This window comes from Plecotus auritus (assembly GCF_963455305.1).
Source record: "Plecotus auritus genome assembly, chromosome: 2".
In the NCBI taxonomy this organism is placed as follows: Eukaryota; Metazoa; Chordata; class Mammalia; order Chiroptera; family Vespertilionidae; genus Plecotus; species Plecotus auritus.
Window position 1 is genome coordinate 144,928,605 of NC_137771.1, and position 134,152 is coordinate 145,062,756.

Sequence of the window (134,152 nt, forward strand, 5' to 3'; positions counted from 1 at the left end):
AATGCCAAGAGCAAAAGACAAAGAGAGAATATTAAAAGCAGCAAGAGAAAAACAGTTAATTACCTACAAGGGAGCACCCATACGACTGTCAGCTGATTTCTCAACAGAAACTATGCAGGCCAGATGGGAGTGGCAAGAAATTTTCAATGTGATGAATAGCAAGAACCTACAACCAAGATTACTCTACCCAGCAAAGCTATCATTCAGAATTGAAGGGCAGATAAAGAGCTTCACAGATAAGAAAAAGCTAAAGGAGTTCATCACCACCAAACCAGTATTATATGAAATGCTGAAAGGTATTCTTAAAGAAGAGAAAGAAGAAAAAAAAGTAAAGATAAAAAATATGAACAATAAATACATATCTATCAACAAGTGAACCTAAAATTCAAGTGAATTAAAAACCTGAGGAACAGAATAATCTGGTGAATATAATAGAATCAGGGGCATAGAAAGGGAGTGGACTGATAATTCTCAGGGGGAAAGGGGTATGGGGGGTTCAGGAAGAGACTGGACAAAAATCATACACCTATGGATGAGGACAGTGGGGGGGAGGTAAGGGCAGAAGGTGGGGTGGGAACCGGGTGGAGGGGAGCTATGGGGGGAAAAAGGAGAAACAATTGTAATAATCTGAATAAAGATTTATTTAAAAAAAAAAAAAGAAAGTTATACATCTTATTTATATAGTGAATTTAAAATACATTACCTGCCCTATCTGGTTTGGCTCAATGGATAGAGCGTCGGCCTGCAGACTGAAGGGTCCTGGGTTCAATTCCAGTCAAGGGCACATGCCCAGGTTGCAGGCTCAATCCCCAGTAGGAGGCGTGCAGGAGGCAGCTGATCAATGATTCTCTCTCATCATTGATGTTTCTATCTATCTCTCCTTCTCCCTTACTTTCTCTAAAATCAATAAAAGCAATCTATACTAATAAAAGGGTAATATGGTAATTAGACCAAACATCTTCCAGACAAAGCCATGGTGGCAGGAGCCGAGGCAGAGGCCGTTAGGGGCAATCAGGCCGGCAGGGGAAGGCAGTCAGGGGTGATCAGACCAGCAGGGGAGGGCAGTTAGGGGGTGATCAGGCTGCCAGGGGAGCAGTTAGGGGCAATCAGGCCAGCAGGCAGAGGCAGTTAGGGGCAATCAGGCAGGCAGGCAGGTGAGCGGTTAGGAGCCAGCAGTCCCAGATTGCGAGAGGGATGTCCAACTGCCAGTTTAGGCCCGATCCCCCTAGAGAGGATGCAGGCCAGGCTGAGGGACCCTCCTCCCCCCGACCCATGCACGAATTTCGTGCACTGGGCCTTTAGCCTATAATAATAAAAGTGTAATATGCAAATCGACCAAATGGCTGAACAGTCTAGATGACCTTCTGGATGAAGCTGGGGCTGCGAGGGCCGAGTCCCTTGCATGAATTTCGTGCATCGGGCCTCTAGTAATAAAATAAAATACATTATCTAATGTATTATACTGTATCTCAAGTTCTCATTATAGCCATTTGCTAGTAGTAAGAACCAACTTCAGTGGCAGACCCAGTGCCTGGCCAGCTGTACCATATATTTATTTCCCCTGTTTTACAGAGGACCAAACTGAGCATTTAAGGGGTTTGCAGAAGTTTGGCTTTTGCTTGGTTTTGCTAGGTAGAACCGACTTCAGCTCCATTTGCCATAGGAGGGAACTCATGAGGTTAGAGACCTTCCTGAAATCTAAAGCTCCTTAAGGCGGGAATATGGTCAGCTCCCAGTCTAGTCCTCCTGTTTGACTATTCTTGATTCAGTAGCCAGTATCTAGATGCTAAACTGATTTCACTTTAAAGAAACAAAGAAAGGAGTACAGGGGGCAGTTAGGAGGGCACAGAAAAAAAGAAAGAAACAAAGAAAGCATCATCTATAAGACTAAAACAAAAAAGCCCTTAGTTGTGGGAGATGTAAAGGGTAAAGAAAACATAAATAAGGAAAATGAGCCACAATTTATAACCCAAGTTAAACAAAAAGCTCCCCTAAATTTATATCCTCCTGTTTCCACATAATGAGTCGATTAATCTTCCAACGCCTTCTAAAAGTGAAAAAACACTGCAGCAGCAGCTGGTTTTAATGTTAAAGCTAATTAGGAAAACACACTAAGGCGGGAGAAGTGCTGAAGTTACATTTAGCTCAAGAGGAAAGAAGTCTGTACGTTTGTTTGTGTTATGGACAAGTGTAAGGAAAGAGAAGATAAATTAAAGCTTGTATCCTGCAGCCTCATTTCCTCAGGAAGGCAGCCTTGAGAGAACAGAGAAATGGGTCACGGGTGTAAGAAGCTGTTCTAACCAGGACAACAGAAGGTTAAGGACTATATTTCACAGAGCTACCAGACTGGCACGTCTGACTAAATTTATGGATTTTTCTGCCTGAACACACAGGCCATTTGGACACCATTTAGCCCCAATTGTCAGAAAAATTTCTTAATCGTGGGATGATTTGCCACCTGCCACTAAGTAGCACATTTTAATTGCATTTTTAATAACCCCATAAAGTAGCCTCAGGGGAAAAAAATTTTTTTAAAAAGCACTCTCACTTAAAAACAAAAATCTTTACGTGTATCTGTAACCCATTAAGAAAATTAAAGGTCAATATTATGTTTTTCTCGAGTGTGGGGATGATACAGGGAAGGAGGATGAAGGCATAAGTGTTTTAAAATAAAAGCAGTGGGCACAGTAATCTACCGCAGTGTTCCTCAAATTGTAAAATGTACTCACATCACCTAGGGAGCTTGTTAAAATGAAGATTGTGTCAGAAAGCCTGGGATGGGGCCTGAGTTTCTGCATTTCTAACTAACTCCCAGGTGACTCTGCTGCTGGTCCTCGAACCACTTCGAAGGACAAAGCCTTTGTTTCAAGGTCCAAATTCAAGGACAGTCTTTTTTCTCTCAATCTTTCTGTCTTTCAACAGTCTAAAATAAACCCACAAAAACCCTTTCCTCTGGAACAGGAATTCATGTGATTGAGGAACCTAGCCTGACACGAATTAGGGCAGCTTTGTGAGTTTGTGTTAAAGAGAGCATGTGCATCATTTTGAGCTTCTGACTGCTGCTCAGGAAATGCCAGATCCAAGCCATTCCTGTGAGATTGGCGCCCCTTGTGGCTGAAAGGATCCATAGCCGGGCAACTGTACTTTCCTAAGATTTTTGCCAACTACATGTTGGTAGGAGAGTTTTAGACACTTAAAAAAAAATTTTTTTTAATTTATTTCAGAGAGGAAGGTAGGGAGAGAGAGAGATAAAGACAATAGTGATGAGAGAGAATCATTGATCAGCTGCCTCCTGCACGCCCCACACTGGGGATCGAGCTCAAAACCTGGGCAGGTGCCCTGACCAGAATCTAGCCATGACTCCTGGTCCATAGGTCAATGCTCAACCACTGAGCCAGGCCAGCTGGGCTAGACACTTTTTATAGAATCATAGAGACCAAGATACAGAACACCTGGGTGACAGTGGTAGTGTGTATTATTGAAATGATGGGAAAATTTGGTTGGGGGAAAGAAACAGATCTATTGAGAATGGTAGTTAAGCCCAGCATATTTAGAATTGTGGTAAGGATGACACATTTGAGAAGTAGTGATCTAAAGAAAAAGAGGAGAAAGAAATAATAGTCTTAGAAATAAAAAACAGACACATGTTCAAACCTGATTAATTTTTGAGGCTTTTAAAATCTTAAATTAGACTCAATAATTGTGAGAAATGCTCTGTAAAAACAAATTAAACTCACAAAGGTTTAATCTGATGCTGATCATCTAATTCAGTAGTTACCAAATATGGTCCTCAGACCACCACCAGCAGCAGCACCTAGGAATTTATTACAAATGCACGTTTTGGGCCCACCCAGATTTACTGAGATGAAATTTGGCAGGGTGGGACCAAGTGGCCCTAGCACTGGCCTGCAGACTGAAGGGTCCTGGGTTTGATTCCCGTCAAGGGCATGAGCCTGGGTTGCAGGTTCAATCCCCAGTAGGGGGTATACAGGAAGCAGCTGATCAATGATTCTCTCTCATTGATGTTTCTCTCTCTCTCTCTCCCTTCCTCTCTGAAATCAATAAAAATATTTTTTTTCAAAAGAATCCCCCAGGTGGTTCTGATGCTCACTAAAGTTTTAGTCACTAATTTAATAAAATCAAAGCCAGGCCCTTAGAATTGCAACCCAATCGATTACAGGAAATTAAAAAAAAACAAAAAAAAAAAACACAAAAAACAAACAAAAAAAACCCTTAACATAACTAGTTACCTGTTGTACTTTATTTCACTACAACATAGTGAGAATCAAGTCCCCCACCCGGCCCTGAGTTCCGGAAGTGTTAGTTACCAGGAGGCTGAACCTGTCCCACTGCGGGAGGATGCTGCCTTCCCACCCGCACATTCCCTTTCCTTCTAGCCACACCTCTAATATTCTGAAAATGTCGGGTCAGGACCTGTGGGAGTGGGAGACTTAAGTCCAGGACAGAACGTCCAGGTGGGTTTAGCAGGAGGCGGAGGGCTCTGGTAACCGGCAGGTTTCGCCACACCTGTGTGTGTCTGGAAACGTGGCACTCAGGGATGCGCACGTTAAACTATCTGAGCGAGGAAAGACTTTGCTCCGAGTGTGCACCTCTCACATGGCCCTCTTCTGCCCTCCTGACCTGCCGTGGCATTTTGCTTCCACCGCTTACTGCGGTCTTTTTGTTTTGTTTTGTTTTTTCTTGCCTTGAGCAAATCTCTTACCCTAAGTCCCAGTTTCCACTCTGGAACATTAGGGGCCTTGACAGTGTCTACTTCCTCGGGTCACTGTGAGGGAGGAATGAGGTGGTGCACGTTGCCTGGCACGCCAACATTTAGCTCAGTCTTTAGCTGCTGAAAGTGAGGAAAAAAGCTCAGGAGAGGTGTCTGGGAGTCAGGCATTTGGCATTCTAGTTCTCCTATGATGGCCAGGTGCTCCAGGTTAAGAGAACATTCAGCAAGATTTTTATGAATAGCATCATGTAATCCAATGTACAGGTTTTAGTTGAAACAAACTGGTGTATATTAGCAGGATATGTACTTTTGGTCAAGAAAATATCATTATAAAAGGCTTTTTGTTTTTTAATTAATGGCCTTTACTTGTGTCTTGGTCTTAATTGCTTCCAATTTTCAACTTCATTTTGTAAAGATAATACTCAGCCCCAGCCTGGCTGGCGTGCCTCAGTGGTTGAGTGTCGACCTTTGAGCCAGGAGGTCATGGTTTGATTCCCGGTCAGGGTACATGCCCAGGTTGCCAGCTCAATCCCCAGTGTGGGGCATGCAGGAGAAAGCCAATTAATGATTCTCTCTCATCATTGATGTTTCTTTCTTGCTCTCCCTCTCCCTTCCTCTCTGAAATCAATAAAAATATATTTTAAAAAATACCTTCAAATCCAGGTCTCATTGCAAAATCGTGGTCCTCAATGTGGAGAAGTTGCTCATATTTCAGGGGCTCATTCTGGTTTCTTGTTTGCTGTTCCTCCAAAGCGGGGAAAATACTTTTGAGATACATATGCTTCCAGATGTTTTGAGTTAGGTTATGTTCTATCGTAAGTCAGCGAGATAGATATGAGATGCCTTAATGAGCCAATTAATTAGGAGTCTATTCGTGCGGGCCCAGAGGGAGGTGTTTCCCAAATCTCTGAGCCCCGACATAGAGGAATTTCCCATATTGATACTTTTTGAGCTTCTTCTTCTACACAAAGAGCTCTGTGTAGGTTATTGTTACAGACAGTTTGTAACCTTGAATACATAATGAACCAATACTTGGCATAAGAATATGGGAATTATTATCAGTATTAGCCTGTTATGTCAGATGGCTAGCTTGCAAGGTCAGACAGTTAAGTTTTTATCTTTTTTATTATTCAAACTAAAACAGTTATTTTATAGATAAGGAACTATCTAAAAATAACAGAGTTGACCTACAGAATAAGAGACTGTCTGAGAATAACAGAGTAGTTCAAACAGCAGTTTTCTAAAGGAGGAATTACTATGCTTCAGTTAGACTTCAGTGCCAACATGGTATCCTCTGAAATATATACATGAAAGCTAGTTTTCTCAGTTCGTATTACACATGGCCAAAACTCTCCCAACATTTACTCTTTATTAGATAGGGTGGGTCAGAGCTGATACACCAAACTCTGGAGCACCTTAAACAAAACACTGAGTTTGGATGTAATGCACTGACAGGCAATGTTCCTCAGAATGGGATTTTTAGACCAGGAGAGCCTGGCCACTGCCACCTGAGTGGAGGTGATCACAATTCAGATCCATGGACCCCATCCCAGACCGCCTAAACCAGAACCCAAGGAAACAGGACTCAGAATCTGCCTCAAACACGCCAAGTGATTTTTGGAGTCACTGAAGTTAAACTACTTTTGCCCTAAGACAGTTAAAAAAAAAAAAAAAAAAACACTGCAAAATTGTAACTGATGAAAATAGAGTCTTACAAAGATAAAAAGGAGCAGACAGTATACATACGGGCTGAGATTAGAGGTAGAATCTCTGTAGTAGGTTCTAGAACTTGAGGGGTGGCAATGGAAATGGAGAGAAATCCGAAGAAAAAATGGATGGATTTGGCGATTGATTGGGCCTGATGCCAAGTCCAGTTATGAAGTAGGTGCAGTCCGTTTTCACCGACAGTCCTCTAGAGCAAGGCAACGCAGGCGTGGCCTCTCGGGGGTGTGGGGGGTCCTGATCTGGGAGGAAAGCCCTGCTAGTCTCTGGCTCCGTGAATTCCGGCGAGCTGCAGGCTCTCGTTTTTGGTCCTGTGATACTGCTTCTCAGCACTATCTGAAGTGTGGCGGCAGACTGTGAGAGCACAGCCCCTCTGTAAGTGACCGGCAACAGTCAGTGGTCTTGTCGCAGGTGCTGGAGACTTGGCTCAGCTCCTCTTTCCAGGAGAGCGCGCCTGTCATCATCACGGTCACCATCAGCAGCAGCAGCAACAATAACACAAGACCCTGTGGAGGCTACTAGGCGAATTGTCGTTACTGTGAATTCCTGATACGCTTTTGCATTAATAAGTGTCTTTTCCAGCAAGGAGATGTAAGTTTTAACATAAGACTGGTGGATGCAATTTCTTAACTTAGTGCAGTGACTTTGATGGTGAGAATTTCACGTTCTGAAGCAGATGGTTGAAGAAATATGTCCAGGCTCATGGGCACCTGATATTACCCAATATGTTCTTTCAGTGGGGACATTTCAGGCTGAAATGCTGAGAGATGTCTATGTGCATTTTTGCCATTGATAGAAATGGGGAAGTTGGAGAAAGAAATCTGTTTTGGGTAGAAGACAATGAATTTGAGTTTAAACACATTGTCATTATATCCTATGAATAATTGAACACATAGAACTACTGTATTTCTTCCAAGGATATAGAATTAACTAAAAAATCTCTTTCAAGGAGCTAGAGTGAACTATTTATTGAAAAAGTAATAGCAGTTCATTTTTATTAAATGCCTATTATGTTCAAGACCCCATACCAGATGCTTTGTAAATAGTATCTTCTTTGACATGCTCTGAATCACATGGATTGCTAGGCCCCATACCCAGAGTTTCAGATTCAATAGGTTTGAGGTAGAGAATTTACATTTATAACAATTTCTCAGGAGAACCACTGGTCTGGAAAATAGTAGACATTTAATAAAAGTTAGTTATTATTTTAAGAAAAATGCAGTGCCCTGGCCGGTTTGGCTCAGTGGATAGAGCGTCAGCCTGCGGACTGAAAGGTCCCAGGTTCGATTCCGGTCAAGGGCATGTACCTTGGTTGCGGGCACATCCCCAGTAGGAGGTGTGCAGGAGGCAACTGATCGATGTTTCTCTCTCATCGATGTTTCTGGCTCTCTCTCCCTCTCCCTTCCTCTCTGTAAAAAATCAATAAAACATATTTTAAAAAAAAAAGAAAAATGCAGTGCAACTTTGGGTGGAAAGTCATGAAAATTTGCAAACTCCTTTGGTAATAAAATACAACGAAGTGAGACATCACTAATGTGTCATTCCAGAAGCATAACTCTTCATGAGATTGGAAAGGATAAATCTTACTTAAGAATCCCAAGAACACTGAACACAGAGCCTGAAAGCACTCTGGAAGCACATGTTCTTACTGGAGGGCTCTTCTGATGCACAGTGAGATGTTTGAGATGTTCCATATCCTATATAATAAAGAACTAATATGCTAATTAGAGCAGACGGCGGAATGACCTGCCGGAACGACTAGTGGGTAGAGGCGGGGCCAGTGAGCCTGTGCCACCAGACCAGCCATGACGGTCCCAGTTTCCCCCCTTCCGCAGAGGCAGCAGGAGAGGCGGCAGCGCTGGCACGGGACCAGTCCCGGTCCCAGCACCACATCTTCCACAGAGGCAGCCGCAGGGGAGTGGGCGTAAGCTGCAGTCAGACATCCCCCGAGGGCTCCCGGGCTGCCAGAGGGATGTCTGACTGCCAGCTTAGGCCTGATCCCCTGTGAGCAGGCCTAAGCTGGCAGGTGGACATCCCCCGAGGGTCCCAGACCAAGAGAGGGTGCAGGCCAGGCTGAGGAACCCCCTGAGTGCACGATTTTCGTGCACCGGGCCTCTAGTTTATATTTGAATTTATTTATACCTCATCTATTTCTCAAAAGGGATTATGCAGCTTATATACCATCTAAAAGAATTTTGAAAATCTATGTACTAAACACATATTTAAGTAGACATCTACAATTTTTTATCAAAAATGTTTAAATTATTTAAATATTGGTCATTTGAAATAAAACTTATATTCCTGGTTTTAATGTATCCATTGAATCTAAATACCTTCATTATGCATTTTTATTTTTTTTAATATATTTTATTGATTTTTTACAGAGAGGAAGGAAGAGGGATAGAGAGTTAGAAACATCGATGAGAGAGAAACATCGATCAGCTGCCTCTTGCACACCTCCTACTGGGGATGTGCCTGCAACCAAGGTACGTGCCCTTGACCGGAATCGAACCCGGGACCTTTCAGTCCGCAGGCCGACACTCTATCCACTGAGCCAAACCAGTTTTGGCATTCATTATGCATTTTTAAATACATAAATAATCTCCTCTTTAAAAATCAGAAATTTTTTTAAAATCAGAAATTTTATCTCATTCTTTGTTCTCTTTGAACTTGCATTTCCATGTTATGCCTTCATTTATCACCCCATTATACTTCTTTGCAAGGAAATACATATACACATTAAAATAAATTTTAAATTTTTTATAACTATTACAAATGGAATAAACATAACTCATATGCATGTTGATAAATACTTATTAAATTATGAATAAATTTGTATTGAAAAGGTAAATCTTAATGAAGTGATGGTACATTATCTCCAATTATTTCTTGTATCTATATATGGATATTACTTATTGCTACAATGAAACCAGGTCTAGCATAAATTCTATTACTAATTTTTACTTTAAAAGTTCTTTTTATTTTTTATTGAGATATAATTGACATCCTATATAATAAAAGCCTAAAATGTAAATTGACCGAACTGCAGAACCACTGGTGGAACGACCAGTCATATGACGTGCACTGACCACTAGGGGGCAGATGCTCAATGCAGGAGCTGCCCCCAGCCTGCAGGCCCCAGGCCAGCCAAGCGGGTGCCACTGGGGGCCCCCCAATTGCCCTGCCGGTCACCTCCCACAGGTGACCACAGCAGCAGCAGGGGGCAGAGCCAGTGAGTGGGCAGCACCAGCAGGGGGCCCCTACCGCCCCACGGGTCGCCCCACAGATCAGCCCTGATTGCCGGCCGGGCCTAGGGATCCTACCTGTGCACAAATTTTGTGCACCAGGCCTCTAGTAATATTATATTAGTTTTAAGTATACAAAATAATGACCATCTGTCACATAGTAACAAAATAGTTTTATTCTTGTGATTTAACTTTTAAGATATACTCTCTTAGCTACTTTCAAATATGCAACGCAAAGTTATCCTTCAAGAGAACCAAGATGGTAGCCTCGGTAAAAGCTTGTACTCGCCACCTCCCACAACTACATCAAAATTACAACTAAAATACAGGATAGCCATCATCCAGAACTGCCTGAAAGCTGGCTGAATGGAAGTCCTACAACTAGTGGAGTAAAGAAGAAAGCACATTGAGACTGGTAGGAGGGGTGGAGGCACAGCACCTACATGTGCCGCTTTTTTAATTGGGAGGGTGATTGTCCCTGTGGAGGCCCCCATGAGGAGCAAGGGGTCCCAGCCCCACACAGATCCCCAGCCCAGGCTCCTAGAGCTGGTAAAAGAAGTCCCCATAACTATAGGCTGTAAAAACCAGTGGGGTTTGGGGCTGAGTGACACAGAGGCTGCTGGAGATTCAGTTGTTCTTAAAGGACTAGCACATGAACTGAACTTACAATGTCCTGGTTCCTCTGAGCTCCAGCACCAGGGCGGGGCTCTGGGGGAACCCAGACACACACAGGTAGGAACGGGGTTGTCTGGCATTGGAGCAGGGACTCAGGGATGACTTTCTCCCAGACAAAGGTGCTTGCAGGGGTCATTGTTCCTGTGCTGGGACCTCCTCTGTTGTGGGGCTGACTGGCAGCCATTTGTGTTTGCCCATCCTGGTGATTCCCTGAGACCCCACTCCAACCAACTGGCAGCCCCACTCAACCTGTGTGAAGCGGCTTTTGCAAATGAGTGGCCTGTCCTGGCTCAGGCTTCAGACTTTGCTAAAATTTCTCAAACAAGCTACAGCTGGGTCAGCATGCCACAAACCTATCAAGAAAAGGCCCAAGACCTGGCACTAGCATGAGCCTGCCTTGCTTCACAGCTGGGCCTCGCTTGGGCACTTCCAAACCCAATACAAGTAGCAACCATCTTCAGATCTCTCTGTAGCTCCTGCCAGGTGGCCCAGGCAGTGGCTGAGTTTGCACCTCCCTAGAGATCCAAGAGCCACTGCACTTGGTGGACAGCATCAGACCAAACCAGATTACAACTCTACCCATCCATAAGCAACACACTCAAGGGGCATACTCAGTGAGCACCAAAGCTCACTGAAGCAAGTCTTGCTCCACAGGGGTGTCTCCAGCACAACAGCTCTTCCATGGTAGTCACAGCTGGTCCTTACAGCCAATGGGCCTGGAGGTCAATTCCTCCCAGTGACACCAACAGCAATCAAGGCTCAAGTACAATAAGACTGTGAACACAGCCCACACAGGGCACACCTCATCTCAGGTGACTAGGGAGGCTAAGCCACTGGGCCCTACAGGACACCTGCTACACAAGGCCACTCTACTAATTTCAGGAGATATAGCAGCTCTACCCAATACATAGAAACAAACACAGGGAAGCAGCCAAAATGCAGAAACAAAGAAACATGTCACAAATGAAAAAAATGGAAGAAAGCAAACTACTGGATACAGAATTTAAAACCATGGTTATAAGGCTACTTAAGAATCTTTATGAGACCTGAAAGGAACTTAGTGATACTTTCAAGAATCTTAGTAAGAATTCCAAACACATGGAAAAGGACCAGTCAGAAATTAAGCATACAGCCCTGACCGGTTTGGCTCAGTGGATAGAGCATCGGCCTGCGGACTAAAGGGTCCCGGGTTCAATTCCAGTCAAGGGCATGTACCTTGGTTGCAGGCACATCCCCAGTAGGGGGTGTGCAGGAGGCAGCTGATCAATGTTTCTTTCTCATTGATGTTTCTAACTCTCTATCTCTCTCCCTTCCTCTCTATAAAAAATCAATAAAATATATTTTTTTAAAAAAAAGAAATTAGCCCTGATCGGTTTGGCTCAGTGGATAGAGCGTCGGCTTGCGGACTGAAAGGTCCCAGGTTCGATTCCGGTCAAGGGCATGTACCTTGGTTGCGGGCACATCCCCGGTAGGAGGTGTGCAGGAGGCAGCTGATTGATGTTTCTCTCTCATCGATGTTTCTAGCTCTCTATCCCTTTCCCTTCCTCTCTGTAAAAAAGCAATAAAATATATTTAAAAAAAATAAATAAATTAAGCATACACTAACTGAAATAAACAATAACATACAGCCCTAACTGGTTTGGCTCAGTGGACAGAGCACCAGACTGAAGGATTCCGGGTTCAGTTCCAGTCAAGGGCACATGCCTGTGTTGTGGGCTCGGTCCCCAGTGGGGGGCCTGCAGGAGGCAGTTGATCAATGATTCTCTCATCATTGATGTTTCTATCTCTCTCTCCCTCTCCCTTCCTCTCTGAAATCAATAAAAATATATTTTTAAAAAAAGAATAACAGCCCTGACCGGTTTGGCTCAGTGGATAGAGCGTCGGCCTGCGGACTGAAAGGTCCCGGTTCGATTCAGGTCAAGGGCATGTACCTTGGTTGCGGGCACATCCCCAGTGGGGAGTGTGCAGGAGGCAGCTGATCGATGTTTCTAACTCTCTATCCCTCTCCCTTCCTCTCTGTAAAAAATCAATAAAAATATATTTAAAAAAAAAAAAAGAATAACATACAGCAATTCAACTGTAGAGTAGGGGATCCCGAGAATCAAATCAACGATTTAAAATATGAGGAAGGAAAAAACACCCAATCAGAAGAGAAAAAATAAAAAGAATCCAAAAATATGAAGATAGTGTAAGGAGCCTGTGGGACAACTTCAAGTGTACCAACATTCGCATTATGGGGTGCCAGAAGAAGAGGGAGAGCAAGCTATTGAAAACCTATTAAAAAACAGAAAATTTCTCCTACCTGGTGAAAGAAATACTTACAAGTCCAGGAAGCACAGAGAGTCCCAAACAAGAGGTACCCAAAGAGGACCACACCAAGACACATCATAATTAAAATGCCAAGGGCTAAAGACAAAGAGAATCTTAAAAGCAGCAAGAAAAAAGCAGTTAGTTACCTACAAGGGAATGCCCATATGACTGTCAGCTGATTTCTCAACAGAAACTATGCAGGCCAGACAGGAGTGGCAAGAAATATTCAAAGTGATGAATAGCAAGAACCTACAACCAAGATTACTCTACCCAGCAAAGCTATCATTTAGAATTGAAGGTCAGATAAAGAGCTTCACAGATAAGAAAAAGCTAAAGGAGTTCATCACCACCAAACCAGTACAACACGAAATGTTGAAGGGTATTCTTTAAGAAGAGGAAGAAGAAAAAGATAAAAAATATGAACAATAAAATAACAAATATGCAACACAGTATTATTAACTAGTTACCATGATTTACATTATATCCCATGACTTATTTATTTTATAACTGAAAGTTTTTCTTTTTTTACTCCCTTCACCCTCTTTGCCCACCCCCTACTTCCTGCCTCTGTTCTCTATCTATAAGCTTTGTTTTTGTTGTTGCTTTGTTTTTTAAATTTCACATATAAATTAGATCATATGATATTTGTATTTCTCTGTCTGCTTTATTTTACTTAGTATAATGCCCTGAAAGTCCATCCATGTTGTCATAATTGGCAATATTTCCATTTTTTTAATGGTTTAATAATATTCCATTATGTGTATGTGTGTGTGTGTGTGTGTGTGTGTGTGTGTGTGTGTGTGTATCTCACATCTTCTTTATACATTCATCTATTGATGAACACCTAGGTTGTTTCTATATCTTGGCCATTGTAAATAAGGCCACACAGTGAACATGGAGGTGCACATATCTTTTGGAGTTTGTATTTTTCATTTTCTTTGAATACATACCCAGAAGTGAAATTTCTGGATCATATGGCAGTTCTATTTTTAATTTTTTTTACATATCTTTATTGATTTTAGAGAGTAAGGGAGAGGGGGGAAAAGAGAGAAATATCAAAGATGAGAGAGAGCCGAAACCGGTTTGGCTCAGTGGATAGAGCGTCAGCCTGCGGACTGAAGGGTCCCAGGTTTGATTCCGGTCAGGGGCACGTACCTTGGTTGCAGGCACATCCCCAGTGGGAGGTGTGCAGGAGGCAGCTGATCGATGTTTGTCTCTCGTCCATGTTTCTAACTCTCTATCCCTCTCCCTTCCTCTCTGTAAAATATCAATAAAATATATTTAAAAAAAAAAAAAGATGAGAGAGAATCATTGATTGGTATGCCCCCCACGGATATTGAGCCCAAAACCCCAGCATGTGCCTGACCATGAATTGAACCATGACCTTCTGGTTCACAGGTTTACACTCAACCACTGAGTCACACCTATTTTTAATTTTTTGAGGAACTTACATTCTGTTTTCCACAGTGGTTGCACCAATTTACATTCCTGACGACAATGCACAATGGTTTCCTTTTCTCCACATCCTCGCCCAAACTTGTTATTTCTTGTCTTATCTACAATAGCCATTCTAACAGGTGTGAGAGAATATCTCATTGTGGTTTGGATTTATATGTCCCTGATCTTATTTTGCTAGGTGAAAATATTGAAAATCTTTGCTTAGATATATGTAAGTACCTGGGATTTGGAGAAATTTTTTTTTCAGCAATGTAACTTAATTATGTAAATTCCTTCTTATATTCTAAAATTCACATTGTTATAATCAACAATTATTTCTATTGATTTTGTAACCTGAGAAATTAGATTCTTCCTTCAATTTTGTTGAAAGAAAAAAAAAGAAAGCCAGGAAGGAAGGAAAGAGGGAAGGAAGGAAGGAAGGAAGGAAGGAAGGAAGGAAGGAAGGAAGGAAGGAAGAAAGGAAGGAAGGAAAGAAGTCTTTTAGTTATTTAAACTAAAGTCATTCACTACCTCAACAGCAATATTTATAATGGTCTCTGTATCCAGGAGGATTTTATACACTAGGTCAATGCACATAGTAAGATTCAAGAAGAGGAGAAAGTATGCCTTTATTTTGCCAAATGGGACAGAACAATCATTAAAGGGAGGCTATAAAGGATACTGCAGGCAACTTTTCAGTTGGTTCAATTTTAGGAAAGAGGTCAAAGATCCAGAAATGGTGCTTTAAAACTATCTATGCCCACATGCCCCTCTGATAGGTTGCATGTGCGCTGAGGAGTACATTACATTCTTGGAGTATAGGTGCTGTATTTGAAGATCCCTGGTTTATAATTTTTTTAAAGACATACAGGTATGGCTCAGTGGTTGAACGTCGACCCATGGACCAGGAGGCTACATGCCTGGGTTGTGGGCTGGATCCCCAGTGTGGGGCGTGCAGGAGGCAGCCAATCAACGATTCTCTCATCATTGATATTTCTCTCTTCCTCTCTGAAATCAATATAATATATATATTTTTAAAGACATACAGGGCCCTAGCCAGTTAGGGTCAGTGGATAGAGCATCAGCCTGCAGACTGAAGGGTCCCAGATTCATGGGTACATACCTTGGTTGCAGGTTCCTCAGCCCTGGTCAGGGTGCATGCAGGAGGCAACCAATTGATGTTTCTCTCTGCCTCTCCCTCTCCCTTTCACTCTCTCTAAAAATCAATGGGAAAATATCCTCAGGTGAGAATTAACCAGAGAGAGAGAGAGAGAGAGGCAAAGATTAAGCCTCAGTTTTCAAGTATAGTGAAAATAAATTGCTACTATAAAAATGAAATAAATAAAGCCTTTTAAAAAATAAATAAAATAAAATAAAAAGACATACCTGTATAGGATAAGGCAAAAGTAGGCTTACAGTTGTTCATATGGGAAAAGACATGCAGGTTATGATTATTATAATAGCTTTGACTCTGTTTCACATACTCACAACTGGAAACCTACTTTTGCCTCACCTGTATATATAGAAAGGTTAATAAAATGAGGACTGAACAGAACAAAGACAAAAACAGCAAATATATTTAATAAGGGAGTTAATTTATAATGGAGCATCAGATTTAGCTCAGAGCTTTCTGGTCTTATACCATAAATGTCTCATTTTAAGCTACTTGGTGCTTCCTGCCCTCTTTCCTTTTCTGCCAGGACTGACCAGTAGGCCGAGTGACAGATGAATGATTACTCTGACACAGGATTGCTGTGAAAGAGAGAGCTAAGGGACTGCCTGGCTAGAGGAACCAGACAGCCTCAATCACCTGCCTCTTCAGGCTTTTATTGTAACAGCAGCTTGAGATAAAGTTTATCTTTCAGATACAATCAGTAGGGTAAGTAATCTTTGCGGGGGGGGGGGGGGGTTGGCACGTGTGTCTGCAGTGTCCTTTAAGCAAGGACACCTAAAGATTAAGCGTAAAGATTACGGTAAACACCTGAGGTCCTCACATGCACAGTCTTGTTTGGAAAGGCCAAGGAACAATTAGGAGCAGCACCTTTGGCCAAACTCCCCTAAGTCAGAATTCCAACAAACAGGGTGAGCCACCTTAGCCCACTCTTTTTTTGGAATTTTCCTCCTTACAAACTTTCCAACCAATTCCCATGCTTCCCCACACTTTTCTAGAAAAAAAAAAATGATTTCATTTTCAGTAGCTTTGGAAACTCTGTCTGAGGAGAGGGGTTTCTAGGAGGCTGAGTCCTGATAGAATAGAGCAAGGAAATCTCAATGCATGCAAGTCTTACATCAGCATTCTCAATCTTTGTCTTTTCCCACAAAGTATTATGAACATAGTTTGAGGAATAATTCTTGGTTCCAGTTATCATTTTTCTCTTTGAGTTAGAACCTTTTCCTTCCTGGATGAAACAAAGGAAACATATTGCTATGTTCCCTCCTCTTTTCAGTATCAGAAACTTAGAAAGTGAGGGTCTGGGTGGAAGGAAAAGCTGGATTTTGAGTCATTTCAGGGTGACTAAGGGGGCCTTTGAAAAGAATATATTAGGCAAAGAATTAAAAAGTGTAGAAATGCCCTGGCCCATTTTTCTCAGTAGTTAGAGAGTCAGCCCAAGGACCAAGGGGTCCCGGGTTCGATTCCCGGTCAAGGGAATGTACCTTGGTTTTGGGCTCAATCCCCAGCCCTGGTTGAAGTGCATGCGGGAAGCAACTAATCAATGTGTCTCTCTCACATCAATGTTTCTTTCTTTCTTTCTTCCTCTCACTCTCGCGTGCGCTCTCTCTCTCTCTCTCTCTCTCTCTCTCTCTCTCTCTCTCTCTCTCTCTCTCTCTCTGTCATTCCACCTTCCCTCCCCCTCCTCCTCTCTCCCACTTTCTCTAAAAGTCAAATAAAAGTCAAATCCTCAGGTGAGGATTATAAATAAAAAAGTATAGAACTGATTGAGGAAAACAAACACATCTAAGTTTTTCTGATGGACTGGAGTTTAATAAGTGGAATGGGAACTCATTTCAATTTAGTCACACTCACCTGGTTGCTTTACAAACTTTCCCAAGGGCCTACTAGTATACGTTTGATTAGTTTATTAGGATCAGAACTTGAAAACAACTAAGCCTGACGTTGAACAGACTGTTTTCCCAGGAATATATAATTAACAAGCATTTAAAAATACATATTTAATCTAAATATGTATGTCTTTTTTAAAAATTTTATAAACCAGGGATCTTCAAATAGGGCACCTATACTTCAAGAGTATAATGTACCCCTCGGGGTGCATGCAACCTATCTGAGGGGCCTGTGGGCATAGATAGTTTCAAAACAATCACTTCTGAATCTATGAGATACTAAAACCATAAGCACCACTTTATGCTTATTACTAGTAGATGAGCAGAAAACTAAAAATCTAAAAATTCTGTAAAGAATATGATGAAATGGGAACATTTATAATTTGTAGGTAGCAGTGTAAATGTTGTCTAAACCCCTTAAGAAATCAATATCTGTCAAGATAATTTATATGCTTTGCCCCAGTAATTTATTTCCAGGAATATGATATTTTTATTGGTAAAGGAAAAATTACATGCATAAAAATATTTATTGCTGTTATTTATACTAGTAATAGTGCAAACTTGAAAATGAATGTTCAATGATAAAGTAAGTAATTCTGTATTTTAATCCAAAGTAATTTTATGGAATGATTAAAAATACCAGTATGATGTCCAGGAAACAATGTGGAAAATACAAATCATGTAGGCACATAAATATGGATTAGAAGTAAATTTAGAAAAGGGAAAGCATAATTGAGATTCTTTATCTTTTTTTTCCATGTAAAAATCCGGTTTTGGATTGTATAATAAGTACTTTATAAATTATCTAGACCAAATTGGACTTGCCATTTAGGATCTTTTCCAAATAAGGATCTAGTCATAGCTTCCCACCTTATCATTCCATTCTCTTTGTCATTCTAGAAGCATGTCCTGTTGCTGGCATAAACTTTTTCTACTTAAGCTCTATTATGAACCAGTACACACAGAAGCCCAGCCTGCCATCTCAAACAATGTGTAGGCAACATTTTAAAAATTTTTTGCAGACTTACTAGTTTTCTTTAGAATAATATAAAATTAATTTAAAATGTTCTGTTAGGCTACATAGATGCAAATCCAAGAAATGTAGTAAAGCAGTGGAAAAATCAATTGATCTAATTTTTAAAGCAGTTCTTTATTGACTTTTTGAAAGAGAGGCAGGGAGAGGGAACAAGAGAGAAACACTGATGTGAGAGCAAAACATTGACCAGCCACCTCCTGCACACTCCCTACCGGGGATCACTCCAGCAACCTGGGCATGCGTCCTGACTGACACTCAAACCGGCACCCTCTTAGTGCATGGGACAACACCCAACCAACTGAGCCACACCAGCTAGGGCAGTTGATCTAATTTTTGATCACTAAGAAAACCTTCATAATTCTGGATCCAATATTTATACTAGGTCCCCAATGCTTTTGAGATTTCTTGGAGAGGACATGGGGTATTATCCGATGAAACTGTGGCTTTGACTGAACTACCCCTGAACGCCTGGACTCTGGGAGCATATGCCTGCCTTTCGTCAACAGCCTCTCATATAGGAAACACCTATGCAGATGAGAACCGCTACAGGGTCTGCCCCACCTGAGATAACCATGGGTTTCTATCAGATCATGAGCTCAGTGATGAGGTCTCAGTGACGAGGTCTCAGTTTCCGCACCTGTGAAATGAGGAAATTGGACCACATTAGGAACTGGTCTGCAGATATTTTTTTGGATAGCCCATCTGGTGTATTCAACTGGAAATATTCCCGCTTCTTTTGCAAAATCAGGAAATCTAGCAATGCTGGACTCAAGTTCTCTTATAACGAAAGAAGTCTGTACCTGAGCAGCCACTGCCCCAAGCGGAGCATAGAGCCTGCAGTTGGCACAGTCTCTTTTCCTGTCTTACTTGCATTTGCATCCCTAGGACTCTTGTGGCGTTTACATTAGGTTCACCTATGGGCTGGTAAAGGTTTAACAAGTTGCTCTCCAGGAAAAAAAAAAAAGCTCTATTTGTAGTTGCTAATTTCCATGATATAAATACTCCTACCATGGCTGATTTCAAGCTACTGAGATGACAGAAATATACACAGCCCAAGTGTAGTGTATTATAATATAATATAATCCTAATTTATAAAAACCCTGGGTCATAACGACCAGTAACGACCAGAGGCTGACCAACTGGAAGTCAGTGCTGGCCCCGCCCCCAAGCAAGCAGTAAGGGGCAATCAGGCAGGCAGGCAGAGGGGCTGGGGTGATCAGGTAAGCAGACCAGTGGTTAGGGGTGATCAGGTAGGCAGACGGCCCCTCGCTGGGCTGGCCCTGTCCCCAAGCAAGTGGTTAGGGGCAATCAGGCAGGCAGGCAGAGGGGTTAGGGGTGATCAGGTAGGCAGGCCAGTGGTTAGGGGTGATCGGGTACGCAGAAGAGCAGTTAGGGATGATCAGGTAGGTAGGCGAGCAGTTAGGGGTGATCAGGTAGGCAGACGGCCCCTCACAGGGCTGGCCCGCCCCCCCAGCAAAGAAAGAGGGAGGCCCAGGCCAGCCAAGCCATTGAACCCCAGCCTGTCGCCTGCAGAGGGAGGCCACCGGTGGCAGGGGAGGGGGGGCAGCGCTGCACAGATGGCAAGCAGTGGTAGCAGCAGGTGTGGGGCCAGCTGCCTGCAGCCCGGGGAAGGAAAGCCCCGATAGGCACTGATCTCAGGCCAGGCCTAGGGACCCTACCCGAGGGGTCCCGGATTGAGAGAGGGTGCAGGCCGGCTGAGGGACCCCCCAAGTGCATGAATTTTCATGCACTGGGCCTCTAGTATAATATAATATAATATAATATAATCTACACTAATAAAAGAGAAAATGAAAATTGACTGTCCCTCTGCTACGCCCACCAGCCAATCAGGAGTGAGTATACAAATTAACCCAACAAAGATGGCGGCGTCCATGGAGCTGGAGTGAGCAGGAGGGTTGGGTTGCCCCCAGCAATAGAGGAAGCCAAGCTTCCTGCCCACCCTGGCCGCCGCTGAAGGAGTGGCTGGGGGCCTGGGTCACCCGGGGGTGTGGCCAGCCTGAAAACAGCCCTCAGCCCCTTACCCAGGCTGGCCAGGCACCCCAGTGGGGACCCCCACCCTGAAGGGGTGTGGCCAGCCTGAAAACAGCCCTCAGCCCCTTACCCAGGCTGCCCCACACCACAAGGGAACCCCCACCCTGATCTGGGACTCCTTTCAGGGCAAACCAGCTGGCCCCCACCCATGCACCAGGCCTCTATCTATACTAATAAAAGGGTAATATGTTAATTAGACTGGGAGACCTTCCAGGAGACCTTCCAGACTTTCTTCTGGACAAAGCCATGGTGGTGGGGTCGAGGTAGGGGTGGTTAGAGGCCAAGAGGGGAGGGCAGTTGTGGGTGATCAGGCTGGCAGGGGGGGCAGTTGGGGGTGAGCAGACCAGCAGGGGGGCCAGTTGGGGGCAAGTAGGCTTTCAGTGGGGGTCAGTTGGGGGTGATCAGGACAGAGGGGAGGGCAGTTTGGGGTAAGCAGGCCAGCAGGGGGGGCAGTTGGGGGCAAGAACGCTGGCACGGGGGGGCAGTTAGGGGTGGTCAGTCTGGCAGGGAGGCATTTGGGTGCTATCAGGCTGGTGGTGGGGGGCAGTTGAGGGTGAGCAGGCTAGCAGGCAGAATGGTTAGGGGCAATCAGGCAGTCATGCAGGTGAGCGGTTAGGAGCCAGCAGTCCCGGATTGCGAGAGGGATGTCCGACTGCTGCTTTAGGCCCGATTCCTGTAAACCAGCAGTAGGACATCCTTCGAGAGGTTCCAGATTGGAGAGGGTGCAGGCCGGGCTGAGAGACAACCCCCCCATGCACAAATTTCATACACTGGGACACTAGTATAATATAATATAATATAATATAATATAATATAATATAATATAATATAATACAATACAATACAATTTAATCTATATATATAAAAGGCTAAGTGTCCGTCCAACCAGTAGCTATAATGTGCACTGACCACCAGGGGCAGACGCGCAATGCAGGAGCTGCCATGGCACGCACTGGCCATTTAAAAATAAACAGCACCACAGACCTGGCACCAACAAACCAACACTCAGCTTCCCCCATGTGGGACATAGGCCCGCCACCACGCTGAAGCAACACCCCACCAAATTGCAGCCAATGCTGCCAAGACCCCCTGGCATAAAATGTGGCTCACAGCCCTGCCCAAACCAGAAATGGTCACTGTGGTGTCAGGTAATGATGTCATGTAGCAACACCTGGCTTCCTCTCCCTAGTGACTAGCCTCCTTGGAGTTTCTTCAGCCCAGGAACCCAACTTGCTTTATAGCCAGGTGCAAACATTTTACACTTTAACCAAATGTTTGTAAAGCATTTTCCCGTACCTCATCTCATTTGATCCTCACAGAAATCCTCAAGTAGGTAGATAGGAGACTTGGTAGAATCCTATTTTCTTTTCATTAGCTGGCAAATGGAGATTTAGAAAGCTTAGAAACTTGACCCAACTGAAAAGAAGTAAGAAATGGTGAAACTTGAAAAAGACTTCAGGTTTTCTCACTGCACAGAATATAGTCAAGCACTGCTGCAGTTAAATATTTTACCCTTTGTTCTCCCTGTGTGATCTACAATAACAATCTGCTCCATGTTGATATTTACTGCTATGTTGCTGACAATTACCTGAAAGAGAAGTTGGGGAGCTTCATTGGGCTGGAAAAAGTTTAGCTAAATCAGAAAGCAGGTCTAATTAAGCAAGTTTATTCTATATATATAAAAAGCTAAGTTGACTCACACATGGGCAATACATATAAAGCTCTCGCTGATGCCAGTCGCACATGTGTGTTTCAATCTGTCATTGCCAATTGTGAATTTGGTTGACACTTCTATTATAGAGAAAGTACAAATAACAATATTGAAATATTTCTTCTAATTAATTTCCTTTCAGTGTGCACGAATCCGTGCACTAGGACACTAATATAATATAATATATATATATATAAAAGCCTAAGCGACTGTTACAACCGGTCGACCAAACGACCAGTCCACCAGTCGCTAGGATGCACACTGACCATCAGGGGGCAAACGCTCAATGCAGGAGCTGTCCCCTGGTGGTCAGTGCGCTCCCACAGCCAACCTCCCACAGCTGGCCAACCTCCCGCGGTCCCTGCCACTGGGGATCGGCCCCAATAGGGATTGGGCAAGAAGGCCCCGATCAGTCCTAATCGCTGGCCAGGCGGAGGGACCCCACCCCTGCACAATTTCATGCACCAGGCCTCTAGTATAATGTAATGTAATGTAATGTAATGTAATGTAATGTAATGTAATGTAAATAATATAATATAATATAATTAATATAATATAATCCTATATAGTAAAAGGCTAATATGCAAATTGACCGAATGGTTTAACGACCAGTCGCTATGACACACACTGACCAGCAGGGGGCAGACACTTAGCAGGAGCTGCCCCATGGTGGTCAGTGCGCTCCCACAGGGGGGGTGCCACTCAGCCAGAAGCCAAGCTCATGGCTGGCGAGCGCAGCAGCGGTGGCGGGAGCCTCTCCCACCTCCGCAGCAGCACTAAGGATGTCCAACTGATGGCTTAGGCCCCCTCCCTGCAGGAAGCAGGCCTAAGCTGTCAGTCAGACATCCCCTGAGGGCTCCCAAACTGTGAGAGGGCGCAGGCCAGGCTCAGGGACCTCCCCCACCCAGTGCATGAATTTTGTGCATTGGGCCTCTAGTATACCGTGTTTCCCCAAAAATAAGACAGTGTCTTATATTATTTTTTGCCCCCAAAGACACGCTAGGTCTTATTTTCAGGGGATGTCTTATTTTCCCATGAAGAAGAATACGGTACACATTTATTGTTAAATGAAAATAAAGGAAATTTATTACCTGTATACGGTACGGTAGTACGGTAGTTGTCAACACAAACCAGACAAACTGTGAATCCTACAGTATCAAGAATTTACTCATTTATTCAATGACAATCATGTCATCATCTTCTGGAACATCATCATAACAATCCAATTCCTGAATTTCCTGGTGAATTTCTTGTGACTCCATTTCTTTCAGAATCAGTGGAGCAAATCTCTCATGTTTAGCAATAGCACTGTCTTTAAATGAGTACTTCTTGTCAAGGTAGCCTGCTCGCAGTGCATTTGCAATGCAACTGTCAGTGATTTTCTCCCATGAATTCTTCACCCAAGTCACAACTTCTTGCAGCTTAGGTTTCACAAAGTTTCCACGCTGATTTCTCTCCATTCTATTTTCAATGTAGTCATTAATTTCCATGCGCAAATTGTCTTTGAATGGCTTGTTTATTGCAATATCAAGAGTCTGGAGATAGGCCGTCATTCCTGCGGGAATCATCATCTGATCTATTTTTCTTTCGTGAAGAAATGTCTTCATGTCTTTAGCGCGGTGAGTGCTGGCTGCATCCCAGACTAGCAGACCTCTTTGGCTTCCTCGCATAACAAGCGGCAGCATTAAATCGACCCACTTCCTTATAACTGCTTGTGTGGCCCAGGCTTTTTCAGTTTCAGGAATAAAAACGCCCAAAACACGTTCAATCTTTTCCTTCTTGCCCTTAGAAATGATTAAAGGTGGGATTTCAGTGCCATCCAGACGAATTCCCAAAATACAGGAAACACGTGCAGTGGAGGGAATGTACGCTAAGGAGGCACCCCGCTGTTCAATTGTTGTTTGAGATGATTGGCCCATAAACACTGCAGTTTCATCCATAGCAATCATGTTGGAAAGATTGTATTTAGAGAAGGCAGCATCATCAATAAAGGACTTGAATGCAAGTGCTCGCTTAATATCTTGAGTATCTTCCAACCTAAACAATGTTGTAGATCTTCTTAAAGACAGTTCACTTTGCTGAAGGAAATTATCCAGCCAGTGTTGTGATGCTTTGAAGTCTTCGGGGGCTATGTCAAACTGTGGTGCCATTGCAAGGGCAAATTCTTGAATCTGAGCCCTATTCACAACCAAAGCCTTTGCTCTCCTGTCAACAACCCATTCACAGATCAGGTCTTCCAGCTCGGAAAATAATGGTCGCCGACCTGATCCACACTTGCGCTTTTTAGCATTTCCCTTGTCCACTTGTTCAATGAGGTTACCATACTCTGCTCGCCATTTTCGGACCAATCGGATACTCAACATCTTCTCTTTGCAGAAAGCAGTAAGATTTTGGCCCCAAGAGTCTTCCACGATTCCTTTCTTGTACTCCACGGAGTAGCTTTTTCTTTTTGCGCTCATTTCTAGGGGTAAAAAAAAAGGAATTGGGGTATCAAGGTGGGGGGAGGGGGATCACTTAAAATGACACAGGGGGGATCAGAGGGGGGAATCAAAATGGCACAGGAGAATCAGAGGGGGGATTACCATTTTAGTAACCCCTTTTGATCCTCCTGTGTCATTTTGATTGCCCCCTCTGATCCTCCTGTGACATTTTAAGTGATCCCCCTCCCCCCACCCCTGTGCCACTGAACACCTTCACCAGCCATCCCCCCTACCCCTTTATCAGACATTTACCCCCTGGGGCCTGCCTGGGGACTGTCACTGGGCTTGCTGGGGCCTGGAACTGGGCTGGAGCAGGGTCTGCCACTGACTGAGAACCTTCAGTCATCATGAAGGCGGCCGCGAGCATCAGGTAGTGTCACCAGAGACAGACCAGCACTCACCACCTTCGCCGCGTCCCATCCGCTCTAATCCTCCTGTTCTTCTACACGCATCTGCGAAAGTCTCCTCCTCTCTCCCGCCCCGCGCTCACCGCTCACTCCGACCTCCACTCCGCCTCCACGCAGCAGTGATGTCAGGACTCCGCATAACGTCACTGGTTGCTAGACGCCAGTTGGGCGGCCCTAGCGACCAGTTTACGGTAAATTAATTTTCATTCTGAGACAGAGCCTGGGGGTCTTATTTTCGGGGGATGCCTTATATTTCACTCAGAAGGAAACCTGTAAGTAGGTCTTATTTTCGGAGGATGTCTTATTTTCGGGAAACACGGGTAATATAATGTTGTAGTATACTATACTTTATAGGATAGGAAAAGATAGTATGGTGCATACAGATGTAAATAACCTCAAAAACAATAGGTAATAGTAAAATGTAGTAATTAGGAAGTGGTGAGTTTTAAGTATCTATTACCTTAGTTTTATTTTTTTAATATATTTTTATTAATTTCAGAGAGGGAAGGAGAGAGAAATAGAAACATCAATGATGAGAGAGAATCATTGATTGGCTGCCTCCTGCACGCCCCCTACTGGGGATCGAGTCCACAACCCAGGCATGTGCCCTTGACTGGAATCGAACCCAGGATCCTTCAGTCCGCAGACCAACGCTCTAACCATTGAGCCAAACTAGCTAGGGCTCTATTACCTTAGTTTTAAAAATAATTTATTTAAATGTATGTTTATATAATTTAATTTTTAATAATGTTTATTGTTAACAGCCAGCTAACAGATTTCCTGAAAATTTAAGAGTTAGCTCTTGCAAGCCAATGTAAGCAAACTCTACACTGTGTTCATTATTTTTAAGGCCAGAGAGAGTGTGTTGATTTCCTAGTATCCCTGACCCCTAACCCAGAAGAGGGCATTATAAAAGGCACTCAGTACAATTGTTGAAAGAATGAATTAATATTCAATGAGTCTACATGTCTAATCCTCTTTGCATCACTGAGGAGCCAGATCTCTTCCCTAGGCAAAACAGGAACATTTTTTTCACCTGCCCCACTGAGTTTATTTACCACCACCACACCCGTTTTGTTTTTAAGAAACAAAGGGAGTCTTCAGATGTAAAATTTTGTAAATGTTTTGATAAAAGAAATTTGGGAGTAAAGAGTACAAATATATTTTGAATGAAAATAGTTAATAGCAAAGCATTTAAGGGCTTGATTGATTGTATAAAAACTGGCTCAAAATAATGCACATAAATGAGAAGTGATGCATATAAATCTACTTCATAATTTTCAAAGGTAGATCCTGCCTCTCTTCCATGTTCATTCTGTTAGTTCTCTTGCCTAATGATAGAGTGGAGTATTCATTCATTCTTTCTTTACTTATTTAGTTACTAATAATTAGACTGGGTGTGGGGCAAAAAACCTCATAGTATTTATTCACATAATAAGGCCTGAAGAATCCTAGGCTACTTGCTCTAGAAACTACCTTATAACTTCTGTATTTTTGTCAAAACGCCTTAAACATCTGCGTGATGGTGCGCCGAGTGACAGCCCAGAAAGCGGCAGGCTGGGTTACACTGGTCACTCAGGGGAACTGCTGGCTTCCATCCTCCGTGGCTACTTCTGAACCAGGGTTGATGGCTTACTCAATCCCCCGTGCCCTAGATGGTTTTTCTTTGAAGAACAAAAGAAACAGATATAAATTTTAATGAATCTTATTAATGCTTATCGCTGAAAGAGGTACCCCAATTAGGGTATAGAGAAGTGAAAATAAACATGCTTGGCCGCATGTAGCAGAAACCCTGAGGTTCCCCTCTTTATTTAAATAGACAACGAGACACCTAACATAAGAAAAAAATCCCTGCTTCACTACAAAGAACTAAAGTTCTCTTGCACCTTAAACAACACTTAGGAAAGACACATAGCAGATTTTCATGCAGCAGCTCTGCCACCGATGGTGGGTCGGCGGGATAGATGAGCTCCTCTGACAATCAATTTCTCATCCACATGTTCACCAAACAAACTGGACAAATCTCCTGTTTGAGTAGTAAAGGATGTTTTAAGAAGTCTCCATTTATTTCAAAATTAGATCAACTATACTGTACAGATGCTATAAGCAACCTGAAAAAACATATAGTCTGGTGGAATAACTCCACATTTCCCAAATAGTGCCTTGCCCGAGTGCCTTGAAGAAGATTCAGAAAGTGGTTAAACTGGACAACAGTTCATATGAGATCTGGTGTAGGAGCAGAAGCTGGGAGGAAAGTGTGGGAAGCAGTCCTTGATTTTCAAGAACAGAGTTAGGAACCTAGTAAACTCTTCCTCCCCTCAAGTCATAATTCTTTTGGTTTTGGTCTTTAAACCTGAGGCTTCAGCCCTAGCCGGTTGCCCATGGTTAGAGCGTTGGCCCTCCTAACCACTGAGCAACCAACTGAAGGGTTGCGGGTTCAATTCCAGTCAAGAGCATGTACCTCAGTTGCAGGCTCGATCCAAGGCCCCAGGGTGCGTATGGGAGGGAGAAACCAATTGATGTGCCCTTCTCAAATCTATGTTTCTCTCTCTGTCTCTCTCCCTCCCTTTCACTCTCCCTAAAAATCAATGGGGAAAAATATCTTCCAGTGAGGATTAACATAAAAAACAAACAAAACAAAACAAAAACAAAAAAACCTGAGGCTTTAGGAATATTTATTAAATTTTTCTGTTCTCTTTCTTGATCTTATTGTGAATATTTCATAAATATTCAAGCTGTGAGGGAAATCTGGCAGAAACATCTGTCACCCCGTTGATTGCCAAGGTTGGCTGGGTGTATTATTCACCTTCATTCCTCAGTTTCTCCTACTGGGTCTTTTTGAGAATCTTGTGCTTAGTGAAAAGGAAAATCTTTCCCTGGCAGGAGGTCATCCTGTTTATGAAAGGTACATGGGAAACAGTTGTTCCAACCTGGGACAGAGGGGATTCCTAGGCCTTTTAGTGCTAAAACCTATACACTGAGTGGCCAGATTATTATGATCTCTGAACACATAATAATCTGGCCACTCAGTGTGTGTGTGTGTGTGTGTGTGTGTGTGTGTGTGTGTGTGTATTAGAGGCCCAGTGCATGAATTTGTGCATGGGTGGGGTCCAGCCAGCCTGGCCAGGGGAAGGGGACATGGGCGGTTGGCTGGCCTGCCTACTGGTCAAACTCCTGGTTGAGGGAACAATTTGCATAATAGCCTTTTATTACATAGGATATACACTGAGTGGCCAGATTATTATGCGTTCAGAGATCATAATAATCTGGCCACTCAGTGTAAAATCCCAGCAAATTAGAACTGGTCACTCTAGTAGTGAGCTATGCTCCCTTACTAGCCTGCCCAAACACATTCTCAATTATTGATGACAGATTATAATGATGATGTATCGACATTCAATGATGTTTCAAACTATTCTTGAAAGGCAACAACTGGCTTTAATGGCTTTCAATACTATCTCATCAATATATGAAACTATCCACCGTACTGAACATTAGAAGTTGGTGTTTAGACTACTACTCAAAGGTAGCCAATCAATGATTCTCTTTCATCATTGATGTTTCAATCTCTCCCTCCCTCCCCCTGCCTCTCCGAAATCAATAAAAAATGTTTTTTAAAAAACTGAAGAAACATTAAGTTTCCTCAGTAACACGTTACGTATAAAAGCTTTACACATCGAGGAAACATATTCCCTAAAAAAGATGCCTATGTGAGCCCTTTATGTGTTGTCTCCAAAAAATAAGCAAACAAATGCCAGCAGAGATCCAAGGCCGTGGATCTCTTTCTGACGCCAACCAGAGGTGATTTATTTTGAGTGAACGGTGTCTCTGGAGACAAAGATATGCTACCATTTCAGGGCTGCTTCTAGGCTCCCATACGTCTGAGGCAGCTGGAGGGGAAGCTGGGCTGTACCTGCATCCACACTATGGACCGCTCACCAGTTCGCGTCAGCGAGGAGGAGCAGGGCTGGCGGGGCGTCCTGACTTCAGCAGCACCATAGCACTGGGCATCCAGTGGTCCAGATGCAGGTGAAGAAGGGAAGCCGGGACCATCTCCTCTGGAAGAAAGGAATGCGATGGATGCAACCAATACTGTTACCAGTTTGCTCCTGGGTCTTTGAAAAAATAAAGTGTGCCAGGTAGAAGGTATCAAGGGAGAAAGAGAGATAGTGCCTTCAGTGCTGGTCTTCTGTTTTAGCAGATTCAATTCACATCACCTACAGGCAAACATCTGTCTGGATCATCAACAATTTAGGGGGAACAAAGCAGGCTGTTTTCTTTTCATTTTCAGTTTGTACCCTTTGGTTCCCCTGTGCAGGGAAGGTTCTTTAGTGAGATGCTTGATCCTCTACTCAGTAAACTCTTAGCTGCGGTCCTCAACTGACCAAGAAATGAGGTTAGGAGTTAAATCCCCTTGATCCAACACAATATCATTATCATCTGAATGTATTTAATGACTTGGCAAAATAATATGCTTCATGAGAACAAAGATGATTATTTTAATTACACATCTGAAGACTTTTGCCTTTATGTCATGGTTCCTTCTTTAAAATATATTTTTATTGATTTCAGAGAGAGGAAGGGAGAGGGAGAGAAAGAAACATCAATGATAAGAGAGAAAGAATCATTGCTCAGCTGCCTCCTGCATGCCCTCATTGGGGATTGTGCCCACAAAACTGACTGGGAATTGAACTTTGACCTCTTGGTGCATGGGATGATGCTAAACCAACTGAGCCACAACAATAAAGATTTTTTTAAAAATCAATGGAAAAATATCCTCGGGTGAGGATTAACAACAGACCCTCTGTCAGATCTCATAATATTGCAGTGGCCCTCTGCTCAGTACTTCAGTACTTCAGTACTCATTCTGTCCCATCAACGCCCTCCTTCAGTGATCCCATCCAGTCTCCGGGCTTCAAAAGCCATACATGTGCTAAACACTCCCAGATTTATGTTGTCAGTTCAGGCTTTTTTCCAAAAATTCCGTCTCATATTGCTATGGTTCACATGTCTGTGTTTTCCCCCACCCCAGCCAATTCCTAAAATCCTAACCCAAAAAGGTGATGGTTTTATTAAGTGGAGACTTTGAGAGGTGGTTAGTTCATGAGGGTGGAGTCCTCAGAAATGGGATTAGTGCCCTTCCAAAAGAGACCCCAGAGAGCTGCCTTATCCTTTCCACCACGTGAGGATATAGTAAGAAGCCTGCAACTTGAAAGAGACCATCTGACCATGTTGGCACCCTGATCTTCGACTTTCAGGTTCCAGAATTGTGAGAAGTAAATTTCTGTCATGTATAAGCTGCCCCCTCTATGGTATCATGTTATAGCAACCTGAATAGGCTAAGACATATATCAAACTGGCTGCTTAATATTTCTACTTGGATGTCTGATAAGCGTATCAAAATTTACATGTCCAAAAGTTAGCTTGTTAACATCTCCCTCTGATCCACCTATAACCTTCTCCATCTCAACTGTCTTTTCTTGACTCCTCTCTCTCACACTCCATATCCAACCCAACCCACCTTAAAAATAAATACACCCAAGATCCAAGTGCTTCCCACCACTACCTCAGCTACTACCCTAGTCTTTTAGTCATCATCATCTCTTCTTAAATTACTGCCGTATTGCCCTAGATGGTCTCCTTGCCTCTTCCCTTGCACTGTTTCAACCAATTCTCGACATAGCAACCAGTGATCCTTTAAAAACATGTCAGATCAATTTACTCCTCTCCTCAAAACTGCAAAGCTCCCCATTTCCATCCATTGAAACAGTCTTCACAATGGCTAAAAAGCCCTGCAATAGTCTGTAACTCCCTCCTCCTCCTTGCCTCTCTGACTTCTATTATTTACCTCACCCCAGCCCAACCAGCTGTCCCACAAGCATTGGCCTCTTTGCTGCTCCATGAACACACCAAACACCATCCCACCTCAGGGTCTTTGCTCTGGTTGCCACCTGGCCTGAGACTTTGTTAATCCTGGTATCTATATAACTAACTCCTTTAACAAATTTAAATATGTATGCAATGGAGCACACACTAAACACCCTTCTAAAAATACACAGAATGTGCCCTTTCCTCCAACAACCCATGTTACCAGTCTAACTTATACACCAAACATGTTTTATATTTTTTACTTATTATGTTTATTGCTCATTGTCTAATCCTGCTAGAATGTAAGCTCTACAAGGAAGTGGTCTTTGTCTGTTCCCTAGGGTATCCATTTTTGACATATACTCAGTGTTTAATATTTGTTGAATGATTACTTTTTTCATTGATTTCAGAGAGGAAGGGAGAGAGATAGAAACATCAATGATGAGAAAGAATCATTGATTGGCTGCCTCTGGCATGCCCCCTACCGGGGGGCGGTATCGAGCCCACAACTTGGGGATGTGCCCTTTGCTGGAATCGAACCTGAGACCCTTTAGTCCACAGGCCAACGCTCTATCCACTGAGCAAAACTGGTTAGGGCTGAATGATTATTATTTTAAAGCCTCTTTACTTCTCCTGAGTTCTGTGTTTCCTAAACTTATTGACCTTAGATCTCTCGGTCTTTTTTTTAATCCACAATGCCTACTAATATCCTTTAAAAAGAAAAAAGTGCTCCTCCACACTATCGAGTTTGGGAAATTCTGATACGTACTATATAAATATGTGCTTTACACATCTTCCTCATTTAAATTCTATGCCCCCTGTCATCTTTTTTTTTTTAATATATATTTTATTGATTTTTACAGAGAGGAAGGGAGAGGGATAGAGAGTTGGAAACATCAATGGGAGAGAAACATCAATCAGCTGCCTCCTGCACACCTCCTACTGGGGATATGCCCGCAACCAAGGTACATACCCTTGACCAGAATCGAACCTGGGACCCTTCAGTCCACAGGCCGACGCTCTATCCACTGAGCCAAACCGGTTAGGGCGCCCCCTGTCATCTTGAGACTAATTTTGATGACTGCTAAACTTTTAAGTTCACCATTAAATATTGGTAGCTGAGAAAGAGTAAGCAGTGCTGACATTAAGAGATTTCTTGAAGCAAACTTTGACCTGAAGGAATGTAATACTAATGTAGATGTTGTCTAGCTTTTGGGCCATGGGTGAAGTTACTTGGGGCACACATTTTTCAGAAATATCTGGCAGATCATATGCCTCCTCACCATCACTTATCATGTGAGGGTGTACTGGGTGCCCACTTCCACAATGTAGAGATGAATCAATAATGCAAATCCATCTGACCTCTTTATTGAATAATCTTTGCCAGTCCAACTACTTACATCAATATCAACATTAAGGAAGGAATAAAAGCAGTTGTATTTTGTCAGTTATGATTTTTAAATTTTATTTTAGAGAGAGAAGAAGGGGAGAGAGAGAGAAACATCAATATGAGAGAGGAACATTTATCGGCTGCCTCCATCATGCACTCTGACAGGGATCAAACCTTTAACCTGGGTATGTGTCCTGACCCGGCATCAAACCCAGCACCTTTTGGTGTACGGGACGATGCTCCAACCAACTGAGCCACAGCAGTCAGAGCAGTTATGAATTTTAAGTGGGAAATAGTTTGCATAAAAGTAAAAATAGCTCTAGCTGGTTTGGCTCAGTGGATAGAGCATTGGCCTGTGGACCGAAAGGTCCTGGGTTCAATTCTGGTCAAGGGCACATGCCCAGTTGTGGGCTCGATCCCAAGTAAGGGGCATGTAGGAGGCAGCCAATCAGTGATTCTCTCTCATCACTGATGTTTCTATCTCTCCCTCTCCCTTCCTCTCTGAAATCAATAAAAATATATTTAAAAATAAATACATAAATAAATAAATAAAAATAAAAGTAAAAATAAGGCAATGGCTAGGCTACAAAAATTGGCCCATAGAAGGTCTTAAGCGTTTCAATTTAATTACAATAAGACATGTGTTTCTGTTGATGCTGAATCAACTCCTTAACCTTATCCCTTTAGTGCTTTCTTTGCAAGCCCAGTAAGCTTCTTAAGAAAAAAAAAAATCAGAAAACCACATCTTTCAAAATTAGAAAGTGGTAACTACCAGGAAACAAAATGAATCACGGGGTCACTGCTGAATTTTGTAATGGTTTAAGCTCTCCCTCACATAAACTGCCTCCTGTTCACTCTTCTTCCACTCCGATGACGTCAGCCAGTTTCATTCCTTTGTCAGGAAGCCAAAGAGAAAACTGGGATAGCATGACTGTGTCCCCAATAGCCATCTTGGAATATGTAGCTATTATTTTGCTTACAAAGAGAAAACAAGGAAATCTAAGGTCTTATTTAGACTGGATCAAGAATATCTACCAACAACAACACATTTCAAGCGTCCAAAAATTTCCCAACGTGTCTGCATGATGTCACATAGGCAAGATATTTTGAGTAAGAAATTGTAGAGTCACAGGATGTTGATATGGAAAGACTTTTGGAGAATATTTAGACTACCCCCATCATTCTGTTTTGCATATGCGAGGAAACCAAGTCTGGAGAAATTAAGTGCACAATTTATTTACTTTTTTTTTTTCTTCTTTTTTTGGCTTTGGTACATTGGAAATATAATATAACTTGTCTATGCCAAGAGTAGCCAGTAGGGGGCATTGTCTAGCCCTCCAAAATGCCTGGCTCTCACTCAGAAATGATGTTTTCTCTTTCATTTCCCAGAATTTACAAAGCCCAGATAATCTTTTCTTTCCTCCACCCTCTTTCATTTCCCTCCCACTTCATTCCTAAGATACAGAATCAGTTGTGATAGGAGCAAGGAATCTGAAGAATCTTGCTCTGCTTCAGAGAAAAATGGGTGACATTAAAACGATCTTCATCATAGTGTAATAATAAAAAGTACCGCTAGATGGCAGCATAGGCTACACATTCCCAACCAGACCACTACACAAAAGAAAACCACAATGTTTTGCGCGAACCAACACAGGCAAATAATTAAAAGATTAATTATGTAATGCCTAATGATTCAGGCAAAAAGAAAATCCCAGTTATCGAGGAAAATGCATTTTTTTTTTATCTTGAATGAAGATTCACCAACGATGTTGATTTTCTGAACACTGAACAGCATTCTCTGGAAATGCTGATAGAGGTAAGTACTGTGGGAAAAGAAACTTTCTATTAAAATAAAGTGCCTATCATGAGTAGTGTATTTTTTAAGTATATTTTTGTTGATTTCAGAGAGTAAGGAAGAGGAAGAGAGAGATAGAAACATCAATGATGAGGATCATTGATCAGCTGCCTCCTGCAGCCCCCTACTGGAGATCAAGACTCGAACTTGGGACCCTTCAGTCAGGCCAATGGTCTATCCACTGAGCCAAACTGGCTAGGACATGAGTAGTGTATTAAAAGGGCATGAGCCTTGGTCATGGTTTGATTCCTGATCAGGGCACATGCCTGAGTTGTGGGCTGGATCCCAGTAGGGGGTGTGCAGGAGGCAGGGGATCAATGATTCTCCCTCATCATGACATTTCCATCCCACTCTCCCTTCCTCTCTGAAATTAATAACAACATACTTTTAAAAAAAGAATGCAATTGACATTACCAGACCAAGAAGTTTTCACAGTATCCCCAAATCACCGAAAAGTTATAAAAATTAAATGGAACATCTCATCATAGTAAAATTTCTTCACACACACAAAAAAAAAGTTGAAAAGGAAGGAAGGAAATGAAGCTGCAACCAAAGTAAGTGGCTTATTTGTTTGCAAGAAAGTTATTTACTTATGGCATGTGGATTACATGATGATTCATTGCAGCAACTGAAGAAATGTAATAAAAAAAATAATAAACCTGTTTAAGACCATTAGCCTAGCCCTGACCGGTTTGGCTCAGTGGATAGAGCGTTGGCCTGTGGACTGAAGGGTCCCGGGTTCAATTCCAGTCAAGGGCATGTAGCCTGGTTGCGGGCACGTCCCCAGTAGGGGGTGTGCGGGAGGCAGCTGATCGATGTTTCTCTCTCATCGATGTTTCTGGCTTTCTATCCCTCTCCCTTCCTCTCTGTAAAAAAAATCAATAAAATATATTTTTTTTTAAAAAAAAAAAAGACCATTAGCCTTTGTGTTTCAGGATAGGAAAGAGCCTCATCTCTCCCCCTCCCCTCCTTGCTCATGAAGTGGGGTTCTTGGAGTACCACTAGAATAAGCATTTCCAGAGGCCCCAATGGGAGGATGAGATATGAGATATAGTGAGAAGAAAGCTTTATTCCTGTGGAGTTACACCTGGGTTTCCAAAGTCCCATTTCCCTTAGTCCAGTCCTAGAAGAGGTATAACTGGGGCTCCAGTAGAGCTAAAATCAGAGCCAGTGCCCACAGTTTGCTTTCCACGTTGGAGCTGGGTCCAGTACAACATCAGGCTAGTTTACCTTGTGTCTCCCACTGCAGTCCATTAGTCCATTGAGTGTGGAGTCCGCATGGCCACATGGCTATGGAGGAAACATGGATGAATGCAAGTGATAAGGGGTGGCTAGCCAGCTTAACTAGGCAGACAGGAAGGGAGGGCGGGGTCCAGAGAAGATAGATGCATCTCTGGCCCGAACAATTAAAGTCATAAGGTAGATCTAAAGCAGCCCTGACCTAAGGGGTAATAAAACATCTCCAGCCAGGACAACTGAGAGGAAGCCATAAGGGAGGTCAAAAGCATCTCTAACCTGAACAAATAAGATAACCAAAAAAAGGAGAAATGTGGATGGAGGGGCCGTGGAAACTCATTACAAGGCTAAGGTCCCACGGTGGGAAAGGCACAATAAGGGAAAGGGTGGTCTCTAGGATATATAATACCTCAAAACAAAGAGAGCAGTAACCACCCCTCTTTAGGAGAGACAGAGTCTTAGAATTAGAAGCTTAAATTTAGTTTTAGAGGTAGTGTCTACTTGCAATAAAGTTTCTATACTTCTCACTTGCCACCTTTTGTCTGTAGCTTCATTCTTCAAATTCATCTGGACAAGAACCCAGAAAGAAGTCACCCTTGCACCCTGCTCACCAAAAAAAAAAAACAAAACAAAACTCAAAAAACCCAAATCACAAGGAAGCCAAGCACGAGCCACTAGCCAAGAGAGAGCACTCCTTTATTTACAGGATTATACATTCCTAAATTTTCAGTGCTTGAGTGGCCACACCCATTCTGGCCAATCCATATTCCCAAGGTGTGACTGACATATAAGAACCTTTCCTATGTCACCCCAACTTTCCTGGGAATGTGTCTATCTTCCTTTGTCCAGTCCCCTTCCCCCAATATTTTGCAGGGAATAGGCTGGTGGTTCCCTGGGGAGTGCAAAGCTACAGCTCCCTGGTGATGCTGTCCAAATGACATGCCTACAATGCCTGGCCTTCCCTTTGCTCCTTTCCTATCCTATCTAATAAAGAAGGAATATGCTAATTGACCCTCACGCCGTCGCAAAGATGGCAGCACCCACAGCCAATAAGGAGGGAATATGCTAATTGACTGTCCCACCCTCAAAGATGGTGGCGCCCACAGCCAATAAGGAGGGAATATGCTAATTGACTGCTACACCCTCAAAGATGGCTGTGCCCACAGCCACAAGATGGCAGTGCCCAGTCCCCTCAGCCCTGCCGGGGTGGCAGGCGCCCAGCAAGGCCAGGCTGCGCGCCTGCCTCAGGAGGCCCCCAGTCCCCTCAGTCCCCCAGCTGCCCAGGGCCACCTGAGGCTCAGGTAACCAGGGCCAGCCGAGGCTTGCGCTGCCAGCAGTGGCAGCAGCAGAGGTGTGATAAGGCATCACCTTCCCCTGATTGCTGGGTCACCTCCCGCCCCTGAGGGCTCCTGGACTGTGAGAGGGGGCAGGCCGGGCTGAGGGACTCCCACTCCAGTGCATGAATTTTCATGCACCGGGCCTCTAGTTATTAATAACTAGGTAATTACAATGGTATCATTTGACTGAGATCAACTACTTAAAGTTTTGAGACCACTGGGAACAACATCAATGGTCAATTTAAATTATTTAGTGAAGGCAAGTTATTTTGAGAGGTTTTCCTTGGCTCTTAATAAGTTGACAAATGTTATTGATAATGCTCATTTGTGCCTGTTGATTCTAGGAGTCAATGTTTGGAGTGACTGAAGAATTAGCCTCTGAATCCGCTGCCGGCAACAGGTGAAAATATTTTTAAAGAAGTTGAGAAAACTCTAATCAATATACCTCAAGTGAAATCAGCTATGATGTGTTACAACCTATGTAAGCAGAAACAGGCTCATTTTGACAGATTTCCACTTGTGAAAATGTAAGTTTTTTATAGCCTACGGTTATAACATCAGTGTACTGTATTATCAATCAACAGGTACTTTGTAGAAAACATCTACCATGTGTCACTGGATGGGTAGTGTCAACAATAAACATTTGCTCTCATGGACTTAACTGTTGTCACTCCACATATTTTGTCACAATCAGCAGCTAAATATCCTGACTTGCTCTACCACACAGCATTTGATGACTTACCAGTGGTAACATTTTCTTGTGAATTTTGTTTTTTAACTCAGGGCCAAGACTAAAGTTTTTCCTAGAACCTCCCTTAACCACTATTATGGAACAATGACTGGGTGGCTTTAGAATTCATTTTTGCTAATTTGCTCATTGTGATCAATGATACTTCTTTTGTTTAAAAAAAAAAAAAAGCTCTAGCCGGTTTGGCTCAGTGGATAGAGCATCAGCCTGTGGACTGAAGGGTCCTGGGTTCCATTCTGGTCAAGGGCACATGCCTGGGTTGCGGGCTGGATCCTGGGTTGTGCAGGAGGCAGCCAATCAACGAGTCTCTCTCATCATTGATGTTTCTCTCTGTCTCTCTCTCTCCCTCTCCCTTCCTCTCTGAAATCAATAAAAATATATTTAAAATAAAAAATAAATAAAAATTAAAAAGCAAACACATCTTTATTGATCTTAGAGAGGAAGGAAGAGGGAGAGAGAGTTAGAAACATCAATGACCGATCAGCTGCCTCCTGCACGCCCCCCACTGGGGATGGAACCTGCAACCCCAGGCATGCACCCTGACTGGGAATCGAACCATGACCTTCTGGTTCATAGCTTGACACTTAACCAGTGAGCCACACCGATCAGCCAATGATACTTCTTTTTTTTTTTTTTAATTTTATTGATATTTCACAGAGAGGAAGGGAGCGGGATAGAGAGTTAGAAACATCGATGAGAGAGAAACATCGATCAGCTGCCTCCCGCACACCTCCCACTGGGGATGTGCCCGCAACCAAGGCACGTGCCCCCGACCGGAATCGAACCTGGGACCCCTCAGTCCGCAGGCCGACGCCCTATCCACTGAGCCAAACCGGCTTCGGCCAATGATACTTCTTAATGAACTTAAACTTACTAGATAGCACAGCACTTACATGCAAAACTTATTCTGTGGTAAAGTCATTTTGACAATAAAAGCAAGCTCTCCCTCCATGCTCACACAGATTTGAAGTGGTTTTATTATTCGAGCTCAAACTACAGTTTTAGCAGTATTTTATAGACCTCAATACAAATAAAAAGGAAATGTTCCAATTTCAAGACTCATTCACTTGTGCCATTGAGCAGCTTTCATTTAACTTTAAATAAGAAATGATTGGATCTCACATGCTAAAAGGAAAATGTCCAGAGAATAATATAATTCTATAATTGCCTTCCAAGAAATTAAAATCTCAACTAGGGCCTGGGGCGGGGGTGGGGTAGACTAGAGGGGGTCAATGGGGGGAAGGGGGACATATGTAATACTGTCAACAATAAAAAATTATTTTTATATATATATATTTTTTATTTCAGAGAGGAAGGGAGAGGGAGAGATAGAAACATCAATGATGAGAAAGAATCATTGATTGGCTGCCTCCTACACACTCCCTACTGGGGATCGAGCCTGCAACCCAGGCCTGTGTCCTTGACCAGAATCAAACTTGGGGCTCTTCAGCCCGCAGGCTGACGCTCTATCCACTGAACCAAACTGGCTAGGGCTAAATAATTATTTTTTTTTTAAATATATTTTATTGATATTTCACAGAGAGGAAGGGAGAGGGATAGAGAGCTAGAAACATCGATGAGAGAGAAACATCGATCGGCTGCCTCCTGCACACCTCCACTGAGGATGTGCCCGCAACCAAGGTACATGCCCTTGACCGGAATCGAACCCGGGACCCTTCAGTCCGCAGGCCGACGCTCCATCCACTGAGCCAAACCGGCTTCGGCTAAATAATTATTTTTTTAATAATAATAATAAAATGAATAGATAAATTCACGTGTCCTTGAATTGATTTCAGTATTGGACAGTGTTTATCTAGATGAAAAGACTAAGTTTGGGTACAAGATTAAATGTGTAAAATCTTGTTACAGATCAGGATTACATTTGCAATTGATTTTGATGATAGGGAATAACTTTGTTCCCTAATTAAATGTTATCCACCTTTCCCAAAAAGAATTTCATTCTTCTCTTTAGTAGACCTGTTTTACAAAAATTTGTACTGAATATTATAATGTTTTAAATCTCATCAGTGAAAATTTGGAAATCAGTTTTCTCTCTTTTTATATAAATACCCATATAGCCCTAGCTGGTTTGGCTCAGTGGATAGAGCATCAGCCTGCAGACTGAAAGGTCCCAGGTTCGATTCTGGATAGCAGGCTCAATCCCCAGTGGGGGGCATGCAGGAGGCAGCCAATCAATGATTCTCTCCCATCATTGATGTTTCTACCTCTCTCCTTCTCCCTTCCTCTCTGAAATAAATAAAAATATATTTAATAATCCTATATAATAAAAGCCTAGGTGGCAATGTCATCACAAGATGGCTATCACAAGATGGCACTCTCATGTCATCACAAGATGGCCACCATAAGATGGCCTGCAGGGGAGGGCAGTTAGGGGCAACTAGGCCAGCAGGGGAGGGCAGTTGGGGGCAAGCAGGCCCGCAGGGGAAGGAGGGCAGTTGGAGGGGACCAGGCCTACAGGGGAGGGCAGTTAAGGGCAACCAGGCCAGCAGGGGAGGGCAGTTAGCAGGGGAGGGAAGTTGGGGGCGACCAGGCCTGCAGGGGAGGGAGGGCAGTTGGGGGGGGGGGCCAGGCCTGCAGGGGAGGGCAGTTAAGGGCGACCAGGCCTGCAGGGGAGGGCAGTTAGGGGCAATTAGGCCAGCAGGGGAGAGCAGTTGGGGGAAATCAAGCTGGCAGGGGAGGGCATTTGTGGGAGATCAGGCTGGCAGGGGAGAGCAGTTGGGGGTGATTGGCCCAGCAGGGGAGGGCAGTTGGGGGCAATCAGGCTGGCAGGCAGAAGCGGTTAGGGGCAATCAGGCAGGCAGGCAGGCAGGCAGGAGAGTGGTTAGGAGCCAGCAGTCCCGGATTGTGAGAGGGATGTCCGACTGCCAGTTTAGGCTCGATCCCACTAAACCGGCAGTTGGACATCCCCCAAGGGGTCCCAGATTGGAGAGGGTGCAGGCCAGGCTGAGGGACACCCTCCCCATGCATGAATTTAGTGCACTGGGCCTCTAGTAAATAAATAAATAAATAAATACCCATATAACCTGGTTGGTGTGGCTCAGTTGGTTGAGCATTGTCTGGTGCACTGAGAGGTTGCCATTCTATTCCAGTCAGGACGCATACCTAGGTTTCAGGTTTCATCCCTGATTGAGGTGCCATGAGGGAGGCAACCAATCGATGTTTCTCTCTCTCTTCCTCTCTAAAAATGTATAAAAACATTTAAAAAGCAAAAAAAAAGAAAGAAATACCTTCAATGTTGTCTCTTAGCCCACAAAGCCTAAAATATGTACTATTTGCAGACCTCTGTTCTGGAGGAAGTAAAATCTGAGTGGGAAGTGAGTCTGAGTCAGTGGAAGGGAAGAAAAGACTTCCAGCCAAAGAAGACAGCTTGGGCATATGAGTGACAACCAACAGAATATGTGAAAAATAGTAGTTATCAACACCAAATCATATACTAGTAGATACGCTTCCTTCTGCTTACCTTTTTGAACCATCAGTAATACCAGTTTCTTCCATAAGATGGCTCCCTTTATTTTCCCAAAATTTTATTATGACAAACTTTCCTACAGAAAATTTGAAAGACTACTGTAGTGAACAACCAAATGCTCACCACTTTGATTCTCTTATTAGTATTTTGTTATGCTTGTTGTTTTATCTCCTATCTATCCACCTATCTATACCTCAACCCATTTTGGTTTTTTATGCGTCAGGACCCCTCCCCCCATATACTTAAGCAAGTATTTTATTAACTAGTGCTCAATATTTACTCACAATTTCCTTTCTTTTAAAGTAAAATTTACATATAGTGAAATGTTCAAATCTTACATGAGCATTTCCTGAATTTTGACAAAATGTGTAATTAACCCTAAACCCATAAAAATATAGGACATTGTCATTAACACAGAAAGTTCCCGAATACCCCTCCCCATTTGATTCTTCCTCTCCCTCCCAGAAGCAACCACTGTTCTGATTTTCCTGTTTCACCACAGATTAGTTTTGCATGGTGTAGAACTTAATATATACAGAGTCATGCAGTACATAATTTTTTGGTAAGTCTTTTTTAACTTAGCATAATGGTTTTGGAACTCATGTTGATATGTAAAATCAATAGTTCATTCCATTTTATTTCTGAGTAGTAGTGCATTGTATAAGTATAAATATCATAGTTTGCTCTCATGTTCACCTATTGATAGGGCACCTAGACTGTTTTCTGTCTGTATATTATCCTAAATAATAAAAGCCTAGGTGTCGTCTTGCGCAACGCCGCCACAAGATGGCCAGCAGGGGCGGACAGTTGGGCGCGACCCAGGGGAGGGCAGTTGGGTGCGATCGGCCGGCAAGGGAGCAGTTAGGCATCAATCAGGCTGGCAGGAGAGCGGTTAGGGCAGGGGTGGGCAAACTTTTTGACTCGAGGGCCACAATGGGTTCTTAAACTGGACCGGAGGGCCGGAACAAAAGCATGGATGGAGTGTTTGTGTGAACTAATATAAATTCAAAGTAAAGGAGCGGAGGGGAGAGCAAGAGAACTGGATAGAACAGCCGGAACCGGCCCGCGGGCCGTAGTTTGCCCACGGCTGGGTTAGGGGGTGATCAGGCTGGCAGACAGAAGCAGTTAGGGGCAATCAGGCAGGCAGGCAGGCGAGCAGTTAGGAGCCAACAGTCCCGGATTATGAGTGGGATGATAATCCGGGGTCCCAGATTGGAGAGGGTGCGGGCTGGACCTAGGGACATCCCCTCCCCCTGTGCAAGAATTTCGTGCACCGGGCCTCTAGTTATGAATAAAGATGCTATAAACATATATGAAGATTATTGCTTAAATTTTTTTATTATAAAACTAGTGGCCCAGTGCACAAAATTCTTGCACATTAAAAGGGGATTAGAGGAAATATTTTAATATTGCTATTTGCCCTTTCTCTATAATAGAAGTGTCAGAGATTAAAGAAAATTAGTAAATGTATATGAAAATCTTCCTTCTGTCAGAGTCTGGGGCACACCGCAGGACCCAGAGTCAAGTCCCTGCCACCCGTGGTGCCTCAAAATCACACGAGACCCAGACCCAGCTAGCCCCACCCCTATTGGGCAAGATCCAGACCCAGCCAGCCCCACCCTCGTCAAGCCCCACTGGGTGGGGGCCACAGCCTCAGGTCCCCCATCAAGCCCCGTGGGTATGGGGTGCAGCCTCAGGTCCCTGGCCCAGTGCCGGGTGGGAGCGCAGCCTCAGGTCCCCCAGCGCACCCTCAGGTTCCCTGGCCCAGTGCCGGGGTGGGGGGTGCGGCCTGAGGTCCCCCGGCCTAGGGCAGGGGGAGCAGCCTGAGGTCCCCTGGCCCAACACTTGGGCGGGGGTGAACCTTGAGGTCCCCCATCAAGCCCCGCTGGGTGGGGGGGGGGTGCGGCCTCAGGTCCCCTGGCCAGGTGCTGGGTCGGGAGGCCAGCCTGAGGTCCTCCAGCCTGGTGCTGGGGCGGAGGATGCGGCCTGAGGTCCCCCATCAAGCCCTGTCGGGTAGGGGGGGGGCACAGCCTGAGGTCCCCTGTCAAGCCCCACCAGGCAGGGGGCGCAGGCTCAGGTCCCCTACCCTGGCCCAGCACCATGCAGCCTCAGGTCCCTGCTGATTGCTCCTTAAGGCTCATTAGTGGAACTCGACCTCCGCTGTGGGTGCAGCCATCTTGTGTTATGGAAACCATCCTCCGCTGTGGGCGCCACCATCTTTGTGATGGTGTGATGGTCAATTTGCATATTCCCTCTTTATTAGATAGGCTAATACAGGTGGTATTTACTTTTCCTATTTTTCAGGAATGAATTATGGGACTTAAATCTTTTGTCCAAAGTAGATTATCATTGTTTGAAACTTTTGATCATGGAAAAGTAATTAAAAGAGTATATCACAATATAGAGACTATTCCCCTACCCAACACCCAGCTTCAACCATTATCTGCTGCTGGTCAATCACTTTTCATCCAGGCCCTTACCGACTAGACCTTCCCTCATATTATTAAGGCAAATTCCAGCCATCCTGCTGTTTCATCTGTAAATATTTAGTATATATCTGAAGGTAAACTATTGAAAATTAAACATAATGACAGTTCAGTGATAACACCTAAAGGATTAACAATACATGTTAATATCATCAAAAATCCTACCTGTATTCATATTACCTCATTGCCTGTCCAGCTAGTTTGTTCAAATCGTGCCTCAAATAAGATCCATACATTGTAATTGGTTGAGGAGGCACTTGGATTTTTCATCTATAGGCAGAGTCAGTTGTGCAACCAGTGTCTTCACCCAGGGCCCCGCTCAGGAGCACCCCATGCTTGAGGTTTAATGCTCTGCAGTCGCTTTCTTGAAAGTCTTAATAATTGTACCTTTGAATGTGTGTTTTGTAGGTGAAGTATAATGGGATGATAGAGCACATACTTGGGACTTGGAGCCTCAGCTCCCATGTGGGCCCACTTCCTGGGGCCTCCTCCCTCTCTAGGGACAGGTCCTAAAGAGTCAGGGGTTCCACAGTCCACTGATGCCAGCCTCCGCCTCTCCCTGCCCTCTCTCCAAAGCTGGCAGCACCACCCTGCCTTCCACCTGCAGCTTGATCCCCACATCCTGGATCCAGGTACATAACGCATCCCAGGGCATTGCTGGCTTGCTGTAGGCTGGGCCAGGAGGACTGTGGAAGGGATGGCTGACCCTACTTCTCCACCCCTCCTAACAAGTGAAAAAAAAAATACCTACCCTGAAAGGTCAAGAGATTGCAGAATAAAGGAAATAGCTTAATATTGTAGTACCTTTAAAGCATCTTTTTCCTGCTCTTGGTAAAAAGGACCCCACACTGGAGGTCATGAAAATTACACTGGGCCCTGAAAATTAGTTATGCAGCTAGTCCTGTCCATAGGTACTTCCTCTCTCAATCTCTCTCTCCCTCCTTCCCTCTCTCTCTCCATTTACATGCTGTTAATGAAATTCAGTTACCCTGCAGATGCCTATTGCACTCCTGTGGAGTCATTTCACATGTCCCTCTGTCCCTATCCTATATAATAAAACCCTAATATGCAAATAGACTGAATGGTGCACTGACCACCAGGGGGCACTGACCACCAGGGTGCAGACGCTCAACGCAGGCGCTCTCCCTGGTGGTCAGAAGCCAGGTTCATGGTTGGTGAGTGCAGCGGTGGTGGTGGGAGCCTCTCCCGCCTCCACTACAGGCAGGTGGTAAGGAGTGAGGAGTCCTGGATGGTAAGAGCCCCAGACTATGAGAGCCCCGGACTACGCAAGGGATGTCTGACTGCTCGCTTAGCGAGCAGTCAGACATCCTCTGAGGGGTCCCGGACTGGGAGAGGGGGTCCTGGCTGAGGCATGCCCACCCCACCCCAGTGCACGAATCTTGTGCACCAGGCCTCTAGTATTTCATATAATTGATGGTTAGATATGAAGGCTTAATTAGATGTATAGTTTTTAAAATAATGCTTTATACTTTTTAATTTGAAGAATACTTCATGATTTTTCATTTTAATGCTTCATTATTTTATTTATTTTTTATTTTTATTTTTATTTATTTTGTTGTTGCTCTTAAAGTCTCTGTTCAGCTTTTGGCTGACATATGAAATTACAGACAATAAATATAGCCCTCCTCCTCCCCAGGTATGAAGCTAAACCAGTTTCTTCTGGGGCCTGGCTACAATGTTCATAAAGACAAACTGCCTTGCCCTAGCTGGTTTGGCTCAGTGGATAGAGCGTCAGCCTAGGGACTGAAGGGTCCGAGGTTCAATTCTGGTCAAGGGCACATGCCAGGGTTGTGGGTTCGATCCCCAGTAAGGAGTGCGCAGGAGGCATCCCATCAATGATTCTCTCTCATCATTGATGTTTCTCTCTCTCTTCCTCTCCCTTCCTCTCTGAAATCAATAAAAATATATTAAAAAAAGAAAAAGACAAACTGCCATGAAAGTCAGACAGACTAGTGACGCTGTGGCCCCAGTGGCCTCTGCAAATGAGGCCTTGTCAGCCACCAGTGGACAGACACATAGTGTCCAGCATCAGTCCCTGGGCCCTCCTGTCTCCCAAGACTCAGCAGCAGGATCCCTGTAAGGGGGAGCAGCCTGGACGAATGATGCCAAACTTCCCGGGCACAGACAGGTCAACCAAAGATGAGCCGAGGGACACTCGGGGCTCTTGCCATCTCCAATCCGTCCCCCATCAATTACCAGGGGCAGCTGAGGCCTGAGGTCCTGGAACTCCTCAACATTCAGAGAACTGGCCGGGGAGCTGAGGCTGGCACTGGTGAGAGCAAGTGGTCCCCCAAACATCTGGGCCAAGTCCTGCATGGAGGCATGACCAGGAATCCGGATGCCTACAAGAGGAGTGAAGGGGTTCAGGTCCTTATTGAGCTCCTCCAAGCTTGCCATCACCAGGGTCACTGGTCCTGGTAACAGGTCTCCCAGGAGCCCCTTGAGGACTTTCACATGACAGTACCTAGACGGCACCCACGCGGCCCGGGCACAGCGGCTTGGCCTCGCCGTGGCCCTTGTGGGGTACACGGCGCCCAGTGCCGCTGAGCAGCTCGCAGAGCAGGCCAGGCCCACAGCGTGTGGGTGGGGACGGCCACCGCGGCGTCAGAGCGCAGCTGGGCCACAGCAGCCGCAGCACCTCGGTCCAATTGGCGCGTTCAGGGCTTGCGGCTCGCACGCACGGCCGGCCCGTTCCCTGTAACAGCTGGGCCCCAGGCGGCCAAGCTGGGATCGAGGGCGGAGGAGGTGGCCCTGGCGGGTGGAGCCCTCCAGCCCCTCACTCAATCCCACTCTGGCAGCCATCGCGGCCCTCCTTAAAGCTTCATAATTTTAAAGAAAGCTTCGTAATTTCTAAAGCTGTACAACTATTAAACATGTCATTTTCTAACCTAGTTACTGGGCTTTGCTCTCAAAGGCCTCCTTGAAGTCCAGGCCTGAGTCTTGGGGTTGACCAGCCTGCTGGGACCTCAGGTGGTAGAATGTAAAAAAGTAAGCCCCCGCCTACACCTGAGGAGAGAGAGTTAATGGGAAAAAACACTCCGAATGCACTTCCTGGTTTCTAGGGGTGGTAAACAGAGATGCGCCGCCCAGAGCCCTCTTCAAGCGAGGGCTTGCTGCCCATCAGGCATCGTGGCCAGCAGCAGCCTGCAGGGGTCATGGGGTCTGGCTCAGCTGCTGAGAACCACTCCCTTAGGTCATTACTTGGGCCACGCACCTCTGGTGACTAAGCACCCTGGGTGTACAGAGGTGGATCATTTGGCCCAAAGTTATTGACAGGCAGCAACTGTTCCAGAGCTCCTGGCAGGCTGACTGGGGTTTTGTTGGGCCAGCAAAGTATTTACCTTCTGCCTAACACTGTTTTCTTCCCCTTTCACAGGACTGATCCCTAATAAATATCTTGCACCCTAAATTCAGTCTCAGTAAATGCTTCCAGAGTAGCCAGCCTGTGACACAAGGTGATGTTATCCCACATGTTCTACTATCTATTACTATAGGTACATAAATATAACCTATTCTGATCTTGTTTAACTTCCCACTACACGGTTCCACCTTAATGCCGTGTGGCATCTTGAACTGAGTCTTGCAACAATTGACCCTTTCCCACACAAACATGATCCTTCCTCCCCATTTTCACCACTGCCTCACCTCCTGTATTATCCATTGCTATGTTAACAAATTATTCCCAAAACATAGTGGTTTAAAAACAATAAACACATATGGTCTCACAGGTTTTATGGGTTCAGAATTGGAGAGGGTTTGTCTGGGTGGGAACTGGCGCAGCAAGGAACACGTTCTGTCCCAGAGCTTCTGGAGGGAGCACAGAGACCTGGATTTCAGTCCAGTGATACTGATTTCTGACCTCTGACCTCCAGAATGGAAAGAAAATACATTTCCAATGTTTTAGCTACCAGTTTTGTAGAAATTTGTAATAGCAACCACAGGAATTTAATACAGCAGGTGAAGTATGTACAAAGGTGAAGAACAGTGAAGAGAAGGTAGCTTCTCGGGAGGTATACAGAGCTGAGAAGAGCACCAACGTTGGCTCAGAATTGCTCCATAAATAAATAAAGAGAATGGAATACAGCTGCGCCTTTGCCTATAAAAGAGAGTGTAACGATAAAGTCAGGAAAATAAATTATGGAGGGTGTTGTAAACCTGTGCTTTATGACACTATGTAAAATGCTTCTGAGAAATATTTGGGTCATTTCTTCTTTTTTTTAAAAAAAAAAATGTTTTTATTGATTTTAGAGAAAGGGGGAGGAGAGAGAAACACTGATGTGAGAGAAACATCCATGGGCTGCCTCCTGCAGGCCCCCACGGGGGATCAAGCCAGAAACCCAGGCATCTGACACCTCCCCCAACTCACGGGATGACGCTCAACCAACCCAGCCACACGGCACCGTAGGAGAGAATGACTCCGACACCCACCGCCGGCCGCACGCCCTCTCAGCCCCAGAGCGCGCCCCCCGCCCCCCCCCCACGCCCTCCCGCCTACCCCAGAATTCATTCCTCGGAGGGAAGGCGACCCCTCCTCAAAGGTCCCGCAGGCGCCTGGGCGTGACGTCATCACCGAGCGCCCGGGGTTAGGGCCGGGAATTGGGGAGGAGGTTGCGCTCATGACGTCCTTCCCATGAGCCTCTCCTTCTCTTCACCATCTTTCCTGCTCTCCGGCGGCCGCAGCCATGAAGTAAGCCAGCGCCTTGATCCCAATCCTTCTCCATCTCGGGTAGATGGCCTCTCCGGCGGCCCGCACATGGCCTGCCCCTGCCGTAGACACCCTCCCTGATGCGCTTTCGCTTTCGTTGCAGGGTCGAGCTGTGCAGTTTCAGTGGGTACAAGATCTACCCCGGACACGGGAGGCGCTATGCCAGGACCGACGGGAAGGTGATGTGTGCTCCTAAGGGAGACTGGTTCGGTCCGGGCGGTTCATGTAACCCCGTCATTCTCGGTCCCCGAAAGGCTTGCTTCAAGCCTCAGGGACCCTGTGTGCGGTGGTCGGGATCAGAATAAGCGAACCATTTTTGAGCTTTGGTCTGGTGTGATTCAGGTCGAAAATTAGGAGTTTGTGTGACTTTAATGTCCTGGTGTGAGGAAAATTGGCCATAAAGTCTGGCTGTTTCACCGGACCGCTTGGCATCCCGGGAGGGACCGGAACCAGATGCCTCCCAGAAGGTGACGCCCCGCCCTCCCCTGCTGCGGGCGGTAGGCTTTGCCGGCTCTTTTTTAAAAAACGTATTTTATTGATTTTTTACAGAGAGGAGGGGAGAGGGATAGAGAGTTAGAAACATCCATCAGCTACCTCCTGCACACCCCCCACTGGGGATGTGCGGGCAACCAAGGTACATGCCCTTGACCGGAATCCAACCTGGGACCCTTCAGTCCGCAGGCGGTAGCTCTATCCACTGAAAATGCAGATATTCGGGGTGCCACCCAGTTAGTTACCTGCCAGTTGTGTGACACTAGCCATCTGGTCTCTGTGGGCCTCGGTTTGGTAAAATGAGGGTATAGAACTATAAATGAGTTTGCTAAGGCAGGGGTCCTCAAACTTTTTAAACGGGGCCAGTTCACTGTCCCTCAGACCGTGGGAGGGCCGGACTATAGTTTAAAAAAAAAAAACTATGAGCAAATTCCTATGCGCACTGCGGCCTGGGGGCTGCTAAGCAGGACAGGTAGCGGCACCCAGCGGGCGGGATAAGTGTCCTCGGGGGGCTGTAGTTTGAGGACCCCTGCACTAAGGATTTCAAGCTCAGCCTTTTCCTACTTTGCCTAGTTGAGTAGGTAACTTCTGTACTTGGACCTTGTCGCAACAGGTTTTCCAGTTTCTTAATGCAAAATGCGAGTCGGCATTCCTTTCCAAGAGGAATCCTCGGCAGATAAACTGGACTGTCCTCTACAGAAGAAAGCACAAAAAGGGACAGTCGGTAAGTGGAATGCGCTTTGATGTTGTGGGCAACCTCTGTAGTTGGTTAATCTCTGATCATCGGTTGCTGCTCTGTAAAATTGTAACTAAAGGAGACAGTGTGTGAAAGTCTCAATTGTCAAACAGTGAAGTGAAAATGATTAATGTAAAGTGTCTCCTTATATTTCTTATTAGTCTCACAGTAAATGCCAAGTTGAAATTTGAAGCATCCCTTTGCCAAAGTCAGGTAAATTACATTAAACATACTTGGGTATAGGGCACTTGGAAGAATTTAAAGTGTTATAGTGAATGGAAGCTAATTATTATGGTAACTTGGTTTTTATTATATTTATAGGCATAGATGTCAGTGGAGTTTTCGACTCCCCTGAGAACACTCAAGACTGGGTGTGATTTTTGAAGTGCTCTTTTAGCGTGACGGAGATTTTTGAGAAAAGGTTTGAGTGCTGTGGCAGTAGGATTAGTATGCAGGAGCCTTGGGGTAAAGTGGATTTGACACATCCAGTGGGGTGGCCATATGCTGATGAGGATGTGGAGAAACTGGAACCCTTGTGCATTGCTTCGTGTAAGATGGCACGGGCACTGTGGAAAAACATTTTGGTGGTTTCTCAGAACTTTAAACAATTATTATTGTGAGATCCAGTAATTCCATTTTTAACTATATACCCACGAGAATTATAAGCAGGAGTTTATGCAGATAACTTGTACATTGCTGTTCGCAACACTGTTATTCCCAATAGCCAAAAGGTGGAAACAACCCAAATGTCCCCTCAGTGGATTTGTGAATAACAAAATGTGGTATATGCATACAGTGGAATATTATTCAGCCTTAAAAAGCTTCCAGCTTCTATGATTCCACTTTTATGAGGTACATAAAGTAGGCAAATTCATAAAGACAAAGTAGAGTTTGCGGGGGAGCTATTGTTTAATGGGTGCAAAGTTTGTTGGGGATGATGAAAAAGTTCTGGAGATTAATAGTAGTGGTTGCACATAATTGTGGGTGTACTTAATGTCGCTGAATTGTACACTAAAAATGCTTTAAAATGGTCAGCTTGATGTTATATATTTCACCACAATAAGAATATTTTTAAAATGTATTTGAAATGGGAAAAAGTGTAAATAAGCAAATAGTGGAATTTTATATAAGATTTCATCACAGTAAAAAGTTTAAAGTAAAATGAGCATTTTAGTGTAACCACAAATGTCCCGTTTTTTCCATGTGTTCTGTTTAACATTGTAAAGATATTTGCATATTCCTGCCTTAATAAACAGTTCTTTTAAAGTACTATCCAGTTAACTTTCTTAGAGTTCCACTTTTTATAGTAAAAAATGGTCAGGATTTGTAATAGATGGTTTAAATAAAAGATCCCAGAGAGAGCTCCCCTACTCGCTTCCAACATATGGCATATAGCTACAGCAGGAAGAGAGTCCTCACCTGAGAATGCTGGTATCCTGACTTCCAGCCTCCACAACTGTGAGAAGTAAATTTCTGTTTATAAGCTGTTCAGTCTGGTATTTTGTTACAGCAACCCAAGTGGACTAAGACAAATGATAATCTTAAAAGACTTTATTTACCCTGCCTCAAAGACTTGATTCATTTCTCACCCAAATTCATGGAGAACGATTCATAAGTGTCCTCCCCATCTTTTTGTTCTGTAGGAAGAAATTCAAAAGAAAAGAACCCGCCGTGCAGTCAAATTCCAGAGGGCCATCACTGGTGCATCTCTTGCTGATATAATGGCCAAGAGGAACCAGAAGCCTGAAGTTAGGAAAGCTCAGCGAGAACAAGCTATCAGGTGAGGAAGCCTTCCTTATGAGCATTATTTAGGTTTAATAATCAGGAGTTTATAATACAGTCTTAATAAGTCAAGCATGTCGGGCCGCAAGTTTGACATGCTTGGCTCTAAGTGATTTGTTGAAATTTCTACATGCAATTAATGCTGCTGTACAATTTCTAGTATATGTTAAACTGACTTGGTGGTTAATAACATTGACAGCCCCCTTGGATTTATCCTAAAAATAATCGGAGATAGGGAAAAAAAATATGATCATTTTACTTTTCCAAAACGGTCTAGCTCCTTGTTAATAATCTGTATCCTTAAAAAGTAAAGCACTTTGCCTTAAGTTATTTTTAACCCTACAGGGCTGCCAAGGAAGCAAAAAAGGCTAAGCAAGCATCTAAAAAGACAGCAATGGCTGCTGCTAAGGTAATTGTGGAATTGTCTTGGATTTCTTATTTTAAAATGTGTGTGTATTATTGATTTCAGAGAGGAAGAAAGAGAAATATCAATGATGAAAATCATTGATTGGCTGTCTCCTACACACCCCCCACTGGGGATCAAGCCTGCAACCTGGGCATGGGAATCAAACCATGACCTCCTGGTTCATAGGTCGACCCTCAACCAGTGAGCCGTACTGTCCAGGCAGAAAACTTAATTTTAGTCCAAATTGTGGTAAATAAAAAGTTTCGGGTTTTTTAAAGAATTCAGTGCAAGGCTCTAATGAAAATGATGTTCATAACTGGTTTCTGGGTGTTTTGTTTGTTAAAGCTTATTTTGAAATTTACAGAAAAGTTGTCAATAATAGAGTTTACACAGCTTTTCTCAGTGTTATCAATTTAGATAAGCATAGTAAAAAAAAAAACACAGAAATTAGTATTTGTCCTATATGACTAATGTCCTTTTTTTGTTAGGATACAATTCCATATCCCACACTAGGCATAAGAGTTGCAAAAAAGTGATTAAAAAAGAAAGTTGCATGAAATAATACCACATAATATATCTTTTTACAGGCTCCCACAAAGGCAGCACCTAAGCAAAAGATTGTGAAGCCTGTGAAGGTTTCTGCTCCCCGTGTTGGTGGAAAACGCTAAGTTGGCAGATGAGATTCTTAAATAAAGATCTGACTATAACTAAATTGTGGTGGATTTTTTTTTAACTCTGAAAATAGAGGCATATTGTGCCTACATGGTAATAGTTGAACTATAAAGTTAAGTATTTAAGACCTAGGCATTTTTACAAGAGTTCATTTCTCTGAAATAATACCTCCTAATGTAAGGTCTCTTAGTTGGAGAGGCCAAATTATATATATAAGATCTGTACGGTTAAATACTAGCTTTGCTCAGCTGAGATGTAAGAGCACATTACATAAATGGCACTGTCTTAACCTTTTGGTCATGTGACTAAGCACTAGGATGCTGTGTAGAGTTCAGGTTGATTACTAAAACATGCACTTTTTTCTATTGCTTGTGTCTATAGAAAGTAGACTTTTTTTAAAATTATTTTTTTCCATGATAAGTGAATACATTTATGTTAATTGGCTTTTGCCTTTTGTTCACTGGTATCACCTCTTACCCTTAACTTATATCTGAGTTCTAAGTGCTTAAAACTATCAGTTGTATTAATCTATTATTTTCCAAAACAAAGTTTAAGTGATGAGCACATCTTCAGTAGAATATACTTACAAATTCCCAACGCAGTTTGTTGAGCTATAAGTTTAACAGAGCCATAGTTAAAATTGCAGAAATGCCTGAGTAGTCTGCTGATGTTCAAGAGATATGTGTATATGAAATGTGATGTGGAAAATAGTAATGATGATAAAGTTACAGAAAGTAGATCATCTTATCTGTACCACATTGTGCCAAGTTTCAATGATACAATAAACAACTCACAAGCTCTTGAGAAACATACTTTCCGGGGGGGCTTTCACAGCCCTCACTTCACTCCATCCTCTCCGTGGCCTATCAGTGGGTAAACTAGGGTCTACCTTACAGAGGTGGAAACAGACTATGTCACTGAAAGCCAGGCTCCAGGGGACAGACCTCAGGCCCTGCTGCTGGTGTCCCGAGCCTGCAGCCCCTGAAAAAAGCACAGGCTGCTTGACAATGGCCTGGAAGCTTGCCTGCTTGGGTGAAATGACCAGCCTTTTATCATCAGCTGTGTCCTTGACCCACCCTAACCCTGAGGACTGGGCAGAGCCTGCCTTAAGGCACAGTCTGGACTGGACTTGCTGCAGGCCATCTGCTTTTATGGGGTGAGGTGACCTTTGTGGGGCAGTTGGCCCAGCTCCCAGACACTGCACTAGGCCTCTGTACCCCCTGTGCAGGAGGAGAGGGGTTGGGACTGGAGGCCAAGCTGGTTGGCCTGATGGCAGGTCCAGAGCTGAGCTCCCAGTTGGGTGCTCCCTTGCTGCTCAGCTCAGCTTCCAGGTCAGCTGGCACATGGGCCTGCATGTCAGTTGACACAACAAACGGTCCCTGCCTCAGGACCACCCCCAGCCCAGTTCCTGATGGCTAGAGGTAATTCAACCTCAGAATTAAACTAAGACCCAAAGTGATTTTACTTTGAGCCAGGGAAACTGGAACTTCTGACAACTCACCAAATGAGATATAATACACGTGGCTTTGAAGCCACAGAATGTCCCACCATCTGAGTCGTAATCGTTCTCACTCAGGCTCCAGTTGGAGCTTTGGCCTGTGGTTTCTGCTACACCTGCTGGTCCCTTAGCCTCTGGAGAGTGCAATGATGGGGTGCAGTGACTGCCATCCTGCACTGTACAGCACCCATTTGGGGACACTTTTGGTATCCCAACACAATTGGTTATTTAAAACTCATATACAATGAAGCTCACACCACCTCCACTCTAGAATGTGACCTGAGGTCCACCTCAACTACCCTCCTGTACAGTCCTGGGTGGGGTATGCTTGGGGATGTCAGCCCTGTCCACTTTGGTATGTTGCCTATAAGGCAAAATCTTCCAGGAGCCCCAGTATCTCACCATAAAAACTCCAGAGCACAAACCTTGGCCTGCTACCTGCCCACACCGCTGCTCTGCCTGTTGTAATGCCCCCACCTCCTCCAGCCCAGAGGAGGTCAGCCAGGGACTGGGTTTCCTTCAGAACTTGTACCCAGCCACCACCCCTCCCGCCATCTGGTGTCAGATTCAGAGCAGCCTGGCTCTGTTCTGAGGCATGGCATCTTTTGCTCCCTCTGGACTGAACTTCTTAGAATAAAAAGACTCCCAAGTGACATGACACCAGGATATCAGGCTGAAGTTGATTGCAGGGCAAAGGTCTCCAGGCCATGTGCCCACCAGCACCTGGGCACAGTGAGTCATCCAAGGAGCCATGCTGTGAATACCTACAAGCACTGGTCAGGCCTCAGCACCCAGCCACCAACCACTGATATTTTAGAACCTGCCTCTGACAAGCAGCAACCTCTGCCTTCACAGAGAGTCCCGTGACCCGGAAGTTGAATTTTCACCTAGCCAGTGGCCTCAGATTTCTCATACCTGCATCAAAATGCCCCCCACTTTGTTTTTTTGTAATATTATTATTGATTTCAGAGAGGAAGGGAGAGAGGAGAGAGAGAGAAACATCAATGATGAGAGGGAATCACCGACTGGCTGCCTCCCGCACGCCCTCCACTGGGGACTGAGCCCACAACCCGGACATGTGCCCTTGACTGGAATCGAACCCGGGACCCCTGAGTCTGCAGGCCGATGCTCTATACACTGAGCCAAACCAGCTAGGGCTGCCCCCCTCTTTTGAATTCAGGTTCTTGTCCTGATTCCTGATCTTTTATCAGTCTTACAACTGGGACTGCTTCTTCCCACTTTGGCAGTTGGGGCACCACCTGGGAGCCAGGGCTGAGACCAAGGCTGCCAGAAAGTGTGTGTGTTGCCAAAACCGGTTTGGCTCAGTGGATAGAGCGTCAGCCTGCGGACTGAAAGGTCCCAGGTTCGATTCCGGTCAAGGGCATGTACCTTGGTTGTGGGCATATCCCCAGTAGGGGGTGTGCAGGAGGCAGCTGATTGATGTTTCTCTCTCATCGATGTTTCTAGCTCTCTTTCCCTCTCCCTTCCTCTCTGTAAAAACTCAATAAAATATATATATTTTTTAAAAAGTGTGTATGTTGCGGGAGAGGGCTGTTGTGGGTGTTGTGAGGCCGCTTTTCTCACTCCCTGCACTTTCTGGGCTTAGATTCTTAGAGAACACCTTGGTAATGATGTTCTCTAAGAGGACATCAGCAGGCTACTCAGGCATTTCTGCAATACCAGTGAGGACTGGCAAGAGGTATTTCTCTTCCACCAGGTAGCAGTCTCTTCCAGCCACCTCACTTGATGGCCACAGGCAGTTGATTGGGGGAACACTGAGGGACACCTTGGGGTTGGACACCCGGTGTGCATGTGGGTGGGGTTCTGCCTGTAGGTGAGCAGGGTTTGGCCGTTGTCCTTTATTTCATAGAGGGGGAGTGCCACAATGGAAGGTCTGCCTGGGCCAAAGTTGCAGGTGGCTCTCCTTGGGGGCCTGAGATTTACCTTTGCTGAGTGAGGTGTCCAGTTTGGAAATCTAGGAATTGGATACTGAAGGTGGACCGGCATAAATGATTTTTGAGGGTAGGCTGGTTACTGTCCCTTGCCGAGTGTGCAGTCAGGTGCGGGAAGCTGGGATGGAGGGTGAGCAGGCAGGTGGAGCTGTCCGGACTCTGAATGTGGGTCAGCTGTTGCTATTTCTGACCCCGAGGTGCAGGACAGAGACTCTGACTTTAGGGTCTGCAGATGGATGGGGTTTATGGGCTTCTTTTTTTCTTTTTTCTTTTTTTTTAAAAATATATTTTATTGATATTTTACAGAGAGGAAGGGAGAGGGATAGAGAGCTAGAAACATCAATGAGAGAGAAACATCGATCAGCTGCCTCCTGCACATCCCCCACTGGGGATATGCCCGCAACCAAGGCACATGCCCTTGACCGGAATCGAACCCGGGACCCTTCAGTCCGCAGGCCGACACTCTATCCACTGAGCCAAACCGGTTTCAGCTATGGGCTTCTGATTAGTGGTCTCAGACTACCCTTGGTAGAGTGGACAGCTTATGTGGAGGCAGGTGGTGTCCCAGGCACTCTCTGTTGGAGGTTGCCCTGTCAGGAGACCAAAGCATAGATCTTGGAGTTTGGTTCCCTAAGTGAAGGGGCATTCATGGGACTCTTGGTGCTTTTGGATGCTAGATCTTTGCTCAGTGGAGTGTCCTAGGTGGAGAATTTTGGTGGAGAACCTGTTGTGTGGAAGAGCATGGATATCTAATTGTAGGAAGGAGCTTGTCCATCGCTCTACCTTAACGTGGAGGGGGTGGCCCATATGCTAGATGCTTGTTGACCACTGCGTGAGTACGGGACGCCCTGAAAATGCCGGGGACTATCTCGCCTTGGTCCTGGCTGGCTCCTTCAAGGGCCACCAGCCCCCTCTTAACTTTTGGAACTAAACACTGGTCTCTCCCTTTCCTCTCCCTCCCACTCCCCTTCTCGATGGGGGATGGTGGCCAGACAGCCTGGGAAGTGGATCCTGCTGCAGCCACAACTGGCCACCTATCAGGGACCGCCCTTTTCCTCCACCCGCCCCCCCCCCCCCCCCCAGGCCGGGAAAGCCCCTCCTCTGTCTTCTCTGGACTCTCGGTCTGGTCTCCGTGCTGGTTTCTGGCTCTTTGCTCACTGCCTGCCCTGGAAGCTCCTCCTAGGGTTTCCCGTCCAGGCCACTACACCTGGGCAGGCGCAGCCCCGCGAGCCCGGTGTGGGCCCGGTACGAGCGCAGGTGCATGTGTGCCTGTGGCGCAGATGTGGTACGGTGGTTGCGTGTGCGGGGGCAGGCGCATGTGCAGTGGAGGCGCAGCCGGTGGGTGGGGCGAGCTTTCTTGCCTGGGCGGCGCGGGAAGGTGGGCCCAGCGGGTAAGTCCGCTTTTGCAAGGCTAATTCCTCTGTGCGCAGCCTGGCGGCGGCGGGCGGGGCGGGTGCAGGCGGTGGTTGAGCGGGTAGGTGCGCGGCTGGAGATGCACCGCTAGCGGCGCGCGAGCCGCAAACTAACGCCCTAAGGGCGCATCCACTGTTGCCCCCTCCCAGGGATTGCGAAGTCCCCACGAGGCAGGAGCGAAGTGGGGGAACCCTCCGAGATTTCCGAGCCCCCTCCGGCCCGCTGGGCCTGGCAGCCCCTGTGGCGGGTGGAGGGGAGAAGGAAGGTGCCAGAGGGCTCTGCCGACAAGCTAGGTATGGGGAAGGGCCAGAGGTGGGATCTGAAAGGAGGGGCGAGGCTCTGGTCCTTCAGCACCAGACCCTTCCCATGGCTTGAAGGGAGTTCCTCTCTTCCCTGCTTCCCATCTTCTTGCTTTTGCTAACCACCTTTTGGATCTTCTTCTCAGCTGCTTGACTGAAGTTAATGGTGCTTTTTATTCTTTCTTAATCCTCACCCGATTATATTTTTCCATTGATTTTTAGAGAGAGTGTAAGGGAGGGGGAGAGACAGAGAGAAACCTCCATGCACATGTGTCCTGACCAGGGCCCAGGATCTAGCCTGGAACCGAGGTGCCTGCCCTTGACTGGAATCGAATCTGGGACCCTTTATTCCAGGAATAGGGGAGGGGTGGGCAGGATTCACTAATTCCCCCAACAGTGCCCTAATACGGGTTTATAAAAACAATCACCAAAATCTGAAAACCTATTATGTGCCAAACTGAGAGCTGAAAAAAAGTATGTGGTCTCACTTTATTATTTTTATTTTGTTTCTGTTACGGTTGCCGAAGGAGGAACGCACGAGGCCATAGTGGTAAAGGATTATAAATTTATTAGGTCATCTGGATACCAGATGGGCTGAGCCCCAAAATGGTTCCAGCACCCGGGGACAAGGAGTCAGAGATTTTAAAGGACTCTAGGCAGGCTTTTTCTAGGCGGAGATTCTCTGGGTGGGTCGGGATTCTGGGAAAGTCAGGAGGGGAGAGATAATGGTCTTAACAAGTAAGATGTGGTCTAAGTGGAAGGGACTGTCCATTGTGAAGTGGCCTAAAGGTCAGTTCCCAGGGGATGGGGTATCGATTCAATTATTTGATCAGACCTAACAGTTTCTTTTTTACGTGTTCTCACTTTAAATTCCCATTGTCAGTTTAAGAAACGGGCACAAAGGGGCTGCTTTGTTCTGGCTGTCGGAGGGGGATCCAGAGCACACTGTGCTCTTAGGAGTGAGGGGGAAATGCTCCTTTCCCTCTCGGTGGAACTTGTCAGTGTGGTGAGTCAGGGTGCCCTGTAAAGTGCAGATGGGCACATGCCACCGGGTGGTGCTTAGTGTCAGCTCTCTGTAGTTCGCCACCACTTTCTCATAGCCTTGGAGACCCCTGCCCATCTCACAGCACTGTTCCGAGGGTCAAATTAGACCGTGGCTCTATGGAGACCCAACCAGCTGGGGAGTGCAATGACTCGTACAGCACACACACGCAGGCACACTTCTTTGGCATTCTAACACCGTTATTTATTTGAAAGTCCTATACATCATTAAGCTCATTTCACCTCCACCCCAGGAGGTGACTCATATTCCACCCAACTCCCTTCTAGTCTGTCTGGGGTGGGTGTGCATGGGGACATCACCACGGCCCACTTTGGCATGTTGCCTGGCCCTGCAAGAGCCCCTGCACCTCATCATAGCTCTCCAGAGCAGGGACTTCGGCCTGCCACCCACACCACTGCTGGGCCTGTTATGATGCCCCCACCTCCCGCTCTAGGGCCTGGAGGTCAGCCAGGGACACCTTTGTGCTCAGGGCCTGGGCCTCCTCCAGATCTTGCTCCCAGTTCCCCACCTCAATTAGTGGAGATATTTAGGGAGGCCCAATCCATTCTGAAGGCACCATTCAATCAGAGAACTCCCCAGATGAAAATAGTCCCCCAAGTGACATGCCACCAGGATACCAGGCTGACACTGGTCCCAGGCTGGGCCTACCAGCACCTTAGGACAGTGAGTCATCCAAGGAAACTTGCTGTAAATGGCTCCAAACACAAGCCAGGTCTCAGCACCTGGCCCCAACCACTGATGTTCAGGAGCCCACCTCTGACAAAGACACAATCTCTACCTTTACACACAGCCCTTGACCTTGCCCCTGACTTGGAAGATAAATTTCTGCCAGGACATCTGATTTTTTATGTTAGCTCTTTTGAGTTTAGGCTGTTCTTCCTGTCCCGTTTCCTGGTCTTAGATCATTATGAGTTTAGAGGGGGAGAGGCTTATGGGACTAGTTCTTCCCTCTCTGGCTGTTGGGGTACTACCTGGGAACTAGGGACATGGCCAGGACCAAGGCAGCCAGGAGAAGATGAGGTATGTGTCTTCTCTCTCTACACTCCCTGCACCATGTGGGTTGAAGATTCTCAAGGACACTTTGATAATGGGGTGAATGAGGACTGGTATGAGGCATTTTCCTACCAGGTAGCAGCCACAGACAGTTGAAGACTTGGGGAGGTTGAGGAACAAAACAACTTGGGGTTGACTGAACACTCTATGTGCATGGTGGGTAGGGCCCTGGCAGTTGGGGAGCAGGGTTTAGCAGCTGTCCTTTGCTGTGTGGAGGGTCAGTTGTAGTGCCAGTACAAGGGTTCTACATGTGGGTTGGCTGCTGTTATTTTCTGACAAGGGAGTCTATGACAGAGACCCTGGCTTTAGGATCTGCAGGTGGATAGGGGTCTATGGCTTCTGATTGGTGGTCCCAGGCTACCCTTGGCTGAATGGAGGCTTGACGGAAAATAGCTTAGATGGTGCCCCAGACACTCTCTTTGGGAGACTATATAACTTAGGTTGTCTTGTTTTCAGATTTCAGGAGTTTACAAATAAAATGCTTTGTATTTTATTTTATTTTTTAAACATTTTTACTGATTTCAGAGAGGAAGGGGGAGAGAGGGTAGAAATATCAATGATGAGAATCATTGATCGGCTGCCTCCTGCACACCCCCTACAGGGGATGGAGCCTGAAACCTGGGCACGTGCCCTTGACTGGAATTGAACCTGGGACCCTTCAGTCCGCAGGCCGTCGCTCTATCCACGGAGCCAAACCGGCCAGGGCAAATGCTTTGTATTTTAAATGGCCAATAAAATAGATCCTTGCCGAAACCGGTTTGGCTCAGTGGAGAGAGCATCGGCCTGCGGACTGGGGGGTCCCGGGTTCGATTCCGGTCAAGGGCATGTGCCTTGGTTGCGGGCACATCTCCAGTGGGAGGTGTGCAGGAGGCAGCTGATCGATGTTTCTCTCTCATCGATGTTTCTAGCTCTCTATCCCTCTCCCTTCCTCTCTGTAAAATATCAATAAAATATATTTTAAAAAAAAAATAGATCCTTAAGTTATTTGAACATACTTTCCCCAATCATAACCTGTAACTTGAGCATTCAGACAAACATCAAGTCTTCTTTCTAGTTTCACAGAACTGGCTACTTTTTTTTTTTTTTAATTAAATAAGCATTATTTGACATACAATACTGTGTGAGTTTAAGGTAAACAGATATTGATTTGACCCACTTATGTGACGGTATGACTGCCACTGTAGTGTAGCGAACACTTCTGACAGTAGGTGTTTGGCTGGAGCTCAGGAGGTCAGCCTGGGCTCCAGGAACTCTGCAGAGCTGGCTGGGGACAGGCGATCCACAGCATATGATGGGAAATGCCACAGCTTCCAGAAAGGTTAGGCATAGAGGAGAGAATAACCCTGCGAGCAGATGGAAGACGTGGGACCAAGTGAAGGACAGGAGCATGTTGAGACATTGCTTCCAGAGAGTCCACTGAGAAGCAGGGCTGCAGTATGGGGTGTGTACTGCCTGGGGTCTCAGAGAAGGCAGGGTGGGTCCGGATGTGGGAGAGGCACTTCTTACAGAGAGGGGACCTGGGCTTCTCCCACCCATGCCCTCAGCTTGACCCTGGGGTCCATAGCTGACATTTGGCATTGGTTAAAAGTGAATAAATAGCATACATTTGTTGCACAAATACTGATGTAATACCTTAAAACATTCCCTATTCTGTGGATACGACCAAAAAAGTTAAGCCTATAATAACATATCTTCAAGAGGTCAAAATGAGGGTTTAATTTCCTGTGGAATAATAAATACCACGAGATTAAGCATGAGCAGCAGAGATGTAAATGAACATGGCATCTTGCTGGTTCATGCCACCTCCATCCCAGGAGGTGACCCACATTCCACCCCAACTCCTTCTGTGCCATCCTGGGGTAGGTGTGCATCACCCCCGCTCATTTAGGCTTGTTGCCTGGAAGGCAAAAAAAGCTTCCAGGAGCCCCTGTACCTGCCCATTCAAGTTCTCCAGAGCATTGCCCAGCCGGCATGGCTCAGTGGTTAAGCGACAACCCATAAATCAGGAGGTCATGGTTCAATTCCCGGTCAGGGCACATGCCAGGTTGTGGGCTCGATCCCCAGTGTGGAGTGTGCAGAAGGCAGCTGATCAATGATTATCTCTCATAATTCATGTTTCTATCTCTCTCTCATTTTCCCTTCCTCTCTGAAATCAATAAAAATATACTTAAAAGAAAAATAAGTTCTCCAGAGCATGACCTCAGTCTGCTGCCTACACCACTGCTGGGCCTGCTGTTGTAATGTCTCCATCTCCCACTCCAGGGCGTAGTGCTTGTCCTTAGCCTGGAGGAGCTCAGCCAGGGACCCCTCTGTGCTCAGGGCCTGGGCCACCTCTGGATCTTGCTCCCAGACCCCTGCCTCATCTAGTGGAGGCCTGGGAGGCCTGGTTTTTATCAAAGGCCCAGGGAGGCCTGGTTTTTATCAAAGGCCCCACCAAATCATAGAACTTCCCAGATGAAAAGGGACCCCCCACCGGTGGGATGATGCTCCAACCAATTGAGCCACAGTGGCCAGGACTAGTCCAGGGGTTTCCATGGTAATACCACAGGCTCCCTGGATCCTAAGGTTTCAGCTGCTCCCTTTGCTGCCACCATGTGATGGCCAGTTCCGAGGACTCAACCTCAGGGAAAGAGAGATCTGACTGCAGGGTGGACAGACTTGTCCTAGGGCAAGGACAGAGGAGGGGAGACTCCCAAGAAGAGGAAGGGTCATCACATCAAAGGACCAGGGCAACAAAGGGAGTGGGCTGCCCATCTGAGAAGATGGAAGTGCTGTATCTCGACAGCACCCCCTCACCCCTCTTAGGCAGTTGTCTGCCTCCTCCCCATCACTGACAATTTCAGTCCCACTTGCTGCTGGCACCACTACATCCCTGTTCTCACAGGACAGCAAGTACAGCTTTTGTCAGGAAGACAACTGGACCACCTGTAAAACATTTTACTAAAACGTGTCTGTATTGGCCCAAACGCAGGAGAATCCAAGTATTAGTGGGCCCTTGGTGCTTTCACAGATTGTGTTTTGGCAGAAGCTTAATTGAGTGTAGGGGATTTCTTTCTTTTTTAAAAAATATATTTTTATTGATTTCAGAGAAGGGAGAGGGAGAGATAGAAACATCAATGATGAGAGAGAACCATTGACTGGCTGCCTCCTGCACATCCCACAATGGGGATTGAGCCCACAACCCGGGCATGAGTCCTGACCAGGAATCGAACCAAGACCTTCTGGTTCCTAGGTGAACACTCAACTACTGAGCCACACTGGCTGGGCAAGGGGATTTCTTTTAGTTTTGTTTTTTTTTTGCCATTCCACAATTTGTTTACTTGCAATTTTATGTTAATAGAGGTTTTTATTAAATTGATCTATTTTTAGTGATTTTTTTTTTTTTTTTTGTAGAAGGAGGAGAAGAGAGACATTGCTTGGTTGCCTCCCAAACTTGCCCCAACCCAGGGATTCAAACTGCAATCTGGGTATGTGCCCTGACTGGGAATCGAACCTGCAACGTTTTGGTGTACAGGATGATGCTCCAAGTCACGTGGCTAGGACCAAATTGATATTTAAAGGGCACAGATTTCAATAGAAGAGTGGTGATGCTGAGCCGAGCACATACACAGCTTTTGGAGGATGGATTTGGACATCTACCCATGGGAGAAGGGTGTATCTCCTTCTAATTCCACCTCTCATCTCCAGCTGTAGTGTGTTTGTGGACTGAATGAATGACCCCGAGTAAATCCCAGACTTCTTAGTTCTGTCTTTCCTCTGGGCCTGGGACCTCAGTACCTAAGCCACAGTCTTTCAAGAATGCTGCCTCAGGTTTCTGGGTCATCTGGAAACTTCTCAATCCCCACCCAAGTACCTTGGAGACTGGGTGCATCCTGTTTTGTGAGCCTACTGCATTCACCTGTCTGCCCCCCACCTGTCAGACTCCTGGCTGGGAGAGAAAGGTGTTGATCTGGAGTTTTCAGGACCCAGAGAAGCACTGCCAGTATCCCACCCCAGTAGCCTAGCAATGTATTGGCCTGTGGCTCTTGTCTGCACCGCAGATCCAACCTAGGGCCAGGGCTCTGGACTACCAACTAAAAATATAAACTGGACCTACACTGCACACTAGAAAACACAGTTTAAGTTTGTTTAGGGGGGGGAAATGGAGAATCCTCCCCACCCCCACCCCCTGCCTAAGCATATGTAAAAATATGTAAATGAGGTTAAGAAAATAGTGTTAGCCATCCTCCACACTCCTTGCCAACAATATTACCTTCTTATGTAGAAAACAGTCTCTATATAATCAGGCCATTCCTGAAAAATCCTGACTATTCCATGGGTAGTTTGAAGCTAGTGGTTGAAGTTTAGAAATAAATTATAACTCCTATCAATAAGTGGACTTTGATTTTTATAACACTTAACTGGAAACTACATTTCCGTGTGAATGGGGTTTCTTTGGTTTTATGTTCATAGGCTAGTATCTCAATTGAAGACTTAAAATCTGATACTTTTATGTTTTCAGGTTTCAGAAGGTAGGGTGGCGGGGGAGGGGGAACAGACTCTTTTACACCTTAGGGCTGTGGTCAGCAAACTGCGGCTCGCGAGCCACATGCGGCTCTTTGGCCCCTTGAGTGTGGCTCTTCCACAAAATACCACGGCCTGGGCACATGGTATTTTGAAGTGGCGTTAGAAAAAGTTTAAGTTTAAAAAATTTGGCTCTCAAAAGATTTCAATCGTTGTACTGTTGCTATTTGGCTCTGTTGTCTAATGAGTTTGCCGACCACTGCTAGGGTATCTCGGATGGAATAACAATTGCCCACCAGATCCTACACATGCTCAGAGTATGGGAAAGAAGGGGGAAATTAAAAGGGAAACTGCCAGGACTTAAGATGTCTGACCAAAGCCAGTTCGATCTCCCAGGAAGGGCCTACCCGCTTCCAAAATGTCCTCCCGCAGTCCTGACGTCACTCTATGGGCTTCACCAAGCCAGAAAGCCACTGGGCTCCAATCAGGGCTCGTTCCCTCACCCGCTGCCCTTGGTTTACGTCACTTCCGGTGGTGCAGCAGCCATTTTATCAGTCGCCAGCGGATCCCGCGCGCTGGAGAAGTGCAGTTCCCCCTAGTTACCAACTCGTTAGTCCTCCCTCCGCGCTGCGGGCGCGGTCGAAGAGCACTCACCACAGACACAGCCGTTCCTCCCTGCAGTGTCTGCGCAGCTGTAACATCCGCCCGGAGCTAGAGCCGCTGTCTTCCTCCCTCGCCACTGACAGGCGCCCTCAGGGAGCCCGGGTCAGCGATGTCAAGCGAGGAAAGCTACCGGGCCATACTGCGCTACCTGACGAACGAGTGCGAACCGTACGCGCCGGGCACGGAGGGCAATGTCAAGCGCAAAATCCGCAAGGCGGCCGCCTGCTACGTGGTGCGCGACGGGACCTTGTATTACCAGCGGCGGCAGCGGCACCGCAAGACCTTCGCGGAGCTGGAGGTGGTGCTGCAGCCCGAGCGGCGCTGGGGGCTCATCGAGGCGGCGCACCTGGGCCCGGGCGGCACTCACCACACCCAGCATCAGACCTGGCACGACTTGTCCAAGACGTACTGGTGGCGAGGTAGGATCTCGCCCGCGGCGAGAGGGCGGGCTGGCGGCTTGTGTCCAGACAGGGCCCGATGACTGAGGCGGGCCTGGGCCTGTTTGCAGAACTGCACGTTTGAGGGTCCCTCAACCCGCTTTTCGAACGCCCCCCGCCGGCTCAGCCTACGCTCGGCGGTGGAGCGGCTGCCAGGCGGAGCCGAGAGGGTGAGGGACGGGAAAGGAGCCGCACTTCCCACAGGAAGGAGGCCTGGGAAGCTGGGGGCGGGCCCTGGCCCGGGGTGGGGCGAGGGGCTTCCTCGAGGCGGGCGGAGGCGGGGCTCGCGAGCTGGGCGGGGCCCGCCGCCTTCCCTCGGGGAAGGTTCTGGCGCTGGGCGGCGGTTAGTGAGGCTGCGCGCTGTGCCTTTAAAAAGGCTGGTTGTGCTGACGGTTTGGGAGAGGGTCCGCCCAAAGCCCGGCTCCTTTTCCGGCGTGTTCCCTAGGGGTTTGAGCCAGCGGGTTTGGGGTTCTCGGGACTCGCTTACTCGTGTTCCCCAAATTGTGGTACTGCGTTGTAAGTGAGGAATAATGCAGTTATGTGCAGAAGTGATTTGGAGTAACTGGAAACAGTCATCTGGAACTTTCGTTTCTAGGGCAAGAATTCAATGTAAAGAATAGCCGGTTTTCCTAGTTTGAATGTTTTTTATGTTCTTCCCTTTAATACTGTGAAAAGCGCTTTGGAGCTTTTGCGAGGCACTGTATATACCTTGAAAAAAATGCGGTTACTGTGATTGGTATAGTCAGGAGTATAATTCTAAAGGTTTTTGACGCCTTGGGAACCAGCGTAGGGGAGGAGAGCATGAGCCTTTGGAGTCACCGAACGGGAGGGGGTGGTCACTGACTCCAACACTGACGGAAGGAGGCTGTTGAGCTGCTGGCAGGAGCAGATTGTTCCACTTTGGAGGTGGGTCTGTAGAGCAGTGGTTCTCAACCGCGACGGTTTTGCCTCCCAGGGCGATGCCTGGAGACAATTGTGGTTGTAACCGGGGTTGTAACGGCATCTAGTTGCGTAGAGGTCGGGGCTGCTGAGCCTTCCACAATGCACGGGACAGGACGCCCCCTCCCCCCACGAGAACCATCTGGCCCCAAATGTCCACACCGCGGAGGTTGAGAAACTGCTCTGGAGTAAGAGACTGTTCCTCAAGTTGTTTTATTAGAGGACTACCCGCTGAGGTCATTCATTTTACTTTGTTCTGAGTCTTTACTAACTAAAGAACCTTTTAATGGTAGTTTGGTGTTTTATATGGACCTTTTTTTTTTTTTTGGTACCAGAGAGGTTGACCAGTGAGCATTACTTAACAAACGCTTGTGTAGTAGTTACTGTGTGTCAGACACTGTCCAAAGTGCTTATAAATAGTAACATTTAAACACAGGCACCGAGAGACTGAGGACTTGGCCATAGTCACAAAGCTAGTTAGAGGATTCAGATTTTTCTGCATAAGTAATTTCAGCCCTTTGCAGTAATCCCCACTCTTAAATAGTAAATTAACTATGTTTACACATTGATGGTTCTTGAATGGTTAACTTGAGTCAGATCCTTTCAGCTTATCAACCCTGGATCTGTAAAGTTAGATTTAAAATGATCCCGTCAAGCCCTAGCTGGTTTTGCTCAGTGTATAGAGCCTGGGCCTTTGGGCTGAGGGGTCCCGGTTTCAGGCTCCTCTCCCGCCTGGGACCTGGTCAGTGCTTGTGCAGGAGGCATAATGTGTTTCTGTCTGTCTTTCTTCTCTCTTGCACTCTCTCTAAAAATCAATGAGAAAATATCCTCAGGTGAGGATTAAAAAAATAAAATACAGGAATTTAAAAATAAAATAAAATGATCCCATCAAAACACTATCACTCAAGTTAAAGGACTTGTAAAACATAATAGGGTGATTTTGGAGAGAGTTGATTTACTATCATACATTAATACCATTTTCCCCCTGCAGTATTTATTATTTTTCATCCTTGTTCAAATGCTTCTGTGTAGTTTCTCAAATACCATTTGAATTCAACCAGTGAATAGTTTAATCAAACCTCTGCTGTATGTAGAATGTACTAAATTGTGTAGAATCATAAAATGTTTAGAAATACAATCAAAATTAATTAGAAAAACTGCCTCTTCTTTGTTTATTTTGGACATGGAAATTTCCATAGCCGCACTTTTTTTTTTTTTTTTTTTTAATATGTTGTTACTGATTTCAGAGATGAAGGGAGAGAGAGATAGAAACATCAATGAGAGAAAATCACTGATTGGCTGCCTCCTGCTTGCCCCCTAATGGGAATCAAGCCAGAAACCTGGGTAAGTGCTCTGACCCAGAATCAAACCCTGACCATGATCTCCTGGCTCATGGATGGATGCTCAACCACTGAGCCACACCAGCTGGGCATAGCAGCACTTCTTATTCTCTAAGTATGTTTTTTACTTAGAAATATATAGGGTGTCCCAAAAAATGTACATATACACTTTGAGTAATTATAAAGGCAGTGTTTATTAAAATATATATCATTTTCAAAATTGAGCTATCAGCTGTTAAAGTATGTATACATTTTTGGGGGACACTTTGTATATCTGCTCTTACATCTTCTCCCATTCACACACCCATTTACTTTTTTTATTTGGTAAAATATGAATAAATAAAACGTACCATTTCAGCCATTTTTAAGTGTGCAGTTCAGTGACATTCATTCAAATTGTTATATAATCACAACTATTCATCTTCAGAAATTTTTCATCATTCCAACCCATTTACTCTCATTTGTTTTACACAGAGAATGAATATCTTTTTTTTTTCAGAGAAAATGAACATCTTTCTCATTTTTTCTTTTTAAAAAATATTTTTTATTGATTTCAGAGAGGAAGGGAGAGGGAGAGAGAGATAGAAATATCAATGATGAGAGCGAATCATTGATCAGCTGCCTCCTGCACAGCCCCTACTAGGGATCGAGAATCTCACCCAGGACCCTTCAGTCTGCAGGCTGACACTTTATCTACTCAGCCAAACCAGCTAGGATTCATTTCCTCTTAATTGTATGTAAAATATATATCTGTCCAGTCTTTTTATTTATTTTTTAAACCTACTCATGTCTTATAAAGGTATAGACTTATTATTGACTTTAATATGCTCAGATGCTAGAATATAACCTCTGTTGCTCTCTAAATCTATGCACATGTAACTACCTTTTTAATTTTATTTTTAAAATATATTTTTATTGACTTTAGAGAGGAAGGGAGAATGAGGGAGAGAAACATCAATGATGACAGGGAATCATGAATCAGCTGCCTCCTGCACCCCTTCTACTGGGATCAAGCCAGCAACCCAGGCACGTGCCCTTGACTGGAATTGAATCTGGGAGTCTTCAGTCCACAGGCGGATGCTCTATCCCCTGAGAGCCAAGCCGGCCAGGGCATAAATAACTTTTTTATGAAAGTTATATTTACTACTAATCCATTATTTTATAAGTTATGTCTGCTAAAAAATGGTATTCTGTGAACAAATTTGGCAAATTCCTAGGTTAAGCAGGATTTTTTTTTTTACTGTAGAACTTAGAGCTTTTTAGTATAATAATATCCATTGTGTATATCTAAAATGAGAATATAATTTTTGAATTTATTACTCCACTATGTACTTTTTAGTAAGTATGGGACATAATATAATTTGAGGAATACTGCTTGACTACTTTCTGAAAGTTGAAAGCAAGGAACTTGGTATATTTTGATATATTGAAACTCTTTTCAGAAATTTATTATATACTTCTGTATCATTTTAGCTAATGAATGAGCCTTTTCATTTGCATTTTATTTGGGAATTGTGGGGAAAGAAGTTTCTGCCGCAGGGATGGACAAATGTGTTCCTGGGTAAGTAGTATAATACATGGAAAGGTTACATGGCTTCTGGAGGCCCAGTATGCAGTTTACTAGATGTGACTTTGGACAAGTTACTTGCCTCTTAGGGCTTCATTCCTCCAGTCTGTAGACTGAGAATTAATTGGTCCTAATTTATAAGGATGATGCGTGTGTGTGTGTGTGTGTGTGTGTGTGTGTGTGTGTGTCTGTGTGTGTATACAGTAAATCCTCATTTAATGTCCTCGATAGGTTGTGACTTTAAGCAAAACGATGTATAATAAAACCAATTTCACCATAGTCTAATTGATATAAATAAGAGTTAAGTTCCTATTTAACTCTTCATCTCATCAATGTTGTAACAAACTAACATTGAACAAAACCATGTCATTTAAGGCAAAGACCTGCTATATATAAAACGTGTTCCGCCCGGCCGGGGTGGCTCAGTGGTCGAGCATCGACCTATGAACCAGGAGGTCAGGGTTCAATTCCTGGTCAGCGCACATGCCCAGATTGTGGGCTCGATCCCCAGGGTGGGGCGTGCAGGAGGCAGCAGATTCATGATTCTCTCTCTCTTTCTCCCTTCCTCTCTGAAATCAATAAACAAAAATTAAAAAACAAAACATAGAAAAAAACAAAAACCTGTTCCTCCCTGCTCCCTACCCCCACCCCAACATGCTGGGCTGGACATTGAAATTCAAAATAGAGTTTTGAGAGTGCCTTTTGTACATTCAACTTTTGTTAGTTGTATATGCTGTTGTTTCAGATAAACTTAAAATCTCGAGGGGGTAGGAAAGGGAAGGACATCTGTAATAGTGTCAACAACAACAAAAAAGAAAACCTAAAATGTCATAGCTTTCAAAAACATGAGATTTCTTTTATAATATGATTACAAGTTTTGGTTGTAGTCCTGTTCAGGTTGCAGATTGGCCCTACCTGTCTTTTTTCATCTGTAGTTCAAGCTGAAGGACAGCATCCATCTGGAACATGTTCTTTAAGAGGGGATGAAATTCAGAGAACTGAGGTGAAACAGTGCCTCCCTCTCTCTCTGTATTTCAGAGAGGAAGAGAGAGGGAGAGAGAGATAGAAACATCAAAGATGAGAGAGAATTATTGATTGGCTGCCTCCTGCACGTCCCCTACTGGGGATCGAGTCCACAATCTGAACATGTGCCCTGACTGGGAATCAAACTGTGACCTCCTGGTTTATAGGTGGAAGGAAGCTCAACCATTGAGCCACACCGACTGGTCAGAAGTGCCTCTTAAGCTTCTAATGAGACATGGCATATATCATAGGCACTCACCAAAGCAAATTGCATGGTCAAACCTGATGTTAGTAAGGTGAAGAGGTATTAGCTTGAACCACATTATATTATTGTTTATGAAGGTCAAAAACAGTTGAATATTAGCAGTTTCATGTAGCTCCTAATGCATGAATGACTAGCAGCCCAAATGAAAATGGGCAATGCTACATAGTGATGGGGAAGTGAATAACTAGAAATAAACAACAAAACAGTCTACTTCAGCATGGAAAGAAACCATTGTTTGTAACCTTATATCTTTGAAAGAAATGTATCTTAAATTCGAAAGAACTCTGTACTTGATGAGGCATGTTTGTGTCTACACATATGCATGCACTGGAAGATACATAAGTATACACAGACTAAACAAACAATATAATGTATTTTTTCAACTTTTAATTGAGAAAAATATTAAATTTGACTTGTTAATTTTTATTTTTATTGTAGGTATATTAAAGCAAGTCAAAGATTACATTAAACAGTGTAGCAAATGCCAGGAGAAACTAGATCGCTCCCGTCCAATATCAGATACTTCAGAAATGTTGGAAGAATTAGGACTAGACCTTGAATCTGGAGATGAAAGTAATGAATCAGAGGATGACCTGAGCAACTTTACTTCAACTCCAACTACAGCCTCCAAGCCTGCAAAAAAGAAGCCAATATCTAAACATGAACTTGTATTTGTAAGTGGAACTTTTCATTCAGCTTTAACATGTGTAACTAGTGTATTAGTGTTTGTAGGCTTTGTGAATTTTTTCTTAAACTACTAAAACTGCTTGAGTATTGGCATTGACATTGAAGATTTAAGCAGGTCTGCATCTAAAGTAATGTACTATGTTGTTATATACACTAAAAGTATGCTAATATTGCCTCGTCATTCATCATAAGTATTCCTATTGTTCTCTTCAGAATGTAACTTGTTAATTACTCCTCTCTTTTTTAATGGTATATTGGTACAGATAGACAGAATACACTTCTGGAAGCAGTCTCTGGGTCACGAAGCAAGGTAAAATTAAGCTGGCTAGGTCTTTGTTTTTTTGCCTGCATGCATTAGTTTCATATGTCATGAAATTTCAGGCTAGTAAGGAGAGGCAGCAAGAAGTGAGATGCAGGCTTTCATTGGGTCAAGTAGAATGAACATAGCAGAAGAGAGTGAGAACAACATATCTTTTCATTTAAATACATAGATAATAAAGAAAGACTATCAGGCTATTTCTTAATTAGTGGTATCTTTTAAAAGGGAAGGATGTGTCTTGTCTTAAATTCTGTTAAGGGTAGACATACAGATGATATATAATACAACTCTTGGTCTCACACTTATTTTGATAGGTTGACACCAAAGGAGTGGTGAAACGTTCTTCTCCAAAACATTGTCAGGCTGTATTAAAGCAACTGAATGAACAGAGACTCTCCAACCAGTTCTGTGATGTTACTTTGTTAATTGAAGGAGAAGAGTACAAAGCTCATAAATCTGTTTTGTCAGCTAATAGTGAATATTTTCGAGATCTTTTTATTGAGAAAGGAGCTATTTCCAGTCATGAGGCTGTGGTGGATCTTTCTGGTAAGAATTTTCTAATACTCTTGCTTTTTGTTTATAAGTACATACTGGAAGGAGGGGTATGTGTGTGTGTGTTTCTTACAAACTCAGGGTTTATGCCAAAGTGGGAGAAGCCCACTTATAGCAGCAGACTAAGCTGAACTGAAAACCTGTTAACAAGGTTTCCAAGGTAGATTTATGGAAAAGGCTGTCATTTCCTATCCACTGCCTCTTAGGTGAGACAATTGTAGCAGTAGATTATCTGGGATTTACACTGTTAAAAACAGTTTGAGAAAAGTCCATGACTGCATGATTGTTATTACACTAAATAATTATGTTAGTTAAAAAATGACTACCTAAATATTAAGCTGTGGAACATGTAATTATAGAGCACGTTTGTAGGTCTGATTTTTGTTTTTTACGATTAATCATTACAACTCATTAGGTTCAATAATCAAACTGACAGTGTAGGATAATGAGAATACCAGGTAGAGGGTTTTTTGTTTGTTTCATTGTTATTGTAAATGAATAACTTGACTTTTGTTTTGGCCTTATTAGGACTTATATAAGGGCTTAGGAATCAATAAATGAAAATTTAGTACAAATTAAAATAGCTAACCTGCTGGGCTGGCGTGGCTTAGTGGTTGAGCATTGACCTATGAACCACAAGGTCACAGTTCAATTCCCAGTCAGGGCACTTGCCCAGGTTGAGGGTTCGATCCCCAGTTGGGGTGGCAGGAGGCAGCCGAACAATGATCGATGATTCTCTCATCAATGTTTCAATCTCTCTCCCTCTCCCTTCCTCCCTGAAATCAATAAAAAATATATTTAAAATAGCTAACCTTATTTATTCATTTTCTCATAATGTTAACTTGCTGCAACTCTTGAATTACTGACATCACTGTGTAAAGTGTCATTTCTTCTTTCTGAAACAAAAAAGTGATTTTGTCCAGTTATATTAACACTTAACCTAGTTAACCACTGATCCTTTTCTACCTTATAATTTTTAAACTAATTTCTGCTGGAAAGACAATACATATATATATTTTTTTGTCATTTAAAAAAAATTTTTTTTGTTTAAAGTATTACACATAGTAGTACATATATCTCCTTTGTTTTCCCCCATTGGCCTTCCCCCAGCCTCCCCTACCCCCTGTCGCATGCCCTCATCCCACCCACCCCCAGTGTCTTGTGTCCGTTGGTTGTGCTTATATGCATGCATACAAGTCCTTTGGTTGATCTCTTCCCCCGCCCCGTCCCCAACACTCCCCAGCCTTCCCACTGTAATTTGACAGTCTGTTCGGTGCTTTACTGCCTCTGTGTCTTTTTGTTCTTCAGGTTATAATGTTCTTTATTTTCCATAAATGAGTGAGATCATGTGGTATTTTCTTTCATTGCCTGGCTTATTTCACTTAACATAATGCTCTCCAGGTCCATCCATGCTACTGCAAATGGTAAGAATTCCTTCTTTTTTATAGCAGCGTAGTATTCCATTGTGTAGATGTACCATAGTTTTCTAATCCACACATCTGCTGATGGGCATTTAGGCTGTTTCCAAATCTTAGCTATGGTGAATTGTGCTGCTGTGAACATAGGGGTGCATATATCCTTTCTGATTGGTGTTCTTTCTAGGTCTGTGAAATATGCCATTGGTATTTTAATGGGGAGTGCATTGAATCTGTAGATTGCTTTGGGTAGTATGGACATGATGTTGAGTCTACCAATCCATGAACATGGTGTGTTCTTCCATCTGTTTACGTCTTCCTCTATCTCTTTCTTCAGTAACCTGTAGTTTTCCGCGTATAGGTCTTTTACCTGCTTAGTTAATTTTATTCCTAGGTATCTTAATTTTTTTGGTGCGATGGTAAATGGGATTTCTTTTTTTAGTCTCTCTTTCTATAAGTTCACTATTGGTGTATAGAAATGCCATAGAGCCCTGACCGGTTTGGCTCAGTGGATAGAGCGTCGGCCTGCAGACTAAAGGGTCCCGGGTTCGATTCCGGTCAAGGGCATGTACCTTGGTTGCGGGCACATCCCCAGTAGGGGAGTGTGCAGGAGGCAGCTGATCAATGTTTCTCTCATCGGAGTTTCTAGCTTCTATCCCTCTCCCTTCCTCTCTGTAAAAAATCAATAAAAAATATATTTAAAAAAAAAAAAAAAGAAAAGAAATGCCATAGATTTCCTGGCGTTAATTTTGTATCCTGCTACATTGTCCAATTCATTTATTAAGTCTAATAGTTTTTTGATGGAGTCTTTCGGGTTTTTTATGTACAATATCATGTCATCTGCAAATAAGGACAGTTTTACTTCTTCTTTTCCAATTTGGATGCCTTTTATTTCTTCTTCTTGTCTAATCGCAATGGCTAATACTTCCAGTACTATGTCGAACAGGAGTGGTGAGAGTAGGCATCCCTGTCTTGTTCCTGTTCTTAGGGGAAATGGTTTTAGTTTTTGCCCATTGAGTATGATGTTGGCTGTGGCTTTATCATATATGGCTTTTATTATGTTGAGGAATGATCCTTCTATTCCCACTTTGCTGAGAGTTTTTATCAAGAAAGGGTGTTGGATTTTGTCAAATGCTTTTTTTACATCAATTGATACGACTATGTGATTTTTATCTCTCAATTTTTTTATGTGATGTATCACGTTTATTGATTTGCGGATATTGTACCATCCTTGCATTCCTGGGATAAATCCTACTTGGTCATGGTGTATGATCTTTCTGATGTACTGCTGGATCCGATTTGCTAGAATTTTGTTGAGGATTTTGGCATCTATGTTCATGAGGGATATTGGCCTATAATTCTCTTTCATTGTGTTGTCTTTATCTGGTTTTGGTACTAGGGTGATGCTGGCTTCATAGAATGAGCTTGGAAGTGTTCCTTCCTCTTAAATTTTTTGGAATAGTCTAAGGAGGAGAGTTCTTCTTTGAATGTTTGTTAAAACTCCCCTGTGAAGCCTTCTGGCCCTGGGGTTTTGTTTGCTGGAAGCTTTTTGATGACTGCTTCAATTTCTTCCATAGTTATTGGCCTATTGAGATGTTTAGATTCTTCCTGATTGAGTTTTGGAAGGTTATATTTTTTTAGGAATATGTCCATTTCCTCCAGGTTATCCAGTTTGTTGGAATATAGTTGTTCATAGTATTTTTTAACAATCCTTTGTATTTCTGTGGGGTCTGTTGTTATTTCTCCTCTTTCATTTCTGATTTTGTTTATTTGGGTCCTCTCTCTTTGCCTTCTTGGTGAGCCTAGCTAGAGGTTCATCAATCTTGTTTATCCTTTCAAAGAACCAGCTCCTGGTTTTGTTGATCTTTTTTATTGTGTTTTTTTTTTTTTTTTGTCTCTGTGTCATTTATCTCCGCTCTGATCTTTATTATTTCCTTCCTTCTGCTTCACTGGGCTTTTCTTGTTGCTCTCTTTCTAACTCTTTGAGTTGTAGGGTTAGGTAATTTATTACCATTGTTTCTTGTTTTATGCAGTAGGCTTGTAGAGCTATGAACTTCCTTCTCAAGACTGCTTTCGCTGTGTCCCGTAGATTTTGGATTGTTGTGTTTTCATTTTCGATTTTTGCCATGATGTTTTTTATTTCTTCCTTGATCTTTCTGGTAACCTAGTCATTGTTTAATAGCATGCTATTTAGTCTCCATGTGTTTGATTTTTTTGGATTGTTTTTATTGTAGTTGATTTCCAGTTTTATGCCACTGTGATCTGAGAAGATGCTTGATATGATTTCTATCTTCCTGAATTTGAAGAGACTCCCTGTGACCCAATATATGGTCTATCTTTGAAAATGACCCATGTGCACTTGAGAAGAATGTATATTCTGTGGCTTTGAGGTGAAATGTTCTGAAGATGTCAATTAATTCCATCTGGTCTAGTGAGTCATTTAGGATTGATGTTTCTTTGCTGATTTTTGTTTAGAGGATTTGTCCAATGGTGATAGTGGGGTATTAAAGTCTCCTACTATGATTGTATTGCTGTCAATCTCTCCCTTGATATCCTCCAGGAGTTTTTTTTATGTATTTGGGTGCTCCTGTATTGGGTGCATATATGTTTACCAGAGTTATTTCTTCTTGTTGGATTGCTCCCTTTAGTATTATGAAGTGGCCTTCCTTACCTCTTTTTATGTCCTTCACTTTGAGATCTAATTTGTCAGATATAAGTATTGCTAACCCCCACTTTTTTTTCATTTCCATTCACCTGGAAGACCTTTTTCCATCCCTTCACCTGCAGTCTGTGTGCGTCTTTTTTTCTGAGGTGGGTTTCTTGTAGACAGCAGATATATGGGTTGTGTTTTCTTATCCAATCTGTTACCATATGTCTTTTGATTGGGGCATTTAATCCATTTACATTTAAAGTTATTATTGATAGGTACTTGTTTGTCGCCATTTTTATTCTTTACCCCTGTGTTTCTCCTTCACTTCCTATTTCTTTTTTTTTCTATTTTTCTTTTCTTTTTTTTTTTTACAGCAGACCCTTTAGCATTTCTTGCATTGCTGGTTTGGTGGTAATAAACTCCCTTAATCCTTTTTTGTCTGTGAAGCTCCTGATTTCACCTTCAATTTTGATTGATAGCCTTGCTGGGTACAGTATTCTTGGATTCAGACCCTTCCTTTGCATGACTTTGTATATTTCATTCCATTCCCTTCTTGCCTAATGTGTTTCTGTTGAGAAATCAGTCGCTAGTCTGATGGGGGATCCTTTGTAGGTAACTTTCTGTCTCTCTCTGGCTGCTTTTAAGATTCTTCTTTTGTCGTTGGTGTTTTCCAATTTAATTATAATGTGCCTTGGCATCAGTCTTTTGCGGTTTATTTTGCTTTGGACTCTGTGAGCTTCTTGGATTTGTGTGGGTTTTTTCTTCCCTATATCAGGGAAGTTTTCTGTCATTATTTCTTGAGACAGGTTTTCTATTCCTAGCTCAGTTTCCTCTCCTTCTGGCACCCCTTGTTTTCTAGCTCACTGATGCAGTCCTCTGCTTCTTCTAGTCTACTCTTGATGCTTTCTATTGAGTTCTTTACAGCAGCGATGTCTTTTTTCATTTCTTCTTGATTCTTCTTCATTTCCTCTTGGTTCTTACACATATTGTGAAATTTGTCTTCCATTCTTTTCATCCACCTTATGACCATTTCTCTGAATTCTTTCTCTGACAGGTTGCTTGCCTCCATTTCATTTACTTCCTTTTCTGGTGATGCCTGCTTTTCTATCATATGTGGGCTGTTTCTTTGTCTCCCCATGTTCTCTCTTCTCTGCGTTTCTGGTCATGTAGTTCTCTCTCTGCTGCGTTGATTTAAAGGCACAAAATACAACACAACAAGGCACAAGGCACTGAACACAAATGTATTCACGATATTAATAACCCCAAATAAAGGAGACCGCCAGAGAAAGGCGAATTAGAGGATAAGAAAAAAAGAAGGGGAAAAAAAAGGAGTGCATAAATAAAATTGGGAAAAGGAAAAAAAAATAAGAAAGAAGAGGGGAAAAAACTACATATATGTGGAGAAGACTCCAATAGAACAGCCACTAATCCCAACACATGCCAGCAACAAGTACCTGGAGATGAAAGCAAACTACAAACAACAACTAATGTCAAGTGAGGCGAGGGAAAACAGAAGCAAAAAACAAAACAAAGAAAACAAAAAGAAAAAGCGAAACAATCCCACAAACAAGCATAAAAAAATCGGTATAATCAACAATCCAGCAAACAACAACAAAAGGACAGAGAGAAAAAAAATTTTGGATAGTTAAGAAAGAGAAGAGAGAGGTGTGTATGGACTTGGAGCAGGGGATTGGAAATTAGATATATAAGTAGGGTGAAATTTTAACGGCGTAAAAAGAAGGAATAGGGAAAACCTAAAGCAGGAATAGGGTAAGAGAAACAGGACAACAAGAGGGGAAAAGTGAGGAAGAGAGTGATGGCGTAAAAGTAAAGTTGAGATAAGAGTAAAATGAAGCTAAAGGAAAGATGACAACAGAATGTAGAACACTAATTCCAAAGTAAAATAAAAATAAAATAAAAGGACACTTTTTTTAAAAAAAAGGTAAAATAGTAGTAGTAATAATACTGATTGAAAATAAAAATGTAATAATTAAAAAGGTAAAATCAAGTGAGGAAAAAAGAAAAAAAATTTAGTTTCTTAAGTAAAAGAAGAAAAAAATAAAAATGTGCAGTAGTGAAGGTCATTCACTTCCTCTACTCTTCTGTTTGGCACGCCTGTTTCCTAGTCAGTACAGTATTGAAATTCCCTGGGTTCCACTGTTCCTCAGTGTTGTAAGCCAGTCCTGATTTTTAAGCTGGCAGTTTATTTGTGTTTACGTTTACACAAGAGTCAATTTGTGATTCAACCCCTGGGTGGCAGTGTTTCTGGATTGACCTCCAGGTCTATAGGTACTCTCTAGCTATTGTTTAGATTTTGTTTTCCCTGTGGCGCTTAATACCGGTTTGGGGGAGTGGGTTGCCCCAGAGTTGGTTCTCTGATGGTTATTCCCCGCTCTGATCCCCAGGTTCCAGAAAAACAACTTTCCCTTGCAGTCTCTTAGAGTGTCCCCAATTGGGTGATCCTATGTATTGGGCCCAGCAATCAGAGGCAAGGATTCAAAGAGGAAAAAAAATTAGAGAGTCAGAGTAAGTGTGTGAACTCCGGGGCTGCGCGCAAGTCTGTGCAGTATTTTTTCCCCTTGGGTCTATGCAGCCAGCACACTTTTAAAATTTTTAGGCTATCATTTTGCGCCCAGATCAAAATGGGTAGCTTTTTAGAGTTCCCTTCTGTTAGCAGCTCTGCGGACCCCCTTCCACATTCACGGATCACGCCAGCCCCAACAGCCACGGATTTTTCTAGGCGCAGACTTCCCCAGGTTCTCCAGCTTCCGTGTGCGCGTTTCTCTCTCACACTATCTTGCAGTCTGCCTTCCCGTCAGCAGCCATCTTCGATTCTCTGCACATACATTTTTTTCTTATATGTGCTTAATTAATAAAAACTTGACTCATGTGGCTCAGTGGTTGAGCGTCAACCCATGAACCAGGAGGTCACGGTTTGATTCTCGGCCAGGACACGTGCACAGGTTGTAGGCTCGATCCACAGTGGGGGCGTGCAGGAGGCAGCCAATCAATGATTCTCTCTCATCATTGATGTTTGTATCTCTCCCTCTCTCTTCCTCTCTGAAATCAATAAAAACATATTTTTTAAAAAATTTATTAATCATGTACTGTGTGTAATGAACTAATGTAGGCTCTGGGGATACAATGGTGAGCAAAAACTTTTATAGAGCATAGAGTTGTATTACATTCTAGATTAGTGGAGTTTGCTTTTTTCTGGGTTTGGTGACTCAGGAGAAAATACTCCTTATACTGGGCCATCTTAATAAAACTCATTACAGAGATAGTCTTTTTATATTTTAGCTTTGGAATTTTTTTTCTGTCTTTCTTGCATCTGAAGTAGAAAAAAGCATATGAGTGTTTTTCTTTTCCAGTTTCCCAGTAACTTGTAGTAAATTAAATGTCTGCCCCCAAATAACTGCAATACAACCTCTGTATTAAAAAAATACCTCATTTATTCTTCATTCCATATACTTATTTTTATATATGTTAAGCACATTTGTTTTGTTTTTTAAAAATATTTTTTTATTGATTTCAGAGAAGGGAGAGGGAGAGATAGAAACATCAATGATGAGAGAGAATCATTGATTGGTTGCCTCCTGCACTCTCCCTACTGGGATTGAACCCACAACCTGAGCATGTGCCCTTGATCAGAATCAAACCCAGGACGCTTCAGTCCTCAGGCGAACACTCTATCCACTGAGCCAAACCAGCTAGTGCTGCTAAGCAAATATGTAAGCCAATAGTAGGTGGAGACATTAAAAAATTCTCATTTGCTTTAAATACTAAATAGATAAAGATTGTTTATAAAATACTAGAGGCCTGGTGCACGAAATTTGTACACTCGGCGGGGGGTGTCCCTCAGTCTGGCCTGCACCCTCTTGCAGTCCAGGAGCCCTTGGGGGATGTCCAACTGCTACGGAGGCAGGAGAGGCTCCCGACATCTCTGCTGTGCTTGCCAGCCATGAGCGGGGCTTCTGGCTGAGCAGCACTTCCCCTGTGGGAGCACACTGACCAGCAGGGAGCAGCTCCTGCATTGAGCGTCTGCCCCCTGGTGGTCAGTGTGCGTCATAGCGACTGGTCATTCTGCCGTTTGGTCAATTTGCATATTAACCTTTTATTATATAGGATGTATGCAGTGCCTGGCTGGTGTGACTCAGTGGTTGAGTGTCAACCTATGAACCAGGAGGTCACAGTTCGATTCCAGGTCAGGGTACGTGCCCTGGATGCAGGCTCAATCCCCAGTGGGGGGCGTGCAAAAGGCAGCCAATCTATGATTCTCTTTCATCATTGATGTTTCTATCTCTCTCTCCTTTTCCCTTCCTCTCTGAAATCAAAAATATATTTTAAGAAATAAAAATACTTTATAAAAAAAGTATATCTGTTTTTTTAATTACCTAGCTTAATGTAGTTTAATTCATCAGTATTTTTCTTTATGTTGTTTATACTTTAGAAAATTCTTTCCTACTCATAGATATTTTCATACATTGTCTTTTTACACTTTTCTAGTTTTTCTTTTATGTTTAATTTTTAATCTATTTGGAATATTAGTATGAGATAGGTGTTTGATATTATTTCCCTCCCCATTTTGGTCACCACTTATCTCAGAACTATTTAGTGAATAGTCTATCCTCTTCCTCCCAAAGATCATGCAAATTCTCTTAGAAAACAATTTTCTGCCCTAGCCAGTTTGGCTCAGTGGATAGAGCGTCAGCCTGTGGACCAAAGGGTCCTGAATTCGATCGATTTCTGTCACGGGCATGTACTGTGGTTGCAGGCTCCTCCCCGGCCCAGACCCTGGTCAGGCCTTATGCAGGTGGCAACCAATCAGTGTGTTTCTCTCACATTGATATTTCTCTCTGTCTTTCCCTCTCTCTTCCACTCTCTCTAAAATCAGTGGAAAAATATCCTTAGGTAAGGAAAAAGAAAAAAGAAAACAAATTTCCACGTGTATTTGGTACTGATTCTAGGTTTTACTCTAATCTATTGGCTGTTTCTTTCTACACTCTTTTTTAAAAAAATTTTATCCTCACCTGAGGGCATGTTTCTGTGGATTTTTAGAGGGGGAGGAAGGGGGGTAGAGAGACAAAGAGAGAGATTTAGAGAGGCTGCCTCCCATAGGCACCTGGACAGGGGATTGATCCTGAAACCTTTTGGTGTATGGGACAACACTCCAACCAACTGAGCCACCCTCCAGGGCTTTTCTACACTCTTAAAGTTTGGTCTTAATTACCTTAGCTTTATGATAATAAGGAAAGCTTGCCACCTTTATTATTCAGGTGAGTTTTAGTTATTTAGAACCAATTGCTATTCCATATAAACTGTCAGAGCAGCTCCTCAACTTCCACAAAAAGAAAAAATGTATTTTGATAGAGACTATAATAAAGTTTTTTAGATTTAGCCAACAAAGGCCTTACATATCTTTTGCTATATTATTTTAAGGTTCTTTAAACTTTTTGATATATTCTCACTTTATATTCTGTGTCTCTTAATCTCTCTTTTATAATTTGTTCATTTCTTTGTAGATTATTCTGAAAAATTCTAGTTCACTTACTCTTTAGCTGTGTCTGATTTGCTATGAAATTAATTGAGTTTTTAAATTTATGTTTTCCATTTTAGACGTTCTTTTTAGTTTTAGTTCAGATTATCATTTTTAGGGAGCTACTTTTTGTTATCTTTTTTCTACTGGTATGCTACCCTTTGTTTTTCATGTCTGATCATAGCAATACATATATTCTTTGCTGGTTTGACTTATGCTGTTTGTTTCTACTAACTTTTGTTCATTGTGTCTTGTTTCTTTGTGACTTAAAAAAAACAACACCCGAAATATACTGAACTCATATTCTTTAGAATTTTATGGGAACTCTTTGAGTCCTAAGTTGATGGTTCTAGAAAAGCATTTGCTTCTTTAGATACTGAGGGCATTAGCAGTCTGGGACCACTTTAAATTCTCATCTTGAGGTTTTTTTATGACTATCAAAGTGCTAAATTAAGCTTGGCTTAATTTGGTGGGGCACTGAGTATATTTAGAATAATAATTTAAAATATTTTAATCTAGTATTTTTCAAGTATATGGGCCCTTCAGGGCATCTTAGTCTACCATACTGTATGCTGGATGTGGAAGTACCTGTCATAAGTTTATTTATTTATTTTTTATGTGTATGGTTTAGTTTTATATTTTACTTTACTTTTTAATTTAATTTTAATTTAATTTTTTGTTACTCCTCACACGAGGATATTTTTTCATTGGTTTTTAGGGAGAGTGGAAGAGAGAGAGAAACATTGATTTGAGAGAAAAACATCGATTGGTTGCTTCCTGAACACCCCACGCTGGGGATTGAGCCTGCAACCCAGGCATGTGCCCTGATCGGAATAGAACCGTAGCCTCCTGGCTCATAGGTCAATGCTCAACCACTGAGCCACACTAGCTGGGCATGTTGTCTATTTAAAAAATTTTTTAATTTTCATAAAAGCACATAATATAAAATTTCCTGGCTTGGTAGCTCAGTTGGTTAGAGCATTATCCCCATAGCTAAGGTTGCAGGTTTGATCCCAGTTAGGAATCAAACATTGAATGCATAAATAAGTGGAACAACAAATCCATGTTTCTCTCCCTTTCCCTCTCCCTCTCCACTCCCTCTAAAATCAATAAAATAAAAAGAAGCACTGGCTGGTTTGTTCAGTGGTTAGAGCATCAGCCTGCAAAACAAGCTCCCAGGTTCGATTCCCACTCAAGGGCAAGTATCTCACTTGCAGGCTCAACCCAGATCGGGGTGTGAACAGGAGGCAACCAACCAACATGTCTCTCTTACATCTATGTTTCATCTTGCAAAATAACCCGTTTCCTTTTCATTTACAGAGTGTGTATATGTGTATGTAAAAACAGAATACCAAAATTATCTGTCTTTTAATGTTAAGATTATGAGTGATTTTTTATTTTTGTTTTCTTATTTTGTGTGTGTTTTATAGTAGTTTTTTAAAGTGATTCTTTTTTAAAAAAAGATATTTTATTGTTGATTTCAGAGAGAAAGAGAGATGGAGAGCGAAATAGAAACATCAATGATGAGAGAGATTAATTGATCCGCTGTGCCCCACACTGGGGATCAAGTCCGAAACTCAGGGATATGCCCTGACCAGGAATCAAACCACAACCTCCCAGTTCATAGGTCGATGCTCAACCACAGAGACATGCCAGCTGGGCTGTCTTATAGTATTTTACAATAAACATAACTTGTAGCTTTGAAAAAATGGTTTTAGATAGTCAAAGTATTATTTGGAACAGTGTTAATTCTTTTGTGGAAAAATTTTCTTATGGCTTCAAACTTAGAAATTAAAAAGATAGTAGGTGTAAGACCAATATACATTATTTTGTTTGTATGTGTGTGTTTTTTAAAGAAATATTCTTTCTACCCAGCTGGCTTGGCTCAGTGTTTGACCGCTGACCTATGAACCAAGAGGTCACAGTTCGATTCTTGGTCAGGGCACATGCTGGGGTTGCAGGCTTGATCCCCAGTGTGGGATGCAGCTAATCAATGAATCTCTCTCATCATTGATATTTCTATCTCTTCCCCTCCCCCTCCTTCTCTAAAGTTAATAAAAAATATATTTAAAAAAAAGAGAAATATTCCTTCTTTCTTCAAGCTTATTTAACTTGGTCTCATAATTTATAGCAGGATTAATATGGTTATAGCCTATTTAATTACAGCTTTCATAGGAATGGCAGAAATAGCCATGATGATAATGATCAGATTTTCAACCTGATCCTGATGTATCTCACAGTTTATGACTTCCATGTATACTTGTGTACCCCATCTGCCTATGTAAAAGGACAGCATTTTATGTAGCTTGAGTCAAAACTGAATAACGCAGCAAATGTGTGTTTTTAAAAGGTTGCTTTGGTGCTCTATATTTTTTAAAATATATATTTTTATTGATTTTAGAGAGGAAGGAAGAGAGAGAGAGAGAGAGAGAGAGAGACAAACATAAATGATGAGACAGAATCATCGATCGGCTGCCTCGTGCACCCCCCTGTCTGGGGATGGAGCCTGCAACCTGGGTATGTGCCCTTGATGGTAATCAAACCTGGGCTCTTCAGCCCTCAGGCCTGTGCTCTATCCACTGAGCCAAACCGGCTAGGACTGGCTCTCTATATTTTAATAAAAGATCTCTAAGATAGCCCAGCTAGTGTGGCTCGGTGGTTGAGCGTCGACCTACGAACCAGGAGGTCACAGTTTGATTCCCAATCAGGATACATGCCCAGGTTTTGGGCTCGGTCCCTGGTGGGGGGCAATCAATCAATCTCTCTCATAATTGATGTTTCTGTCTCTTTCCTTCTCCCTTCCTCTCTGAAATTAATTAAAAAAATATTTTAAGAAGTTCTGTAAGATAAATTATTATATATGAAAAGTAAGGTACAGTAGAGTGTAATAAGATACCTCGTAAAAAAAGGAAAAGAGTATTTGCTTGACTTTATAAAGAAACTCTGGAAAGCTATACAAATTCTTAAAAATACTGGTTATGGAGATGGAGTTAGACATATCACTAATTTTCTGATTTTTGAATCATGAATATAATTAAAATGGCTTTTGAAAGTGAAGTACTTTCAAAAAAGAAGTTAGGAAAGAAATAAACTGATCTTATTTTTTCACATAAAATAGGAATGTAATGCCTCATGTGTACAGTAATTATTTTATTCCTTAGACCAGGAATAGGCAAACCATAGCCCAATCCTCCTTTCCCTCGTTTTTATTTATTTATTTATTTTTTATAAATAAAGCTGTATTAGAACACAGCCACACCCATTTGTGTATGTATTATCTATGACTACTCTTTCTAGCCATAATGACAGAGTTGAGTAGTTACAGACATTTTATGGCCTGTACTATTAATTATCTGATTCTTTACAGAAACATTTTGCTAACCTCCTGCCTTATATCTTGTTTTTAAATATTTAGTAGTAGAACTCATTGTTCACAATAAATTTTTTATATGGACTTCTATTAAAATATACAGCTATACATATGAAGTGAGGTTAGGAGACAAGTTGGTTGAACCCTGCCTACTCACCTGCATCCCTCTCTTTTTTTACCCTCCATTCTCCAGCAGCTGTTTCTTGAGGGGAATTTGAGGAACCCCCGGGGTTCTAAGGAGTACAGTTTGAAAATGACTGCCTTACAACAACTCTTTGAGGTAGTAAGTCTGATATTATTTTCTATTTTAGGTATTGAGAGACTCGGCTTATAGAAGTGAGTTAGTCAAGGCTTAATAAGCAACCAGAACACAAAAACAAATCCAGGGTGTTTAATTGCAGAATAAATGGTCATGTTTGCCTTTATATTTTATTTTATATTGTCATAATCATGTATTAATTGTTCTTACAAGGTGTGTTAGTGGTGATTTGACTTTTTTGTCCCCCATCTATCTTGTTTCATACAGGTTTCTGTAAAGCAAGCTTCCTGCCTTTACTGGAATTTGCCTATACTTCTGTGCTAAGTTTTGATTTCTGTAGCATGGCTGATGTAGCCATCTTGGCTCGGCATCTCTTCATGTCAGAAGTTTTAGAAATCTGTGAAAGTGTACATAAACTAATGGAAGAGAAGCAGCTAACGGTATATAAGAAGGGTGAAGTACAAACAGTTGCATCTACCCAGGACTTACCAGAACAAAACGGAGGTACAGCACCTCCTGTGGTTAACAATGAGGGAACCACTACAGCTTTACCTACTGACCTTGGGGATTGTGAAATTGTACTGTTGGTGAATGGAGAAGTGCCAGAAGCTGAGCAGCATGGAGAGCTCCGACAGCAGTCTGAGCCCCAGGTCTCCGCAGAGGCTGAAACTGCTCTGCCACCTTCACCTACAGACTGTGCACCTGGTTCTCATCCTGAAGTGGAGTCTGTTGATTTAGTAACAAAAAACAACCAGACAGAACTAGAAACTTTAAACAGCAGAGAAGGTAGCACAGTTTCTAATATTTATCCTAAACTTTCCAAAGAGAATGTAATCAATGGCTCTCCAGAAAACAGTGATACGGGAAATGATACATCAAATGAGGATATTTGTGATGAAGACATTCCAGAGCATAGGCAGAACCTTGGCCAGTCTTTAAAAGATCAGGAAAATCTAGTTGCAAAGACAGACCTCAGCCCTGATGATGATACTTACAGAAGCAGGCTTCGACAGCGTTCTATTAATGAAGGGGGATATATTCGACTACACAAAGGAATGGAGAAAAAACTTCAGAAACGAAAAGCCACTCCCAAGTCAGCAGTTCAACAGGTATGATGAAGAGTTGGCATTTGTAGTTTTAGCTTAAATTTGAAAGCATTTTATGGATAAACTTATACCTATGGAGAAAATTATGGGGTGGAGGATAAGTATAGGAAAGCAACTTACAAGTTTTAAATACCAGTATAATAAGATATGTGAATTTGCAATATTTATGATTCGTGACTTAAAAATGATTAATATTTACTTAGACTGTGTTTTCTATCCCTTATTTAGGTAGCCCAGAAATTAGTTCAAAGAGGAAAAAAGATGAAACAGCCAAAAAGGGATGCTAAAGAGAATACTGAAGAAGAAGCATCTCATAAATGTGGGGACTGTGGAATGGTTTTTCAGAGAAGATACACGCTTATAATGCACACACTGAAACATGAAAGATCTAGAGATTACAAATGCCCGGTAAGTATCTGGAAAACTAATTGAAGATGGTCTAACTTCATGATAATGGAATCTAACTTACTGCTTCATTGTTATTCTGCCATTTGAGTTCTATGTGTCTGTCTCCCTTATATTACTATAAGACTCATCTTCTGATTTGTACTTGTATTTCCTTGACAAAAAATATATTTAGTGATGTACCTCTACTTCCTCCTGATACCAGTGGGACAGTAAAATATCATTTTAAAAATGTAAGTTCTTGCCCTAGCTGGTTTGGCTCAGTTCGATTCCAGTCATGGGCACATGCCCGGGTTGTGGGCTCGATCCCCAGTGGGGGGCATGTTGGATGCAGCCAATTAATGATTCTCTCTCATCATTGATGTTTCGATCTCTCCCTTTCCCTTCCTCTCTGAAATCAATAAAAATATATTTAAAGAAAAAAAAGTTTTCCAGCAGGGCACACACAGGGTCCATGGAAGGAAAAAATAAATAAGCTCAAAAAGAATAGGAGAGGAGACCTTAGCAACTAAATTCTAGACTCTGATAAATAGATGGAATAACTGATTCAACAGATTATTTAAAAGGGCTCATTGCCAGACTTTCAGTGGGGAAAGCTAAGAATCAGTCAAAATTGTATTGCAGAACTATCAAACAGCTTAGGAATTAGTATTACTAGCTATCTTAAAAGTAGAAGTGATTCTAGTTGTTAGAAAGTCTTTTTGAGAGACAATTAAGTCCCCACCACTACTCCCTCAGACAAAGATTCATCCTTTACATTCAAGAAAAGATAAAATTATAATTGCTCTGGGGAACACTGTGTATATAAAAGCTTGCATACTGAATATTAAGACTTTTTCAAGTTGTCTTTCCCTAACCAATTCTCAGCATGTTAACAGTCAGGTCTTTAACTTGAAAGCAGAAAGACTTCAGAGATGAGAAATCCAAAGCCCATAAACAAAAGACCTAAAGATACTTCTAACTAAAGCCTGTGGTTAACACCCACTCCCCCACTTACACAGAAATTCCAATCGATCTTTTTAACATCTTATTCTGAAATGTGAATGGACACCAGGGATAATCAGACTCATGATAAACATTTCAAGAGGAAAAACAACTTTGAGGAATCCAAGACTATGCAGAGAGAAGAAAACTTAAAAAAAAAAAAAAAAAAAACACAAAAAAAAACAGACTTCCAGTGAAGATGGTAGGTAAGTGTGGTACTCGAGTCCTTCCATACCCGCATCAAAAATGCAACTAAAATACAGAACAACCATCATTCAGAACCCCCTGAAATCTAGCTGAATGAAAGTCCTAGGGATTTAAAGAGGAAGCCACACCAAGATTGAGAGGAGGGGCAGAGATGCAGAACGGGCTGGTCTCACAACCACATGTGGCAGCTTTAAATCAGTAAGGATGGCCTGGCTGGTGTGGCTCAGTTGGGCATCATCCCTGCACCAAGAGGTTTCTGGTTTGAGTCCCGGGCAGGGCACATGCCTGGGTTGCTGGCTTGACCCCCGGTAGGGGGTGTGTAGAAGGTAGCAAATCGATGTTACTCTCCCATCAATGTTTCTCTCTTCTCCCTTCCTCTCTCTCTAAAAAAATCAATAAATTATTCTTTAAAAATAAATAAAATTGGGAGGGATAACTTGGCTGCAGAGGTCCCCCCTGAGGAGTAAGAGTCCCCAGCCTCAACCAGATACCCAACCCCGAATTCCAGTGCCAGGAAGAGGACTGACTATAAAAACCAGAGGGGAGTGTGGCTGAGTGAAATGGAGGGCTGCCAGAATCCCAGGCAGTCTTCTTAAAGGGCCTGAACTCAGACTCACTTTCTCTAAACTCCAGTGCTGGGGCAACAGCTAGAAAGGAACCAGGGATATACAGGGAGGAACTTATTTTTCTTTTTTGGCACCAGGGTGAGAGTTTTCTGTCAGACAAAAGTATTGGTAGAGTCCATTGTTACTTTTCTGAGACACCCATACCCATAGAGCTGACAGATAGGCATCATATCTGAGACTCCATCAACCTGGCTCACACTGTTTGCCCTGCCCTGGTGATTGTCGAGACCCCCTTCACTTAACCTTCAGGCCCATCTAAGCCATTTCCAGTGGCTTTTTCATACAATTGACCTCTCTTGCCTCCTGCTCTAGACTTTCCTTAAAACTCTCAAGCAGTCTCTACATAGTCCATGCCTCTTGCTAAGTGCCACAGGGCCATCACTAGCTGCAGCCTGCCTTGGTTCACAGTTTGGTCTCTCTTGGGCATCTCCAAGGCAAACATAAGTAGCAGCCATCTGCAGATCTCTCTGTAGCTATGCCCCAGGCAGGGCATAGATGATGGTTGACTTAGCACCACAGCCAGTACATTTGTTGGACAGCTTCAGACCATATCAGATTATAACCGTACCACCTCCATGAAAGACACACTCAAAGTGGGGAATCAGTGAGCACCAAAGCCCTACTGAAGCAACTCCTGCTCTGTAAGGTTGACTTGTGCACAGCAGCTCCCTCACTGTACTCTAAGCTAGTCCTCACTATTGTCCTGGGGGTCATTCCCTCCCAGTGATGCAAACAGCAATCAAAGTTCAATTATTTTTTTTAATTTATTTTTTTTTATTGTTTAAAGTATTGCATATAGCAGTACATATATCTCCTTTTTTTTTCCCCATTGACCTTCCCCCAGCCTCCCCTACCCCCTGTCGCATGCCCTCATCCCACCCACCCCGCCCCGTGTCTTGTGTCCATTGGTTGTGCATACAAGTCCTTTGGTTGATCTCTTTCCCCTCCTCCTCAACACTCCCCAGCCTTCCCTCTGTAATTTGATAGTCTGTTCGGTGCTTGAATGCCTCTGTGTCTATCCTTTTGTTCATCAGGTTATAATGTTCTTTATTTTCTATAAATGAGTGAGATCATGTGGTATTTTTCTTTCATTGCGTGGCTTATTTCACTTAACATAATGCTCTCCAGGTCCATCCATGCTACTGCAAATGGTAAGAATTCCTTCTTTTTTATAGCAGCGTAGTATTCCATTGTGTAGATGTACCATAGTTTTCTAATCCACTCATCTGCTGATGGACATTTAGGCTGTTTCCAAATCTTAGCTATGGTGAATTGTGCTGCTGTGAACATAGGGGTGCATATATCCTTTCTGATTGGTGTTTCTAGTTTCTTGGGATATAGTCCTAGAAGTGGGATTACTGGGTCAAATGGGAGTGCTATTTTTAGTTTTTTGAGGAAACTCCATACCTTCTCCACAGTGGCTGCACCAGTCTGCATTCCCACCAGCAGTGCACGAGTTTTTCCTTTTTCTCTGCATCCTCGCCAGCATTTGTCGTTTGTTGATTTGTTGATGATTGCCATTCTGACAGGTGTGAGATGGTACCACATTGTCATTTTGATTTGCATCTCTCGGATAATTAGTGACTTTGAGCATGTTTTCATATGACTCTTGGCCTTCCTTCTGTCTTCTTTTGAAAAGATTCTATTTAGGTCTGTTGCCCATTTTTTTATTGGATCATTTATCTTCCTTTTATTAAGTTGTATAAGTTGCCTGTAGATGTTAGAGATTAAACCTTTATCAGTGATAACACTTGCAAATATGTTCTCCCATACAGTGGGCTTTCTTGTTGTTTTGTTGATGGTTTCTTTTGCTATGCAAAAGCTTTTTATTTTGATGTAGTCCCATTTGTTTATTTTCTCTTTAGTTTCCATTGCCCTAGGAGTGCTATCGGTGAAGAAATTGCTTCGTCATATATCTCAGATTTCTCTGCCTGTGGATTCCTCTAGTATTTTTATGGTTTCCTGTCTTATGTTTTAAGTCCTTTATCCATTTTGAGTTTATTTTTGTGTATGGTGTAAGTTGGTGATCTAGTTTCATTTTTTTGCATGTATCTGTCCAATTTTCGCAACACCATTTACTGAAGAGACTGTCTTGGCTCCATTGTATGTTCATGCCTCCTTTGTCAAATATTAATTGAGCATAGTGGTTTGGGTCAATATCTGGGTTGTCTATTCTATTCCATTGGTCTATATGTCTGTTCTTGTGCCAGTACCAGGCTGTTTTGAGAACAGTGGCTTTGTAATACAGCTTGAAATCTGGTATTGAGATCCCACCTACTTTGTTCTTCTTTCTCAGGATTGCTGTGGCTATTCGGGGTCTTTTTTTATTCCAGATGAATTTTTGGAGAGTTCTTTCTAGGTCTGTGAAATATGCCATTGGTATTTTAATGGGGAGTGCATTGAATCTATAGATTGCTTTGGGTAGTATGGACATTTTAATGATGTTGATTCTAACAATCCATGAACATGGTATGTTCTTCCATCTGTTTACGTCTTCCTCTATTTCTTTTTTCAGTGTCCTGTACTTTTCCGCGTATAGGTCTTTTACCTGCTTAGTTAATTTTATTCCTAGGTACCTTAATTTTTTTGGTGCTATGGTAAATGGGATTGCTTTTTTAGCCTCTCTTTCTGTAAGTCCCTATTGGTGTATAGAAATGCCTTGGATTTCTTGGCGTTAATTTTGTATCCTGCTACATTGTCGAATTCATTTATTAAGTCTAATAGTTTTTTGATGGAGTCTTTCGGGTTTTTTATGTACAGTATCATTTCATCTGCAAATAAGGACAGTTTTACTTCTTCTTTTCCAATTTGGATGCCTTTTATTTCTTCTTCTTGTCTAATCACAATGGCTAATACTTCCAGTACTATGTTGAACAGGAGTGGTGAGAGTAGGCATCCCTGTCTTGTTCCTGTTCTTAGGGGAAATGGTTTTAGTTTTTGCCCATTGAGTATGATGTTGGCTGTGGGTTTATCTTATATAGCTTTTATTTTTATTATTATTTTTTAAAAATATACTTTATTGATTTTTTACAGAGAGGAAGGGAGAGGGATAGAGAGCTAGAAACATCGATGAGAGAGAAACACCGATCAGCTGCCCCCCGCACACCTCCCACTGGGGATGTGCCCGCAACCAAGCTACATGCCCCTGACCGGAATCGAACCTGGGACCCTTCAGTCCGCAGGCCGATGCTCTATCCACTGAGCCAAACCAGTTTTGGCATTATATAGCTTTTATTATGTTGAGGTATGATCCTTCTATTTCCACGTTGCTGAGAGTTTTTATCAAGAAAGTGTGTTGGATTTTGTCAAATGCTTTTTGTGCATCAATTGATATGACTATGTGATTTTTATCTCTCAATTTGTTTATGTGATGTATCACGTTTATTGATTTGCGGATATTGTACCATCCTTGCATCCCTGGGATAAATCCTACTTGGTCATGGTGTATGATCTTTCTGATGTACTGCTGGATCCGATTTGCTAGAATTTTGTTGAGGATTTTGGCATCTATGTTCATGAGGGATATTGGCCTGTAATTCTCTTTCATTGTGTTGTCTTTATCTGGTTTTGGTACTAGGGTGATGCTGGCTTCATAGAATGAGCTTAGAAGCGTTCCTTCCTCTTGAATTTTTTGGAATAGTTTGAGGAGGATAGGTTTTAGTTATTCTTTGAATGTTTGGTAAAACTCCCCTGTGAAGCCGTCTGGCCCCGGGCTTTTGTTTGCTGGAAGCTTTTTGATAACTGCTTCAATTTCTTCCATAGTTATTGGCCTATTGAGATGTTTAGATTCTTCCTGATTGAGTTTTGGAAGGTTATATTTTTCTAGGAATATGTCCATTTCCTCCAGGTTTTCTAGTTTGTTGGAATAGAGTTGTTCATAGTATTTTTTTAAACAATCCTTTGTATTTCTGTGGGGTCTGTTGTTATTTTTCCTCTTTCATTTCTGATTTTGTTTATTTGGGTCCTCTCTCTTTGCTTCTTGGTGAGCCTTGCTAGAGGTTCATCAATCTTGTTTATCCTTTCAAAAAACCAGCTCCTGGCCAAAACTGGTTAGGCTCAGTGGATAGAGCGTCGGCCTGTGGACTGAAGGGTCCCGGGTTCGATTCCGGTCAAGGGCATGTACCTTGGTTGCGGGCACATCCCCAGTGGGGGGTGTGCAGGAGGCAGCTGATCGATGTCTCTCTCTCATCAATGTTTCTAGCTCTCTATCCCTCTCCCTTCCTCTCTGTGAAATATCAATAAAATATATTTTAAAAACAAACAAACAAACCAAAAAACCAGCTCCTGGTTTTGTTGATCTTTTTTATTGTGGGTTTTTTTTTTTTTTTTTTTGTCTCTGTGTCGTTTATCTCCGCTCTGATCTTTATTATTTCCTTCCTTCTGCTTCACTGGGCTTTTCTTGTTGCTCTCTAACTCTTTGAGTTGTAGGGTTAGGTAATTTATTACCATTGTTTCTTGTTTTATGCAGTAGGCTTGTAGAGCTATGAACTTCCTTCTCAAGACTGCTTTCGCTGTGTCCCGTAGATTTTGGATTGTTGTGTTTTCATTTTCGATTTTTGCCATGATGTTTTTTATTTCTTCCTTGATCTTTCTGGTAACCTAGTCATTGTTTAATAGCATGCTATTTAGTCTCCATGTGTTTAATTTTTTTGGATTGTTTTTATTGTAGTTGATTTCCAGTTTTATGCCACTGTGATCTGAGAAGATGCTTGATATGATTTCTATCTTCCTGAATTTGAAGAGACTCCCTGTGACCCAATATATGGTCTATCTTTGAAAATGACCCATGTGCACTTGAGAAGAATGTATATTCTGTGGCTTTGAGGTGAAATGTTCTGAAGATGTCAATTAATTCCATCTGGTCTAGTGAGTCATTTAGGATTGATGTTTCTTTGCTGATTTTTGTTTAGAGGATTTGTCCAATGGTGATAGTGGGGTATTAAAGTCTCCTACTATGATTGTATTGCTGTCAATCTCTCCCTTGATATCCTCCAGGAGTTTTTTTTATGTATTTGGGTGCTCCTGTATTGGGTGCATATATGTTTACCAGAGTTATTTCTTCTTGTTGGATTGCTCCCTTTATTATTATGAAGTGGCCTTCCTTACCTCTTTTTATGTCCTTCACTTTGAGGTCTAATTTTTCAGATATAAATATTGCTACCCCCACTTTTTTTTTTTCCATTCGCCTCGAAGACCTTTTTCCATCTCTTCACCTGCAGTCTGTGTGTGTCTTTTTTTCTGAGGTGGGTTTCTTGTAGACAGCAGATATATGGGTCGTGTTTTCTTATCCAATCTGTTACCCTATGTCTTTTGATTGGGGCATTTAATCCATTTACATTTAAAGTTATTATTGATAGGTACTCGTTTTCATTTTTATTCTTTACCCCTTTGTTCCTTCTTCACTTCCTATTTCTTTATTTTTATTTATTTATTATTTTTTTACAGCAGACCCTTTAGCATTTCTTGCATTGCTGGTTTGGTGGTAATAAATTCCCTTAGTCCTTTTTTGTATGTGAAGTTCCTGATTTCACCTTCAATTTTGATTGATAGCCTTGCTGGGTACAGTATTCTTGGATTCAGACCCTTCCTTTGCATGACTTATATTTCATTCCATTCCCTTCTTTCCTAATGTGTTTCTGTTGAGAAATCAGTCGCTAGTCTGATGGGGGATCCTTTGTAGGTAACTTTTTGTCTCTCTCTGGCTGCTTTTAAGATTCTTCTTTTGTCGTTGGTGTTTTCCAATTTAATTATAATGTGCCTTGGCATCAGTCTTTTGGGGTTCATTTTGCTTGTGACTCTGAGAGCTTCTTGGATTTGTGTGGGTTTTTTCTTCCCTATATCAGGGAAGTTTTCTGTCATTATTTCTTGGAACAGGTTTTCTATTCCTTGCTCAGTTTCCTCTCCTTCTGGAACCCCTATTATGCGGATGTTGTTTTGTTTCGTGTTGTCCCAAAGTTCCCTTAGGCTCTCCTCCTGCTTTTTAATTTATTTTTCTAGAAGCTGCTTTACCTGGGTATTTTTTCCTTCCTTGTCTTCTAGCTCACTGATGCAGTCCTCTGCTTCTTCTAGTCTACTCTTGATGCTTTCTATTAAGTTCTTTACAGCAGCAATGCCATTTTTCATTTCTTCTTGGTTCTTCTTCATTTTGTCTTGGTTCTTATACATATTGTCTAATTTGTCTTCCATTCTTTTCAGCCACCTTATGACCATTTCTCTGACAGATTGCTTGCCTCCATTTCGTTTACTTACTTTTCTGGTGATGCCTGCTTTTCTTTCATATGTGGGCTGTTTCTTTATCTCCCCATGATCTCTCTTCTCCGGGTGTCTGGTTATGTAGTTCTCTCTCTTATCCCAGGCGAAATCTGACCTTTCCATTAGGGAGTGTAGAGCTCCTCTGAATCCGCGTGCTTGTGCCACTTGGGGACGAGTGTTCTCGGGTTCGCAGCTTTTCGGTGGGTGCTATAGTTGTAGATTCCCCGGTCTTTTCAGGCTTCTGATAACATCCACTTTCCTCTTCAAGATGGCTCGATCTCTGGGTCTGAGCCGGTCCCTCCAGGAGGGAACCCAGCAGCAGTGGGGGCTGCCTGGTCAGGGTTGCCCCGTCCAGCAGTGCCCCATCATCTCCTGGAGTATAGCTGTCCCTCAACTCACCAACAAACACTCCCCGTGCACCCACACACTCTCCCTTTGTTTTCTCACTCACACTCTATCTTGCAGTCTGCCTTTCCGTCGGCAGCCATCTTCTTTCTCCTCAAAGCTCAATTATAATGGGGCAATGCACACAGCCCACAGAGGGGCACACTTGGAGCACCCAACTCAGGTGACTGGAGGATGCTTACTATACAAGGCCATTCTAAGTATAGGAGATATAGCAGCTCTACCTAATAAATAGAAACAAACATAGGGAAACATCCATAGTAAGGAGAAAAAGAAATAGGTCCCAAATGAAAATAGGAAAAATCTCCCAAAGAAGAACTAAATGAAATGGAGGCAAGAAAACTACCAGATACAGAGTTTTTAAAATACGGTTATAATGATGCTCAAGGAACTTAGAATTTCTAAGGACATAGAACTTCAACAGCATGAAAAAGGACATAGAAACTATAAAAAAGAACCAGTCAGAAATGAAGGATACATAACTGAAATGAAGAACAATTTACAAGGAATCAATAGTAGGTTAGATGACAGTGAGAATCAAGTCAGTGATTTGGAACACACAGAAGCAAAAAACACCCAATCGGAACAGCAAAAAAAAGATTCCAGAAATATGAAGATAGCGTAACAAACGTCTGGGACAACTTCAGGCACATCGACATTTTCATCATGGGGGTGCCAGAAGGAGAAAGAGAACAAGAAATTGAATATCTATTTGAAAAAAATGATAGGAAACTTCCCTAACCTGGTGAAGGAAATAGACATACAAGTCCAGGTAGTACAGAGAGTCCCAAACAAGATGAACCCAAAGTGACCCACACCAAGATACAAAAGTAAAATGCAGAAGATTAAGAATTTTTTTTTTAGAGCTAAGTTGTTTTTTTTAAAATGTTTTTATTGAATATTTTAGAGAGAGAAAGGGAGATGGATAGAAACATCGATGAGAGGGAAACATTGATCAGTTGCCGCCTGCACGTCCCCTACTGGGGATCAAGCCTACACCTGGGTGTGTGATTTGACCAGAAATGGAAATGTGGTTCCTGGGTCAGTGCTCAACTGCGGTGCCAGACCAGGTGGACCAAAGAGAGAATCTTAAAAGCAGCAAGAGATAAGCAGTTAGTTACCTACAAGGGAGCTTCCCTATATGCCTGTCAGCAGATTTCTCAGCATAAACATTGCAGGCCAGAAGGGACTGTCAAGAAATATTCAAAGTGAAGAAAATCAAGGAATTACAACCAAGATTACCCAGGAAAGCTATCATTTAGAATTGAGGACATACACAGAGCTTCTCAGACAAGAAAAAGCTAAAGGAGTTGATCACCCGCCAAACTACTATTATATGAAATGTTAAAGGGTCTTCTTTATTTTTAATATATTTTTTATTTATTTCAGAGAGGAAGGGAGAGAGAGATAGAAATATCAATGATGAGAGAGAAGCATTGATCAGCTGCCTCCTGCATGCCCCACTGGTGATCGAGCCCACAACCCATGCATGTTTCTTGTGTCCTAGGTTGACTCAACCACTGAGCCATGCCGGCTAGGCTAAAGATTCCTTAAAAAGAAGGGGAGCCTGGGTGAAAAGGTGAAGGGATTTATAAGTACAAATTTGTGGTTACAGAATATTTATGGAAGTGTAAATTATGCAAGCGATTAGCCAAAGGACATATATACATAGCCCATGAACACTGATAACAATGTGGTGAAGGTTGAGGTGAGGGGTGCTGGGTGGAGGAGGGAAAACAGGGGACATCTGTAATATTGCCAACAATAAAGAAAAAAAATGTAAGAAAATGAAATCTCATTGCCCCCCCCAAAAAATTACAAAGTATGATGTCAGAAATAAATGAAAAAGTTACATCAAAGAAACAATAACCAGGTGCTATATTTTTATTTGTTTATTTATTTATTTTTAATCTTCACCTGAGGATATTTTTCCATTGATTTTTAGAGAGAGTGGAAGAGAAAAAGACAGAGAAATATCAATGTGAGAGAAACACATTGATTGGTTGCCTCCTGCACGTACCCCAACCAGGGCCCAGACTGGGGAGGAGCCTGCAACCGAGGTACATGCCCTTGACCAGAATCGAACCCGGGACCTTTGGTCTGCAGGCCAACACTAACCACTGAGCCAAACCAGGTAGGGCCACGTACTATATTTTTTTAAAAGGGTACATTAAGAGAATGGGAGAGCTTTTTAGGAATAAATATATAATATAAAAATCTCAGAAAAGTTAGGAAATAGAATTTACTAAATCTCTCAGAAAATAATGCAAAAAGACAAGTTACAAAATGGGAGTAAGAGACATTTAGAGGATTGGTGTAAGGTATATAATATCCACATAATTCCAAACAAAGAATATGGAGTAAAGGAAATCATTGATGCAATAAAGAAAAATTTCAGAGCTTAAGTATAGAAGTTTTCTTGTTAAAAGGACAGGTTGAATGCCCAGAATCATAGATGAAAATAAACCTATATCAACATCCTATGTAATAAACCCCAATATGCAAATTGACCAAACTGCAGAATGACCGGTCGCTATGACGTGCACTGACCAGCAGGTGTCAGATGCTCAATGCATTGAGCGTCTGACCCCTGAGAGGGAGGTGACTGGCGGCTGTGATTGGGGAGTGGGGCTGGACAGCAGGCAGTGCTAGGCTGCCAGCCAAGGCAGGTGCCAGTGGGGCCCTCCAATTGCCCTACCCACTGGTCACCCCACAGATGGCCCTGATCGCCAGCCAGGCCTAAGGACCCTACTCTATATATTGGGAACAGTCTCTTAGATTTAAACATTAAAACCTGGCAAGGCTACTCTAACACTGAAAAAACAGGATGATGCAGCGATAACATGCATGGACTCTGGCTTGCACATTTTGTGGTCATCCCTGATTCTGACACTTATAACTGTGTGACAAAGTCAGTTACTTCTCTCTGCTTTAGTTTTTCCACCCATAAGGTGGGGAAAATGGTACTACTGCCTCAGAAGGATCATGTTATGTACTACTTTTTATAATCAGAGCAAAAATAAAGAAGCTGCCCATACAACAGCAAGATGCCTTTCACCTGTAGGAGAAGTATGGTAACTGGTGAATGCAGCATCCTGGATTGTGAGAGGGATGTCTGACTGCTGGTTTAGGCCCAACATCCCCCGAGGGGTCCAGATTGCGAGAGGATGCAGGCCAGGCTGAGGGACCCCTTCCACCCCCGTGCTCGAATTTGCATGAATTTTGTGTACCGGTCCTCTAGTATATTATAAAATTGCATAATTGCCCAGCTAGTGTAGCTTAGTGGTTGAGCATCAACCTATTAGCCAGGAGGTCAGGTTCGATTCCTGGTCAGGGCACATGCCCAGATTACAGGCTTGATCCTAGTATGGGGTGTGCAGGAGGCAGCCGATCAATGATTCTCTCTCATCATTGATGTTTCTCTCTCCCTCTCCCTCTCCCTTCTTGTCTGAAATCAATTTAAAAAAATTTTTTTTTAAATTTCAGAATCAAGGGACAATGAAAAAAAATCTTATAAATTGCAAGGCAGAAAAAAGATGCTCAGTATCATAGAAAGGAAGTAAGAGTCAAAATGGCCTCAAGCTTTTCACCAGCAACAATAGAAGTAGAAAACAAAGGCACAGTGTCTTTAAAATTCCACAAAAGGGCCAGTAACAGTCAAGACTCAATTATAACAGGAGGGTCCACACAGTGCACACAAAGTACATTATCAGAGCACCCAGGTCGGGTTATCAAGGAGACTACACCACTGGGTTCCATAGGACACCTACTACTTAAAGCCATCCTACTAAGACTGGGAGTCATAGCAGATCTCCCTAATACATAGGGAAGCAGCTAAAGTGGGGAGACAAAGAAACATGTCCCGAATGAAAGAAAAGGAGAACTCTCCAGAAAAAGAGCTAAATGAAATGGAGGCAATCAATTTATCATATATAAGGATGTGGAGAAAAGAGATATGATTTCTAACTTGGAATCTATAGCCAAACTGTCAGTTATTTCTGATGGTAGAATAGGACATTTCCAGACATTTTGCCTCTCAAACTCCCTTTCTCAGGAAGCTGTTGACAGAGGTGTTCCACTAAAATGAGCAAGACGTGGGAAACTTGAGGTGCAATTCTAGAGTCCAAGTGTAGGAGACAGGGCATAGTGCTTTGGTAGCTAGAGATCTCCCATAAGGTGATGTGTTTTGTTAACCCTCACCAGAGGATATTTTTTCCATTGGTTTTGTTTGTTTTTTTGAGAGAGAGTGGAAAAGAGGGGGAAGAGGGAGAGACAGAAAGAGAGAAACATCAATTGGTTGCCTCTTGCATGCACCCTCACTGGGAAAAGGTATCAGCCTACAACCGAAGTACGTGACCTTGACCAGAATTGAATCTTCAACCCTTTAGTCTGCAGACCAGACCCTGAGCTAAACAGGCTAGGGCTAAATATTTATTTAGTTTGTTTGGTTTTTTGTTAATCCAAGATGATGTGTTTTAAATCTCCTCTCAGTAGACATTTGGCAAAAGGGTTTAATGATGAATTAGCAGTAAATACAGAGCAGTAAGCAAAACAGAAAACAAAAAGAGAATCGTAGTGTAACATATGTAATAACATTTACATCATCCAAATAATGTAAACACTGAAGTAGTTCTAATAAAAATTATAATATTGAAAGAGTAGGATAATGTGAAGGATTTGCATATGTGTGGAGTGTGGGGGTATGGGAGAGTGTCGTCGTCTATTACTGTTACTTGGAGTTATAAAGATAAACATCATGAGAGAGTAAACAAACAAAAAACAAGTGAAAGAGGTAGTGGATCAAGAGACGAGTTTTATTTATTTTTTTAACGATAAATTTTGTAACCCTGGCCAGTTTGGTTCAGTGGATGGAGCGTCAACCTGCAGGCTGAGGGACCGTGGATTCTATTCTGGTCAGGAGCACATGCCCAGGTTGTGGGCTCGGTTCCCAGTGCAGGGTGTGCAGGAGGCAGCCAATCGATTCTCTCTCATCATTGATGCTTCTATCTCTCTCTCCCTCTCTCTTTCTCTCTGAAATCAATAAAAATATATATTTTTAAAAAACAATGCTGCCCTAGCTGGTTTGGCCCAGTGGATAGAGCATTGGCCTGTGGACTGAGGGGTCCCGGGTTCGATTCCGGCCAAGGGCACATGCCTGGGTTGCGGGCTTGATCCTCAGTGGGGGATGTGATGGAGGCAGCCGATCAGTGATTCTCTCTCATCATTGATGTCTCTCTCCCTCCCTCCCTCTTCCTTCTTCTCTAAAATAAATAAAGAAGTATATTTTATTTTCAAATGCTTAAAAAATAAGTTTCATAAATGGTGAGTATATATAACTTTGATTTCATGAATTCCCAGTAACTACTGGATAATATTCAACGACCATCACAGTTTTATTTTTCTACTTTTTCAAACCCCTGTTTTTGCTCTACCTAACAACTATTAATACTTCTATAATGATAGCATTCTTCAGTCTTTGTCTCTGTCCTACAATTTCTTCAAGACAGACCTAGCCTCCTCAATGAGGCCTTTATTATTTGTATTACTCCTTAAATATTTTACCTTTATTTACATATCCTGTTTCTGCGGTTAGATTATAAATCTCTCCAGAGTAGAGGCTGGCCTTACCCTTTTCATCTTTATAATCTGGTACCTATAGCATATTGACTTTTACATAGTCTGTGTGTTTATTGATTTATGTAATTGTAACATAGAAATGTGAAGTTGACATATGAGTCAAGTTTCACTTAACATTTGTAATGAAATTACATTCAGACAGAATTTTGTTTACTTTTTCTTTTAGCTGTGTAAGAAACAGTTTCAGTACAGTGCCTCCTTGAGAGCACACCTTATTCGACATACCAGAAAAGTTGCACCCTCTTCATCATCATCCAATTTCACATCTAATGAGGCATCAGGAACATCGTCTGAGAAGGGCAGGACCAAACGAGAATTTATATGTTCCATATGTGGAAGGACATTACCTAAATTATATTCTCTTCGAATACATATGTTAAAGCACACTGGTGTAAAGCCACATGCATGCCAGGTAAAGCCATAACATTTATTTTGTTATATAAAGAAGATTGAAATTTAAGTGGTGATGAGACTGGTTGATTCTGGAGTCACCCTTACTCTTAAAAAATGTCACAAGGAATTCTGTGACTTTAGTTTGTTGCCTGGGTAAAGGGTGATTCCTAATTGTGTTCTTTAATTTGCTGTTTAATTTATTGTAAATTGAAATGAATCTATTTAGGATGTTCATGGAATTCATTAAGATATAGGGGATGTATTGGGTGAGAATCATCATCCCAGTCATCCCTTAACCTTCAGCAGGACTAACCTGTACTCAAAAGGAACCTAGGGTTTAGACATATCTCCTTAGCTAAATCCTCTTCACTATGTATCCACTAGTGCTGAGAAGGACTGAGGGTACAAATACCAAAATATGACTCCTAAGTAAATAATACTATGATTAGCCAACATTAGGCTATTCTCTCTCTCTCATTTTTTGTTTTGTTTTAGCTTTTTGTTACATGAGAATCCTATCTAATAAAGAGGGAATGTGCTAATTGACCATCATGCCCTCACAAAGATGGCGGCGCCCACAGCCAATAAGGGAATATGCTAATTGACTGCCACGCCCTCAAAGATGGTGGCGCCCAATCCCCTCAGCCCCGCCAGGGTGGCAGGCGCACAGCTCCGCGCACCTGCCTCCAGTGTCCCCCAGTCCCATCAGCCCCCCAGCCACCCAGGGCTGGCCCAAGGTGCAGGCAAACCTCGGATGGCAGCTGCCCAGCCACTCAGGAATGGCCTGAGGTGCTGGCAAGCCTCAGATGGCGGCTTCCCAGCTGGTGCCTGAGGCACAGTCATGCAGGGCCACCCGAGGCTCAGGTCACCAGGGCCAGCCGAGGCTTGCGCTGCTGGCAGTGGCAGCAGCAGAGGTGTGATGGGGGCGTTGCCTCCCCCCCGCCCCCGAGGGCTCCCGGACTGTGAGAGGGGGCAGGTCAGGCTGAGGGACCCCCCCCTCCAGTGCATGAATTTTCATGCACCAGGCCTCTAGTAGAATATAAGAGAATAAAATAGGTCCTATGTACTCTTCATTCAGATTCAGTAGTTATCAACATAGGGTCAACTGTCAAACTAAGTATTAATTTGGCCTCTGGTCTTCTAGTATAGCACTACTCAAAATGTGGGGTCTATGGAAGATAACTACAGAAATAAGAATAAGCTTTTAAAACTGTTATGGCAATTTGACATTGTTGTGACATTTCATTGCATTTAACAAAAATCTCTTCCCCAGTGGATTGCGGTGGCCGGGGAGAGGGGAGGAGAGACTGGTTCTTCATCACAGAGTTTGAGAAGCACTGTTCTAGCTGGTGTAGCAGGAAATTAATATACATTTTTTATTGCCTTGTAGTGAACCCCTTTCACGTCCCGCGTGGTTCAGGGTTCAGGTTCAGGGTTTGGGCTCTGGAGGAGGCCGCACGCAAATGGAAGAGACTAGAAAATATTAATTTGGAAATATTGGGGGCCAGGCGGGAGCCCAACTCAAGGGGAAGGACTCTGCTTTGCTCCAGCCTAGTGATCCCTTTTATTAAGCCTATGGGATCCACCCATAACTCTAGGCAGGCAATTCCAGTAATAGCCAATCAGCAAGGATTTACGTAAAATTAAAAGGTGGAGGTTGCTTTAGCTATCATTGTCTCAACTAGACAGTGGGTGGTTGGCTCTGACCTTTCAGAGCTTCAAGGTTGACCAGCCTTCGGGGTTCCTTGTCCACACCTCTCTGCTAGTGAAGGCAATGGGCGGCTTCCAACATATCCTGTTTTTTTTCCTTAAAAATTCTTGCATCTGCAGACTAGAAATAAACATATGAGAAGAAAAATGAGACAAGCAATAATGGTTATGCTGAGAGGCAAATGAATCAGTCTGTTGTAAGTTTCTTTCTGGGCCAACAGTTTTTTTGAGTCCCAATTTCAATGTCCAATAGTTTTGAGTCCCAATTTCAATGTCCAACAGTTCCTTATGTGTACATGTTAGCAATGATATGCTAGTTCTAGATGGTGGGTGAACAGTGGCAATGAAGGTCCGACCCTCTCTGGTTTGGTCCTGGGCAACCTGCAGTGACGCACAGCTGCTGACTGCTAGCATAGCAAGGCGTCTTCACCATCTTCTAGAGCTCTTGTCTTCATGGCTGGAGCAATCCGGTCAGCTCTTCTCTGGGATCCGTTGTTGCAGGAATCCACATGGGCTTGTAGTTTTCTGGAAATATACAAACATATTCTTGACCAAAGGTTAATAAAGGAATCTTTTCTATAAATTAGACTTGGGATCCTTTTTCATTTTTTGCCCAATTTTCCTTTGGCTTATTTTGACACCATGTGATTTTTCATGGGTGTCTTGCTATCAGTATTACAAATGAAAAATAACCTTCAAAGTAAATTTTCTTGATGTAATTTACTTACAGGATATTATTTCTCCACATATTTTTCCACTATCCCCCCCTTTTTTATTTAAATATTAGGAGGCTTTTGGAAATTTTTATAATGCAGTCTTGATAACTTTTAACTTTAATTTTTTGCACAAAAATATGACTGCTTTGGATTCATTGCATGTTAGGCAATTTTACTATGAGATGAACTATCAATAAAAAATTTTTCTTTTTCTTTTTTTTTTTTTTTAAATATATTTTTTTATTGATATTTTACAGAGAGGAAGGGAGAGGGATAGAGAGCTAGAAACATCGATGAGAGAGAAACATCGATCAGCTGCCTCCTGCACACCTCCCACTGAGGATGTGCCCGCAACCAAGGTACATGCCCTTGACCGGAATCGAACCCGGGACCTTCAGTCGCAGGCCAACGCTCTATCCACTGAACCAAACCGGTTTCGGCAATAAAAAATTTTTATTTAATACTTTAGGAACAGGTTTTTGTCCAGTACAATTAAGTTTTTATTTTTGAATATTCATTCATTTCAATTAGCCAATTTAAATTAATCTAAAATAAGGTTTATTTTTTAACTTCGCTTGTCCTAGATTATGGACAATAAATGACATTAATTAAACTTCCACAATTAGTCTTTGAGTAACTTTACATTAGCTTTGTCAGAGAGACAAAAACACAAATTATTTATTTCAGTTTATGAGGCCAAACTTACTGACTTTCAATTACAGTTCTTCAGATGTTTGAAGGAAACCTATTTCCTTCCAAAATAGTTTTCAGGCTACGGAGAGTTTCACTTAAAACTCTTAGTCTTTCTTTAAGACTACTATTTTACTGTCAGATTTAATACTCTAACAACAATCTTAGTTTACCCTGTAAATATCAGTGAAAGAGATTTCAAAATTTTTAAATTTTTCCTTTTTATTAAGCTAGAACTTTATTTTTAAAGAGTATCCCCTTTGGCTAATTAGCATATATAGAGGGATCATGGGAGGTCTCAGTAACTTTATTCAAAGAGAGGGGTTGGCCTTTGCTGTTTCAGGATGGCGGCCCCCAAGGGAGCCGCAAGCCATGTGGCCATCATGGCGGCTTGCCAAAGGCAGGCAGTCCTCATGGTGACTGTATAAACTATTAAAGCCAAAACTACACTGCAGACAAACAGAAATCTCACTAGCTGTTTCTAGTGACTTTATTAGAATTTAATTGTTTATAATTTAAGTAGGTATCTTTAATTAAAAAGCAAAGCAAAGCAAAGCAAATTTAGTAAATGTTTACGTCTGATTCACAAGGCACAAAAGCGGCCCCACCTTCAGCCTAATTAAAAATGCAGGCGGCTATGAGCTTTTTGTCATTCTAACTTTCCGTTGTTGGATCTTAAGAAACATTTTGCCCTCCGTAGAGGCCAAAACCTTCATAACATTTATAAGTAAAATATAGTTATTAATTTTTATTTAATAAAGCTTTCCATGCAATTTCAAGTATATTAGATCGGTTAAATTCAAAATATTTCCTTTAAGAAGAGAGAATACCTTCTTGAAAACATTTCAGGGCCCGTGAAAATGTTCCCAAATTTATTATCCCTCAGTTACAGCCTTGAAGTTTAACTTGGAAAAAACGTTCAAACAAATATCTATATATGATTTAAAGATTATATACTTTTTTATAATTATCTTAAGATATCAATTAAATTTAAATTGGTTATTCAAAATTTGGTTGGGATCACAGAATTAATCCTTCTTATTTAATTATTTAATTAGACCAACAAACAACATATTTTAAATTCCTAATTATTAGAGAAAACATATTTTAAATTTCTATACTGTAGGCATTTAATTACCACTATATAATTTCTCCCAATTTAATTTAATTTCAGTCTTTAAACATTTAGAGCTGGCAAGTCAAATATTTAGCAGTTCCTAGATTAATAACACTTTACATTTTTAAGAATAAATTTCAAAAATATAGGACATAATCAATCAATAGCTTCAATTCTGTCCTCTAGGTTTTTCTCATGAGGAAGCAAACTTCCAAAATTTTAAGCTGCCATAACCCACATTTCTGGATGGCAAAATAAGTTCCACAAGGGCTTAACCAGTTGATCTTAAAACGACCATGATTTTATTCTCTGCCTGGGGAAATTGAGTAGCAAGCCTGTAGATATTCAAATGCAAAAATTGTAACATTCTTTAAAGATGGCTGCTGGTGGGAAACTGAATTATCTGTTCTTCTGGGGGAAGGGCGTCTATCCCTTCCTCCATTAACAAAGGGCGTAGCCACTCTTTATCTGGGCTACTTGATCTTTATAATATATTTTCCAACAATTTTTTGAGATTTAAATCCAATTCCAATTATTTTAAGGCATTTTCTTTGGATAAATTCTTTTGTAACACAATTCACTTATTTTCTTGAAGGCCTTAAAATTAACTTTTTAACACCCTTCATTAGCATTTTAAAAACCACTCTTTATTATGGAAATGCGAATCCTGTTGCTGGAACTAGCCTGTGTTCTTTCCTTTTGGTCAAATCCACCATTTTTCTCAGGAAAAAAACAGTCTTGGGTTTTCATTTCTGTAGCCCTTGTAAAGAGTCAAGTCCAGCTCAAGACTTTATCTAATATCCGAAATCAGACCGTGCGCACATTTTGTCCCAAACTAGCTTTTCCCTTTACAAGTGCACAGATATCACAGGCACATTTCTAAATTTTTAAAACTTTTTCATGGCGAGAAAGGAGACTTTAAATTAGCATACTGGGAGAGTGGCCCTCCATATTGGATTGCCATGTGTCTCCCTTCCCCCACATCCTGCTTGCTCTGGGGGAAGTTTTCAGTAACAGATCTGGCTGCGTATCTTTTCATGCTTAAATAGATAAAGACAGATCTTAAATTTTTTCTTTCTTTTTTGCTTTCCGAAGTAATTACTAGCACCCAAGCTTATCTTTGCCAAAATTTGCATTTCCCAGAAAGTTCTTCTATAATTTTTAAGCAAAACTTTTAAGTAATCTCATTGCGGGAGAGCGGATAACCCTGCCCTCTCCTGCCACCTTTGAATTTCTCCCCACCAGAGGTGGTTTCAGCAGCAGAGTTTCATTTCTTACTACAGATTTTAGATTCCAAATACAAATTAAGATTTTATTTTATTTTATTTATTTTATTTTATTTTATTTTATTTTTAATAAGTGTATTCTTTTTTTTTTTATATTTTATTGATATTTCACAGAGAGGAAGGGAGAGGGATAGAGAGCTAGAAACATTGATGAGAGAGAAACATCGATCAGCTGCCTCCTGCACACCACCTACTGGGGATGCGCCCGCAACCAAGGTACATGCCCTTGACCGGAATCGAACCTGGGACCCTTGAGTCCCCAGGCCGACGCTCTATCCACGGAGCCAAACCGGTTTCGGCACAAATTAAGATTTTAATTTGAACAAGAAACCACATTCTTTAAGCATGCAAACCAAAAGTCTATAATAAAGTTTACTTTATAACCTAATTCTGCCCCATTAGCCTGGCTGAAAAAGACGTTCCCACCCTACTTACAGATCGCGACTTCTGCAGCTGATCCTGGGCTTTGCATGCAGTGAATTTCCCTCACCCATATGGTGATCTTTTCCCCACCTTTTCGGTGTATTTTTTCCCCCACCTTTTCGGTCTAGTCTTCCTTTCTTCGCTCTAGGTGAAAATATCCCCTCCAGAGGTCCCATGTCGAAGGTGCCAGTTTGTAGTGCCCCACATTTGGGCGCCAGTTTGTAGTGAACCCCTTTCACGTCCCGCATGGTTCAGGGTTCGGGCTCTGGAGGAGGCTGCATGCAAATGAAAGAGACTAGAAAATATTAATTTGGAAATATTGGGGGCCAGGCGGGAGCCCAACTCAAGGGGAAGGACTCCACCCCACTCTGGCCTTGCTATCCCTTTTATTAAGACTACTAGAGGCCTGGTGCACGAAATTCGTGTACGGGGTGGGGGGTGTCCCTCAGCCCAGCCTGCACCCTCTCCAATCTGGGACCCCTTGAGGGATGTCTGACTGCCCGTCGGACATCCCTCTCATAATCCACTACTGCTGGCTCCCAACTGCTCGCCTGCCTGCCTTTCTGATTGCCCCTAACTGCTTCTGCCTGACAGCCTGATCACCCCCTAACCACTCCCCTGCCAGCCTGATTGATACCTAACTGCTCCCCTGCCAGCCTGTTTGCCCCTATTGCCCTCCCCTGCAGGCCTGGTCACCCCTAACTGCCCTCCCCTGCAGGCCTGGTACCCCACCAACTGCCCTCCCCTGCAGCCTGGGTCCCTCCCAACTGCCCTTCCCTGCAGGCCTGGTTGCCTTCAACTTACCTCCTCTGCCAGCCGGGTCACCCCTAACTGCCCTCCCCTGCTGGCCTGATTGCCCACAACTGTCCTCCCTTGGAGACCTGGTCCCTCCCAACTGCCCTCCCTTCTGGCCATCTTGTGTCCAAATGGGGGCAGTATCTTTGACCACATGGGGGCAGCCATCTTGTGTGTTGGAGTGATGGTCAATCTGCATATTACTCTTTTATTAGATAGGATAGAGGCCTGGTGCATGGGTGGGGGCCAGCTGGTTTGCCCTGAAGCGTGTCCCAGATCAGGGTGGGGGTTCCCTTGGGGTGTGGGGCGCCCTGGGCGAGGGGCCTGTGCCATGCCCCCCTGGCAACCCAAGCCGAGGCCCTGGTATCTGGGGTTTATTTATCTTCTACAATTGAAACTTTGTAGCCTGGAGCAGAGCCAAGCCTTCTACTTGCTCCGTGGCGGCAGCCATTTCTCTTGGGACTTATGTATCTTCTATAATTGAAACTTTGTAGCCTTAAGCGGAGGCCTGGGCCCGCCAGGGCTGCAGAAGCTTGGCTTCCTCCATCGCCGCGGGCAACCCTAGCCTCCTGCTCTTTCCAGCTCCGTGGCTGCCGCCATTTCTGTTTGGGTTTATGTATCTTCTACCATTGAAACTTTGTAGCCTTGAGTGGAGGCCTAGGCGGGCAAGGGCAGGCGGAAAGCTTGGCTTCCTCCATTGCCGGGGAAACCCAAGCCTCCCTCCTGCTCTCTGTTGCCGTAGCCATCTTGGTTGGGTTTATTTGCATATTCGCTCCTGATTGGCTGGTGGGTGTGGCTTGTGGGTGTAGCGGAGTGCTGGTTAATTTGCATATTACTCTTTTATTAGATAGGATGGGATCCACCCATAGCTCTAGGCAGGCAATTCCAGTAATAGCCAATCAGTAAGGATTTACATAAGATTAAAAGGTGGAGGTTGCTTTAGCTATCATTGTCTCAACTAGACAGTGGGTGGTTGGCTCTGACCTTTCAGAGCTTCAAGATTGACCATCCTTCCGGGATCCTTGTCCACACCTCTCTGCTATTGAAGACAATAGGCGGCTTCCAACATAAGCTCCCATGTCTCTTTTAATATAGTATTTATACTGTTTAATCCCTCAAAAACAGCGTAAGGTTTTTTGTACTGCTTTGAGCTCTGCCAGTGATCACATGGGTATAAGAAAAATAGCAACATTTCGGAATCAGAAGATCATCAACCAGCTAATATCTTTGGCATTTGTTTCAACTTTCACTCTGTTATTTTGTTTATAATTTAAGTTTTTAATTTAAAATGGCATACAGGTTTTTCTGTCTTCATTCTTCAGTAGCAGCTTCTATCTGCTTTTTGGTTTTACTGTTTTAAATACCTGTGCTGTCTTAGGTCTGTGGAAAAACTTTCATCTACAAGCATGGTCTAAAATTACACCAGAGTCTCCATCAATCACAAAAGCAGTTCCAGTGCGATCTATGTGTTAAGTCATTTGTTACCAAACGGAGTCTCCAAGAACATATGAGTATTCACACAGGTAATGAGGAATTTATATTTCTATTGACATAATTCCTGAGCGGGGCAAAAGTAGGTTTACAATTGTGAGCATGGAGAAGACTTTATTCTTGTATTATTATTTATTAATTACTATATTATTTTCCATAGGAACAACTGTAAACCTACTTTAAACCCACCCTGTGCATATTATATACTATTAATTTACTGTTATATTGATTATGCTGTGATTATTTCAGAAATTATATTGATAAACTGATGGCTATATGTGTGCATTGTTTCATTAATGAGAGTAAAGCTAAAAGATGTTCTTAAATCTAGTTTTAGAGCTATCTTATTTTTGTAAAAATATTCATTGTTTTCCTCAGTATAGAAAAATGCATACTGAATGCTAAATCATGTTTAATTTGTTTCCTTTTTAAATATATATAATATATATTTTTAAATATATTTTATTGATTTTTTTTACAGAGAGGAAGGGAGAGGGATAGAGAGTTAGAAACATCGATCAGAGAGAAACATTGATCAGCTGCCTCCTGCACACCCCCTACTGGGGATGTGCCCGCAACCAAGGTACATGCCCTTGACCGGAATCGAACCTGGGACCTTTCAGTCCGCAGGCCGATGCTCTATCCACTGAGCAAAACTGGTTAGGGCTCAATATATTTTTATTGATTTCAGAGAAGAAGGGAGAAAGAGAGATTGAGACATCAATGATGAGAGAGAATCATTGATCAGCTGCTTCCTGCACACCCCACATTGGGGATTTAGCCAGCAACCCGGGCATGTGCCCTGACCAGGAATCGAACCTTGACTTTGGTTCATAGGTTGATGCTCAACCACTGAGCTTCACCAGCTGGGCAAATCCTGTATAATTTAGATGGAGGCACCTCAAGAAATGGTCATGCTTTTAAAACGTTACACAGTAGGCAAATGTATAACTGTCAGCATGCTCTGTGGCTTATAATTTCATTAGAATTGTTATTTTACATATACTTATTTTCAAATGCTCAAAGCAGTTATATGGAAATGGCTGATGAAGGGTAGATATCTCTTCTAGAACTTGTATTCAGCTCTTACTATTACATTCCAGATGATTATGAAGTGTATCACATTCTTTGTTTAGCAGTAGCCTTGCTAGCACTGTAGCTGAGAGGAAATAGGGATTTTGATGTGGTTTGTTGTTATTCTTAGAAGGTGGCTGCCAAATGGTTTATCTTCCATGTCCCTTTGATAAAATAACCTCTGAAATATGACATAAGATATTCTATTGGAAGAGCACATGATTGTTGGATTTGTGACATGGTTTTATTTTTATAGGAGAGTCCAAGTACCATTGCTCAGTTTGTGGAAAGTCTTTTCACAGGGGCTCTGGACTCAGCAAGCACCAAAAGAAGCACCAGCCAAAGCCTGAGGTTCGAGGCTATCACTGTACTCAGTAAGTGTTTAATGGGTGAACCATTCAATTAATTTCATGCTTGTGCTAGGTTTGTTTGAAAGTTGTTTTCAAAAGAAAATATTTGAGGTGGCTGTAGTTGATAACCACCTGCATTGTATAGTTGAAATTTGCTAAGAGTAGAACTTACACACACACACACACACACACACACACACACACACACATCCAAGAGGCTAGATGTGCTAATTAACTAGATGGAGGGAATCCTTTCATAATGTAGTATACATATATCAATTCATCATCATGTACACTTTAAATATCCTTAATTTTTTTTGTCAGTTATACCTCAATGAAGCTGGAGAAAAAAGAAAATATTTTAAAATAATATTAAACTGTTATTTTTCTTCTTGATTTTAATCCCTTTTTTGCCCAGATATTTCTTACTATTTTTTAAAGTTTTATTTAGAAATAAATCACATACCATACAAATTCCCATTTAAAATGATTTAGGCTGCCCACCTGGCCCAACTACACTTATGGGGTCACTGCTGCCGCAGCCCTGGAGCCAGAGGTCCAAGGGGCCTTCTCCCAGTCAGGGCCCCTGGCATAGGGACTACGTCCCTCCTGCCATCCCGTGTCCAAGCTGGACCATAGACACCTGGGTACTCCAGAAGGCACATGAGACAGCCTTCCTCTCCTGGTTTCTAAATGGCCTCCTGGCATCCAGCATCAGGGTCATCTCCTTCATGCAGAGTGGCATGGGTTGCAAAGCTGCCTCTGGCTTCTTCCTGTTGGGCTGCCTGTGTGTGGGGGTGTGACCACAGGTGTGGGCACCGATCTGGCCACTGGCCTGCTCTGGGCCTGTGCTTTGGGCATCTACATGGGTCAGCTGGAGCTGGACATGGAACTGGTGCCCGATGAAGCTGGCAGCTCGAATGAGCAGCTGGACCACGGGGAATGGCCTGGTGCTGGACACCATTCCAAGGAGCAGGACACTAAAACCTGACCCTTCCATCACAAAATAAATATATGTGATTTAAAGAGAGTCTTCAAATATAGTACCTGGGTACCATATGGTATGTAGGAAAGAATGATCCCTGGGGCCAGCCAGAGTTTCTCTATAGGCAATTTCTCTAAAGTGCTGGGCCCTCTGCTACTTTATCCTTCCTTCAGACTCCTTTACTTTCTGCCTGTTTTGATTTCTCCAAAACCTCCTGAAATTGTTTTTTTAATTGAGGTAAAATTCATGTAACATAAAATTCATCACTTTAAAGTGTATAATTCAGTGGCTTTTAGTACATTCACACTGTTGTGCAAGCATTACCACTTTCTTTTTTTTTCTTTATTGATTAAGGTATTATATATGTGTCCTTATCCTCCATTGCCCACCCCCCCACCACTTCCTTTTTAAAAAAAACAACGTTTTTACTGATTTTTAGGGAGAGAGGAAGTGAGGAATAGAGAAATAGAAGCACTGATGATAGAGAAACATTATCGATCGTTGCCTCCTGCACACCCCTTACTAGGGATCAAGCCCGCAACCCAGGCATGTGCTCTGACCAGGAATTGAACTATGATATCTTAGTTTATGGATTGATGCTCAACCATTGAGCCACACCAGCCAGGCAGCATCACCACTTTCTTTTTTTTTTTTTTTTTTTTAATTATTTTTTAAAAATAAATCTTTATTCAGATTATTACAATTGTTTCTCCTTTTTCCCCCCATAGCTCCCCTCCACCCGGTTCCCACCCCACCTTCTGCCCTTACCTCCCCCCCACTGTCCTCATCCATAGGTGTATGATTTTTGTCCAGTCTCTTCCTGAACCCCCCCATACCCCTTTCCCCCTGAGAATTATCAGTCCACTCCCTTTCTATGCCCCTAATTCTATTATATTCACCAGATTATTCTGTTCCTCAGGTTTTTAATTCACTTGATTTTTAGGTTCACTTGTTGATAGATATGTATTTGTTCATAATTTTTATCTTTACTTTTTTCTTCTTCTTCTTTAAGAATACCTTTCAGCATTTCATGTAATCCTGGTTTGGTGGTGATGAACTCCTTTAGCTTTTTCTTGTCTGTGAAGCTCTTTATCTGCCCTTCAATTCTGAATGATAGCTTTGCTGGGTAGAGTAATCTTGGTTGTAGGTTCTTGCTTTTCATCACATTGAAAATTTCTTGCCACTCCCATCTAGCCTGCATAGTTTCTGTTGAGAAATCAGCGGACAGTCGTATGGGTGCTCCCTTGTAGGTAATTAACTGTTTTTCTCCTGATGCTTTTAATATTCTCTCTTTGTCTTTTGCTCTTGGCATTTTAATTATGATGTTGTCTTGGTGTGGTCCTCTTTGGATTCCTTTTGTTTGGGGTTCTGTGCGCTTCCTGGACTTGTAAGTCTATTTCTTTCACCAGGTGGGGGAAGTTTTCGGTCATTATTTCTTCAAATAGGTTTTCAGTATCTTGCTCTCTCTCTTCTGCTGGCACCCCCATAATTCTGATGTTGGTACGCTTGAAGTTGTCCCAGAGGCTCGTTACACTATCTTCAACTTTTTGGATTGTTTTTTCTTTTTGCTTTTTCGGTTGAGTGTTTTTTGCTTCTTTGTATTTCAATTCTTTGACTTGATTCTTGTGTTCCTCTAGTCTGTTGTTGGGTCACTGTATAATATTTTTTATTTCTGTCAGTGTATGTTTAATTTCTAGTTGGTCCTTTTTCATATCTTCGAGGGTCTCCTTATATTTATCGGCCTTTTCTAGGATATTCTTGAAAAGCCTTATAACCGTGGTTTTGAATTCTATATCCAGTTTGTTTTCCTCCATTTCTTTCTTTTGTGATCTGTTTTTTCGTCTCCCCATTTTTCACTGCTTCCCTGAGTTGGTAGGGTAGCTTTGTGTGCTAGGTTTCCTATATGGCCCAGTGGGTCGGCCTCCCCAGTTAACCTGAGGTGGACACTCTTGGTGCACCCCTTTGTGGACTGTGTGTACAGCCTTGTTGTAATTAAGTCTTGATTGTTGTTGGTATCACTGGGAGGAAATGACCTCCAGGCCAGTTGGTTGTAAGGATCAGCTGTGTCTATGCTGGGAGAAGTTCGGTGCTGGAGACAGCGTTATAGGATTAGAGTTGCCAAATTGCAATAGCTTCTGTGCTCAGCTTGGATGGGGTGGAATCTCAGGGCGGAGCAGACAGTCTTGGCTTCCCGTCAGCCTTGCCCTTGTACGCACGCGTGCGCCTTCAGACCTCTGCCTTCCCCGGCTCCTGGGTCTCCGCCCGAGAGTCCAGATTCCCCCCACAAGAGCATGGGTCCCCAGGGGCTCGCCTGGAACTGGGGTTCAGTGCAGTCAGAACTGGGGCTCAGTGCAGTCAGGAGCTTCTGACTCTCTTCCACTAGGGAAAGCCTGTGGCAACCTCCGCAGCCTTTGTGCGCACTGGCACGCGCGCGCACCCCCAGAGCTCTGTCTTCCCCGGCTCCCGAGTCTCCGCCCGAGAGTCCAGATTCCCCCCGTAAGAGCGTGGGTCCCCAGGGGCTCGCCTGGAACTGGGGTTCAGTGCAGTCAGAACTGGGGTTCAGTGCGGTCGGGGGCTTCCCCCTTCCACCAGAGAAAGTCAGCCAGCCTCTCAGCCGCCCTTCCTCTCTGCGCGTACAAAGACCCTTTGCCGTACCTCCAATTCTCCGTGAGCTTTCCTCTTTCCTTCTAGTTGTAGAATTTCCACTCAGCCAGCTTTCCTGTGGTTCTGGATGGTGTCTGTTCTGTCTTTTAGTTGTAGTTTTGAAATTGTTGTGCGAGGCAGCAGTTTAGATGTTTACCTATTCCGCCATCTTGGTTTCTAGCATCACCACTTTCTAATGACAGAATGCCTTCAGCACTCCGCCAGGCAGTTCACAACTGTTTCTTGGTTTGCTCTTCTTGTTTGTGCAGAGTCAACCAGAGGTGAGAGCTTAGGGCCTTTTCAGGTCTTTCCGGAGTGTGTGCACAGCCCTGAAAAAGGGTGTGGACTTCTAGATTCCCAGGAATACATGAGAGTTTTTGTTTCTTTTAATATATTTTATCGATTTTTTACAGAGAGGAAGGGAGAGGGACAGAGAGTTAGAAACATCAATCAACTGCCTCTTGCACACCCACCACTGGGGATGTGCCTGCAACCAAGGTACATGCCCTTAACCGGAATCGAACCTGGGACCCTTCAGTCCACAGGCCGACGCTCTATCCACTGAGCCAAACCGGTTAGGGCACGTGAGAATTTTTCAAAGTCCCTATTCCCCAAAGCATTTTTCCTCTGATTGACTTAGGCTGAGTCAGTTTCTCCATCCATATAGTTAAGGTGAGGCCTACTCCCAACACATGGAGAGAGAATAGGAGATGGTATAGAAGGAGATCAGATGGGACTGAGGAGGAGACAAAAAGTATATGTCCTCTGTAGTAACCTTTGGGAGGTCTGCATGATTCTTTCTAAAATGTTTCTAGGTAGGGCCAAAGAACTTAACATCCTGCAGCCTTATTACAAGATTGGAGTACTAGTAAACTCTTTTGTCTTAAATTGGGATCATCCTGTAGAGTTCTAGAAACCCAAGAATATACTAAATTCTTGAAGCTTATTTTAAAAGAATAATAAGATGATCCAATTTGGTGATTGAATTTTATTATTGCAGATGTGAAAAAAGTTTCTTTGAAGCTAGAGATCTTCGTCAGCACATGAACAAACATCTTGGTGTGAAGCCATTCCAGTGCCAATATTGTGATAAGTGCTATAGTTGGAAGAAAGATTGGTATTCCCATGTGAAGTCTCATTCTGTCACTGAACCTTATAGGTGAGTAAATCTGAGGATACACACACACACACACACACACACACACACACACACACACACACGAGGCCCGGTGCACAAAATTTGTGCACGGTGCGGGGGGGTGTCAGCCCAGCCTGCACCCTCTCCAATCTGGGACCCCTCGAGGGCAGTCGGACATCCCTCTCACAATCCAGTACTGCTGGCTCCCAACTGCTCACCAGCCTGCCTTCCTGATTGCCCCTAACTGCTTCTGCCTGCCAGCCTGATCACCCCCTAACCACTCCCCTGCCAGCCTGATTGATGCCTAACTGCTCCCCTGCCAGCCTGTTTGCCCCTAACTGCCCTCCCCTGCAGGCCTAGTCGCTCCCAACTGCTCTCCCTTGCAGGCCTGGTCCCTCCCAACTGCCCTCCCCTGCTGGCCATTTTGTGGCGGGCATCTTGTTTCCACATGGGGGCAGCCATCTTTGACCACATGGGGGCAGCCATCTTGTGTGTTGGCGTGATGGTCAGTTTGCATATTACTCTTTTATTAGATAGGATAGAGGCCTGCTGCACGGGTGGGGACCAGCTGGTTTGCCCTGAAGGGTGTCCTGGATGAGGGTGGGGGTTCCGTTGGGGCGTGGAGCGGTCTGGGCAAGGGCCCTGTGGTGGTTTGCAGGCCGGCCACGCACCCCAGCGACCCAAGTGGGGGTCCTGGTATCTGGGATTTATTTATCTTTTATAATTGAAACTTGGTAGCCTTGAGTGAAGTCCAGGGCCAGCCAGGGTGTGCAGGAAGCTTGGCTTCCTCCATTGCCAGGGAAACCCAAGCTTCCTGTTCACTCTGTGGCTGCAGCCATCTTGGTTGGGTTAATTTGCATACTTGCTCCTGATTGGCTGGTGGGCATGGCTGTGGGTCTAGCGGAGGTATGGTCAATTTGCATATTGCTCTTTTATTAGATAGTATGTGTGTGTATGTACATACACACACACACTAATAAAAGCCTGTGTGGTTGTCATGCCATGATGCCCTCGGGAACAATATATCACCAGGAGGCTGTGTGTGCAGTGGGTGCACACAGGTGGGCGGGGCTGCATGCACACAGAGCCACAGAGGCAGGTCTTGGCCTCACCGCACGGAAACGCGGAGGCGGGTCCTGGCTGCTCTACCTCCACGCAGCAAGGCCTGGGGTCCCCTGGCTCCAGCCTACCTCTTTGGGGCAATCCATCAAGGAGACCCGGATGGGTGGGCGGGGCCTACCTCTTTGGGGAGATCAATCATGGGGCTCCGGCACTGTGAGAGGGCACAGGCCAGGCTGGGGAACCCCCCTCCCACCCCCGAGTGTACAAATTTTTTGCACTGGGCCTCTAATATATATATATTATACTTGGATTAATTCTTATGGATGCTGATGCTTTTAATTTTTTTCTCTCCATTTTAGATGTAATATATGTGGCAAAGAATTTTATGAAAAAGCGTTGTTCAGAAGGCATGTAAAGAAAGCTACCCATGGGAAAAAAGGAAGAGCAAAGCAAAACCTAGAACGGGTGTGTGAACGATGTGGAAGGAAATTCACTCAACTGAGAGAGTATAGGAGACACATGAACAATCATGAAGGTAACTATATAGCTGTATAATATAGATAAATATATAGAGAATAAAAGACAATCCAATACTGATATTCCCTTTAGCAGCCCTCTTGTTTTTTACCTCACCTTCCTTGATAAGAGATGTATTCCATATCATAGAAGTTTTTTTCAAGTGATAGAGGTGATTCTGAACCTGAGTATCTGACTTGGTGAGCTTAATATTCTCTATCAACATTTTCATGGGCTACTTGGAGCCTGTTTTCTTTTTTTTTTTTTTAATATATTTTATTGATTTTTTACAGAGAGGAAGGAAGAGGGATAGAGAGTTAGAAACATCGATGAGATAGAAACATCGATCAGCTGCCTCTTGCACACCTCCCACTGGGGATGTGCCCGCAACCAAGTTACGTGCCCTTGACCGGAATCGAACCTGGGACCTTTCAGTCCGCAGGCTGATGCTCTATCCACTGAGCCAAACTGGTTTTGGCTCTTTTTTTTTTTTTTTTTTAAATACATTTTTTATTGATTTCAGAGAGGAAGGGAGAGGGAGAGAGAGAGATAGAAACATCAATGATGAGAGAAAGTCATTGATTGGCTGCCTCCTGCACCCACAACCCAGGCATGTACCCTCCTGGTTCATAGGTTGACGCTCAACTGCTGAGCCATGCCTCTGTTTTCTTATCCTAGGATTATAGGATTGCTGTGAAGGTTAAGTGAGACCGTACACAGAAACTCAGAATTGCCTCAGTAACTTCTATCCATGTGCACATCTTAGAGATTATTTTACAGAATCTGGCTTATTCTAAGGTAAACCATGAGGTCCTAAATAAAAGATTGCCATAGTTAAGATAGAAAGGCTTATGCACTACAGTATTCTAATAAAAGCATTATTTATCAGGCAGATTTAATATATTTTGGTACTTGCACACCTCACCACACACACACATCTCTTCTTTTTTTTTAATAGGAGTTAAGCCATTTGAGTGCTTAACATGTGGAGTAGCTTGGGCTGATGCCCGATCTCTAAAACGCCATGTCAGAACCCATACTGGTGAACGGCCCTATGTTTGCCCTGTGTGCAGCGAAGCCTACATAGATGCTCGGACACTCCGAAAACATATGACTAAATTCCACAGAGATTATGTGCCTTGCAAAATTATGCTGGAAAAAGATACCCTTCAGTTTCATAACCAAGGAACTCAAGTGGAGCATGCTGTTAGCATCGTAACAGCAGACATTCATGAACAGGAAAGCAGTGATCCTCAAGAACTTGAGACTGTGGTAGTGACCGGAGAAACTATGGAAGCTCTTGAAGCCGTTGCAGCTACTGAAGAGTATCCATCTGTATCTACACTCTCTGACCAAAGTATTATGCAGGTGGTTAATTATGTGTTGGCACAACAGCAAGGACAGAAGTTATCTGAAGTTGCAGAAGCTATTCAAACTGTTGAAGTAGAGGTGGCACATATTTCAGAAGCAGAATGAATATAGTAATGGAAATTTGTAAAAGTGACATCTTGTGTATACTGAACTCACAGAACATTTGTTTACAATACCATGTGACTCTCCACTTAGACTTTATATGTGAAAATTCTGGGATGTTTGATGATGTTTTAACATTTCTGAATGGTTTGTCCAGCTAAAGTCCATTTACTGTAAAGAAATTGAAAATATCTATTTGATGGCAGTGGTTTATCATGGTATACTTTTTATGAATTAATGTGTGTAAAGGACTATAGTAAATGAAAAACTGTACAGTTTCATTTGCATTTTGACATTATTATATACTTTGAGTTTAAAAGGCTGCACCAGTAAGCTTTTCTTCTCTTTTATTCTCAAAATATAGAATTTTTGTGATTTCATTTGCCTTTTTATAGATTTAAAATTCTAATATAAAGCATTTTAGTCAGATGAATAGGTATATTACATTTTTAAAATGCTTCAAATCTGTGATTCTTGATTTACTATTTATTTTAAGCCCTTATAAGTCAGGGATTCTTTATTTTAAAGCACTTAATGAGTTACATATTGTAATCAAGTTTGCACAGTATACTTACCTATATGGGGCACCTTTAAATGAATAGCTGATTTTAAATATGCCATTAAAATGCATGAAATGCCTATTAGCCTTACTATACTCTTCAAGGCAAGTAAATAGACCATAAGCAAAAAATACTGTTATTAAGCTCTGTTGATAAAAAAATTTCTCCTGAATAACAATATATGGGGGGGGGGGGGTGGAAAAAATTTAATTCTTTTGCTGAAAAATGAACAAGTTAAAACTAGGTTTGTTTGCAGCTTTTGTATCATGTTCTTCTTTGTTGTTGTTTTTTTCGCCCTCTTTTGTTTTTGTTTTTTGTATCATGTTTAATTGTTCAATTTTGTTGAGAAACTGCAATTTAGAAATAGGATAACAATGTAGACATCTATGGTGGTCCTGTGGATATCATATAATTAATTGTACAATAATTTCAGAATAATGAAAAGTCTTCAGTTCCGTTCTCATTATAGTATACTACTTAAAGAAAGTAATTATGGTCCACCAAATTTTTGAAAGTAAATTATTATAAAAAGTTACCTGAGATTTAAATGATATTAATTTGTGTGTTTGATTTTTAAATTCCCACTTTAAGTTATCTTATTTTCTGATTTTCAAAATAACCATTTCTCTCCTCTAGGAAGCTACCACTCAAGCTATAATTGTTAAAATCAAACATTTAAGTATTAAAAGCTAATATAAGGTATAAAATTAAGATATAAGCAAATCATATGTAAATCATTCCTAAAGCACAGGAAAATAATGTGCCTTGATGTACATATATTAAGATACTTTATTCCAGTTCACTTTAAAAATGGCTTCATAGATAAAGAATTAATGTGATGCCATGCATGCATTATACTTGCATATGTAATATTTGTATTCACAAATTTCCCATTATTTCAATAGTTGTGTGGCTGACTTTCAGTTTTAAGTGAATTGATATACAATCTATAACTCTATAATGGCTGTTTGTTTATTGTATCTTTTGGTTAGTGAAAATGTATTTCACCCTGACTAAAATTTGAAATTGTGTCTTTTATGTTTCATTCCCACCATTGTTATTAGATTTAGTTAATTGTATATGGCCATTGATGTATGTCATAAACATGTAAATAAAAGATGTTGAAACTTGTTTAAAAGCATAAGCTTTGGAGTTAAGTTGATCACTATTTTCAATTCATAAATCAGTTGCTGTTATTTGATCTGTTACCAAGTTAGCCTATTTTTTAAAGGGGAGAGGGATAGAACACATTTAAAAAGAACCATTTGGCCCTAACCGGTTTGGCTCAGTGGATAGAGCATCAGCCTGCAGACTGAAAGGTCCCGGGTTCGATTCTGGTCAAGGGCATGTACCTTGGTTGCAGCCACATCCCCAGTGTGGGGTGTGCAGGAGGCAGCTGATCAATGTTTCTCTCTCATCGATGTTTCTAACTCTCTATCCCTCTCCCTTCCTTTCTGTAAAAAATCAATAAAATATATTAAAAGAAAAAGAGAACCATTTGGGGAACACATAATAATACTAAAACTTCTTACTTTTAAACATAATCTAATCACAAAATTTAGTTTAATTGCCAACTTTGGATAATGTGTAGAATTACATAAATTGCATGTAGAAACCAGTGTTAAATTTCCAAAATTACAGCTTTATATTATCACTAGTGGCCCGGTGCATGAAATTTGTGCACATTAAAAGGGAATTAATTAGAGGAAATATTTTAATATTGCTATTTGCCCTTTCTCTATAATAGAAGTGTCAGAGATGAAAGAAAATTAGTAAAATGTATATGAAGCCCTAACTGGTTTGGCTCAGTGGATAGAGCGTTGGCTTGTGGACTGAAGGGTCCCAGGTTCGATTCTGGTCAGGGGCATGTACCTTGGTTGCGGCACATCCCCAGTGGGAGGTGTACAGAAGGCAGCTGAATTGGTGTCTCTCTCATCGATGTTTCTGACTCTCTATCCTTCTCCCTTCCTCTCTGTAAAAAAATCAATAAAATATATTTAAAAAAAAATGTATATGAAAATCTTCCTCTTGTCAGAGTCTGGGGCATGCCACGGGACCCAGAGTCAAGTCCCTGCCCACCCGTGCGCACCTCAAAATCTCACAAGACCCAGACCCGGCCGGCCCCACCCCCATTGGACGAGATCCAGACCTGGCTAGCCCCACCCCTGTCAAGCCCTGCTGGGCAGGAGGGCGCAACCTCAGGTACCCTGGCACACCCTCAGGTCCCCCAGCCCAGCGCTGGGGCTGGGGGTGTGGCCTGAGGTCCCCTGGTCTGGCACTGTGGTGGGGGGCATGCTTTGAGGTCCCCCATCAAGCCTCACCAGGCGGGGGGCATGGCCTGAGGTCTCCCAGCCTGGCGCTGGGGCGGGGGGCATGGCCTGAGGTCTCCCAGCCTGGCGCTGGGGCGGGGGGCATGGCCTGAGGTCCCCCGGCTTGTACCAGGGTAGGGGGCACAGCCTGAGCTCTCCCAGCCCGGGGCAAAAGGCACAGCCTGAGGTCCCCATCAAGCCCTGCATGGGGTGGGGGGGCGCAGCCTCAGGTCCCCAGGCAAGGCACCAGGGAAGGGGGCGCGGCCTGAGTTCCCCCCTCAAGCTCCACCGGGTGGGGGACATGGCCTCAGGTCTCCCGTCAAGCTCTGCCAGGTGGGGGGCGCAGGCTGAGGTCCCCTGTCAAGCCCCACCAGGCAGGGAGCACAGCCTCAGGTCCCTGCTGATTGCTTGTTAAGGCTCGTTACAGGAACTCGGCCTCCACTGTGGGCACAGCCATCTTGTTACAGCATGACGGTCAATTTGCATTTTCCCTCTTTATTAGATAGGATGGGGGGAACTTATATATTTATAAGAATTTCTGTTTAGAAATGCATTGTTTTGTTGTCAGATGACTTTCCCCAAACAGTGTGGATATCCCCTGGTTAAATTTGCTTGTTACTGCCCTAGCTGGTTTGGCTCAGTGGATAGAGCATTGGCCTGTGGACTGAAGGGTCTGGGGTTTGATTCTGGTCAAGGGCACATGCCTGGGTCATCTGCTCGATCCCCAGTAGGAGGCAGCCAATCAATGATTCTTTCTCATTATTGATGTTTCTGTCCCTTCCTCTCTGAAATCAATAAAAATACATTTTTTAAAAAAAAAATTTGTTACTATTGATGCTACTAAGCAATGTGTATCATTGCTGTCACTGATGTATATGTATTGTCAATAGAAATGAATTAACTGTGTTAGCCAGTTTGGTTCAGTGTACAGAGCATTGGCTTGTGGATCAAAGGGTCCCAGGTTTGATTCCGGTCAAGGGCACATACCACAGTTGCAGGCTCCCCCCTGGTCAGGACACATGCAAGAGTCAACCAATCAATGTGTCTCTCTCACATCAATGTTTCTCTCTGTCTTTCCCCCTCTCTTCCACTCTCACTAGAAATCAATGGAAAAATATCCCGGGTGAGGATTAACCAAAATAAACAAAAAATTCTAAATGGTGAAATATTTAAGATTTTTCTATGATTGAAAATAAGACCCATCAACAACCTTGAAAAATTCACTTATTAATTTAAATAGTTTGGATTGTCTACATACCTAATTATGTCATCTGCAAATAATGGAATTGTATTTCTCCTATTTCAATTCTAGCTTGCCTTATTGCTCTGTATTGGATGTCTAGTATAATTTTAAAAAGATGTAATAGTGGCCTCCTTGTCTTTTTTCCAAGCACAGAGTGAAAATCAGCTACACATGGTGGGGTAGATAACTTCAGGGTGGGAGGCTTATTGCCAAAAAATAAACCATGTGAATAAGAGGTTTGAACTTATGGTAACCACCACCCTCAGCCTCCAGGGGAGGAGAGAGAGGCTAAAGACTGAGTTCAATCAGTGTGATCACTAATGCATTAACCCGATCAATCATGCTCAGGAAAGGAAACCTCAACAAAAGCTTAGAGGCTGAGTTTCCTGGGTGGTGAACCAGTGGTGGCTCACCCTGAAGGGACAGAAGCTTCTGCTCTGAGATAAGGCCTGGGTAAGTGTGATTGAGAGGGGACTCCCTTCTGCCCTCCAACCCCCACTTGTCCAACAGAGGTTCTAATCTGGGCAAAGTGAGCTGAGAAGACTGAGGCTTTGACCACTCTTGTGTCTGTTCATGAGGAGGTGGTTCCAAGCTGAGAGGACCTCAGGCTGCTGCCATCCCTTTCACCAAATGTTCAGTTTGCAGAGTAGGGTGTCACTCAGAAACTTGCCAAGGTCCCCACTTCCAGATTCAGAACCCTGGCTCAGAGACTTTGCCAGGAGAGAGGAGCAGACTGTAAAAGAGAGAGCTAATCTCTTCCCAAAGACTGACTTTATTTGCAATGGAGTTTGAAGATATGGAAGCCTAAGGGGCACTCTCAAGCTCAGTGGAGGTTAAGGTGAGAGGCAATTGGGAGGAGATTCCAGATACATGATAAGCTGTGGGCCTGCTAGTGTGTAGGACAGAACTAGGAAATGAGACAGATGGGAAGAGCCCTCCTGGAATCAGAACAAATATTGATCTCAGAAATTATTATTTTAAAAAATATTTTTATTGATTTCAGAGAGGAAAGGAGAGAAACATCAATGATGAGTGAGAACCACTGATTGACTGTCTTGCATGGTTCATAGGTCGATGCTCAACCACTGAGCCATGCCTGCTGGGCAGACATTATTTTTTCAAAGGAACCACAATATGCTTATATTGACAAGTTTGTAACTTATTGTCCTAATAATCTAATCCCAGGGTATTATTCAAAATAATTTAGCAGCCCTAGCCAGCTTGGCTCAGTGGATAGAACGTCAGCCTGTGGACTGAAGGGTCCCAGGTTCGATTCCAGCTGAGGGCACATGGCTGGGTTGCAGGCTCCATCCCCAGTAAGGGGTGTGCAGGAGGCAGCCGATCTAGGATTCTCTCTCACCATTGATGTTTCTATCTCTCTCTCCTTCTCCCTTCTCTGAAATCAATAAAGAAATATAGTTTTAAAAAAATAACAATTTAGCAATTAGTCAGCAATTAGTGGTGTTTAGCAGCTGGGTGTGATCATGGAAAGAGAGGAAGAGAAAGCACTATCAAAATCAGTGTCATCCCAGGGTAACTGTAAGCATACTTACAGCTGCACCACCCTGCGGGAAACATCCGAGGCTTAGACAGTAGAAGGGGAAATAGACTTCACTAAAATAATTCAGCTTGTCCCCAAACAAGCAAATAAAAATAACCTGGCCTTGGGAGGGGAAGGGGCAGGGGACCAGTACCCATTGTTGCCATGATTGATATACTATCTAAAGTGTCCAACTGCAGCCCAGCCAGTGTGGCTCTCAATGGTTGAGCTTCGACCTATGAACCAGGAGGTCACAGTTCAATTCTGGTCAGGGCACATGCCCAGGTTGCGGGCTCGATCCCCAGTAGGGGGCGTGCAGGAGGCAGCTGATAGAGGGATTGATGATTCTCATCACTGATGTTTCTATTTCGCCCTCTCCCTTCCTGTCTGCTTGTTCTAACTTGTTCAATCAGTTACAAAGAGTAGTTTGTTAAACTATCCCTGTATGAATGTGGCAATTTTTGCTTTATATATATATTGAAGCTGTTATTAGGTGCATATAATGTAGAATTCCTGGTAAGATGAAACTTTTGTCATTATGAAAGGATAAAACGAAGTGCCCTTGGTAATGCTCTTGGCTTCAAGTCTACTTTGACTAAAATTAAAATACTACAATGGCTTTTTAGGTATTCATGTGGTACATTTTCCAATCCTTATGCTTTCAACATAATACATATATATATATATATATGTGTGTGTACACACACACACACACACACACACACACACACACACATAAAATTTAAATCTTTATTGATCTCAGAGAGGAAGGGAGAGGGAGAGATAAACATCAATGATGAGAGAGAATCGTTGATCCGGCTGGGAACCAAGCCCACCACCCTGGCCTGTGCCCTTGACCAAAATCGAAGCTGGGACTCTTCAGTCCACAGGCTGATGCTCTATCCACTGAGCCAAACCAGCTAGGGCTCAACTTAATATTTTTATATTTAAGGTGTATCTCTTATCCAGGCTGCCAATCTTTGTCTTTTCATAGGGATATTTAGTCCAATTAAAAATATAATTATTGATATATTTACTTATGTCATTTTACTGTTTGCTTTTGTCCTGCCTTACATTCCCTTTTCTCTTCTTTTCAAACATTCCATTTCCTTTAACTTGTTAGTTACATTAACTATTTTTTAGTAGTTTAGACATCACATTAAAGTTCTTGGTAGTGTTCTACTTCATGGGCATACACTTCATGAACTGTAAAACCACACAAGTTCAGATACATATCAACCCCATTACACAGATGTGGAAACAGACAAAAGCAGCAAGTTTATTGACTCCCATATCAATGATACTTATCATTACATAGATTTCATGATGACTCCCTTCTTTCAAGTATCTTAGTTCCCCTTGAAAACTAGCTGTATGGACTTTCAATCACTATCTCCTACTTACCTAAATTCTGGCTGGAGGTTTTTAAGCTTTAAAGGTTACCCTGTATATGTCAATTTTGGGGGGTGGGATGGGTGGCTCTTCAGGATCTACCATTCTTCCAGGTACCTAGGATCTAAATCCCTAGTCATCCAGGATGCTTCTATTTCTTCCATCATTGATTCAGCCACTGAATTCCTGTTACTTCTATTCCATTCCTGCTAATTACTTAACATACAAACTCATGCATGCAGCATACTACCAACATCTTGGTTTTTTTGCTCTCATACTTGCCCTATTTTCCTGTCTTACACACGACTTCCAGATTATTTGAAACTGCCCTTCCTCTGGAAGCTCCCTGGTTTTCTAATGGCTCTGCATAAAGCAAACAAGCCACCGTAGGAATGAAAGTAACTTTGTGTGACAAGAGGTGACTGTCATAATTTTTATCCATTTCAGCATGGTGACACTACCCAGCACCCTTTATTTTAGGAGTTTGCACAGGGCCCTGGTCAGGGAGCTGTTGGTCAGAGCATCATCCCAATACACCAAGGTTGAAGGTTCAATCCCTGGTCAGGGCACATACAAGAATCAACCAATGAATGCATAACTGAGTGGAACAACAAATTGATGTTTCTCTCCCTTCCTGTCTAAAATCTATTAATAAAAGCCCAGTGACCGTTACAGCAGAACAACCGGTTGCTATGTGTGCACTGACCACCAGGGGGCAGACACTCAACGCAGGAGCTGCCCCCTGGTGGTCAGTGCGCTCCCACAGCTGGAACCCCGCTCAGCCAGAAGCCAGGCTCACGGCTGGCAAGCACAGTGGCGGTGGTGGGAGCCTCTCCCGCCTCCACAGCAGCGCTGAGTGGCAAACCAAGTGGTGAGAAGCAAGCAGGTGGGCGGTTAGGAGCAAGGGGTCCCAGATTGCGAGAGGGCGCAGGCTTGGCTGAGGGAACCCCGCTTGCCCCTGCAAGAATTTTGTGCATCGGGCCTCTAGCCAATAATAAAAATATTAAAAGTTGGCACAGTATAGCAGCTGCTTGTTACTCCTACCAGAGAAAGTAAGACCTGTGGTAAGAGTTGTATTTATGATTCCTGATTTCCTTCCCTGGAGCATGACATAAACAATGCCTGCTATAGAATTCAAATAGAACAGAACACTTGTTTAGCACCAGCAGGGAAAGCGACATTTCTGTTTTCCTTTGAGAACGTAACTACACTTAAATCCTGTTTGGGGAAATTTGCTGGTGTGTATATAATATCCACACACAGCATTATCATAACAATGTGTTAATATTTGGGGACAGGTTTAACACAATTATTACTTCTATTTATGGTGGAGAGGTACTTATGAATCTGAGTGAAACCACTACTCACACCTTGACTTTTTAAAAAGAAGCTTTTATTTAAGAGCAGTTTTAGGTTCATAGAAAAACTGAGTGGAACAGCGAAGTTCCCATATGCCCCATGTCCCCACATATATACCTTTTCATTCTCAATTGCAACTTCAATTAATTTGCTTTAATCATTTGCAAATATTTCAACATTAATTCTCACATTCTTTCAATGCTACTCCTTGCATTACTTGTGTTGACCTTTTTCCGATAGGATATGATATATTCTATATACAGGGTGAGGAAAAAGTAGGTTGTGAGTACACAAGTTTGTTCTTGTGTTATTATTGTATTATTTTCCATATGAACAACTATAAACCTTTGGTCCACCCTGTATATTATATAGAAACTTTTCAGTTATGGTTACATAGACAAATTCATTTCTAATGATTCTTATTCAAGTGTTACATCAACTATGATTTAGTTATGGAATTCTAAAAGTAGGAATAAAGTAACTAATTCTAGCTATATAATAGCATGAGATCAAGACAATGCTAGATTCTGAGTGAAACTCATTTGGGGGGTGTATGATCTGTCAGTGATACAGATTCCCACGAATGCGGGTAACTTCTTGCAGCAGTTATAGTGGTCATCCTTAATATTTACATGGTATATACGTGCTTACTTTTCCTAAATATTAAACAATGTACATTCAATGGATATTGTAGACAAAATGCTCCCAGAGGACTTACTCTTAGAAAAACACACACAAAGATTTAGTATACCAGTACGTTTGTATTATATTAATAAAGTACAGAGGTGTAAATATGCACAAAAAATAAGTGGATATCTATTGTGATAGAATTTCCTCAAGGCAGTTTGAGAAAATTCTCACCTATCTGAAGCCCTAGCACAAGAGCTAACCTAATTCACATTAGGGATACCTCTATTCCTCACCCATTTCTCCAATTATCAAAGTAATGTAGGGTCAGTGTAGGAAATTTGGATAAAATGAAAAGTAAAAGTAAAAACAATTATTGCTGACAGCGGATTCCTGTGGGGGTGGAGGGCTACGTATCACGAGAGATTTTTTATGAAACCTGATCGTGGGGTTTCAAAAATGTCTTCACTGTGGTGATGGGCCGCTTGGTATGCTGCTCTTCCTTGCAGCATCGGCACGTTTTCAAAGATCTGAAATTCGGCCTCTGGTCCCCTTCTCTAAGATGTTAAGTCTTTATCCCTTGTTCACTTATTCCATTGGCCCTAAGGGTAGTAGTTTCTTCCTGCAGTTTCTACTTCTGCTACACCTGAGAGTTTCATGTTAACAATCCTTTTTATTAAAGGTTTCCCTCATTGATACAATGCTGAAAAGGCCTTGGACAAAATTCAACACCTATTCCTGACAAAACCACTTCAGAAAATAGGAATTGGTGGATATTTTTAACATAAAATACTTACCTCAGTCTTAAAGTAGCATCTTATTTAATGGCAAAACATTGGAGATAGTTCCACTGAGAATAATGAGGCAAGGATGCCCTTACTTCTATTACTATGCAATATTGTATTAGAGGTATTAAGCAATGCAATTAGGCAAGAAAAATGAATCGGAAGCACAAAAATGGGTAAGGAAGTAAAACCATCTTTAGTTGAAGGTGATATAATGGTACACCCCAGAAAGTCTTAAAGAATCAATGAACCCTAGCTGGTTTGGCTCAGTGGATAGAGCATTGGCCTGCAGACTGAAGGGTCCCAGGTTCGATTCCGATCAAGGGCACATGCCCTGGTTGCAGGCTCAATCACCAGTGGGGAGCATGTAGGAGGCAGCCCATCAATGATTTCCTCTCATCATTGATATTTCTATCTCTCTCCCTCTCCTTCCTCTCTGAAATCAATAAAAAAATATTTTTAAAATATCAATGATAAAATTCAAACAATAAAGGAACTAAGTAAGATAGGAAAGCACAGAATTAACACACAGAACTTAATTGCCTTAATATCATAATATAACCAGCACACAAGATAGAGAAAATCCCATTTCAACAGTAACAAAAAATATTGCATGCTTTAGGAATAAACTTGAAATACGCAAAAGCTATGTAAGAAAAATTTTAAAACACTCCTGAAAGAGGATAAAGCAGACTGCTCTCGATTAGGCTTAATACTAGAAAGATGTCAACTAAATTAGATCCCAATCTCACAAATGCAGAAGAATATATTCCAAATGGATCAGGAATGTATTTAAAATTAAAAATGAAACTACAGGACTAGAAAAAAACAGGTGAATTCATCTTTAACCTCAGTATAGAGAAAGGCTTTCTAAGTATTCATATATAATCGAGAGGCAATAACAGATTAACAAAGTTTACTAGGTAAAAAATGGAAGCTTTCACATTACAAAAACATACTATAATCAAAGCCAAAAGATAATAATTAGGAGACACTGCTTATAACACATATAACAATAGTTAATATACAAAGAATTCTTAAAAATTGAGAAAGGACCAAAAATCCAATAGTAAAATGAAAATAACATGAATAGACTGGTCATAAAGATATTCAAATGGCCATTAAATAAAGAGATATTCAACCTCATTCATAGCTAGAAATGCAAATTAAAAAACTGCTCTGAAATATCCTTTTAAACCTATCAGATTTGACAAAAATTAAGAGCATGACATTCTGATGGCAAGGCTGTGGGAAGAGGCACTCTCATGCATTCCTAGTGGGAAAACAAACTGGTATTATCCCTTTGGAGAATGTGGCAATGTCTAACACAAGTGCATATCCACTTATAAGTTGACCCAGCAGCCCTACCTCTGAGAATTTACCTGAAGGAAGATACAACCCAACAATATAAAAACATATATGCACAAGCTTATTCAACTGCAGCACTGTAATGGCAAAAGAGTGGAAATTGCCTAAATGCCCATACATAGACAAGTATTTGAATAAACTCATATATTCACAAAATGGAGTATTATGTAGCTGTTAAAAATTTCTTTTGGAGGAAGATCTCTATGAACTGGCAATTTCTATGGTATACTGTAAAGCACACACACAAAAGAGTAACTAGAATATGCTACATTTCATGTAAGAAGAAACACCCATCTATTCATTTATTTTTTTAAAAAATAGGATAAACTGGATACCATAGACACATTAGCTATAGGTAATCAGGATAGAAATGACAGAAGAGAATAAGATAGAAAAGATAGCTCTTTCAGAACTATGCTAATGTTTTACATGTACAAAAGTTAAGGAATGGGCACGTTTTATGAAATACAAATTAACTGCATTACAAATTAGTAACATAACCATACTGAAAGGGGGAGCAGAGAAAAGCATAAGTTTGTAAAACAGTATTTTAAAAATATTTTATATTCTTATCGATTTCAGAAAGGGAGAGGGAGAGAAAAACATCAATGATGAGAATCATTGATTGGCTGCCTCTTGCACACTGGGGATTGAACCTGCAACCCGGGCATGTGCCCTTGACCGGAATCAAACCTGGGACCCTTCAGTCCACAGGGCAATGCTCTATCCATTGAGCCAAACCAACTAGGGCTGTAAAACAGTATTTTGATTATGGAATGAGACTAAAACAACAAGAACCATATGCAAATACTGCACTGGTTTTTCACAGGAAAATATATATATTAATAGTTCTGAAAACTATGTGTATTCTAGAAATTAAGCAATTAATTGAACATATGAATCAAAGTCAGATTTCTAACTGCTGGATAAGAGATATAGAAAGAAGACTAGAATGAACTGTGGTGTTTGTCAATATGAACTCATGGAGATACACACATACAGTACACATACATAGAGACCTAGAAATATAGACGTATATATACAAACATTTTCTAACTGTTAAGCAGGCTAGAAGCAATACCACCTTAGTACCAATGAGTTAATACACATCTAGTGCCAATTTTGGTTTCTGACTACTTTCCTCTGGTAAAAATGTTGAAGAGAAAATGAGTCCAGTATATCTTCTGGTACCAAAAATTAAGAAAGTATTTTTTAAAAGGCTGGGTGTGTCAAAAAGACATGAGTGTCAAATGAGTTTTTTTCTTTTTAAACCTATTTAATATATTGTCCTTGGATAGAGACATAACAGATATTAAACTGATAAGAACAGATACTACCCTTGGTCTTAGCCAAAAGTTCAAGAAGCGATAAATGAAAGGAGTTTGCATGGGCAAATCTGGGACATTTTGAGTAACAAAATAATGGTAGTAATGCATTATAAACTACAGAATAACATAATACTTGAGCCCATGATCAATAAAATAACTGAATAAAGGGGACCCTTCCCCCTCTCTACGTGGGAGTCTATACTTGTTCTTCAATAAATCTCCATCTCTGCTATTAAAAAAACAAACTGAATAAAGAATAGGGAAGAGCCCTAGCTGGTTTGGCTCAGTGGATAGTGTCGGCCTACGGACTGAAGGGTCCCAGTTCGATCCTCAAACCTCGGCTGCAGCCTCGATCCTCAGCACTGGTTGGGGTGCGTTCAGGAGGCAACCAATAGATGTTTTTCTCTGTCTCCCTTCTATTCTCTCTAAAAATCAATGGAAAAATATCCTTGGGGGAGGATTAACTAATTAACTAACTAAATAAAATGCTCATATAAAAAAAGGGAAGTAGAATTTTAACTACTAAAAGTAGAATAAGAAATAGAAAATCATCATTTTGCAAATAGTACACTAACAATCGTTTCAGGAAAGAATCCAGGGGGTGGGCAGTATGACTGCCTACCAATTAATGGGCAAAAGTATGATGAGAAATAGGATACTTATATCGTCCCAAGAATTTTCCCACAAGATATTAATTGTAAACCCCAATAATAGATCTTCTACAAATTACTAGCCTGTATTTTTCAAAACATCTAAGGTCATGAAAGACAAACACAGAAGTGTCCCAACTAAAGGAACTAAAGAGAGAAGACAATAAAAACAATATATGATAATGAAGTGGATCTTTGACTTAGGTGAGGCAAATGACTAAATCTGAATAAGGTCTGTAGAACAACAGTGTAAGATAATGTAATAAATAAAAGTATTATAATAATGTTAATCTCCTGATCTGGACAATTGTCCTATAAGAGGTTAACATTTGGAGAATATGAAAATATCTTTTAATTTTCACATATTGTCAGATTTTTTTTCAAAATGAATTTTAAAGAATTTAAAAGTATTTTCACTTGACCAGAAAAGTAACTAACAATCCCTCCCCAGTGTGTCAAGCTAATCTTGATCATTAAAAGAAAAAACACCAAAAGTAGAAGAAATGATATGAAATAGAAAGTCACAGCTTCCATTTGTAATTAGTCAAACTACACATTAATCTTAATTCTAGGTTAAGTTCCATCATTCGTTTATTAAGATCTGAACTATTGGGTAACAGCATTAAGAAAATATATCGAGCCTGACCAGTATGGCTCAGTGGCTGAGTGTTGACCTATATGCACCAGCAGGTTGCTGGTTTCAAGGCTCAATACCCAGTGGGGGTGCGTGCAGGAGGCGGCAGATGGATGTTTCTCTCTCAGAGATGTTTCTATCTTCTCTCCTTTCCTCTCCCACTAAAAATCAAAGAAAATATGTAGAGCTAATGGATGGTAGACCATAGAGAATATCTTCTAACACTTGATATGCTCTGGCAGGCTTTTCTACAGCACAGGCAGACAAACACTCTGGCAGGGGCGAAGGAGAAGGATGCTACAGAACTAAATGCTAAATTAGATGGAGTCTAAAGAACAATAATTTAAAACCTCCCATTACCTTGGCCAACCATCTGGGCAAAAGCAACAATCGTAACATTTGTTTAAAAAAAACACACAAAAACAAAACAAAACCAGCAACAATTAAGCGTAAGAGAAAATAAGAACACTACTGAGTTTGACAAATTTATTGGTATTTTAGTAAAGACATTCATCTCAGTTATTTCTCTCTCCCATCTTGACCATAGGCTAATATTTCGTTTGAGTCAAGAAAAGAATATGCAGGAGAGGGATTTTATTTTAACAGTAAAATAGACAAAAAGGAAAAGTTTGCCTACATTAAAGCAAGTTAAATTCATGTATCTTGATATCATTAAATCAAGTAGTTAAGAACTAATAGTTCTATATACATTTCCATTGTTTTTCTTGGGACTTACTCTAATAAATGAAAGTGAACAAAATGTTAGGAATATATACAGGCTGCTTCTCTGGAATTACTACCTTTTAAAAGAGCTGAGCGATTAGTTACCACCAATAAGACAGTCTGAAGCTGCCTGCAAATTTAACATTGTAGAAGTTTTCAAGGAAATCATTATACTGCATTTTTCTTTTATCTATAACTATACCTTTAAAGATGTGTTTAATTGTCACATTAAAAAAGAATTCATATACAATACAAAAATACAAAAACAAAAGCCTACAACACATAGCTCTAACAAAGTATATGTGGTCAAAGATTCCATAAAATGTTTAAAGATGCATTTTCTTTCTTTCTATTTTCAATATTGAAAATGTGCTTTTGAGAGGCCATTGGTTAATATGCATACACTTAAAATAAACCATTTTATTGTGTTAAATAAGGATTCCTGTAGTTAAGTACAAATCAAAATGGAATTCACAAATTAGTAACTTAAATGGTATGACAAAATTACAGAAAGTGCATCTTTCTCATTTTCCATCTTGACACAATGTTGCCTTTTTGCTGTCTGTTACCTTTTAAAAAATAAAAACAGCCAAATATTTAAGTATTATGTACATTTAAAATTTTTGGTGGTGGTTTATATTTTAAAAGAAACAGCTTCCCATGACTTGCCTCAAGTCTGGTGGAAATGCTTACAGGAACTAAGCTAATAACAAAAACCAAGAGAAGCACATTCAAAATACTGATTTACTTTGGTAGCAAACGGTTGTTCTTTGTAGACTAATGAAGGCAGACAAGACCCATTAAGTTGAAGTGGGCTATATCAAATACTCAACAGTTTACATAAAATTTAAAAAAAATTTTATTTTAAAGAGCTAAGCCTCTGTATCCACTGATAGCAATGCAATATCTAGTTTGACTTGAAACAAAACAAATGCCCATTAGGAAAAAAAGCAATATTTTAATTTTATCCAATTCACTTTCAGTCAATACTCCAGTAACATTTTCCTCCCAATACAATACTCCCTCTTTATAAGGCTGTTCCTGGGAGCCAGAAAGTTTAGGTTAATAAGGGAGTTAAGTTAGAGTAATTGCTTGCTGTTTAAACAGACAATAACTTTTTTGCTTCCCTCTTAATGTGCTAATAGTTGTGTCTAAAAAAATATGCAATTCTTAGAAAGGTACCATTTCTGATTTTTTTTTAAATTATCTGTAACCTTTGGAAACTAATTACATGAAACTACAAAATTAGCAAATGTCTT

At 42.5% G+C, this 134,152-nt stretch overlaps 3 protein-coding genes and 1 pseudogene across 5 annotated transcripts in view; 2 read left to right on the top strand and 2 right to left on the bottom strand.

The window, feature by feature from the left end:
- Positions 1-45,354: 45,354 nt before the first annotated feature.
- Positions 45,355-46,956, bottom strand: LOC308241221 (threonylcarbamoyl-AMP synthase-like; annotated as a pseudogene). The gene is made up of 2 exons: positions 46,941-46,956; positions 45,355-46,114 (listed from the first exon to the last, which is right to left on the bottom strand). The product of its transcript is annotated as a threonylcarbamoyl-AMP synthase-like (transcript).
- A 585-nt stretch (positions 46,957-47,541) lies between these two features.
- On the top strand, positions 47,542-52,893 carry RPL24 (ribosomal protein L24). 2 transcript variants are annotated; one of them, XM_080658187.1, is made up of 6 exons: positions 47,542-47,982; positions 48,104-48,179; positions 49,106-49,216; positions 50,872-51,008; positions 51,356-51,419; positions 52,004-52,893. In XM_080658187.1, exons 1-6 carry the CDS (start codon positions 47,978-47,980, stop codon positions 52,082-52,084), a joined length of 474 nt encoding a protein of 157 aa, XP_080514313.1. In that variant the 5' UTR covers positions 47,542-47,977; the 3' UTR covers positions 52,085-52,893. The 2 variants fall into 2 exon arrangements, with proteins under 2 accessions (XP_080514313.1, XP_080514312.1); XM_080658186.1 differs by lacking the exon at positions 47,542-47,982 and having other exon boundaries at positions 48,023-48,179; positions 52,004-52,174.
- A 9,868-nt stretch (positions 52,894-62,761) lies between these two features.
- ZBTB11 (zinc finger and BTB domain containing 11) lies at positions 62,762-120,934 on the top strand. Its single transcript, XM_080655693.1, has 11 exons — positions 62,762-64,951; positions 70,542-70,777; positions 71,424-71,655; positions 85,159-86,000; positions 86,226-86,405; positions 100,680-100,925; positions 109,022-109,166; positions 110,465-110,582; positions 115,187-115,345; positions 116,746-116,921; positions 117,861-120,934. Exons 1-11 carry the CDS (start codon positions 64,642-64,644, stop codon positions 118,376-118,378), a joined length of 3,162 nt encoding a protein of 1,053 aa, XP_080511819.1. The 5' UTR covers positions 62,762-64,641; the 3' UTR covers positions 118,379-120,934.
- An 11,708-nt stretch (positions 120,935-132,642) lies between these two features.
- PCNP (PEST proteolytic signal containing nuclear protein) overlaps positions 132,643-134,152 on the bottom strand; it is a 22,751-nt gene continuing 21,241 nt past the window's right edge. The window contains exon 5 of the mRNA XM_080655695.1: positions 132,643-134,152. This exon is cut by the window's right edge and continues 304 nt beyond it. The gene's annotated coding sequence lies outside the window, so the exon portion shown is untranslated.

Excerpts from the sequence above, each read along its gene's own strand:
- RPL24 (XM_080658186.1), top strand. The coding sequence starts at position 48,081 with ATGCGCTTTCGCTTTCGTTGCAGGGTCGAGCTGTGCAGTTTCAGTGGG. Across the intron at positions 48,180-49,105 it reads ATGCCAGGACCGACGGGAAG|GTTTTCCAGTTTCTTAATGC; the intron begins GTGATGTGTGCT and ends TTGTCGCAACAG. Across the intron at positions 51,009-51,355 it reads CAGCGAGAACAAGCTATCAG|GGCTGCCAAGGAAGCAAAAA; the intron begins GTGAGGAAGCCT and ends TTAACCCTACAG.
- ZBTB11 (XM_080655693.1), top strand. The coding sequence starts at position 64,642 with ATGTCAAGCGAGGAAAGCTACCGGGCCATACTGCGCTACCTGACGAAC. Across the intron at positions 100,926-109,021 it reads TAAAGCCACATGCATGCCAG|GTCTGTGGAAAAACTTTCAT; the intron begins GTAAAGCCATAA and ends GTGCTGTCTTAG. Across the intron at positions 115,346-116,745 it reads TCTGTCACTGAACCTTATAG|ATGTAATATATGTGGCAAAG; the intron begins GTGAGTAAATCT and ends TCTCCATTTTAG.